General features: G+C 41.5%; 6 protein-coding genes across 7 annotated transcripts; 3 read left to right on the top strand and 3 right to left on the bottom strand.

Annotated features, from left to right (window-relative positions):
* The first annotated feature begins 48,849 nt into the window (after window positions 1-48,849).
* Window positions 48,850-72,845, top strand: LOC120025577 (calcium-binding protein 7-like). The gene is made up of 5 exons (XM_038970133.1): window positions 48,850-48,964; window positions 68,519-68,662; window positions 68,798-68,910; window positions 69,623-69,770; window positions 72,721-72,845. Exons 1-5 carry the CDS (start codon window positions 48,850-48,852, stop codon window positions 72,843-72,845), a joined length of 645 nt encoding a protein of 214 aa, XP_038826061.1.
* Window positions 72,846-83,695: 10,850 nt separating this feature from the next.
* zmat5 (zinc finger, matrin-type 5) lies at window positions 83,696-88,080 on the bottom strand. 2 transcript variants are annotated; one of them, XM_038970450.1, is made up of 6 exons: window positions 87,913-88,080; window positions 86,775-86,951; window positions 85,347-85,409; window positions 85,176-85,256; window positions 84,749-84,857; window positions 83,696-84,601 (listed from the first exon to the last, which is right to left on the bottom strand). In XM_038970450.1, exons 2-6 carry the CDS (start codon window positions 86,899-86,901, stop codon window positions 84,451-84,453), a joined length of 531 nt encoding a protein of 176 aa, XP_038826378.1. In that variant the 5' UTR covers window positions 86,902-86,951; window positions 87,913-88,080; the 3' UTR covers window positions 83,696-84,450. The 2 variants fall into 2 exon arrangements, with proteins under 2 accessions (XP_038826378.1, XP_038826379.1); XM_038970451.1 differs by lacking the exon at window positions 87,913-88,080 and adding an exon at window positions 87,506-87,611.
* A 7,446-nt stretch (window positions 88,081-95,526) lies between these two features.
* Window positions 95,527-97,951, top strand: LOC120026306 (cytochrome b-c1 complex subunit 9-like; the record flags this gene model as incomplete). The annotated part of the gene is made up of 2 exons (XM_038971138.1): window positions 95,527-95,676; window positions 96,457-97,951. Coding segments are annotated over 2 exons (192 nt in total), but the record flags the coding sequence as incomplete, so codon positions are not given.
* A 4,741-nt stretch (window positions 97,952-102,692) lies between these two features.
* Window positions 102,693-106,315, bottom strand: LOC120025576 (scavenger receptor class F member 2-like). Its single transcript, XM_038970132.1, has 4 exons — window positions 106,290-106,315; window positions 106,102-106,205; window positions 105,407-105,556; window positions 102,693-104,716 (listed from the first exon to the last, which is right to left on the bottom strand). Exons 1-4 carry the CDS (start codon window positions 106,313-106,315, stop codon window positions 103,620-103,622), a joined length of 1,377 nt encoding a protein of 458 aa, XP_038826060.1. The 3' UTR covers window positions 102,693-103,619.
* A 2-nt stretch (window positions 106,316-106,317) lies between these two features.
* Window positions 106,318-109,839, bottom strand: LOC120025575 (scavenger receptor class F member 2-like). The gene is made up of 8 exons (XM_038970131.1): window positions 109,528-109,839; window positions 109,035-109,093; window positions 108,790-108,891; window positions 107,704-108,223; window positions 107,067-107,285; window positions 106,850-106,978; window positions 106,611-106,714; window positions 106,318-106,421 (listed from the first exon to the last, which is right to left on the bottom strand). Exons 1-8 carry the CDS (start codon window positions 109,629-109,631, stop codon window positions 106,318-106,320), a joined length of 1,341 nt encoding a protein of 446 aa, XP_038826059.1. The 5' UTR covers window positions 109,632-109,839.
* A 4,302-nt stretch (window positions 109,840-114,141) lies between these two features.
* Window positions 114,142-127,087, top strand: LOC120025857 (proline dehydrogenase 1, mitochondrial-like). Its single transcript, XM_038970558.1, has 14 exons — window positions 114,142-114,581; window positions 118,344-118,552; window positions 121,451-121,485; window positions 122,377-122,526; window positions 122,741-122,805; window positions 122,922-123,038; window positions 123,274-123,353; window positions 123,477-123,558; window positions 123,796-123,888; window positions 124,539-124,685; window positions 125,177-125,352; window positions 125,614-125,712; window positions 125,952-126,040; window positions 126,458-127,087. Exons 1-14 carry the CDS (start codon window positions 114,231-114,233, stop codon window positions 126,646-126,648), a joined length of 1,884 nt encoding a protein of 627 aa, XP_038826486.1. The 5' UTR covers window positions 114,142-114,230; the 3' UTR covers window positions 126,649-127,087.
* The last annotated feature ends 17,092 nt before the right edge of the window (window positions 127,088-144,179 follow it).

The following is a 144,179-nucleotide window of genomic DNA, read 5'->3' as shown; positions in this document are numbered from 1 at the left end:
AGTGGCTTAAAAGTAAAAGTTTGAAAAAATCGAAATAGTAAAGTACAGATACCCCCCAAAACTACTTAGGTAAAAATACTTTAAAGTACTACTTAAGTACTTTACACCACTGAGCCCCTGCCTACACGATGTTCACCCTGCTGTATCCCAGCTCCACTCTCCCACCAGGGCAGAGCTGTAAAAAGGTAATCACTTCTCAAATGGGCTCTAAGAGTAAGCCAGCCTGAAGGGCTGCCTCGAGGAAAGAGCAAACCTTCTCACTGCAAAATCAAAGAAAGCTTAAAATAGAATGTCACTTTTGGTATGGCTTTATAGATTGAGTAGGAGGAACGAAGGAAATGTTATGTGGTTCTTCATTAAATATTAGTTCCATTCATAGAAAGACTATATTTATGAGAATACATACTGTAGGTGTTGAGACCAGACCACATTCTAGAGGATTCTCTAGTAGGCTGGTCCTCTGAGACCAGACCACATTACTAACGTTTCAGCATCTGTAGTGGCTTCCTTACCAATTGACCATAGCCACTGCCCAAGCCTGAAGTGGGGTTGTTTCAGATGCATACAGTTCACATTCAAAGTTCCCAAACGGCAAAAACCTTTAATGAGATCCAGGGATATGGTGCAACAAAAAAAGTGTATTCTTCTTATATCTAACAAACATGATTCTCCAATCAACTTAAAGCATTTATTACTTGACATGAAAAATACATACTATGGCCTCTTTGTATGTACAGTACCAGTCAAAGTTTGGACACACCTACTCATTCAAGGGTTTTTCTTTTATTTGTACTATTTTCTACATTGCATAATTGTAACGGCTTTCGTCTGAGGATGTAACGGCTTTCCTCCTCCTCTTCATCCGAAGAGGAGGAGCAAGGATTGAACCAAAATGCAGCTTCTTGAGATGACATGATTTATTAAATTCAAGACGAAAAAACACGAAAACACTTTAACAAACTACAAAACAACAAACGACGTAGACGCACCTGAACATAAGAACTTACATGACACGAAGAACGCATGAAACAGGAACAGACTACATAAACCGAACAAACGAACAAACAAACCGAAAACAGTCCCGTGTGGCGCAACGTACATAGACACAGACACAGGAGACAACCACCCACAAACAAACAGTGTGAAAACACCTACCTTAATATGGCTCTCAATCAGAGGAAATGAAAACCACCTGCCTCTAATTGAGAGCCATATCAGGTCACCCTTAACAAACATAGAAACACACAACATAGACTACCCACCCAAACTCACGCCCTGACCGTCAAACACATACAAAATAACAGAAAACCGGTCAGGAACGTGACATAACCCCCCCCTCAAGGTGCGTACTCCGAACGCACCACCAAAAGTCTAGGGGAGGGTCTGGGTGGGCGTCTGACCACGGTGGTGGCTCAGGCTCAGGGCGAGGTCCCCACCCCACCATAGTCAATCCCAGCTTACGTCTCCCCCTCAGAATGACCACCCTCTTACTCCACCCACCTAATTTAAGGGGCAACACCAAGATAAAGGACAGCTCCGGGACAAGGTAGCTCAGGACAGAGAGGTAGCTCAGGACAGAGGGATAGCTCAGGATAGAGAGGTAGCTCAGGATAGAGAGGTAGCTCAGGATAGAGGGGCAACTCCGGACTGAAGGGCAGCTCCGGACAGAGAGACAGCTCTGGACTGAGGGGCAGTTCTGGATAAATAACAGCTCCGGCCTGAGGAGCTGCTCATGGCTGGCCGACGACTCTGGACGCTCATGGCTGGCTGACGGCTCTGGACGTTCATGGCTGGCTGACGGCTCTGGACGCTCATGGCTGGCTGACGGCTCTGGACGCTCATGGCTGGCTGACGGCTCTGGACGCTCATGGCTGGCTGACGGCTCTGGACGCTCATGGCTGGCTGACGGCTCTGGACGCTCATGGCTCGCTGGCGGCTCTGGCAGATCCTGTCTGGTTGGCGGCTCTGGCAGATCCTGTCTGGTTGGCGGCTCTGGCAGATCCTGTCTGGTTGGCGGCTCTGGCAGATCCTGTCTGGTTGGCTGCTCTGGCAGATCCTGACTGACAAATGGCTCTAGCGGCTCCTGACTGACTAACGGCTCTGACGGCTCGGGACAGACGGGCGGCTCTAATGGCTCGGGACAGACGGATGGCTCAGACGGCACTGGGCAGACGGATGGCTCAGACGGCACTGGGCAGACGGATGGCTCAGATGGCGCTGGGGAGACGGATGGCTCAGATGGCGCTGGGGAGACGGATGGCTCAGATGGCGCTGGGGAGACGGATGGCTCAGATGGCGCTGGGGAGACGGATGGCTCAGATGGCACTGTAGGCCTGGTGCGTGGTGCCGGAACTGGAGGCACCGGACTGGAGACACGCACTTCAAGGCTAGTGCGGGGAGCAGGGACAGGGCACACTGACCTCTCGAAGCGCACTATAGGCCTGGTGCGTGGTACCGGAACTGGAGGCACCGGACTGGAGACACGCACTTCAAGGCTAGTGCGGGGAGAAGGAACAGTGCGTACAGGGCTCTGGAGACGCACAGGTGGCTTAGTGCGTGGTGCCGGAACTGGAGGCACTGGGCTGGAGACACGCACCATAGGGAGAGTGCGTGGAGGAGGAACAGGGCTCTGGAAACGCACTGGAAGCCTGGTGCGTGGTGTAGGCACTGGTGGTACTAGGCTGGGACGGGAAGGTGGCGCCGGAAATACCAGACCGTGCAGGCGTACTGGCTCCCTTGAGCATTGAGCCTGCCCAACCTTACCTGGTTGAATACTCCCCGTCGCCCGACCAGTGCGGGGAGGTGGAATAACCCGCACCGGGCTATGTAGGCGAACCGGGGACACCATGCGTAAGGCTGGTGCCATGTAAGCCGGCCCGAGGAGGCGTACTGGTGGCCAGATATGTAGGGCCGGCTTCATGACATCCGGCTCAACACTCAATCTAGCCCTACCAGTGCGGGGAGGTGGAATAACCCGCACCGGGCTATGCACACGTACAGGAGACACCGTGCGCTCTACTGCGTAACACGGTGTCTGCCCGTACTCCCGCTCTCCACGGTTAGCCTGAGAAGTGGGCGCAGGTCTCCTACCTGCCCTTGGCCCACTACCTCTTAGCCCCCCCCCCAAGAAATTTTTGGGGTTTCTTCTCGGGCTTCCTTGCTAGCCGCGTACCTTCATATCTGCGGTTTTGAGCTTGATTCTCCGGCTTCCAGCCACGTCTCTTTGCTGCCTCCTCATACCACCGCTCCTGGGCTCTCGCTGCTTCCATCTCCTCACGAGCGCGGCGATATTCCCCAATATGAGCCCAGTGTCCTTTTCCCTCCAATATTTCATCCCATGTCCAGGATTCCTGTGTAGCAGGCCACTGCTCGAATTCACGCCGCTTGGTTCTGGTGTGGTGGGTGGTTCTGTAACGGCTTTCCTCCTCCTCTTCATCCGAAGAGGAGGAGCAAGGATTGAACCAAAATGCAGCTTCTTGAGATGACATGATTTATTAAATTCAAGACGAAAAAACACGAAAACACTTTAACAAACTACAAAACAACAAACGACGTAGACGCACCTGAACATAAGAACTTACATGACACGAAGAACGCATGAAACAGGAACAGACTACATAAACCGAACAAACGAACAAACAAACCGAAAACAGTCCCGTGTGGCGCAACGTACATAGACACAGACACAGGAGACAACCACCCACAAACAAACAGTGTGAAAACACCTACCTTAATATGGCTCTCAATCAGAGGAAATGAAAACCACCTGCCTCTAATTGAGAGCCATATCAGGTCACCCTTAACAAACATAGAAACACACAACATAGACTACCCACCCAAACTCACGCCCTGACCGTCAAACACATACAAAATAACAGAAAACCGGTCAGGAACGTGACAGAGGAGGAGAAATTAGAAGGATCGGAGGACCAATGTGCAGCGTGGTAATTGTTCATCTTGTTTAATCAAAGTGAACACTCAAAATACAAAAAACAACAAATGTGAAAAACCGAAACAGTTCTGTCTGGTGCAGACACACGAAGACTGAAGACAACCACCCACAAAACAGGCTACCTAAATATGGTTCCCAATCAGAGACAACACAAAACACCTGCCTCTGATTGAGAACCATATCAGGCCAAACACAGAAATAGGAAAACATAGAAATACAAACATAGACTGCCCACCCCAACTCACGCCCTGACCATACTAAATAAAGACAAAACAAAGGAAATAAAGGTCAGAATGTGATAATAATAATAGTGAAGACATCACAACTATGAAATAACACATATAGAATCATGTAGTAACCAAAAAAGTGCAAAAGAAATCACAAACATTTTTATATTTGAGATTCTTCAAGGAAGCCACCCTTTGCCTTGATGACAGTGTTGCACACGCTTGACATTCTCTCAACCAGCTTCATGATGTAGTCACCTGGAATGCATTTCAATTAACAGCTGTGCCAAGTTAAAAGTTCATTTGTGGAATTTCTTTACTTCTTAATGCGTTTCAGCCAATCAGTTGTGTTGTGACAAGGTAGGGGTGGTATACAGAAGACCTCCCTATTTGGTAAAAGACCAAGTCCATATTATGGCAAGAACAGCTCAAATAAGCAAAGACAAACGACAGTCCATCATTACTTTAAGACATGAAGGTCAGTCAATGCAGAACATTTCAAGAACTTTGAAAGTTTCTTCAAGTGTAGTCGCAAAAACCATCAAGCGCTATGAAGAAACTAGCTCTCATGAGGACCGCCATGGGAATGGAAGACCCAGAGTTACATCTGCTGCAGAGAATAAATTCATTAGAGTTACCAGCCTCAGAAATTGCAGCCCAAATAAATGATTCACAGAGTTCAAGTAACAGACACATCTCAATATCAGCTGTTCAGAGGCGACTGTGTGAATCAGGCCTTCATTGTCGAATTGCTGCAAAGAAACCATTAGTATAGGACACCAATAATAAGAAGAGACTTGCTTGGGCCAAGAAGCAAGAGCAATGGACATTAGACCAGTGGAAATCTGTCCTTTTGTTTGATGAGAAAATTGAAAATAAGGGTCCGATCCTTATGAGATTAACACTTTTTTGGTTACAACATGATTCCATATGTGTTATTTCATAGTTTTGATATGTAGAATACAATGTAGAATATAGTAAAAAATAAAGAAAAACCCTTGAATGAACAGGTGTGTCCAAGCTTTTGACTGGTCTCTATGCATGTATGTATGGTCAAAAGACTATACCGCTCCCGCATCTAGCTAGGACTCCCCTCCCCCGAAGGCCCAACTTCCTGCCTTTATCCTATCACTGAAACACTTACCACAATACAATGAATGGGAAAGAGGGGGAGCCAAAAACTAAAGTACACTAATAACAAAGGAATATATCTGGTAAATATAAATCATAAAGGTACATACCTAATATTTCATCACATACATTCATATTTCATGTATATGCACACACATACATGGAGCTATATTTTCTGTCTTTTATACAAATATGTCTAAATCGGCTCTAACAGCATCACAGCATCTCTCTGCTCCTCTGCTACTTTACTCTCTGTGTTAGGTCTTTAACTCCCCAACATGCAAGTCCCTGACAGGCCACTGTCTGCAAGTGACCAAGTTCCTTGTCTCTCGCTGGCCTTTCTGTGTACTGTAGACCACCTGTGAAATCCAGATGATAGTTTACTGCTCAGGCCATGGTGCAGCAGCACTAGGTGAGAAGGAGTGTGGGAGAAAATCCCAGTGACCATTTCATGGCTCAATAAGTACATTGGTTCAACTTATACTAGTTCCAGTATACTTCTGCTACGGTAGTGGACATTTGGTTAGTAGACAGACAGATGATTTTATGTGATGAGAGTAAAATATCACCAAATGATTACCTTTAGGTAAGAAATAAGACATTGGCTACTACATAAGGTTTTCTCTGACAATTCACGTTGGTTACTCAGGACCCGTGAGTGTTGTAGTCTGATTACATTGAAGGGGATGTTTAGATAGAATTGGATGGAATTCCTCATCAGCCTCTCAGCCACATGCCGGTATATACAATCATCTGCAATTTGATAGAGTACACACATTCTATTCCTGTAGCAAACCTCTGCAGAGTGCAGGCATCCCTGTGCCTGTGCCATCCCATCTCCTTGCCAAGCTGTGCTCCCGTTGTTGTTTCTAATTACACTCTCATCTCGTTCCACTGTCATTGAATCAAATGGCAATTTCAGGTTCAGGACTTGAGCATGTGGTCTTGGTGAGATGTACCTCAAGCACTCCAGACCATGAATAACAATGCTGGAGGCTGGAACCACCATCATGGCTGTCCTATTAGAATACTAGTCTCGCTCTCTCTCTCTTTCTCTTTCTCGATCTGTCTTTCTCTGGACCAGCTTACAAATTCTTCGATGACACTTTATTTGGATAGTCCATCTCTAGATGCTCTACAGACTATCTACCGACTTTCAGAAACATTTCAACTAACAATCTACTAACTAGCTCTAATCCTAACCTTAACCCTTATCCTAACCCTAGCCCTAACCTTAACCTTAACCTCTACACTAACCCTAACCCTTATTCGAAACCTAACCCTTGACCTATCCGTAACCTTAGTAAGCAGTTGCTTATGAACAGATAGTTTGTTGATGCACTACATGACACAAGTATGTGGACACGTGCTTGTTGAACATCTCATTCCAAAATCATAGGCATTAATATGGAGTTTGTCCCCCCTTTGCTGCTATAACAGCGTCCACTCTTCTGGGGAGGCTTTCCACTAAATGTTGGAACATTGCTGCGGGGTCTTGCTTCCATTCAGCCACAAGAGCATTAGTGAAGTCGGGCACTGATTTTTGGTGATTAGGCCTGGCTCGCAGTCGGCATTCTAATTCATCCCAAAGGTGTTTTATGGGATTGAGGTCAGGGCTATGTGCAGGGCAATCAAGTTCTTCCACACCGATCTCGACAAACCATTTCTCTATCTACCTTGCTTTGTGCACAGGGGCATTGTCATAACTAAACAGGAAAGGGCCTTCCCCAAACTGTTGCCACAAAGTTAGAAGAACAGAATTGTCTGGAATTTCATTGTATGCTGTAGCGTTAAGATTTCCCTTCACTGGAACTAAATGGGCCTAGCCCGAACCATGAACAACAGCCCCAAAACATTATTCCTCCTCCACCAAACTTTAAAGTTGGCACTATGTATTCGGGGAGGTAGCGTTCTCCTGGCATCCGCCAAACTCAGATTCGTTCATCGGACTGCCAGATGGTGAAGCGTGATTCATTACTCCAGAGAACGTGTTTCCACTGCTCCAGAGTCCAATGGCGGCGAGCTTTACACCACTCCAGCCCACGCTTGGCATTGCACATGGTGGTCTTAGGCCACCAAGCACATGGTGCTTGGCCATGGAAACCCATTTTATGAAGCTCCCGACGAACAGGTGCTGACGTTGCTTCCAGAGGCAGTTTGGAACTCGGTAGAGAGTGTTGCAACCGAGGACAGATGATTTTTATGTGATTCAGCACCCGGCGGTCCCGTTCTGTGAGTTTGTGTGGCCTACCATTTTACGGCTGAGCCATTGTTGCTCCTAGATGTTTCCACTTCACAATAACATCACTTACAGTTGACCGGGCAGCTCTAGCAAGGCAGAAATTTCACGAACTGACTTGTATCCTACGACAGTGCCACGTTGAAAGCCACTGAGCACTTCAGTAAGGTCACTCTACTGCCAATGTTTATGGAGATTGCATGGCTGTGTGCTCAATTTTATACACATGTCAGAATCAGGTGTGGCGGAAATAGCCACATCCAATAATTTCAAGGCGTGTCCACATACTTTGGTTTATATAGTGTAGTATGACCATCTGTAGCGCATTTAAATCCGGAGTATCCAAATAAATTGGGACCAATAATTGTTCTTCTGCTTTCTGTTTTTCTTTCTTTCTTTGTACCAGATATGCTGCATTTAAGTCACATATATATATTTCTCAGTCATATACTCACAATGCTATTTAGCGCTGTGCAGCAGAGGGATTTTCGGACTTGCAGATGTTTACATTCTCCCCATAATGGCCTTCCAATTAAGATGTGACATTGTTTAAACCAAGGAGGAAGATTTATTACTGGACAGCAGCTGCCTGAATTAGATATATGTGCGCTATTAAAATACTGCTCTGGTCTTTCCTTGGGACTGCCATATTAATCTCCTCTTTGCACATTCATCCCTCTGTGCCTGGCATCGCAAGGCTTGTTTGGCATGCGGAGGCAGATTAGTTTCTTAGAACGCCTCTCTTAAGGTAATCTCTCGTCCTCCGTCTCCCAGAGTGATACTCTGTCTCCCCAGCTGGACCAGTGGTGCGACAGGCGGCAGTTGGGAATTCCCATCCTGCTTTAACCCAGTAATTGAAATTGTTCAGGTCTAAAACAGTAACAGTAACTCAATGCTGGGGGAATTCATTGGTACAGAGGAGAGATTTTACCTGACCTACTTCTGGTATACCTTCCATGGTACAGACTTATTGGAGCGTTCTGGAAGCCATTTGGAAATAAGGGAAGGGCTGATCGATTGGGTACCATGACAGTTAAGTCCCTCAAGAGTCCTCATTCTCCCTCCTTGGATAATGTCCAGACCTAGAGGAGTAATGTCCAGACCTAGAGGAGTAATGTTCAGACCTAGAGTAGTAATGTCCAGACCTAGAGTAGTAATGTTCAGACCTAGAGTAGTAATGTCCAGACCTAGAGTAGTAATGTTCAGACCTAGAGGAGTAATGTTCAGACCTAGAGGAGTAATGTCCAAACCTAGAGTAGTAATGTCCAGACCTAGAGTAGTAATGTCCAGACCTAGAGTAGTAATGTTCAGACCTAGAGGAGTAATGCCCAGACCTAGAGGAGTAATGTCCAGACCTAGAGTAGTAATGTCCAGACCTAGAGTAGTAAAGTCCAGACCTAGAGTAGTAATGTTCAGACCTAGAGGAGTAATGTCCAGACCTAGAGTAGTAATGTTCAGACATAGTGGAGTAATGTCCAGACCTAGAGGAGTAATGTTCAGACATAGAGAAGTAATGTTCAGACCTAGAGGAGTAATGTCCAGACCTAGAGAAGTAATGTTCAGACCTAGAAGAGTAATGTCCAGACCTAGAGGAGTAATGTTCAGACCTAGAGGAGTAATGTTCAGACCTAGAGTAGTAATGTCCAGACCTAGAGTAGTAATGTCCAGACCTAGAGTAGTAATGTCCAGACCTAGAGGAGTAATGTCCAGACCTAGAGGAGTAATGTTCAGACCTAGAGGAGTAATGTCCAGACCTAGAGTAGTAATGTTCAGACCTAGAGGAGTAATGTTCAGACCTAGAAGAGTAATGTCCAGACCTAGAGGAGTAATGTTCAGACCTAGAGGAGTAATGTTCAGACCTAGAGTAGTAATGTCCAGACCTAGAGTAGTAATGTCCAGACTTAGAGTAGTAATGTCCAGACCTAGAGGAGTAATGTTCAGACCTAGAGGAGTAATGTCCAGACCTAGAGTAGTAATGTTCAGACCTAGAGGAGTAATGTCCAGACCTAGAGGAGTAATGTTCAGACCTAGTTGAGTAATGTTCAGACCTAGATGAGTAATGTTTAGACCTAAAGGAGTAATATTCAGACCTAGAGGAGTAATGTTCAGACCTAGAGGAGTAATGTTCAGACCTAGAGGAGTAATGTTCAGACCTAGAGGAGTAATATTCAGACCTAGAGGAGTAATGTTCAGACCTAGAGGAGTAATGTTCAGACCTAGAGGAGTAATGTTCAGACCTAGAGGAGTAATATTCAGACCTAGAGGAGTAATGTTCAGACCTAGAGGAGTAATGTCCAGACCTAGAGGAGTAATATTCAGACCTAGAAGAGTAATGTCCAGACCTAGAGGAGTAATATTCAGACCTAGAGGAGTAATGTTCAGACCTAGAGGAGTAATGTTCAGACCTAGAGGAGTAATGTTCAGACCTAGAGGAGTAATATTCAGACCTAGAGGAGTAATGTTCAGACCTAGAGGAGTAATGTCCAGACCTAGAGTAGTAATGTTCAGACCTAGAGTAGTAATGTTCAGACCTAGAAGAGTAATGTTCAGACCTAGAGGAGTAATGTCCAGACCAGTGGAGGCTGGTGACTTAGTTGAGGAGGATGGGAGACTCACGGTATAGGCGCGGACCGCACGGAGGCGATAATCAAAGACACATTATTTTAACCTAAAGCATTTAATAAAGACATTTATGCTACAATATTATGGAGAATGGGAATGAGAGGTCTACTTACAAAGTGTTCACAAGGGATCACAGTAGTGATTGAATGAGGGTATGAGGCATGCGTTGAGATGTTCAGAGAATTGACTTCAGTGCAGGACAGGCTCATCATGGATGTATGGTGTTGGAGATGAGCTCAACTCTTCCACTGAGGGCAGGACAGGACTTGTCTGGGAAGACAAAAGAGCTAAAAATGAGTTAGTTCAAGCAAGGAGTAAAATCATTGACGTGTAATGTTTGTGTTTGTATAATGTCCAGACCAGACCTACACCTAGGGGAGTAGCTAAACTAAACATTTAATAATAACAGATGAATAATGCATTCGTGGAATCATTGTTTAATGGTGAAAAAAATGGGATTTATTTCAAGAACAGTTCAGAAGTGTTCAATTTGAAAGTCATCTGGCCTAGGTCTTTTAAAAAAAGAAGACAATATTATCATCTAATTAGAGAGGATTTTTATTTTACTATTGAGGCAGGTTAAGTTTTATGAGCATGGTGTAAGATGTTGACAGAGAACAGCCTTTTTAAAAGCGATTCAGTCGTAGTTCACACACACATAGCAACGATCCTCAATTACTCTACTCTGTCAGGAGGTGATACATACATAATGTTGTTTGTTTTTGACTTAAGTAACCACCGGTCTTATGTAACCATACCAAACATAACATATCATAGTAAATTTTGTGTCCCAGATTTACATGTATTATTTTACGTCTCGTCTATGAGACCAGGCTGGAGGGGAGACAGTCTTAAAAGTGAAGTTGCCTTTTCTTCTCTGAACAATGCGCTGTCTAGCTCATTTATGTTTGAAATGCAGAGGAGGCGACTGGCCTTAGTAATTAACTTGCGGTACCTCCCTATGCCTATATTGGCCTACTGATTTCTCCCTCCTAAGGAAAATGAGTGGAAGAACCGTAGTTTGAGCTGGATTTTACTGTTGTGTTGTGCCAATAAGCTCACACGAACACACAGAGACCACGGCCAGGCCATATCTGCTGATAGATGCAGGGAAGCATTGAGTTGTGTAGTTTGGATATCTCTGCGCCTCGGAGCCAACTCTCTCCACTTAGGGAAAGGAAACAGAGTGGCGTGAGTGGAATATCAAGTGTCAAACTGACATACCGCCGGCACTCTCAGTGACTATCGCAACCACTACACTCTGCTAAATTAATCACAGACCATTCATTAGGAAACATCTTAGCAAATCAAACATCTTAACAAGTCACGTAAGATGGAGATTTCATTAACGGGATAAGATTTACTGCTGCATCCTTTCACACTGACAATGTGAGCTGGATTGACATTGACCTTGTGTTTGGCTGTTTGTTTCCAGGTCATGTTTGACTGCAAAGGACAGGTTGGAGGTTTAAGTGTGACTCTGGTGTGGCGGCTAGCTTCAATAACACGCCTCCCAACACTCTGCTCCTGTCTGACATGAGGGACAGGGCAACTTCTCTTGCCCTTTCACCATAGTGTCCAAACATCCCCATGAGACTAACCTGGTCTTGAATGTTAACGAGTTTCTAATATGTGGTATATTGAAAAATGAACATTGATGAGGATGAACTTCATGAAGCGATTATGTTTCATGAATATTAGTGTCACTCCTTATTAAATTCAACATCAAATGTCAGCATCTCATTATCTCTCTCGTCATTGACATGACACAAATAGAATACATGCATGTGTGCATACAAATTAGGAGACACATCAATTTTCAAATGGCATGGCTTTTTGATGCCTGTCACGTAACCTGTTGGGAGCACAACAGGTCTGCAAAACAAAGCTACTCTTTTTATTAACACTGTGTCGGATTAGGTTTACCCCATTGAGTTTGGCTTTCCAGCAGGAGGTTTTGCCCTTTTATAAACTTCTCTACAGCTAATGGAAAAGTTGGGTCAACATTAGTATTCAAAACGGGGAACTTGGTTTGATTTTCTGTTTGGCCATAACTGTCAACTATGCTACCTCCTCCCTAAAAAAATTGTCCTGGAGTTGTAACCCATCGTTAATTAGTGTGGAATCTGCAACTGGTACAGGCATAATGGGTCATGAAAAGCTTATTCCACTCAGTGTCAACAGGGGAGATAGACTTTGATTCAGTCCAAATCTGCATACCCAATTTACATTTCAAAAGGCACCCAGCCCTTTAATTTCCATGAAATTGGGTGTGTATTAGAGAGAGAGTCGGATACATGGAATAAGAAAATAGGTCCAATATGATTTTCACTCGGGGGACATTACACATGGGAAATCATCAGAAAGATTACTGTGGTGGATAACTTCCCTCTTAAGTAATTGTTAGCTTTCAAATCATATCCGTATCAGAATAGCTTACCTGACTCATGTTATTTAAAAACGTCATATTCTAAACCCCTGTATATTTTGGTGACCCATGCATGTGATGTCTGGTGATGAGGATTTTTCAATTCTCCAATACTGTACATCTTTTCAGTGTATGTATGTGCTGGTACATTCCTCTATATTTTGATTTGTTTTAGATAGCAAATCTATTTTCACTGCATGTTTTATGTCCCCGAAAACCCCATACACTGGAATCTTAACAGCTGAACCGAATCCTTTATTGACCGTTTGTAAAGTAGCTGAAATGTTCAGTGTCCCATGACATGGCCTCTCATCTCCATAGCCCTAGGACAGATAATGTCAAGGCCATGTCACTTCCTATTACACTCTGATGGACGTCCAGGTGACATGATGTTGCAGCCTGGTCTCACAGACTAAATGTAACATAGTATATGTAAATCCAGGACACTCAAGTTAATATGATATGTTACATTTGTTATGGTAACATAAGATAGAAGTTTACTTAAGGCAAAAAACGAAAGGAGGGTGGTTGGTCGAGGTGGATGGGTAGGCGTATAACAGGAACGTCTAGCAACCCAAAGGTTGCGTGTTCGAATGTCATCACGGACAACTTTGCAACTACTTACTACTTTTATCTACTTTGCAACTACTTAGCATGTTAGCTAACCCTAACCTTAACCACAACCTTAACCCTTTTAGCTAACCCTTCCCCTAAACATAACCCTAACTTTAACCCTTTCACCTAACTCCTAACCTTAATCGTATTGAACTAAATGGAGTGTCTTGGATTTACGTACAGAACAATACGAAATGCTCTGAGACCAGGTTGGATGTAGACACTAGACACGCTTCCAGAAATAGACAATGACAAGGACCTGACATGACCTAACCAACCAAATTCCCTGACCCTGAGGGAATTCAAACTTTATTCAGGGTTATGTGACTTCATGTTAATTAAATCAGACGAGGGCCGGGTTTCCCAAAAGCCTCTTAAGGCTAAGTTAATCTTAGAACCACAGGATCCTATTGTTCTACCGATAAACGATAAGCCTTAAGATGCTTTTGGGAAACTAAGTTGGTTAACATGTTCAGGGCAAAACAAACAAAAATGATAAGCATACAGTCTTCGAGCAATGAAGTTTGCACTTCGAAACAATATTCAGCAACCACGAGCTACGGAGCAGAACTTCATCGACAGTGGCTTTTAAATCTGCTCTGACATTAGTGTGATCGTCTGGTTAATTTCTGCTCTTGAAATCTTGACTGGCTGAGATTTGCTACAGCGGCTGCCTGGCTGCAAGAAAAAGTTTGCTCTGTGCCCTCACTTGAACTTCCAAGGAGAGTCCATGACTCCCAGCCTGACTCCCAGTCGTCAATTACTGAAATCAATACTTTGGGCTGGCAATGTTGCGTGCCCTTAGCTCTTCCAACTCACTGGTTTTGTCTGATGATTTCATGGCTTTGAGTAAAGCTTTGATCTTTAATTCAAACCTAAAACCATTTCACTGTTAACTTAATTTTCTATCACTAACCTCTAGCTCTAGTACCCAACCCCTAACCCACATCCACTTTTTATGTTGCTCATTCATACAAGCAAAGTAAGTTAATGATAAAATTCATGAAATGCACACCTTATCGAAATATTTACATAGCACTTAGCCAAATACATTTAAACTCAGTTTTTCACAATTCCTGACATTTAATCATAGTAAAAATTCCCTGTCTATGGTCAGTTAGGATCACCACTTTATTTTAAGAATGTGAAATGTCAGAATAATAGTAGAGAGAATGATTTATTTTAGCTTTTATTTCTTTCATCACATTCCCAGTGGGTAAGAAGTTTACATACACCCAATTAGTATTTGTTAGCATTGCCTTTAAACTGTTTAACTTTGGTCAAACGTTTCGGGTAGCCTTCCACAAGCTCCCCACAATAAGTTGGGTGAATTTTGGCCCATTCCTCCTGACAGGGCTGGTGTAACTGAGTCAGGTTTGTAGGCCTCCTTGCTCGCACACGCTTTTTCAATTCTGCTCACACATTTTCTATAGGATTGAGGTCAGGGCTTTGTGATGGCCACTCCAATACCTTGACTTTGTTGTCCTTAAGCCATTTTGCCACAACTTTGGAAGTATGCTTGGGGTCAATGTCCATTTGGAAGACCATTTGCGATCAAGCTTTAACTTCCTGACTGATGTCTTGAGATGTTGCTTCAATATATCCACATCATTTTCCCTCATCATGATGCCATCTATTTTGTGAAGTGCACCAGACCCTCCTGCAGCAAAGCATCCCCACAACATGATGCTGCCGCCCCCGTGCTTCACTGTTGGGATGGTGTTCTTTGGCTTTGCAAGCCTCCCCCTTTTTCCTCCAAACATAACGATGGTCATTATGGCCAAACAGTTCTATTTTTGTTTCATCAGACCAGAGGACATTTCTCCAAAAAGTACAATCTTTGTCCCCATGTGCAGTTGCAAAATGTAGTCTGGATTTTTTATGCCGGTTTTGGAGCAGCGGCTTATTCCTTGGTGAGCGGCCTTTCAGGTTATGTTGATATAGGACTCGTTTTACTGTGGATATAGATACTTTTTATAGCACCTGTTTCCTCCAGCATCTTCACAAGGTCAATTGCTGTTGTTCTGGGATTGATTTGCACTTTTCGCACCAAAGTACGTTCATCTCAAGAAGACAGAATGCGTCTCCTTCCTGAGCGGTATGACAGCTGCGTGGTCCCATGGTGTTAATACTTGTGTACTATTGTTTGTACAGATGAACGTTGTACATTCAGGATTTTAGAAATTTCTCCCAAGGATGAACCAGACTTGTGGAGGCCTACAATTTTTTTTCTGAGGTCTTGGCTGATTTCTTTTGATTTCCCCATGATGTCAAGCAAAGAGGCACTGAGTTTGAAGGTAGGCCTTTCAAATATAATCTACAGGTGCACCTACAATTGACTCAAATTATGTCAATTAGCCTATCATAAGCTTCTAAAGCCATGACATCATTTTCTGGAATTTTCCAAGCTGTTGAAAGGCAGTCAATTTAGTGTATGTAAACTTCTGACCAACTGTAATTGTGATACAGTGAATTATAAGTGAAATAATCTGTCTGTAAACAATTGTTGGAAAAATTACTTGTGTCATGCACACAGTAGATGTCCTAACAGACTTGCCAAAACTATAGTTTGTTAACAAGAAATTTGTGGAGTGGTTGAAAAACGAGTTTTAATGACTCCAACCTAAGTGTATGTAAACTTCCGACTTCAACTGTATCTTAAAGATCAGTGTTGTGTAATATTTTGCCATTAATGCTGGTTCCTCTCTATTGTGGATGTTGAGCCCACATAGAAGTGAACAGCTTCATTACTTGAGAGGCTGACTACCCACAGAACTGTAAAATTGGTCTCAAAGATGGTATTGATCCAGCCTCTCAAAGCAGCACAGTTGTGACCAGACTCTCAAACATCTCTGTGTGATAGTTCCTCTGTGCGGTCCTCCTGCTGCTGTTCTCTGAACCAAGACTCCAGACCCTCACTGCACCATTTTAAGAAAAATAAGTGTTAAGTAAAAATAGAAAAATAAAAAATAAAATAATAAATAACTAATAATTAAAGAGCAGCGGTAAAATAACAGTATCAAGGCTATATATACAGGGGGAACCGGTACAGAGTCAACGTGGAGGGGCACAGGTTTGTCGAGGTAATTGAGGTAATATGTACATGTAGGTAGAGTTAAAGTGACTATGCACAGATAATAAACAGAGAGAAGCAGCAGCGTAAAAGAGGGGGTGGGGGGGCAATGCAAATAGTCTGGGTAGCCATGTGATTAGCTGTTCAGGAGTCTTATGGCAGGCAGTGATGCAACCAGTCAGGATGCTCTCGATGGTGCAGCTGTCGATCATTTTGAGGATCTGAGGACCCATTGCAAATCTTTTCAGTCTCCTTGAAGGGGAATAGGCTTTGTCGTGCCCTCTTCATGACTGTCTTGGTGTGTTTAGACCATGATAGTTTGATGGTGATGTGGACACCAAGGAACTTGAAGCTCTCAACCTGCTCCACTACAACACCGTTGATGAGAATGGGGTCATGCTCAGTCCTCCATTTACTGTAGTCCACAATCATCTCATTTGTCTTGATCACGTTGAGGGAGAGGTTGTTATCCTGGATCCAAACGGCGAGGTCTCTGACCTCCTCCCATAGGCTGTCTCATCGTTGTCCGTGATCAGGCCAACCACTGTTGTGTCATCGGCAAGCTTAATGATGGTGTTGGAGTCGAGCCTGGTCATGCAGTCATGGGTGAACAGGGAGTAGAGGAGGGGACTGAGCATGCAACCCTGAGGGGCCCCGTGTTGAGGATCAGCGTGGCAGATGTGTTGTTACCTACCCTTACTACCTGGGGGCAGCCCGTCAGGAAGTCCAGGATCCAGTTGCAGAGGGAGGTGTTTAGTCCCAGGGTCCTTAGCTTATTGATGAGCTTTGAGGGCACTATGGTGATGAACGCTGAGCTGTCGTCAATGAATAGCATTCTCACGTAAGTGTTCCTTTTGTCCAGGTGGGAAAGGGCAGTGTGGACTACAATAGAGATTGCATTCGATCTTAGTCCTGTATTGATGCTTTGCCTGTTTGATGGTTTGTCAGAGGGCACTGCGGGATGTCTTACAAGCGTCCGGGTTAGAGTCCCACTCCTTGAAGCTCTACCCTTTAACCTTTCTGGACTACCCATCCCGGATCCGGGATCATCCTCATCAAAAAAGCTGACTAGCATAGCCTAGCCTAACGCGACAGGGATATCATATAATATAATTTCATGAAATCACAAGTCCAATACAGCAAATGAAAGATAAACATCTTGTGAATCCAGCCATCATTTCCGATTTTTAAAATGTTTTACAGCGAAAACACAATATATATTTATATTAGCTCACCACAATAGCCAAACACACAACGCCATGTTTTCACCATGTTTTCACCGCCAACATAGCTTTCACAAAACCCACAAATAGAGATAAAATTAATCACTAACCTTTGAACAACTTCATCAGATGACAGTCTTATAACATCATGTTATACAATACATTTATGTTTTGTTCGAAAATGTGCATATTTAGAGGTATAAATCGTAGTTTTACATTGCAGCCACAGTCACAAATAGCACCAAAACAGCCAGAATAATTACAGAGAGCAACGTGAAATACATAAATACTCATCATAAAACATTTATGAAAAATACATGTTTTACAGCAAATGAAAGATAAACATCTTGTGAATCCAGCCAATATTTCCGATTTTTTAAGTGTTTTACAGCGAAAACACAATATATATTTATATTAGCTCACCACAATAGCCAAACACACAACGCCATTTATTCACCGCCAACATAGCTTTCACAAAACCCACAAATAGAGATAAAATTCATCACTAACCTTTGAACAACTTCATCAGATGACAGTCTTATAACATCATGTTATACAATACATTTATGTTTTGTTCGAAAATGTGCATATTTAGAGGTACAAATCTTGGTTTTACATTGTGAATACGTAGCCATAATGCACCAAATTGTCCGGAGAAATTTTGGACAGTCACGTAATCTAACCAAAAAACTCATCATAAACTTTACTAAAAAATATATGTTGTACAGCAAATGAAAGATACACTGGTTCTTAATGCAACCGCTGTGTTAGATTTAAAAAAAATAACTTTAGTACAACGTACAGCATGCAATATTGTGAGACAGCGCCCAACAATTCTCCGCCTTGTTGGAGCCAACATAAACCACAAAAATACGAAATAACATCATAAATATTCTCTTACTTTTGATGATCTTCCATCAGAATGTAGTGCAAGGAGTCCTAGTTCCAGAATAAATCGTTGTTTTGTTTTAGAATGTCCATATCTTCTGTCGAATTAGCGACTTTGGCTAGCCATGTGGAGCGCACATGTCCAAGAACTCTTAGCGCATGGAACGAAAAATTCCAAAAGTCCCAATAAACGTTGAATAAACTGGTCAAAGTCGGTTGAAAATCCAACTTTATGATGTTTTTCTCATATGTATCCAATAAAATCCGAGCCGGAGCATTTCGTCGTGTATACCTAACGCATTTCAGAAGACAATGTGAGGTTCCCTGGTGCGCAGTTGAATACTGCCAATAGAGCGGACCTGTCACTCCAAAAGCTCTCATTCGGTCTCACATCAAGCTAGACACCCCATTCAACATTCTACTGCCTGTTGACATCTAGTGGAAGGCGTATGAAGTGCAAACAGATCCATAAATATAAGCCAGTTGAATAGGCAGGCCCTGACACAGAGCCCCATTTTCAGAATTTTCACTTCCTGTTTGGAAGTTTGCTGCCAAATGAGTTCTGTTTTACTCACAGATATAATTCAAACAGTTTTAGAAACTTCCGAGTGTTTTCTATCCAATAGTAATAATAATATGCATATTGTATGATCTAGAACAGAGTACGAGGCCGTTTAATTTGGGCACAATTTTTTCCCAAAGTGAAAATAGCGCCCCCTATTAAGAATTAACTCAGTGCGGATGTTGCCTGTAATCCATGGCTTCTGGTTGGGGTATGTACGTACAGTCAATGTGGGGACGACATCATCAATGCACTTATTGATGAAGCCAGTGACTGATGTGGTGTACTCCTCAATGCCATCATAAGAATCTCGGAACATATTCCAGTCTGTGCTAGCTAAACAGTCCTGTAGCTTAGCATCTGTGTCATCTGACCAATTCTTTATTGACCAAGTCACTGGTGCTTCCTGCTTTAGTTTTGTGAGTAAGCGGGAATCAGGAGGATAGAATTGTGGTCAGATTTGCCAAATGGAGGCGAGGGAGAGCTTTGTACGCGTCTCTGTGTGTGGAGTAAAGGTGGTCTAGAGTTTTTTCCCTCTGGTTGCACATTTAACATGCTGGTAGAAATTAAAGTAAAATGGATTTAAGTTTCCTAGCATGAAAGTCCCCAGCCTCCAAGAGCGCCACCTCTGGATAAGCATTTTCCTGTTTGCTTATGGCCTTATACAGCTCATTGAGTATGGTCTTAGTGCCAGCATCGGTTTGTGGTGGTAAATAGACAGCTACGAAAAATATAGATGAAAACTATTTTGGTAAATAGTGTAGTCTACAGCTTATCATGAGATACTCTACCTCAGGAGAGCAAAACCTTGAGACTTGCTTTATATTAGATTTCTTGCACCAGCTGTTGTTTACAAATATACACAGACCGCCACCCCTTGTCTTACTGGAGGCAGCTGTTCTATCTTGCCAATGCAGCGTAAACCCCGACTCGGTGAAACATAAGATATTACAGATTTTAATGTTCCGTTGGTAGGGTATTTGTGATCATAGCTTGTCTATTTTGTTATCCAATGATTGTACGTTGGCTAATAGGACTGATGGTAGAGGTAGATTACCCACAAGCCGTCGGATCCTTACAAGGCACCCCGACCTACGTCCCCGATATCTCTGTCTCTTTCTCCAGCGAATGACAGGGATGAGGGCCTTGTCGGGTGTCTGAACTAAATCCTTTGCGTCCGACTTGTTAAAGAAAAAAATCATCGTTCAGTACGCGGTGAGTAATCGCTGTTCTGATATCCAGAAGCTCTTTTCAGTCATAAGAGATGTGATAGAAAACGAAATGTATAAAATAAGTTACAAATAATGCAAGAAAATACACACAATAGCACAATTGGTTAGGAGCCCGTAAAACGGCAGCCATCTTCTCCGGCGCCATTATTAGAATATCTGTCTGCGTTCATCTAGGATTGATCTCACATAGCCCAACTGTCCCGTACAAAACAATTTGAAATATTTTGCACTGTTGGAATCTTTTCCTTTGAATGGTATTGTGCAAGTCCTCTCAGTCATGAGCAATGGATGAACATTGAAATTCAAATATCGGAAGCAGAATGTCGTGTCTGCTATCGTGATGGTGTTGGAGCAGCAGACATGGCATGATTTAATATTCTTCCATTGAAACAAACTGATATTCTTTAGGAAGAACATAACAACTGTAATGCTAATTTTAGTGGACATGAGATTACACGAGATGGACACATGCAGACAATTATACCCCTGTAAAGGTATGCTGGTTTCAGGAAATCCCACATGAGTGCTTGGACTCAGCTTCCATCAATAATATTGAGTTGTGTAATCGTAAATAAACACGGGACTGTCTTGTCGCCTTGGATACGTCTCTCCACAGGGTCACCTTGGAGGAAGCGGAGAAGCGGGGATGGTCCCTACGCATATCCCCACCTAGGCTGGGATGTAATGGGATGGTAGATGTGTGGAATGAGGCCGACAGTGCAACCGGTTCTTGCGGACAATGACTGATTGCCTGGGGAATGCAACCATACATGTTGCATTACTGCTACATAATTGACTTTAGTGGCAGAGAAGATCCCCAAGGGCTAACGGTTTATCCACAATATCACTTTTTTTTGCGCAGGAAGCAACATTCTTATGAGGATGTTCATGTCAAGACGTCCCAATATGCAGATCAAAAGGTAAAAAAGGTAAAGCCATTATACATGACCTTGTGTAGAGTAGCATCTGTCAGAGGCCAACACTCTCACTAACCCAGGGCCCTCTTCAATTAAAAACTGTAACCTGTAACGTTATAAGTCAATGACTGTTCTCCCTGTGTTACGAGAATTCAAGTTTATATTGACTTGCTGTTCATGCTTTATTTGTTTCACCTTGTAGACATGGTTTTGGTGAGTACATTCATCGAAATGTGCAACAAGCATTAAATGATTTATACGGGACATAGCCTACTACAGGATTAATTGAATTTGGCCCACAGTTCTGTATGTTCTCTTAAACTTCAAAGCTAACACTTATGAAGGTCGACTGACCATAATATTGTTTTGAAGTGATGCCAGCCAGTGTGCAGGAGTTTATGTTTTAAATTATTCAGTGTGCTTCGCCAAACACCTCAAGGTGTGAAAACTTTTCCTTCTCTAACTCATTAAAACACTTGAAAATGTGAAGAGTTGTGATAAACAACATAACACACAGGGAATATAACACACTGGAGGCAATTTAGTTAGTAGCTAACACTCCAGGCATATACAGTGAGTATACCAAACACTAGGAACACACCCCCCTCTTCTGCCTTCAGAACAGTCTCAATTCGTCAGAGCATGGATCAACAGGGATGTTGGCCCATGTTGACTCCAATGCTTCGCACGGTTGTGTGAAGTTGGCTGGATGTCCTTTGGGTGGTGGACCATTCTTGAATCACTGTTGGAAACTGTTGAGTGTGAAAAACCCAGCATCGTTGCAGTTCTTGGCGCCTGGCATCTACTACCATACCCCGTTCAAAGGCACTGAAATCTTTTGTCTTGCCCATTCACCCTCGGAATGGCACACATACACAATCCATGTCTCAAATGTCTCAAAGCTTAAAAATCCTTCTTCTAACCTGTCTCCTCCCCTTCACCTACACTAATTGAAGTGGGTTTAACAAGTGACATAAATAAGGGATCATAGCTTTCACCTGAACTCACCTGGTCAGTCTATGTCATGGAACAAGCAGGTGTTCTTAATGTTTTGTACACTCAGTGTATTCCTCCAGTCCATCAGAAAACAAAGAGGTGTATAGCAGGAACCAAGGAGTTGTGAACTTGGCTCTGACTCTTTGGGGAGGCTGGTTAATTGAGCTTGACTCTCTTTCCTGGCTCAATGACAGCGTATTTAGTGTCAGCACCCATCAAGCATCTGTCGGTCTGCTGTGTCTCTTACCATGACTGATTGTCACACACAGGCGTTCAGTGGCTCGACAGAGACAGCCTACCACTGTGTCACTCTCAGTGGTTAACGGCCCCCTCAAGGAATGTGACAGGAATACTAGTTGAATGTCCAGCCTGACCCGTGGCCGCATATGAGCATCCCCACGGAAACACTAACACAAACACTGTCATAAAATGATCAGAGTACTAGAGAAATCCTTTAAATCCTTGTGGCAGTTTTGTTGTCTCTAATATCTGTGTCAAATGGGTAAATTATGTCCCCCATATCGTGCATTCATGACTTAAATGTTTCTATTTTTTTCCCTGTGTGACAAGGGGCGATGGTTCATCCATGGAGACACAGGGTCAAACACTTCTGTATAATGTGTAGTGTATTCCAGTCCTATAACCTGAAGTACCCTGTGATTCCACGGTGCCACACGACCCAGCAGTAGACATAAGGATTTATTGAACAGTTTTCGTTCTGAAAAAGCCTTGGTGCTTTCTGAGCATCCTGAGACCTAACGATGAGTGTGTCGTCTGCAACTTAATGCTGCCGCTTTGCGACACACACTGGTCGAGGTCACTGACTGTTGATGTTTCGTTGCCTCAGCTATTGACACAATCACTTCCGGGAATGCACTGGAGACTTTATATTGCTGAACGTGTCAATAACTCATAGTATAGACACTGTCTGTGTTGCATCAATATGCCTCTATTCATCGAATGTGCTGGGTTAGTTTCATAAAGCACCTGGAGTCTCCTACACACTCATTAGCCACGATCCATAAGAGGAGGAGAGGCATTGAGAGACTTCACAAGGCCCTGTCCAGCATGCTGCCATGCAAACCTGATGAGACTGAGTGTGAGCTGTGTGACATTGTAGTGATGAGAGGCGAGGCTGTGGAGATCACCTGCAGGGGTCACAGAAATCTGTCAGGGCATTTGTTAGAGCCTGCCCTGTTCCGTAATCCCCTCTGGTTGAGACCCCTATCTCTCTCTTCTCTCCCTCCAGGGATTCACCACCGAGAGATGCCCCCCTCCCTCCCATGGATTTCACATAGATTCACAGAGAAGGTCACAAGAGGAATTTCAGTGGAAAGTATATGGCAGGTGGGGATTTTCCATTACACCTCCATTACGACTGACATAACCTGAGAGAACGGCTGGGATGGAAGAGCTGCACCGTCGCAGGAAAAGAGGGGAAAACAGCTGCTTATATGCTACAGCTAGATAGAGACGACAGAAACACACACACACACACACACACACACACACACACACACACACACACACACACACACACACACACACACACACACACACACACACACACACACACACACACACACACACACACACACACACTTAATGTAGGGTTCATACACCAACCAACAAAGTGAGATTAACAAGCTACATCATAGCTGTTGGCCTCTGAACAATATGTCTTTAGCTCAGAGAAACAAACCAAACTGAGCTAGAGAAAAAAACACTCATCGCCCTTGTCAAATGAAAACTAACAATTTAACTTTGAGGTGTCTATACCTTGAGGCAGGTTACCAAAATGTTCCCTCAACGAACCTACTCAATTTTGACTGATCCTTTTTTTGAGATCACTATTTACTTGTTGTTCAATTACACAGCGAAATGGTAATGACATAAATCTTACCTACAGTAATAATGTCACTTTTGTTTTAAAACAAGCAACATTACATTCAATTCCCTACCAAGTAGTTACTATCATAGATATCCTATTCAATTATTCGAATTCCTAATTCTATGGTTTCCAATGTATTGTATATTTTTAAGGCAAAGTAACCATGGTTGCCAAGTAATTTATGTGAAATATCATGTAAATACCATGTGAAACAGGACTGTGTTACCTTGAGGGTAATCTGGCAGCACCAGACGAGTGTGTCTCTGAATGTGGAATGTATTCCATAAAGCCTGTCAGGCTTGAGGGTGAAATGCTCAGAGAGATTGAGGGAGATAGAGAGAGAGGGAGAGAGAATGGTAGAGATGCAGGAACATGTTTCTCATTCCAGGCAGACTCTCCAAGTCTACAAGACTAGTCTTCCATGAGGGGCTGGCCATTGAACATGAAGGGTCCCCTTAGAGGTCTTTTCCACCTGTCAGGAAGTTTTCATGTCCAGGCTGCCTGTACCAGGCATGCATTCTTGATGGAGAGACAAAGCAGAGGGATAGCATGTGCACTTTCATGACCAGCGTGGCACTCGCCGGGGGCTCCGTGAAACTGCGGTACGCAACTGCTGCGTGGGCCTTGCAGACAACATGATGACGGAGATCCCACTCTTATCCAGAGCAACTTACAGTTAGTTAAGATAGCTAGGTTAGACAACCACATATCTCAGGGATAGTAAGTACATTTTCCCTCAATAAAGTAACTATCAGAAAAGTCAGTGCCAGTAAGGGGGAAAAAAGACAAATGAGAGTGTTAGTTCACAAAAGGCTTTTACTTTTCAGGTGGGATGGGGGAGGGGTGAAGAGGGTATGCGAGGGGGGGGGGGTGCTGTGGGATTATTTAAGATACTCTATAAAGGGTTTCAGATGTTTTCGGGAAGATGGGCAGGGACTCTGCTATTTTAGCTTCAGGAGGAAACTGGTTCCACCATTGGGGTGCCAGAATAGAGAAAAGCTAAGTCTGGGCTGAGCGGGAGCTGCCCTCCCGTAGGGGTGGGAGGGCCAAGAGACTAGAGGTCTAGGGTTTGAACATAGCCTGAAGGTAGGGATGGGCAGTTCCTCTTGCTGCTCCATAGACAAGAACCATGGTATTGTAGTGGATGCGAGCTTCGACTGGAAGCCAGTGGAATGTGAGCAGGAGCGGCGTGACATTGAAGAACTTGGGAAGGTTCAACACCAGGCGTGAAGCAGAGTTATAGATAAGTTGCAGGGGTTTGATGGCACAAGCCAACAACAAGTTGTAATAGTCCAGACAGGAGATGACAAGTGCCTGGATTAGAACCTGTGCCACTTCCTGTGTGAGGTAGGGTTGTACTCTACGGATGTTGTAGAGCATGAACCTGCAGGAGCCAGTCACTGCTTTGATGTTTATAGAGAACGACAGGGTGTTGTCCAGGGTCACGCCAAGGTTCTTTGCACTCTGGGAGGGGGACACTGTGGAGTTGTCAACCATGATGGAGAGCTCTTGGATCGGGCAGGCCTTCCCTGGTAGTAAGAGCAGCTCTGTCTTGTCTAGGTTGAGCTTGAGGTGGTGGGCTGACATCCAAGCTGAGATATGCATGTCGCCACCTGGGTGTCAGAAGGAGGGAAGGAGAAGAGTAGTTGAGTGTCATCCACATAGCCATGTCTTGACATATCATCATGCAGTATGTGTGTGAAACCATCTTGTCAACCATATTAGAGAAACCAGAACCATATATTTATTCTCATTTCCTGTTTCAAAAACCTCACTTTACAGAAGAGATGGTAAGACAATTTCATGAAAAGAAAGAAGATAATGTCCAGATTGAGGTAAATACAGATGTGCCTGTGTTTTACTTTAAAGCGTTCAAAAATATTTGAATACATACAACACTTTAACACTGGAAGCTCTATCTGTAATTTGCCTAACTGAAAGGAGGTCCATGCTACTTTTTAGATTTAAAGACAATGAGAGAGCAGTCAGTGTGGCTGATGATGGGAATGCAGATAGCTTCCCATCAGTCCCATGTGTACACAAGGAGGCTATTGTGGCACCATTAGACAGTTTTTACTGACCTCTGAATAATGCATGCTGAGGAGATATAGGAGAGAACTCAATGAATAGTAAATGAATAAGACCTAATTGCAATTGGGAGTGTGAAGTGAGGAGCGTGACATAATTCAAATGCCATCACAAATGTTCTTGGAGTTTCCTTTATGGCCTCTCCTATGGCTACTGACCCTCCCATCCCTTATCCAGGTTGCTCTCAAACTATGTAAGCTAAGGGGCCTATTAGTATTCTTTTAGTATTCCCAGCTGAAGCCACCAACTCTTCAACCTTTATGAAGTTCCCGTGTGCCCGTTCAAAAGAGATTATTCATGAATGTGAGTGTGTGTGTGCTCGTATGCATTTGTACTGTATGTGTGCCTCTATGTGTGTATTGCCAATGTATCTTTGTGCCAATGTATCTTTGTTGTGTATAATTTGTGCTGCAGAGTGCAGGCAGTGACTGGGCTGTTTGCCCTCACGCTCAAGGCGAAGTGCAGTCTGGGTCTCCAGTAATTCTGTTACTCTGCCTGAGCCTGGTCCTCCTATGGTAAAGGAACAGGGACAATCCTATGGTAAGAGGGGCTAGAAGGAAGGGTGCCTCTTCACCGTCAGCAAATGAATGTGAATGGTGATTCTCACATGGTGACATGAAGGACATGCAAGAGGCTGACACTATTACTTGACCACTGGCTGATGGATAGGACGGATTGTATTTTTACGCACCTTGAGCAAACAACAAAGTTGACTAGTTGTGAGCTCAATGACAACGGGACCTGACGACAGACTGTTTTGTCTGTGATAATAACTTATTTTTTTCCAAGAGATTACAGTCAAACATTACTATCATTCTTTTGTCAGGATAGAATTAATAAAATCACTCATGTGGTTTAAATAGGGCTTAACACATTTTATAGGAACAGGGACAATCCTTCAGTGCATGACAGGAACCCAGGCTAATGATGTAATGGTTGATGAGTTGGTCAGTGTGTAAACCAGAGTTGGTCAATACCTGTAAACCAGCTCTCGAGGTTGAAAGGACTGCAAGAGTTCCTTAGAAGTGAATAACAATATCATAACAAAAAACAAATCTACCACCCACTGAAAACACAACTCTAAGCTGATAAACAGACCAATGAAGATAACAGCTTGTAATGTAGGATGAAACAGAATGAAAAAGCAATTGTCAAAAAAATGAGCTTGTAAAAAGAGATAAAATAGGAATGTTTTCCAAGTATTGTACTGGCATGAGGATAACATATTCATGGGTTGATGAAGTGTATGTAAGTAAGGTTGAAATAAAATACGGCAGATGTGATATATAGTGGCTTGCGAAAGTATTCACCTCCCTTGGCATTTTTCCTATTTTGTTGCCTTACAACCTGGAATTAAAATAGTTTTTTTGGTGTGTTTGTATCATTTGATTTAGACAACATGCCTACCACTTTGAAGATGCAAAATATTTTTTTATTGTGAAACACACAAGAAATAAGACAAAAAAAACGGAATACTTGACCGTGCATAACTATTCACCCCCCCAAAGTCAATATATTGCACAGGCACCTTTTGCAGCAATTACAGCCGCAAGTCTCTTTGGGTATGTCTCTATAAGCTTGGCACATCTAGCCACTGGGATTTTTGCCCATTCTTCAAGGCAAAACTGCTCCAGCTCCTTCAAGATGGATAGGTTCCGCTGATGTACAGCAATCTTTGTCATACCACAGATTCTCAATTGGATTGAGGTCTGGGCTTTGACTAGGCCATTCCAAGACATTTAAATGTTTCCCCTTAAACCACTTGAGTGTTGCTTTAGCAGTATGCTTAGGGTCATTGTCCTGCTGGAAGGTGAACCTCCGTCCCAGTCTCAAATCTCTTGAAGACTGAAACAGGTTTCCCTCAAGAATTTCCCTGTATTTAGCGCCATCCATCATTCCTTCAATTCTGACCAGTTTCCCAGTCCCTGCCGATGAAAAACACCCCCACAGCATGATGCTGCCACCACCATGCTTCACTGTGGTGATGGTGTTCTCGGGGTGATGACAGGTGTTGGGTTTGTTCCAGACATAGCGTTTTCCTTGATGGCTAAAAAGCTCAATTTTAGTCTCATCTGACCAGAGTACCTTCTTCCATATGTTTGGGGAGTCTCCCACATGCCTTTTGGCGAACACCAAACGTGTTCACTTATTTTTTCTTTAAGCAATGGCTTTTTTTCTGGCCACTCTTCCTCAAAGCCGAGCTCTGTGGAGTGTACGGCTTAAAGTGGTCCTATGGACAGATACTCCAATCTCAGCTGTGGAGCTTTACAGCTCCTTCAGTGTTATCTTTGGTCTCTTTGTTGCCTCTCTGATTAATGCCCTCCTTGCCTGGTCTGTGAGTTTTGGTGGGCGGCCCTCTCTTGGCAGGTTTGTTGTGGTGCCATATTATTATTTTTTTTAATAATGGTGCTCAAAGTTTCAAAGTTTCTGATGTTTTTTTATAACCCAACCCTGATCTGTACTTCTCCACAACTTTGTCCCTGACCTGTTTGGAGAGCTCCTTAGTCTTCATGGTGCCCCTTGCTTAGTGGTGTTGCAGACTCTGGGGCCTTTCAGAACAGGTGTATATATACTGAGATCATGTGACAGATCATGTGACACTTAGATTGTACACAGGTGGACTTTATTTAACTAATTATGTGACTTCTGAAGGTAATTGGTTGCACCAGATCATATTAAGGGGCTTCATAGCAAAGGGGGTGAATATATACGCACTCACCACTTTTCCTTTTTGATTTACATTTTTTTTATTTTTTGAAACACGTAATTTTTTTCATTTCACTTCACCAATTTGGACTATTTTGTGTATGTCCATTGCATGAAATCCAAATAAAAATCCATTTAAATTACAGGTTGTAATGCAACAAAATAGGAAAAACACCAAGGGGAGTGAATACTTTTGCAAGGCACTGTAGCCAGCTATCCTGGGATTATGCTCTACCCTAGGATAATGCTCAGTGACAGATTATGCATCTCAAACTAATGTAAAACCAGGCGTATCATCTCTTTCTTCACACAGAGGGTCTGCAGAATGAAAATCAATACTTATGTTGAAACATAAGCTGGTGCAAAAGCCTGTTTATCATGCAAATTCCATTTGATAGACAATGGATTTCAGGATGAGTCAAACCAGATAAGGTGGCCATTTTAAGTTGGAACTCAAACACTCATACCACGCACATTCAGCTCTGCATCAGTCATCTTTGCTGATGGTGAAAAATAGTCATGTCAGAACACAATAGAGTGGAAGAGTGGAGTGTCCTCTTTCTTCTCCCAGTGAATGAATAATAGTAGAAACAGCTGGAGACACACTGTACTGAATAACTACATTTATAATATAACTATAACACTGACCTGACTGAGAGCCTTTACCTGGAATTACTACTAAAGTCACCATAGAATCTTCCAAGTATGAGTCACTGCATGAGACTGCAGAGAAGGGACTAACGTTTGAAAACCAATTGTGTGGAAATATAATTGTTTGGATGAGATTTGTTGACAGTAACAGCACTTTCACAAAGAAACCCACAAGGATGCCCTTGAGGTGTCATTTTCCCTTATGTCGGTCAGACTGGAAGGAAGTGACATATCTCCATCTGTCCTGTTTTCATTCGTTCATTCTTCCCTTCCTGTCTTTTTGCTTCTCTCCAAAATAATTTTTCCTCTTTGTCACAAATGCCAACGCTTGTCATTCTATGGCCCCATTGGCATGTCAAAGAGGAGACTGCCCTATTAGCAGTCACAGTAATAGAGATGCCTCTCGGTGTGGCAGCTCCCGTCACCTCAGGAAATAATGGAACACTTTTTGATTGCCTTTAAAAAAAAACATGAATATTCTAACACCTGCTATAAGCCTACATTGAACAATTTCAGTTCACGATGGCTTGTTCACCAGAGGCACTCCACTGTCTTTCTGAATAATTTGGAATTAATCAAGTTTTGCCCTTTGGTTTATTACTCATGGTAATTTTTACATTCTAATCAGATTTCAATCAGATTGTCAGGCTTTGCTAAAGGTATTATCAAGGGCCATTGTCACAAGATTTAACCATCAAAAAGTAAAACAACTGAATGGGTAATTACTATATTGTTCACAGACTCATAATGACTACTGTCACGACTTCAACCGAGGCAGGCTCTCCTTCCCGTTCGGGGGGCGCTCGGCGGTCGTCGTCACCGGCCTACTAGCTGCCACTGACTCTTTTTCCTCCCCCTCCTTATGTGTTTATTTGTATCACCTGTGTTTAGGTAATTGGCAATTAGTGTGGCTTTATTAGTCAGCCAGCCCGTACGCTTCTTTGTGCGGGATTGTTCATTTGTACTTTTGGATTCGGGAGTGGATGTATGTAGTGTGGACTGGGTTTTGTCTTCCGTGTTTGGACGTTTGTTTATTGACACCCAGTAAGTCCGTATTGGACATTGGTATGCCGGTTGTGCATTAAAAGGAAAGCACCGTATTGAAGCTCTGTTGTTCCTGCGTCTGACTTCACACCCCCCGACACCCAGAGCGTTACAACTACGCATGATAAGTGTGAAATGTATTTGAATTATAATGCTGATAGGTCCAAACATACATGCAATAATGACATTTTTGAGCATATGTAACTTTTTAACCATTTCTAGGTCATCTCGAACTGACAATTTCCTTCCTTAATTTCCAAATGAGAGTGTGGTGAAAATAATAACTCGTGCTTGCTTATCCTCAGTTATCATTTCTCCTCATAGGATAATGACCGGTCTTCATCAGGAATCTCAATTGAAAGTCTTCTGTTTGTCTTCAAAGATTTACAAACCTGCTCATTAACATGGAGCATTCTACACCACCTCATTGATGATACATTTTCGTTAATTATCTAAGTTGCATTGAGGGTAAAGACACTATCTTGTGTCTAAGATCTGTGACAAAATACTTAGATAATTGAAACAGCACAAACAAGACATGCTTGTCTTCTGGCTGCACCAGTCAATGGATTTTACCCTGAGTTTCACCCACTGATACTAGACTTTAATAATCATTTGAATTCATCCCAGACTAGTCTGTGAAAGTTATTATGCCAAAATCGAAAACAGTAGTGATAATATTGCTTAAAATGTAGTCCACTATACTCATGTTGGTCCATCCTGCAAATAAACGGCGTGAATTATTAGCTGACATTCAAGTGTATTAGTGTTTTGAATCTAGAAGGTCATTGTTTTGAATAGACTGAACACTCCATTGCACTGTTGAAGACATTTCTGATGGCTGTGCATTGCTGGCAAGTGCCAGGAGCGCTTCACAAAAGGACTGTGTAATTTATGTATCTATGCTGTTTTGACTTTCCCAGTGAGCGTACTGGAAAGCTCCAGAAGGTAACCTAATTGGATACAGAGTGTCTGTGTGCCCTTCACAAACAGAAAAACAGGCTACACTGCTAGATGTTCTACTCTGTAGAACACAGATAGAGAAGGCATGTTTGGAGTTTTTTAAGCAACATATAAAACCACACAGGCACAGGCACACAAATCAGATTTTGTCGCGTTTTGCACTAATAAAAGAGAAGGGTTACGGCAGGGATCATCAACTAGATTGAGCCACGGGCCATTTTTTTCTTGAGTGGATGGTCGGGGGGCTGGAACATACTTACAAATAATTTGTCGACTGCAAATTGACCGATGGTGCCCAAACAGATACAATGTTTGACTAAAACATAATTAATTCAAACCTTGCTTACGTTTGTATACGATCAAATGTCTCTCTATTATGCGCTGGAGCTGATTTCCTGTGTTTTAACAGTCTTTTATGTCCAACAATAAAAATAAAAAAAATATTCTGTTTTTGCTCAGAAAACTTGGGAGGGCAAATAAAACCACCTGTGAGCCAAATACAGCCCCCAATCTGCCAGTTGGGGAACCCTGGGTTAGGTTGCAGTGTTTATACCTGTCTGCCACAGACAGTGTGACAAATATCTTCTGCCAAATTCAAGGTAACGATCTGTTTGACATTGGATGCACACAACTCATGCTATACTTCCCTTCATCACCTAGTTGATTAAATATTAATGTAATTCCAGTCTCATTATGTGTGCTAACATTCGGAATATAACACATCAACTTCCTGTAGCTATTCATTTAAATAATACAATACTAATATTGCAATACAGCCAGGTACTGTCCCGTATATATATATGTACAGTACCAGTCAAAAGTTCAAACACATACACTACCGTTCAAAAGTTTGGGGTCACTTAGAAATGTCCTTGTTTTTGAAAGAAAAGCAACATTTTTGTCTATTAAAATAACATCAAATTGATCAGAAATACAGTGTAGACATTGTTAATATTGTAAATGACTATTGTAGCTGGAAACGGCTAGTTTTTAATGGAATATCTACATAGACGTACAGAGGCCATTTATCAGCAACCATCACTCCTGTGTTCCAATGGCACGTTGTGTTAGCTAATCCAAGATCATCATTTTAAAATGCTAATTGATCATTAGAAAACCCTTTTGCAATTATGTTAGCTTCATTAAAGAGTACCCGCAAAACACCAGTCTCAACGTCAACAGTGAAGAGGAGAATCTGGGAAGCTTGCCTTCTAGGCAGAGTTGCAAAGAAAAGCCATATCTCAGACTGGCCAATAAAAAGAAAAGAGTAAGATGGGCAAAAGAACTCAGACACTGGACAGAGGAACTCTGCCTAGAAGGCCAGCATCCCAGAGTATTTGCGGGTACAATTTAATGAAGCTGCCAGTTGAGGACTTGTGAGGAGTCTGTTTCTCAAACTAGACACTCCTCCTGCTCAGTTGTGCACTGGGGCCTCCCACTCATTTTTCTATTCTGATTAGAGCCAGTTTGCACTGTTCTGTGAAGGGAGTAGGACACAGCGTTGTACAAGAGCTTCAGTTTCTTGGCAATTTCTCGCATAGAATAGCCTTCATTTCTCCGAACAAAAATAGACTGGCGAGTTTCAGAAGAAAGTTATTTGTTTCTGGCCATTTTGAGCCTGAAATCAAACACACAAATGCTGATGCTCCGGACACTCAATTAGTCTAAAGAAGGTCAGATTTATTGATTCTTTAATCAGAACAACAGTTTTGAGCTGTGCTAACATAATTGCAAAAAGGTTTCAATCAATTAGCCTTTTAAAATGCTAACAATAGTCATTTACAACATTTGCAATGTCTACACTGTATTTCTGATCAATTTGATACTTTTTTAATGGACAAAAAAATTGCTTTTCTTTCAAAAACAAACACATTTTGAAGTGACCCCAAATTTTGGAATGGTAGTGTATATTGTAGTGAAGACATCAAAACTATGAGATAACACATATGGAATCATGTAGTAACCAAAAAAGTGTTAAACAAATCAAAATATATTTTATAATTTAGATTCTTCCAAGTACCCACCCACATATGCTCCCACATATGCTGAGCACTTGTTGGCTGCTTTTCCTTCACTCTGCGGTCCAATTCATCCCAAACCATCTTAATTTGGTTGAGGTCGGGTGATTGTGGAGGCCAGGTCATCTGATGCAACACTCCATCACTCTCCTTCTTGGTAAAATAGCCCGTACACAGCCTGGAGGTGTGTTGGGCCATTGTCCTGTTAAAAAACAAATGATAGTCCTACTAAGCGCAAACCAGATGGGATGGTGTATCGCTGACAAATGCTGTGGTAGCCATGCTGGTTAAGTGTGCCTTGAATTTTAAATAAATCACAGCCAGTGTCACCAGCAAAGCATCCCCACACCATCACACCTCCTCCATGCTTCACAGTAGGAACCACAGATCGGAGATCATCCGTTCACCTACTCTGCGTCTCACAAAGACACAGTTGGAACCAAAAATCTCAAATTTGGACTCATCAGACCAAAGGACAGATTTCCACCGGTCTAATGTCCATTGCTTGTATTTCTTTGCCCAAGAAAGTCTCTTCTTATTATTGGTGTCCTTTAGTAGTGGTTTCTTTGCAGCAATTCAACCATGAAGGACTGATTCACACAGTCTCCTCTGAACAGTTGATGTTGAGATGTGAAGCATTTGTATAGGCTGCAATTTCTGAGGCTGTGTCACGGCTGTTGAAAGGAGAGGACCAAGGTACAGCGTGGTGAGCGTACCTTTTCTCTTTATTTGGGAAAAAGACGCCGAACAAAACAACAAACACTACAAAAAACAAACTGTGAAGCCAAAGGCTATGTTCCCTAAACAAAAGTCAACTTCCCACAAAGACAGGTGGAAAAAAGGGCTACCTAAGTATGGTTCTCAATCAGAGACAACAATAGACAGCTGTCCCTGATTGAGAACCCTACCCGGCCAAAACATAGAAATACAAATCATACAACATAGAATACCCACCCCAACTCACGCCCTGACCAAACCAAAATAGAGACATAAAAAGGATCTCTAAGGTCAGGGAGTGACAGTACCCCCCCCAAAGGTGCGGACTCCGGCCGCAAAACCTAAACCTATAGGGGAGGGTCTGTGTGGGCATCTATCCGCGGTGGTGGCTCAGGTGCGGGACGCAGACCCCGCTCCACCACTGGCTCACCCCACTTTGGTGGCACCTCTGGTGCGGGGACCCTCGTCGCCGACCCTGGACTGGGGACCCTCGTTGCGGGCCCCGGACTGAGCACCCTCGTTGCGGGCCCCGGACTGAGCACCCTCGCTGCTGGCCCGGGACTGGGCACCCTCGTTGCGGGCCCCGGACTGGGAACCCTCGTTGCGGGCCCCGGACTGGGCACCGTCGCTGGGAGCTCCGGACTGGAGAACGTCGCTGGGGGCTCCGGACTGGAGAACGTCGCTGGAGGCTCCGGGCTGGAGAACGTCGCTGGAGGCTCCGGACTGGAGAACGTCGCTGGAGGATCCAGACTGGAGAACGTCGCTGGAGGCTCCGGACTGTAGAACGTCGCTGGAGGCTCCGGACTGGAGGCCTTCGTTGGAGGCTTCGTGCCATGACTCCTCACTGGAGGCTTCGTGCCATGGATCATCACTGGAGGCCTCTTGCCATGGATCATCACTGGAGGCTTCGTGCCATGGATCATCACTGGAGGCTTCTTGCCATGGATCATCACTGGAGGCTTCGTGCCATGGATCATCACTGAAGGCTTCTTGCCATGTATCATCACTGGAGGCTTCGTGCCATGGATCATCACTGTAGGCTTCGTGTCATGGATCATCACTGTAGTGGAGAGACACACAGGAGGCCTGGCTTTGGGAGAAGGCACAGGACTCACCAGGCTGGGGAGACATGCAGGAGGGTTAGGGCTTAGCACAGGCACAGGACTCACCAGGCTGGGGAGACATGCAGGAGGCCTCTTCCTTGGCCGAGGCACCGGATACACTGGGCCGTGGAGGCGCACTGGAGGTCTCGAGCTAAGAGACTGCACAACCTGTCCTGGCTGGATGGTGACTTTGGCCCGGCACGTACGGGGCGCAGGCACAGGACGCACTGGGCTGTGCAGACACACTGGAGACACAGTGCGCAGAGCCGGCTCAGGATATCCTGGGCCGTAGAGACGTCCTGGAGGTCTGGAGAGCAGGGCTGGCACACTCCGTCCTGGCTCGATGCCTACTCTAGCCCGGCCTATGCGAGGAGCTGGGATATAGTGCACCGGGCTAAGAACACCCTCCCCTATAGGTTTAGGTTTTGCGGCCGGAGTCCGCACCTTTAGTGGGGGGGGTACTGTCACGCCCTGACCTTAGAGATCCTTTTTATGTCTCTATTTTGGTTGGTCAGGGCGTGAGTTGGGGTGGGCATTCTATGTTTTTGTTCTATGTTGTCTATTTCTATGTATTTGGCCGGGTGTGGTTCTCAATCAGAGGCAGCTGTCTATCGTTGTCTCTGATTGAGAACCATACTTAGGTAGCCTTTTCCCACCTGTGTTTTGTGGGTAGTTGTTTTCTGTTTTGTGTCTGCACCAGACAGGACTGTTTCGTTTGTTCCGTTTTGTTATTTTTTGTTCTAGTGTTCAGTGTTATTGAAAGTCATGAACACGTATCACGCTGCACCTTGGTCCTCTCCTTCTTCCTCAGACGAACGTCGTTACAGTACCTCTCTCTCACTCTCCATATCTCCTTTAACAAGCATCAATGCTGTTGTCATTCCGCTAGGGACCTGTTTTTAGTGTATTACAGTCAATAACCGGTGCAGAGTGTGTATGTTTATCTTGTGTTCCCATTTAATTATCTAGTAAATAAATAATTAAACAAATTTGTGTAGTACTGAATCATAAGTAAGGCTCTGTTTTTTCAGATGCAAGGAGGTTACGACTGTACAGAATGGTGATATGATTAATTTTTTGATAAGTTGACTGTTTATAGATGTGATGTGGTAACTCTTTAAGGAACCACTCTCGTGGTGCCCCAGATCCTTATGAGTTAATTGTTACATTATTAATTTAATCGCGTAACAATTAAACATAGTTAGTTAATTGGATAAATAACAGTCTTCAGATTGATGTTAAAGTCAAGTCACGGCAGCATTGACTGACCTTCATGTCTTAAAGTAATGATGGACTGTCATTTCTCTTTACTTATTTGAGCTGTTCTTGCAATAATCTAGTGCTATCTTCTGTATAGAACTCCTACCTTGTCACAACACAACTGATTGGCGCAAACGCATTAAGAAGGAAAGCAATTCCACAAATGAACTTTTAACAAGGCACACCTGTTAATTGAAATACATTCCAGGTGACTACCTCATGAAGCTGGTTGAGAGAATGCCAAGAGTGTGCAAAGCTGTCATCAAGGCAAAGGGTGGCTACTTTCTACAATGTAGAAAATAGTAAAAAATTAAGAAAACTCCTGAAATGAGTAGGTGTGTCCGTACGTTTGACTGGTACTGTATATAGTATAGTATAGTAATAGTATTACATTATTATATAGTAATATATACTACCTGGTATTGTACAAGTCCAGTAAGCAGTGTGTGTGTGTGTGATAGAGAGCACTATTTCCCCATATTAAAGCAATACTAATTTCCCTCATCCAGCAATCAAGCAGCCAAATAGAGCTATAAGTTATAGCTGCCAAGTGAAAATTCTTTACTGTTATTTAAGGCTGCAATATGTAACTCTTTGGGCAACCCGACCAAATTCACATAGAAATGTATGTTATAGATCTGTCATTCTCATTGAAAGCAAGTCTAAGATCTGTTCTATGTGCACTATTTTTATGCTTCCCGTTCTTAAGTTTCGTTTTTGCGTCTTTTGATTTTGTGCACCAGCTTCAAAAAGCTGAATATATAATATTTTTGCTTATGGAAAATATATTTCACAGTAGTTTAGATGGTACAATGATTCTTTACACTTGCTCATTTTATCACATAAACTGAAATAGGCGACCTATTCGAATTTTTGCAACCAAGAAATGGCGGCGCAAGTTTTGCATAGTGCATCTTTAATGTAAGTCTGTCTCTGGAGGCTGATGTAATGTCTCAATCTGAATGACCTTGGCTCTTCTGCACTACAGTGGTGTTCTCTCCCTTACTCTCTCTCTCCCTCTCTCCACATTTCCCTCTCTACCTGAGTTTATGCATAGCAGGAAAAGATTAAGCTCTGTGATCAGACATAGTGACACAGTCCAGAAAGTGTATTGTCAAGGCACAGTTTATACTTTAAACAGAATAAAAACACATGCAGTATTTTTAGGTAATCTCACTGTTGTACTGTAATTGAATGAACACCTATCCAATGCTATGTTGATCTACAGAAATGTAAGCCAATATTGAGAGATTAAACATGTAATGTGAGGTCCGTCTCATTTGTTATGAGAACAGAAAAGCAATATTTGGTTTTTAATACCTCCTACACTGATGGATTTAGGGAGTAATTTCTATCAACATCTTGTAATTGAACAACAGTTGGCTGTGAGAGCAGACTTAAGGTTGAGACACGAATGTAATTTGGCCACTTTTTAGTTGTCCAACTCAATCTTGCAAATCACCTAGATAAAACGGCAACAGCAGTAAGCCTCTCTCTCTTTAAGAAAATAAAATATCATCCATCAACAAACTAATTATTCCAACAATCCAGTATCCAGTTGATCACACTTGACGCAGCATATGGCTGAATAGTGTAAATAATAATAACATTCTGGGTTAACTACTCAATGAGTATTTGTTTGTTTTCCTTCACACTAATTACATTTACATCTCAGCATGGTTGTGGTGCTGAAAACCACATGTAAATGAGAGGAAATGAAAATGAAGACTATTCCCTGCAGTGAGAGCCGCCTCAACAGATGTGTTAATGTCATAGGCAATCTTTACTAAAGGGGTAGAAAAGGTTTATGTATTCCAGGCAAACATTGGGCCCGAGCTCTGATTGAGTTACAGTCACAGTTAATGCAGGGTAATCAGATCAGAGAGAAAGTTGTCCTGGCTGGAGTCCCGTATGGCCCTGGCAATAGCTGTGGAAGAAAATAAGGTCAGTCTCACACCTTCAGTAATATACAGTGCCCACTCACTCACTTGGTGACTCTTGAGAATGCCTCAGTTAGACCCTCATAACTTGTAATGTCCATGTACATCCTTTAACAACAGATAGCAAGCATAACTCAGATCTCCCACAGAGACTCAAGTAACAGGGTTTGGAAAAGAACACTTTGACTGTTTATTTTCATCCTTTCTTGATATGATTCCCTGCGAACAATATTTGTTATTCAGTGGTATATGTGATCTGGAGTGCCTCTCTAAAGTGAAGGGAACAGCTGCAGAGGATGGATCAACATATTGGCTGCTCTCCACCTTTACCCACCGACAAACTCTCCTCTGAATAAACTGGTTTTAATTGGGCCTTCAAGTGCATAATCTGAAGTCAACATGTACATGAATTCGTTTGATCCATCATTTTCATTTGATTGGAACCGTCCATCAATATGCCCACTGTACCTCATGCTGTCAAAGGGAGAGCATGGAAGTTGACATACAGTGGGTAGTATAGTTTGGAGTTTATAGGCCTATAATGCTGTTACCACATCTGGAGTGCCTCTCTAAAGTGAAGGGAACAGCTGTAGAGGATGGATCAACATATTGGCTGCTCTCCACCTTTACCCACCGACAAACTCTCCTCTGAGTAGAGGAGGTCTGAATTCGTTTGAGGTCTGAATTTGTTTGATCCATCATTTTCATTTGATTGGAACCGTCCATCAATATGCCCACTGTACCTCATGCTGTCAAAGGGAGAGCATGGAAGTTGACGTACAGTGGGTAGTATAGTTTGGAGTTTATAGGCCTATAATGCTGTCAATATTCCACCATAGTCAAGCTAACAATGACAGGCTCATCTGGGGGCTGATTCACAAGGCTTTGCTGCTGCATCATTCATCACCACAAACTGTGCCACTGCTCTGTCATTATTGCTTGTGACACCCATTACGTAGTGCTTAGGGCTGCAGTTGTGCTGAAGTTGTGTTCAAGAAGAGCATCGTTTGATGAAAGATGAACTGTCTTATATTCAAGCTGAGGGTCTGTTTGAGTGTTTTAATTATGTTTTTTCTACCAAGAGAAACTTCTTTGAGAAGTGGAAGATTGTCAAGAAAGGGAGTTGGTGTTAAAACGTCTGTCTCTAATATTGATTCAGCTCCTACAAATCAGCTCTATAACTTGGAGCCTGATGAGGCGTGTCACATCTGCGCTGGGAAAGAAGCAGTGTGCTAAACCACCGCAGGCTCATCCTTGTACCACTCTCCTGCTTGGATGTCGAATACTTTGCAGAAAAAGGGAATAGGAAAATAACTTTGGAAAGGAAGTATTTTTATTCAGAGGAGCTTCTCTCAAGTGGGAAGCAATCTAAAAGAACTACAGAAAAACCTCAAGGCCCTTTCTTACATAATCTGTTTTTTTAACTCGTGTCATGTAGCCCATTTTTCTCCTGACTGGCTGACTGGTGCAGAACTCCACATGAAAAACTTCTCCAAAGAAGATAAGGAACTTATGTTACTTTCACTTCATGAACATGTTAGCTTATTCTGAGTAATCTTGGTGTCAAAGCAGGGGAACTTTTGTGCAGTTGACTGATGGTCTCTGTGAGATGTACAGCTAATGCTTATGCAAAATATTTCTGAAGATTCTCTATACTCATGGCTCAACATGAGAATTGATACAGTGGTTTAAACTGACTGCCTATGTGATTTAATGACAGTTTAACAGTAATGACATAAACAACAACAACAACAACAATGAAAAACGTTTCCTTGGTCACGAAAAGCAGAAAGTTGTCCCTATCTCAAAAGTTTTCCCGAAGCTGACAGCACCCTCAAGATGTGTTATTTATGAGCACTGTGACAACCTACGCAGCGACAACTAGTCCCTCTCTCCATACTCTCCCATACTAAAACATAAACTGAATGTGCAAGAAAAATACATAAAATCCCCTTGCTGTTGATTCTTTGGTTTTGAGAATTGAGCTGAAAGCTCTGGATTTCATTTTCAGTGCATATCTGAGTTGTCAAAGAGGCTCGTTGATATGCTGTGTAAACATCATTAGTTATTTTTTAGAAAGAAAGGTTTGGTAATAGTATACTTGGAGGTTGGACAAAATACAATGATTTCAAAGTATAAATAAAAAAAATCCAAAATATATATAATTAAATGCGAAGAATCATTGTGCCTCATTACTCTCAAGCACTCTAGGCAAGTCAAGAGCATACAGAGAATATTAAGTAAGATGACTGTTTTGCAGATGTCAGCTTGATACAAACACAGAGTTAGTGAAGTCAACAGAATGTTGTCCCCAAACTACATTAAGCAGTATTGAGAGGTCTATGTTCATGGCAAAAAGTCTTTGTACTTAAAACAAACAACTTGACAATAACTGCCGGTGAAACACCTTGTCACCCCAAAATGTTATTGTTTGGTGACGTTAGGCAGATATAATGCAGTGTGCCATGACAGAAGTAACACAACACCCCTGGCATTCTTCCCTGGCAGTGTTAGAGCAAGACATCCTGTGGGTTAACTGTTTAAAGTGGTGATTAAACTGGTGATGATCACAACATTCACACAGGCAACAACAGTGAGTTAGAATTCCCTGTCTAAGCGGGACAATAGTAATGGAAATCATAGCTTTTCATTTACAGAATGTTAATTCTGCTGCTTAATGCTATCATCAATCTAAGGAGAATGTGTTCAAATCATCATCAGGAGGAAATCCATTAGTGTCAACCCCACCGCAATATTACGATTATTGCCCCATAGATATGCGAAAGTGCATTACGATTACATTTTACGACCAGGAATTCATATTGGAGGCATCCATTCAGATGATCTGCTCTCAGGTTTCTAATAGTTTATTCCAGACTGAGGGATAAATAAAAACCAAAGCAAATAAAATAACAAAACACCAAAGTCTCTTAATGGGGCAATCAGCAGTTACTACATCGATTTTGGTATGTACCCATTGATCTTTGAAGAACATAACTTATAAATGCCTCATGAGCTTAATTTAAAACCAGTTAAATGTAACTAAATGCAATCGAAAATGTAATCTACAGTACCAGTCAAAAGTTTGCACACATCTACTCATTCAGGGTTTTTCTTTATTTTTACTATTTTCTACATTGTAGAATAATGGTGAAGACATCAAAACTATGAAATAACACATATGGAATCATGTAGTAACCAAAACAGTGTTAAACAAAACAAAATATACTTTATATTTGAGATTATTCAAAGTAGCCACCCTTTGCCTTGATGGTATGCCGTCACTGTAAATAAGAATTTGACTTGCCTAGTTAAATAAAGGTAAAACAACAACAAAAAATGACAGCTTTGCACACTTTTGGCATTCTCTGAACCAGCTTCATGAGGTAGTAATCCGGAAAACATTCTAATTAACAGGTGTGCCTTGTTACAAGTTAATGCGTTTAAGCCAGTTGCGTTGTGACAAGGTAGGGGGGGTATACAGAGATAGCCCTATTTAGTAAAATACCAAGTCCATATTATGGCAAGAACAGCTCATATGAGCAAAGAGAAATGACAGTCCATCATTACTTTAAGACATAAAGGTCAGTCAATCTGGAAAATTTCAACTTTGAAAGTTTCTTCAAGTGCAGTCACAAAAACCATCAAGCGCTATGATGAAACTGGCTCTCATGAGGACCGCCACAGGAAATGAAGACCCAGAGTTACCTCTGCTGCAGAGGATAAGTTCATTAGAGTTACCAGCCTCAGAAATTATAGCCCAAATAAATGCTTCACAAAGTTCAAGTAACAGACACATCTCAACATCAACTGTTCAGAGTAGACTGCATGAATCAGGCCTTCGTGATCGAATTGCTGCAAAGAAACCACTACTAAAGGACACCAATAAGAAAAAGAGACTTGATTGGGCCAAGAAACACGCGCAATGGACATTAGACCGGTGGAAATCTGTCCTTTGGTCTGATGAGTCCAAATTTGAGATTTTTGGTTCCAACCACCGTGTCTTTATGAGACGCAGAGTAGGTGAACGGATGATCTCTGCATGTGTGGTTCCCACCGTGAAGCATGGAGGAGGAGGTGTGATGGTGTGGGGGTGCTTTGTTGGTGGCACTGTCTGTGATTTATTTAAAATTCAAGGCACACTTAACCAGCATGGCTACCACAGCATTCTGCAGCGATACACCATCCCATCTGGTTTGCACTTAGTAGGACTATCATTTGTTTTTCAACAGGACAGTGACCCAACACACCTCCCGGCTGTGTAAGGGCTAATTTACCAAGAAGGAGAGTGATGGAGTGCTGCATCAGATGACCTGGCCTTCACAATCACCCAACCTTAACCCAATTGAGATGGTTTGGGTTGAGTTAGACCGCCGAGTGAAGTAAAAGCAGCCAACAAGTGCTCAGCATATGTGGGAACTCCTTCAAGACTGTTGAAAAAGCATTCCAGGTGAAGCTGGATGAGAGCATGCCAAGAGTGTACAAAGCTGTAATCAAGGCAAAGGGTGGCTACTTTGAAGAATCTAAAATATAAATACATTTTGATTTGTTTAACACTTTTTTGGTTACTGCATGATCCCATATCTGTTATTTCATAGTTTTGATGTCTTCACTATCATTCTACAATCTAGAAAATTGTAAAAATAAAGAAAAACCCTTGATTGAGTAGGTGTGTCCAAACTGTTGACTGGTACTGTATGTAATTATTTATCATGAGAGGGACATAAAAATAGATATTCTGAGGACACAAGCTCAAGGACACAAATACGATAAAAATATGAAATATGTTATATGATGTATTTCCTATTCAATGTATGAATAAGGCTTGAAATGACTTATATGCTTTCTAAATATAATATAATCAAATTATAAAATTACTAAGTATAAGATTTCACCTTCCTTATAACTGGAAAATACTGCACATATTTGTATATTTAGTGTTAGAGAAAATGCGCATATTTTTTAATGGTCTCTCTTGATCAAACGTCTTCCCCCATCGCTGTTAACGTCTCACAGAGCTCTAGCTTGGCTTCTTGAACTCGTTAGGAACTCGCCTTTAATCTCATTTTAATCAGTACGTGTTTTGTGTTTAGAATCTATGAATTATTTTAGATGAATGGCTAGAAATCGATCTCTGAATGTGCTACAGTGATGAAACCACTCTCTCCTGCTGCGCTACGATGTAAGGATTGCAGGCATGTGCTTTGTCAATGGCTATGACATAGGATTCAGCCAGGAGTTGATCGACAGTCTGAATTTCGAATGAAATGGTAGGAGTGACCTCCCAGCTTCAAGTGATTTCAGATTTCACATCCTACGTCACACAGGCTCAGACAATATACTATTGTATCTGTGGGAACCAGGGCCATCGCTTAATGCAAGCCATTTCGATCTACTGTGTCCACAGATTGATTTATAAGTGCAAATGTTGGTCGGAAACGGTACCAGAAACACGCAATTCCTCAAAACAGGGGACTTTACATCTAAGAGTTTTAACTGTTGTATCCCATCAGAACTCCAAAATGTACACTTGTTTTACTCCAATGTTTCTAAACAATGTAAATGTGAACAAACACTGTATAGCCTCAATAACACTTTGTTATTGTTTCAACTGCTGATTGGCCCATTAAATCTTCTCAATTAAAACCACTTGGAGATTAGGATTATGTTACAACATAAATGGGTAGTTTTGCCAGTCAACAAATTACATCGAACACAGCTGTATTTGGTCATTTATGTTACTTCTATGACAGTATTGTAAGAGTACTGTGGTCATTAGTGTTACTTCTATGACAGTGTTGTAAGAGTACTGGCAGACCAACTCAAGTACTGCCATAGATAAGCCTTGGAAGTTGAGAGTGTGTTACTTGGATAATGGGCAACGTTTCATTCTGATCACATGCATGCTGTCAGAGAAGTGTATACTCTGGAATTGAGGGTCCTCCAGTCAATTACAGAAGCAATCAAAATTGCCAACAGAATCGGCCATGGTAAGCTGTAGCAATGCAGGTCCCATTGATGAGATTTTGGGGGTCTTCTTTCTGCTCTGTTAGTTTTACAGATTGTATTTTTCATGGAGGGAAAATCTGTTCTAGTTTGTTTATTTTACAGATTATAATTGTTTTATTTTCTGTTTTCAACAACATCTCATCAAAAAAGTATTTTAGAGGAATTTCTTCAACCTCCACCGATGGGCTATTTACCAGAACAACAGAGGCTGATTTACACATTTATTTATTTCTCAAATAGATGTAGACCATTGTTATTCACACCAGAGCATTTGTTGGTAACAACTGACATAAATCTTGTCATCGACAATGTGTCACGATCGTCGTAACGTGGAAGAGAGGAGGACCAAGGCACAGCGTGAAATGAATACATATTTAATTAACGAAGACGAAGAACACTTTACAAACTAAACAAAACAACAAACCGACGAACGTGAAGCTATATAAACAATAAGTGCAGACACAGGCAACTTAGACATAGACAATCACCCACGACATACCCAATGAATATGGCTGCCTAAATATGGTTCCCAATCAGAGACAACGATAGACAGCTGTCTCTAATTGAGAACCAATCCAGGCAACCATAGACCTACATAAACACCTAGACTGAACACTGCCCCATAAACATACAAAAAACCCTAGACAATACAAAACACATACATCCCCTATGTCACACCCTGACCTAACTAAAAATAATAAAGAAAACAAAGATAACTAAGGCCAGGGCGTGACACAATGTGTGTGTGCTGAACAGTAAAATAACACACTTACAACCAATACATTCTACCTAAGAATTCTTATAATTGTTATGTCCGTTGTCGGAATGAGACCAAAGCGCAGCGTGGAAAGTGTACATCTTAATTTATTTTAGAATGAACACCAAAAAACAACAAAAGATCAACGAATGTAAAGTTCTGCAGGGCTATACAGCTACTGTGCAAAAACAACATCCCACAAACTAGGGTGGAAAAACAGGCTGCCTAAGTATGATTCCCAATCAGAGATAACGATAGACAGCTGCCTCTGATTGGGAACCCTACCCGGCCAACAAAGAAATAGAAAACTAGAATGCCCACCCAAATCACACCCTGACCTAACCAAATAGAGAAATAAAAAGGCTCTCTAAGGTCAGGGCGTGACAATAATTTTATTGTGTGCTGTTATGATCTTATGTAATAAATGAGACATCTTAACGCATGTTCCAACTCTTTTAGTCGAGAACGAGGAATCTTTTTCCCTGTGTTATCTAGCATTTCCAGGAGGAGCTACAGTGCATCTGTAACACTGAGTGCAGACATTTGAGAGGTTGATAGCTTTAGGCAAAAGACAAACTACATTTCAAGCCATCAAATCCGATGCCTCGTCTAGTGGATCGACTAAGAACATTTCTACTTATTTTGCCCTGCCGAGGCATAAAGTCTGAAATCCCTTAATGTAGGTTTTCCCCCAGTGGAGAATGATTTATATAACATATGTTCTCTCTGAAACAGCCATAAAACAAACAAGTAGCAATAGAGGTTTGTTTTAATGGGATTTTGTCTGTCTTTTTAACGTGACTACAACATTTCACTGTGACCTCCATCACACTATTGAAGAAGTTATGAGACTAATGAAATTGATACTGACAAGTTAGGGGATCTTACTTCATTGGTTTACTGTTACAAAGAGGGACAAATCGTTATTTTTCACCTGTGCAGTACAAGCAAAGAAACAAAGGGAAGAAACGTGTTAATATCGACAGACCCTGTCACCCCTGGGTCTATAAAAATGGTCTGAGACCATTAAATATTTGACAAGAACAAAAGAGGAACCCATGCTGGCTGTTGGCTGAAAGCAGTTTGGACGTCAAACGCTGTATAGATAGATGTCTGACCTTCTAATACCGCCTGTGGACAAAGAATGTGTACACTGTTGAGGAGCACCTTTTGCCCTAAACCTGCTCTCTCACACGTGCACATTTACACGCACAGAGACAAAGACACAAACAAACTCATGCAGTGCAGTGCCCACACAGTGAAGAAACAACAGGTTATTTTATATGTTATACTAGCAGGGCTAGTAGGACATTGAAAATCAATACATATTTAAAGGTGACGTACTCATTCACCATATATGCAAGGATGCCTTTGAAAACAAGACACGTACTGTGCAGTGTGGGGGAAAACAGAGTCTCACTAACTGTGGAATGGTGATCTCAGCAAAGAAATGCTAGCTACCTGTTGTTCAGTTTATGAACTGCACACATGTTGATGTTAAGGTCAACAGGTGGGTTCCTATAGACATTTCTAGTAGCCTACTGTTTTGTTCTTCTTCTAAAAAGCTGTGCCTGTCTTTCTTGGTTTGAGAGGATGACTCAGGGTCTGAGCCATCATATATCCATTGTACTGTGGAGGGGTTTGGAATGAGAGGGGCCTGTTATTCAGCTTTCATAAAGCCTGCTGCTGTCAGAGCCCATGCAGTGCCCAGACAGAGGCTCCGGGAGGGGCGCAGGTGCAGCAGAGAGAGACAATCCCCCAGCATCCAGAAGGGAATAGACCTGTCAGCCAAACCAGCACGAAAACAGCCAAAGAAACCATAGAGAGCCCTCACCACAGGATTCTCATTCAACTATGTAAAGAATCCTGACACATAGCCAACAAACAAGCAGCGCATAAATATATATACACTCAGGCGCACACACACACACACACACATATGCACACACGCTGCTGAATAATTTCTACACAGTTCAGAAATTGTGATTCTAGTTTGCTTCATCCACAGACTTGAGTGATGGATGCTTTATTAAATGATGCTTCATTGAAAACATATTGAAGAACTTCAAAAGGAAATGGTAGGGGCATTTGGTTTCTGCGATTTCAGACTGACATGCAGCAGAGGCAGTGCGGTAAGTGTATGAACGTTAGAATGCGCTATCCTTGGTGCTGAAATTGAATTACGGTGCGCGGCTTTGACCTTCCTACCACAGCAGGTGTCCTCCAATAAAAACCAAACTGAAGTTCACCTCTTGCTACTCGGGATCAGCCCTTGCACATTTGTATTATCAAATACAAATCTCTAGAAATAAAACTATATTCTTATATAAAACGACATCATGTCTCTATCTCCATGGGTAGGCGATTACACTGTCCATCTATTCATTCAACATTACGTGCCGTAATACAAGATACAATGACCATCATGTTCAAGCATCACTAGTAAAACGAGTCAGTCATCAATGTCAACCTTGAGAGACACTTTTGTGTTCAATTAGATAATTTAGTCTACTTAGAAAGGGGAGGTGGAGGAGGTGTCATCACTGGAGGGAGAGAAAAGCTTGGGGAGCTTGGACTGAGAAAAACAAAATGAGACGGCAGTGTGCAGAGCAGACGGCTCGAGGAGGATCAACCTCAAGGATCCATCTGAAGACGCAGTGGGTCGCCCAGGAAATCCCTTGACAGTTGAATACTTTGACAACTCTAGTTCTTAGTTTGATGTTATTTCGTTTTTTTTCTGGTTTTATTTTCAATGAGAACGTTACAGACGAAAATATCTTCAATAGGCTACCGGTAGAAGCTTTTGGGGGCTATTAGCTAGGCTACTTACAGTTTTATCGACTGGTCTCCAGAAGTGAAGATAAAGGAAACGGAAAAGGAAAGTGTGGGGAGACGGAAGGCAATACATACCTTGTACAAAACAACGACCTGTAGGACTTTAAAAAAAAATCTGTTCATGTTAATCCTATCAAACAGAAAATAGAAGTCTTCAGTCTAACAAATATGAAATGACATGCATTTCAAAGCCAGCGCAGACATAAACTGCTCTCGAATTGCTTTTGTAGTTGACACGTTTTTTTAATATATATAGTTGTAGTTTCTATTTTTGTATCATTATTTTATTCCCATATACGCGGAATAAAATATCTTGCAATGTGCCGATTAAAATAGTTGGTTTTGATGTAACAAAGATATTTGCTATGTTTATTTGAGACAATAAAATAGATAGAATTACGACCAAAAATAAAGTTTCAGCAATATATCTAGTAGGCCTACTTATATCCTTCGGTAATTGTAATGCAAAGTTGATGTGACATATAGGCTACACAAGCACTCTTGATGTATAGGCATTACATGCATTGAAGACAAAGCAGAGACACCTGCCACTTTGTCCGGGACTTCGCGAGCTTCGATTCCGCCACTGTTTTCTCAACAGGCTACACCAAAAAACAATAACGGTCAAGTGACAGAACCTGAACAGAGATCTTTTTTTCCGGTTGCAAAATGTTGTTCTCCAAAGTGGACTATAGCAAAGTTTCGGTCAGCAAACTACAGTGAGCTATATGAAGATCGCGACACAGATTTTCCCTCGCAGAAATGCCCGTGCGAATGCCAGTGCGAACCACAAGGTTCATGTACAAGGGGAATTGCACTATTCCAGATATCCTATCATACCGGACCCCCATTAACCTGCCCGAGGATGAGGTGGAAGGTGAGTCATGATTATTATATCTATTGGTTCATGTCTTGACTAAATCCATTCTGCATGTGGAGGATCGATACAGCCAGGTCAAGAAAATGACCCTTGCCTTGACGGTGCAATGAGTCACTCGATCTCACCCGTTCAGCACCCTGGAGAGCGCGCCACAGCTACGGGGCTAAATGTTAGCACATCACAATGGTCTCACACAAGAGCAGCAATTACAACTTCAAATGCACGCAGATTGCCCTAGTATGTTCTATCATACTTGTCTTGACTCATTCACTTGTTCAGAAGACAACGTACATGTTCCCAGCTGTTAAAATTGCGGCATAAACATATGCCATTTACCAGACGTTTTTATCCAAAGCGATTTACAGTCATGCGTGAATACATTTTACTTATGGTTGGGAGACATCAGTTAGCACAACGTTTTTGTAATTGTTGTTCATAATCTGTTTTGATGGTAGTTCTACCATCTGCAAAGTCATTAAAACCAAGGAGAATGTATGCACAGCGGTCTAAGGCACTGCATCTCAGTGCTAGAGGCGTCACTGCAAACCCTGGTTCGTTTCCAGGCTTTATCACAATTGGCCTTGATTGTGAGTCCTATAGGGCGGAGCACAGTTGGCCCAGCGTCGTCCGGGTTAGGGTTTGGCCGTGGTAGTCAGTCATTGTAAATAAGAATTTGTTCTTAACTGGCTTGCCTAGTTAAATAAAGGTTAAATAAAAACTATAAAACAATTTCTAAAACAAAAGGTTCTACCTAGAACCTAAAAAGATTCTTTGGCTGTCCCCATAGGTCGGAGAAACCGTTTGAAAAACCCTTTTAGGTTCCAGGTAGAACCATTTTGGAGATCCCTACATGGAACTCAAAAGAGTTCTACCTGGAAGAAAAAAGGGTTCTCCAATGGGGGCAGCCGAAGAATCCTTAAGAATACCCCTTTCTAACAATTTTTTCCTGTAGGCATGCCAATCTGAATTAGTGCTATGAGGAACTATTATTCATTCCAAGGCTTACAGGCTTGTAAAAGTATGCCTTGAATATTGCTAGACAATATTTGTTTGAATGTTGCTTGAATGGTCCTTGAATATCTTTGTAATTAGTGAATTTTAAGGCGTTAACACCAATGACATACAACTTTTAATTAGCCTTCTTTGTTTTTATTGATCTATACAATATATTACATACTTTTGTTTACTTTATAGCATTCAAAATAATAGATATCTCTAAACCCCCAAAACATGTCACAACTGGAAGAAGCCAATTAGCTTAGCCTAAGTACCTTAAACAATGCATAAACATAATGTTTTGCAATATAAAGAACTTATGTTATGTTTTATCATTGACAAACCGTTCAATACAAAAAAAAGAATGTATGATGTGTAGGGTTGCACATTTTGGGGAATATTCAGAGGTGGAAACTTTCCGTGGGAATTAACGGGAATATATGGGAATTAACGGAAATATATGCACATTCATATTAATACCATTTAAATGTAGATGTTTTTTGCATTGGATATATTTACCATATCATACGGAGACAGAAACATAAACCTTTTACCTTATCATAAGTAGACATAATTGCAAATGATTATATCCCTCCGATAGAAATGTAAAAAATCCCAAAGTCCTTGCTTGGAAGTATACTTCACCAGACTGCCAACAACCTTGCCCTCATCCAGGCCAAGGTGGCAAGAAACGGTAGTGATGGCACCGTAGGCCTTGTTGATCTCTGCACCAGACAGGATGCTCTTGCCAGCATACTTGGTCCAACATGTCTGCTGTGGCGTGTATGGGCTCCAGGCAGAAGTCGTCACGCTTTTTGATGTATTTCAGAACTGCAGTTTCCTCTGCTTGGAGCAAAATTGAAGTGGGCAGGACAGTAGGGATTTATTCTCTTACATCTGCAAGGAGAGTCTGAACATCAGACAGGATGGCATTGTCTCCCTAAAACAGTGCAATGGCTACTGCTATAAGTTTCAGGAGTTTCAGGCTGCTTACCACTCTCTCCCAAAATACATCATCCAGGAGGATCCTCTTGATGGGGCTGTCCATATCGGCAGACTGTGATATGGCCATTTCTTGGAGAGACTCCTTCCCCTCCAGGAGACTGTCAAACATGATGACAACACCACCCCAACGGGTGTTGCTGGGCAGCTTCAATGTGGTGCTCTTATTCTTCTCACTTTGCTTGGTGAGGTAGATTGCTGCTATAACTTGACGACCCTTCACATACCTAACCATTTCATTGGCTCTCTTGTATAGTGTATCCATTGTTTTCAGTGCCATGATGTTCTTGAGGAGCATATTCAATGCATGATCAGCACAGCCAATGGGTGTGATGTGAGGGTAGGACCCCTCCACTTTAGACCAAGCAGCCTTCATGTTTGCAGCATTGTCTGTCACCAGCGCAAATACCTTCTGTGGTCCAAGGTCATTGATGACTGCCTTCAGCTCATCTGCAATGTAGAGACCGGTGTGTCTGTTGTCCCTTGTGTCTGTGCTCTTGTAGAATACTAGTTGAGGGGTGGAGATGATGTAGTTAATTATTCCTTGCCCACGAACATTCGACCATCCATCAGAGATGACTGCAATACTGTCTGCTTTCTCTTTGATTTGCTTGACCTTCACTTGAACTCTGTTGAACTCTGCATCCAGCAAATTAGTAGATAAAGCATGTCTGGTTGGAGAGGTGTATGCTGGGCGAAGAACATTCAGAAATCTCTTCCAATACACATTGCCTGTGAGCATCAGCGGTGAACCAGTTGCATACACAGTTCGAGCAAGACATTCATCAGCATTTCTCTGACTACGTTACTCCATTGAGTCAAAAAAACTTCTGATTCCAGGAGGACCATGAGCTGTTGCTATCGATAAGGTGTCTGATTCATAATTTTCACCTCGAATAGAAGTAGAGGGACTTTGTCAGAGGTTGCTTGTTGTGAGCGCTGAGGGAACTTTATGCAGTTGGCCAGATGATTCTGCATCTTTGTTGCATTCTTCACATACGATTTGGCACAATATTTGCAAATGTACACAGGTTTTCCTTCTACATTAGCTGCAGTGAAATGTCCACTGTAGTGAAATGTCCACTGCAGTGAAATGTCTCTCACGTACAGCTGAGAATCAGCTGTACATGTGATGGAAGAATGCACTGTACATGTGATGGAAGAGTGCACTGTACATGTGATGGAAGAATGCACTGTACATGTGATGGAAGAATGCACTGTACATGTGATGGAAGAGTGCACTGTACATGTGATGGAAGAATGCACTGTACATGTGATGGAATAATGCACTGTGCATGTAGAGAGTTGCAATTCCATTGAATTAGGGATAGTTTAACCAAAATATGTCACAAGACCTAGAATTGCCTTATGTGTATCCCACAAAAAAGGTTCACTGTTATAAGCTAACTTTTTTGATGAATTTAAGCAAAATTACCAAAATTACCGGGCTTAACTTCCCATGGAAAAATTCCGGAAAAATTCCAGAAATTTACCGGAAAGTACCCAACCCTTTGCAACCCTAATTGATGTGTAACTATTTGTCATTTTAAAGTGTTCTTCATGGTTGCAAAGGTAAAGGACCCAAATGCCACCGCAATTCAAGAACACCCACATAATGATACTTATAGTGACTCCATACACTCCTGTTTCACAGAAAACTTGCTGGACCTACATCTTCCAAATCTTTGTTATGCCTAGCAGTAAATGGAATAGCTCTCCCTCAATATAGATGATTTATCAATCGTCTGTATCTTGCAAAACAATGTTGATTCAGACTGCCTGTGAGTAAGCATGTGTCTGTTACAGATATTATATATTTCAACAGCAATCACTCAATTAACTCCATTAATCAGATAAATACATTATTTATTGAAGCCCCTGTCTATTTCCCACTCCAAGTTACAGTATTTCCTTTGGAAGCCACCCAGCATCCACAGAGTGTATCTATCTGCCTACTCTAATAACCTTTCTGATGTGATTCAATTAAAGCTATGACTTATAAGTAATGCATTGGTGCTGCAGGGAAGGGACATATAGAGTAAAAATCAGGAGACAGATGATATCACCAAGTGTAACTGTGTAGCAGGATAAAAAAAACAAATAATTCAGCCGGCATTTCCTGAGAGAACATAAAGTAGCAAAGACGAGCCGACACTCCAGAATATAACCTGGGTACGTCTGTCTTTTCCAGATCTGAATCATAGAGAACAAATTACTTACAATTCAAATGGAAGAAAAAAAACATTTGGCAATTATTAACTTTTTCACACTTTAAGAAAAGAACAGTCATTAGAGTACAATCCAGCGTGACATGACCCTGAAGTAGAGGATATTGTGCCTTTCAGTCCATATGTGTTGCCTGGTATGGCATTGGAACTCACAATCTGTGATGACTGCTGATGACGAGTGTGACTCACAGCAGCCAATAAGAAGTGAATATATTCATGACATTGGCTGCTTTTCTGAAGGTCATTGATGATTGACAGCAGAATATGACATGGGGCAGGGAGGTGTGAATGCTACCTGGAAGCACCAGATGATAATGAAAAAAGCCACTTTATTCTGAAATAAAGTGGTTCATGGTGGAGATTTGTGAACTACAGTAAATACATAGATATTAAAACAATCAACAGTATAATACAAATCTTTAGTTAGGGATTGATTGACATTGATGCATCATTGTTCTAGTTGACGTTAGTTTGTCGATGGAGGTTGCAAACCATAGAGAACCTATGGGTTTGGGTAATAGGGAACCTAGTCTTCCACAGTAGATTTGGTCCTGGGTTACAAGATTAACCAAATATCACAACTCGAGACTATTATTCATTTACTACTCCAGGAAGAATGGGCTGTGTAGTTCAATTCATAGGGGATGTCTTCATTTAAAAAAGCCTGATTCTAAAGTTCACATCGTAACAAAATCTCCCTGGCTTTTGGTGTCCAGCTGCATCTCAGCAGAGGGATCATTAAAGAGATCCTCTGTCTGGCATTGGGTAAAAACCAAAACCCTGCCTGAATATAGTAGCATTCTTCCTGTCTGAAAGGGCAGTTTGGTGGTTCCAGCAATGATGAGATACACATACAACACAACACAACTACATTAATCCCCAAGGGGCAATTCCTTCCAGGCTGACAGGGTGCTTCAGACAGGACAAACACACACTGACAGTGTAAAAAATAAATAGAAACACTTATTAAGGCATCAGTTCAGGGTGCATAGTGCAATTTAAGAAACTTAAAGTTAATGGTATTCACAGTTCTTAATTAATTGTAGGGGTAAACTATCTCTAGAATAGTCCATCAGACTTCCTTAATGTTCCTATTAACCAGGCGGATGGCCTTGGGCACAAACAAGGCCCTGCATGAAATAGAATGTGTTTTCATACATTTCGTGAAAGTTGAGAGTGGAGATTTTGTTGTTGTAACACCCTAATCAAAATCTGTTTAAAGGCTAGTGTTTTTGGAGCAAAGTCAACAAGAAGAAAAATAGAGATGACAGTCAGATCAGATATGGCTGTGTCTTTCACACGGATAATGACATTTCTATTTCTGCTGTTAGTTGGTCGCCCTGGCCCCAGATCTGGCCAAGCTGTCTCGCCCTAAAATTCCATCATTGCTTTGAGCAACTTATTTGGCATGGAGAAAAAAACTAGCTGTTGGGGAACTGAGACTCTAATCAAAAGACCAGCCATGACGGGGCCCAACTCATAGAATTAGATCAAAACAAAAATGCCCAAGATGCCATATGTTGCAGGTGGAGTGCCAGCCAAAGGACAGTGCAGCAGGCAGAGCTCTGCAGCAAATCATTGACTTATTGAGGAAGCCATTTGACTGCTGTTTACTCATTGAGGATCATCCAATGTAACAGGCACAGTGAGCTGTCCAAATTCAGACAGGGGGGTGGAAAAAGGACAGGTTGATTATGAGGGGAAAGGCTTGATAAAATTTGCACAGGTGCCAATTGTCTATTTTTCCTGAAATAATTGGCTTGTGTTTTTGGCTGGGTGGCTGGCTGGCTGCTGTGACTGATTACACTATAATACTGCACTGTCCAAGTTCAAATATGAAAACCTGTGTGCTCCTTGAAGATAACACTGCAATGTGTTAATATGATAATTGTGACATTTACATTTTCTCATCAAAATTACAATTATTATAGTTGTTAAGTGACAAAAATCATGCATTTAAAAATTATATTCAAAATATGTTTTTAAATATGTAGTGGGGAGGTGATACTATATTCATCATCAGTGAAAACAAACGGGAATAGGGATTTAAGAGAATGGCACTTTTTATCATTCTTCCCAATCCCTAGTTCCTACAAACAAGAGTCAACTCCTCAAAATAATCAGACTGCACAGTTAATTCAAGTGTACCTCGACAACTATTGCATAGTCAGGAAAGTGTTTTTAACTGCCAGTTGTGGCACTTGAATATGTCTGCCGAGCTAGATAAGACTGGTGGTTCGCCCACACAGCACTGACTTCCTTAGAGTGAGGTCCCAGATCTCGGTCTCTCCCCACCCCTCTTCCTGTTTGTCAACGCACAACTGACGGAGCCTGCAAACCTTATTTATAGATCACAGCATGTCAAAGGATCCCCCAGACACCAGGCATTGGAGTAGGGCTCAGATCACTTTCCACTTTGTATGCAAAAGCTATCTTCATGCATGGTTACAAATGGGAAGAGGTTGCAGTAAGCACCTCATATAAAGGAGAGGGAGGCTTCTGTCTCTACTATCTGTAAATCTGCAAATCAATTAATCTACTATTATATTTGATACAATGTTAACATTTGACAGAGACCCACAAACCTCTAGTCCCCCATCAGCTGATTCCCACATAGTACCAAACACACAGTTGAAACACACTGGACTCTAATCGGGATATAATAGAGTGCATACATACAGGTGTAGGATCTTAATTTGACCAGTATTGTCACAGCAAAAGAATCCTGCAGCAACAGGATTTGAACGTTTAGTCCATAATGTTGCTTGATCGGTGGTTAAACTATTGGCTGGTCAAAATGAGGCTACATGAAAAGTGGAAAACTGTTAATATAACCATGTGTTAGTGAATTTATGTAAATACCGAAGCTCATCTGCAGGAAAACTCTCAGCAACAAAAGAGTGATCAAATTAAGATCTTCCATCTGTAATAGAAAGAATCATCAGCATTATATTTTATTGAGCAAGATTTACAAGGTTTTCTAAGTGCTATAGAACAAAATGGCATGGCATTGTTTGAACAAACTATAACACTAGTATATAGTGCTGTTCTCATCAAACACTGTTACCCTGATCACTTACTGTATGTAGCTGGGTAAATTCCCAGAATGGGGAATCCTATGCCAAATGTTGACATATGGTAAGCAGTGGTGTCCCAATGGACTCACCAGCAGTTTAAATTAGTACCAGTGAGGCTTTTCCTCTCATTTGCAGGGTCCCAGAATACTGTGAACTATGAGGTGGTTTCCTCACCTTACCTCACCACCACTGTGAAGAGCTCAGCTCTGCTATATCTAAGCAGACAGCTTGTACTGCAATTCCCATGGCACATCAGAAGAAGCTTAGTCTCTTGTATTATCTGTAAACCTGAAGAGATAACCCGGGATTAGTCATAACAAAGATGGAATGGAGATTGTGATAATTTGTTGGCGCGCTCTAGGCTTACAGTAAGCTATTTGAAGAGGAGGGCTCTTCTCTCTCTCTCTCTCTCTCTCTCTCTCTCTCTCTCTATCTCTCTCTCTCTTAGATGCAGCCTCAATGAATGCAGAACCAATGTCACAGTGCGAGTTCAGCTGTATTATCATAAGAAGAAAAGCCTGTTGAAAGATAGAGAAATCTCATGAAATGGATGAGCAGCCCACTGGGCACACCACGCCATTTCAACATTGATAATTGGGTAATATTTGGTTGAGACGTTATTCAATGAGATTACAACCTATATTCACCCACTCAAAATCACAGCCAAAAGTTAATTGAATTGCCAATGTGTTGTCACTATGTTTTCAACCATCTAAAAGCACAACCAACTTCCAATGAAAAAACAATTGATTTCTGATTTTTAGGTTAGTTGTATCCCAAATGTCAATCACTGCACTTTCAACAAATTAAAAGCACAGTAAAGTTCAAATGGGAAAACAATGTCAGCTATTTTGTTTAATTATACAACAGATTCTGTTATCACTGTTCTTAATCTAATATCAGAACCAAATGACCTGGATTGCAGTTGAGATTACGTTAAAAGTTTACATGGTCCAGGTGATCAATGGCGTTCGAGATTCTACACAGATTATTACAGCAATTGTGAAAATCTCCACAGAGCTGTGATGACCAATGCATGCTATCTTAAACATGCACACAGCTGTATTAAGCCCCTTACTCACACACTTTATACGTTTACATAAGACATTTTAAATTACAGTAACCTCAAAATGTGGCCATGGATGTGTTACTCATTTTAAGGTTGAATGTTAAATTAGTTTGCAAGATAGCCTTAACTTTAGGCTATTTACTGTATTACAAAAGTAGGATTGAATTGTGTTTGGTTGACAACTCAACCAAATATCAACATTTAAAGGAGATGTATCTACTGCTTGGATAGTTCCATCTGAGTCACTGGCTTAATCCCGTTCTTTAACTTTTATTTTAATCTGAAATAAATCAGAGCTTGAAACCCTAGGCCTATTGTATTACCTATTTTTGTGAATTCTGGGTTGAATTTAGCTGTATAGCTGTGGATGACTGCAATTGCTATATAGGCCTAAACAGCATCATTGATGATATACTGTATGAGTGAGAAAGTATGGTCGGTCACATTTCATTTATTATGTTAAACTTACCCTTTGGAATGACTTTGATAGGAACAGGGAATCTATTTAGTTGGAGTGGAGATCTCTCAACAATCGTTCTCACAATAGCACATTAGTAATAGACAGTGACAAATAAGATAGGCTGTTCTTGGATAAAACCCTGGATGGGAGACTAAATGGTAGCTGTAGATACAGTGACTTGCGAAAGTATTCACCCCCTTGGAATTTTTCCGATTTTGTTGCCTTACAACCTGGAATTAAAATAGATTTTTTTGGAGGGTTTGTATCATTTGATTTACACAACATGCCTACCACTTTGAAGAAGCCATTTTTTTAAATTGTGAAACAAACATGAAATAAGACAAAAAAACATCAAACTTGAGTGTGCATAACTATTCAGCCCCCAAAGTCAAAACTTTTTTAGAGCCACCCTTTGCAGCAATTACAGCTGCAAGTCCCTTGGGGTGTGTCCCTATAAGCTTGGCACATCTAGCCACTGGGATTTTTTCCCATTCTGCAAGGCAAAACTGCTCCAGCCCCTTCAAGTTGGATGGGTTCCGCTGATGTACAGCAATCTTTAAGTCACACCACATATTCTCAATTGGATTGAAGTCTGTGTAACGGTAGTCTTCGTTCTCCTCGTCTGAGGAGTAAGAATGGTCGGACCAAGGTGCAGTGTGGTAAGTGTTCATGATATTTAATAATAATCAAAACTGAACACTAAATAACAAAACAACAAAGAAACAACCGAAACAGTTCTATCTGGTGCAGACACACAAAGACTGAAAATAACCACCCACAAAACACAATAGAAAACAGGATACCTAAATATGGTTCCCAACCAGAGACAACGACTAACGCCTGCCTCTGATTGAGAACCATATCAGCCCAAACACAGAAACAGAAAAACTAGACATACAACATAGAATGCCCACTCAGATCACACCCTGACCAAACAAAACATAAAACATACAAAGCAAACTATGGTCAGGGCGTGACAGTCTGGGCTTTGACTAGGTCATTCCAAGACATTTAAATGTTTCCCCTTAAACCACTCGAGTGTTGCTTTAGCAGTATGCTTAGGGTCATTGTCCTGCTGGAAGGTGAACCTCTGTCCCAGTCTCAAATCTCTTGAAGACTGAAACAGGTTTCCCTCAAGAATTTCCCTGTATTTAGTGCCATCCATCATTCCTTCAATTCTGACCAGTTTCCCAGTCCCTGCCGATGAAAAACACCCCCACAGCATGATGCTGCCACCACCATGCTTCACCTTGGGGATGGTGTTCTCGGGGTGATGAGAGGTGTTGGGTTTGTGCTAGACATAGCGTTTTCCTTGATGGCCAAAAAGCTCAATTTTAGTCTCATCTAACCAGAGTACCTTCTTCCATATGTTTGGGGAGACTCCCACATGCTGTTTGGTGAACACCAAACGTGTTTGCTTATTTTTTTCTTTAAGCAATGGATTTTTCTGGCCACTCTTCCGTAAAGCCCAGCTCTGTGGAGTGTACGGCTTAAAGTGGTCCTATGGACAGATACTCCAATCTCAGCTGTGGAGCTTTGCAGCTCCTTCAGTGTTATCTTTGGTCTCTTTGTTGTCTCTCTGACTAATGCCCTCCTTGCCTGGTCCGTGAGTTCTGGTGGGCGGCCTTCTCTTGGCAGGTTTGTTGTGGTGCCATATTTTTGAAATTTTTTAATAATGGTGCTCCGGTGGATGTTCAAAGTTCCTGATATTTTTTTATAACCCAACCCTGATCTGTACTTCTCCACAACTTTGTCCATGGCCTGTTTGGAGAGCTCCTTGGTCTTCATGGTGCTGCTTGCTTGGTGGTGCCCCTTGCTTAGTGATGTTGTAGACTCTGGGGCCTTTCAGAACAGGTGTATATATACTGAGATCATGTGACAGATCATGTCTATATTTAACTAATTCTATGACTTTTGAAGGTAGTTGGTTGCACCAGATCTTATTTAGGGGCTTCAGAGCAAATTGGGTGAATACATATGCACACACCACTTTTCAATTATTATTATTATTTTTTAAACAAGTTCTTTTTTTCATGTCACTTCACCAATTTGGACTATTTTGTGTATGTCCATTACATGAAATCCAAATAAAACTACACCCAGCCTATTTTCAAAAATATTTTTTTTATAGTGGATTTAAAGTTGAAGATCTGATGTTATTTTAAAGGTACAAATAATTCAACATTATCACGTTTCAGGTAAGCCCCAAATGCAGACTGTGTTGAAGTAACAATGTTTATTACAGCAACAGGGGCAGGCAAACGACAGGTCAAGGCAGGCAAGGGTCGGTAATCCAGAGTAGTGGGGCAAAGGTACAGGACGTCAGGCAGGCTCAGGGTCAGGGCGGGCAGAAAAGGTCAAAACCGGGAAAACCAGGAACAATCCATAGTTAGGAACAGAGGTAAAAAGCCTGGTAGTCTTGACGAAACAAAACAAACTGGCAACAGACAAACAGAGAACACAGGTATAAGTACCGTGTGGCTCAGTTGGTAGAGCATGGCGCTTGCAACGCCAGGGTTGTGGGTTCAATTCCCACGGGGGGACCAGGGTTCAATTCCCACGGGGGGACCAGGATGAATATGTATGAACTTTCCAATTTGTAAGTCGCTCTGGATAAGAGCGTCTGCTAAATGACTTAAATGTACCCAGGGGAAAATGGGTGACACCTGAGGGGGTGGAGACAAGCACAAGGACAAGTGAAACAAATCAGGGTGTGACAAACATATTCTATATAAAGTATGTCTGTGTTGAAATGTGGTTGCAATGATGAAATTTCACCCTCAAAAACAACAATTGATTACTTTTTACAAATCCTATGTATTTTTCACGTAGATTACACGTCACAATACTTGACAAATGATGTTGAAAAATGTTGATTAAACCAGCTTATGCACAGTGGGAGGTCTCTAAAAAAAGATATCTGACACCAGCTTCAGCAAATACAGTGAGATGGCTGTGAATAAAGTAATTTAATCTTTGATAGATGTATGCACAACCAAAGAGGCTTTTAAATATTTGACGACCATATAAACCCCATTATCAGTCAGTTGGCTCCGCACAGTCTAGCAATTTTTTTTTCATTTTGGTTTCATTGTCGTTAGTCATCGGTTGGGAAAGCATTAGGGACAGTGCAGAATACAGCTATATCGCCCATACAAGAGCTACAAGCCGAGTGAGACAGACGAGCAGAAAAAAACTGTCCTCCTCAGAGAGAGAACCAATGGTCCTGAGGAACTGGGGAAGAGTAGAGCTCAGGCTCAGAGGTTACCTTTTTTTTTCAAGGGGAACGGCGCAGACAGACCCCTGTCGAGATCCCCTTTCTGGGCTTGCTACACCAGAAATTGTTTATTTCTGCTCTATTCAATAAAGAGCAGATTGATCGAGGAGATTTTAATACACATCTAGATTGGAATCTTTTTTTAAGTGACTTCCAGGTGGAAATGGAGGAATTGACTTAAATGAATGTAAATGAATTCTACAATAATGGAATGTGGTTTGGTGCGTATTCATAGTGCTTTCACTGCTCAGGAATGTCAGCAATTCCAAAGATCAGACTTGTACTGTGAGCATTAATAATGATAGTCGACATGAGACTTCAACTCCAGTCAATGATCTGCAGCTGTGCAATGACTTTGAAGAAAATTGACAGGCACAGGCAGCAAGCTAGACTTTGTCGTTTTACATTCTTGAAGCAACAGACCATGACTTTAACTCAATACCTCTACAGCTTAAGCTAACTTTGGAAAACATTACGTTTTGACCAACTTTCAAAGTTCAGAGAAAAAAAAATGAAATCAGGATATGCCATGGAACCTAAAAGGCGTTCAAGTGTAACTCTTCTTGGAACAGGACCAATGCGGTGGCCATACCCTTGACATTTAATGAAGAACTAAGACAAATCAAAATTACAAACTCATTTTCCAAGAAGGTGGTCCTAGTCAAGAATCTATGACCCTCAACCTCTCTCACTCATTAAAAACTCATTCATAATCATATGTGACAAAGAGCCAAGGTCACTGGCTAGCAAAATCATACCTTTATATTCAGTATTTGTCAATGAACATATCAAGATATGTGTATATCAGTGGAGCAGTGCTGAAATAGTAAAGAAGTACAAACAAAAATAAGTGATTTATTGCTGCCCACATAACAGTCTGGTGACTGGTGACTGTCTCTACAGCCACAACACTCCAAGGGGTGTTGCATTTGTCATTCTGATGGCATCATATCTCAACAGTAAAAGACAACAAGAGTTGGCACTATATGAGCTATGAGACAATTGTTCAATCACACCCATTGGTCAGGTGGAAGTAGGACATTGGTTGCTATTATTGTTGTGAGGCATTGAGCAGGGCTGAATGATGTCTGATGGCCAGGGCGATGTGACCCCATCTCTCTGTTAGAGCTCATGGGATGTCAGTCTGACTGATGCAAAGACTTGAAATCACAAATAGGGTTATGCGAGACTTGTGAGGGAGGAGGAGGAGGAGGATCTCTCTTTCAGTGAGATGATGAAGGAAAGACAAAGGTGATAACCTGACAGCAGATCAAACAGAGCCAACAAACAGAGCCATGCAGGAGGGAGATGAAAAATAAACAAACATCAGCCTAGCTGTCTGCTTCCAAGAGAACACACTAAACAATGATTTTATTGACAAAGGACTGTCAACGCAAGCTATTGAGCCACTCCTTTTATTGTTTTAACCGCCTATCTCTATCATTATATGTGGTATCATTATTATCATAAACTGTTTATTACAATGAGGCCCTGGTATTTGTATCAACCTTCCTTATACAGCCAAGAGTAGAGAAATCCATAAAACGACTTGGTACACTTGGCTGTCCCCATAGAATAACCCTTTTTGGTTCCAGGTAGAACCCTTTTTGGTTCTAGGTGGAACTGTTTTTGGTTCCAGGTAGAACTCTTTTGGGTTTCATGTAGAATTATCTGTGGAAAGGGTTTTACATGGAACCCAAAGGAGTTCTACCTGGAACCAAAAAGGGTTCAGGCTCAGGTTTAACTATTTTTGGTTCCAGGTAGAACCCTTTTTGGTTCCAGGTAGAACTCTTTTGTGTTTCATGAAGAATTCTCTGTGGAAAGGGTTTTACATGGAATCCAAAATAGTTCTACCTGGAACCAAAAACAGTTTCACCTGAGCCTGAATCCTTTTTGGTTCCAGGTAGAACTCTTTTTGGTTTTATGAAGAAGTTTCTGGGAAAGGGTTTTACATGGAACCCAAAAGACTTCTACCCAGACCCAAAAGGGCTCTACCTGTGTAACAGTTTGCTTCCATCCCTCTCCTCACCACTACCTGGGCTCGAACCAGCAATCCTCTGCATACATCGACAACTGACACCATCAAAGCATTGTTACCTATCACTCCACAAAATCCACGGCCCTTGGAGAGCAAGGGAAACAACTACTTAAGGCCTCAGAGCGAGTGACGTCACCAATTGAAACACTATTAGCGCGCACCCCACTAACTAGCCAGCCATTTCACACAGGTTACACCTAGAACCAAAAAGGGTTCTTCAAAGGGTTCTCCTATGGAGACAGTCAAAGAACCGTTTTAGGTTGTAGATAGTACCTTTCTTTCTAAGAGTGTACGAAAAAAGATAACCTTGGCAATGGCGTATTAATCTCCATCGTACATAGGATGTGAAGACTGAACAATAGCTATCAAAACAACTTACTTATTGATTTGACTGTTATAGAATTCATGAATCATAGTTTTCCTTTGATGTGCTTTCTGGGAAGCATAACAGTTTGCTATAAAAGCACTCACTGTAATTGTAACGTGTGATTTGTCTTGATCCTGCTGTTGTGTCCCAGAGCAGTAAGGTCAGTCTGACCCTGGCCGCAGAATAGTTGACGCTCTGCCTATAGTTAGGGACACTCAGACACATTTATTTTCAGTCCTAAGTACACAAAAGAGGTTCCGATATGCCTTTGATCAATTGCAAACATTTAACAGAAGGTTAACACATGAATGCAAGTGCTCAAAGTATTCATCACAACTAAAGTAAGGGGAGTCTCGACTAATTCGTTTGCATTCTATGACTATGACTATTACCATTCTCCTGTCAAATGGAACTGAGTTGTGGTGTCTAATTACTTCACTATATTGTAATTCAGACCCCATGCATGTTTTATAGTGGATGCTGTGGAGGTATTTGATGCTCGATCCCACAAGCCAAAACCTTCGGACTTTGTCTCAGCTCACTAAATATAAATGGCCTATGGCCACTCAGTTGCTCATTGTTTCACAGTAAACATACAATTGTGTTACTGTCTAAGTAACCTGGATTATGCATTCAACAGGGGAATATAGCAACCAGTTCCTCGAAACACATGCTCCACTTTGCAGTTAGTCGTTATCAAACCCGTTGAGTCTTGTTAAAATTAAGTAACTGCAATATTTAAAACCTATTTTGCACTAGAAGGCTTATTTGCCAACAAATGTGGATTTAAATTGGCACAAGTTGAGGGAAAACAACCTATGCACATTTGCATGGATTGTGTACAGGTTTAGTATAGCGTTTTGATTTAATTTGTATACCTCATTTGAGCACAGTATTGTTGAAGTTTGGTGTGCTGAAATCTGATATGAAGGTATGCTTCTACACCTTCTACACCGTACTTCTACACCTGCATTGCTTGCTGTTTGGGGTTTTAGGCTGGGTTTCTGTACAGCACTTTGAGATATCAGCTGATGTAAGAAGGACTTTATAAATACATTTGATTTGATTTGATGTATGCATAATTGCCTCGCCTGGTTCACCAACTACTTCTCAGATAGAGTTCAGTGTGTCAAATCAGAGGGCATGTTGTCCGGACCTCTGGCAGTCTCTATGGGGGTGCCACAGGGTTAAATTCTCAGGACGACTCTTTTCTCTGTGTATATCAATGATGTCGCTCTTGCTGCTGGAGATTCTCTGATCCACCTCTACGCAGACGACACCATTCTGTATACATCTGGCCCTTCATTGGACACTGTGCTAACAAACCTCCAAACGAGCTTCAACGCCATACAACACTCCTTCCGTGGCCTCCAACTGCTTTGAAATGCTAGTAAAACTAAGTGCATGCTCTTCAACCGAATGCTGCCCGCACCCTCTGCCCGACTAGCATCACTTCTCTGGACGGTTCTGACCTAGAATATGTGGACAACTACAAATACCTAGGTGTCTGGTCAGACTGTAAACCTTTCTTCCAGAGTCACATCAAGCATCTCCAATCCAAAATTAAATCTAGAATCGGCTTCCTATTTCACAACAAAGCCTCCTTCACTCATGCTGCCAAACATACCCTCGTAAAACTGACTATCCTACCCGTCCTTGACTTCGGCGATGTCATTTACAAAATAACCTCCAACACTCCACTCAGCAAACTGGACGTACAGTCATGGCCAAAAGTTTTGAGAATGGCACAAATATAAATTTTCACAAAGTCTGCTGCCTCAGTTTGTATGATGGCAATTTGCATATACTCCAGAATGTTATGAAGAGTGCTCAGATGAATTGCAATTAATTGCAAAGTCCCTCTTTGCCATGCAAATGAACTGAATACCAAAAAACATTTCCACTGCATTTCAGCCCTGCCACAAAAGGACCAGTTGATATCATGTCAGTGATTCTCTTATTAACACAGGTGTGAGTGTTGACGAGGACAAGGCTGGAGATCACTCTGTCATGCTGATTGAGTTCGAATAACAGACTGGAAGCTTCAAAAGGAGGGTGGTGCTTGGAATCATTGTTCTTCCTCTGTCAACCATGGTTACCTGCAAGGAAACACGTGCCGTCATCATTGCATTGCACAAAAAGGGCTTCACAGGCAAGGATATTGCTGCCAGTAAGATTGCACCTAAATCAACCATTTATTGGACCATCAAGAACTTCAAGGAGAGTGGTTCAATTGTTGTGAAGAAGGCTTCAGGGCGTCCAAGAAAGTCCAGCAAGCGTCAGGACTGTCTCCTAAAGTTTATTCAGCTGCGGGATCGGGGCACCACCAGTACGGAGCTTGCTCAGGAATGGCAGCAGGCAGGTGTGAGTGCATCTGCACGCACAGTGAGGCGAAGACTTTTGGAGGATGGCCTGGTGTCAAGAAGGGCAGCAAAGAAGCCACTGATATTCTGCAAAAGGTACAGGGATTGGACTGCTGAGGACTGGGGTAAAGTCATTTTCTCTGATGAATCCCCTTTCCGATTGTTTGGGGCATCCGGAAAAAAGCTTGTCCGGAGAAAACAAGGTGAGCGCTACCATCAGTCCTGTGTCATGCCAACAGTAAAGCATCCTGAGACCATTCACGTGTGGGGTTGCTTCTCGGCCTAGGGAATGGGGCTCACTCACAATTTTGCCTAAGAACACAGCCATGAATAAAGAATGGTACCAACACATCCTCCGAGAGCAACTTTTCCCCACCATCCAGGAACAGTTCGGTGACGAACAATACCTTTTCCAGCATGATGGAGAACCTTGCCATAAGGCAAAAGTGATAACTAAGTGGCTCAGGGAACAAAACATCGACATTTTGGGTCCATGGCCAGGAAACTCCCCAGACCTTAATCCCATTGAGAACTTGTGGTCAATCCTCAAGAGGCGGGTGGACAAACAAAAACCCACAAATTCTGACAAACTCCAAGTATTGATTATGCAAGAATGGGCTGCCATCAGTCAGGATGTGGCCCAGAAGTTAATTGACAGCATGCCAGGGCGGATTGCAGAGGTCTTGAAAAAGAAGGGTCAACACTGCAAATATTGACTCTTTGCATCAACTTTATGTAATATTCAATAAAAGCCTTTGACACTTATGAAATGCTTGTAATTATACTTCAGTATTCCATAGTAACATCTGACAAAAATATCTAAAGACACTGAAGCAGCAGACTTTGTGAAAATTAATATTTGTGTCATTCTCAAAACTTTTGTCCATGACTGTAGTCTATCACAGTGCCATCCGTTTTGTCACCAAAGCCCCATATACTACCCACCACTGCGACCTGTATGCTCTCGTTGGCTGGCCCTCACTACATATACGTCGCCACACCCACTGGCTCCAGGTCATCTATAAGTCTTTGCTAGGTAAAGCTCCGCCTTATCTCAGCTCACTGGTCACCATAGCAACACCCATCCATAGCACGCGTTCCAGCAGGTATATTGCACTGGTCATCCCCAAAGCCAACACTTCCTTTGGCCGCCTTTCCTTCCAGTTCTCTGCTGCCAATGACTGGAACGAATTTCAAAAATCACTGAAGCTGGAGTCTTATATCTCCCTCTCTAACTTTAAGCATCAGCTGTCAGAGCAGCTTAGCGATCACTGTACCTGTACACAGCCAATCTGTAAATAGCACACCCAACTACCTCATCCACATATTATTACTTACCCTATTGCTCTTTTGCACCCCAGTATCTCTACTTGCACATCATCATCTGCACATCTATCACTCCAGTGTTAATGCTAATGTCACAACTTCTGCTGAAGTTGGTTCCTCTCCTTGTTCGGGCGGTGTTCGGCGGTCGACGTCACCGGTCTTCTAGCCATCACCGATCCATTTTTCATTTTCCATTTGTTTTGTCTTGTTTTCCCACACACCTGGTTTTCATTCCCTCATTACGTGTTGTGTATTTAACCCTCTTTTCCCCCCATGTCTTCGTGTGGTATTGTTTGTTGTAAGTGCTTGTGCACATGTTGACTGGTGCGCGTCGGGTTTTGTACCCATGTTGTTATTTTCTTGATGCCGTTGGTTTTGCTATTAAACTGCTCCGGCTATTACCTAGTTCTGCTCTCCTGCGTCTGACTTCCCTGCCACCAGTTACGCACCCCTTACAGCTAAATTGTAATTATTTTGCTTCTATGGTCTATTTATTGCCTACCTCCCTACTCTTATACATTTGCACACACTGTACATAGATTTTTCTATTTTGTTATTGACCGTACGTTTGTTTATGTGTAACTCTGTGTTGTTGTTTTTGTCGTACTGCTTTGCTTTATCTTGGCCAGGTTGCAGTTGTAAATGAGAACTTGTTCTCAACTGGCCTACCTGGTTAAATAAAGGTGAAATAAAGTAAAAATAAAAATTATTTGCTCACTTTGTACTAGCTGATTCTGGAAGGCCCTCACCTTATTATCTGTTGTGTTTCCCTGTCCTGCCCAGGCTCAGCCTTTATTTGTGGATCTTCTTATGCACACATTTCTCAGTAATGATGTACTGTATCTAGGTAAACTCCAGGTCAAGGATATTTCACACCTGATCTAAACAAACTTATCAAGCCCTTTACCATTTTGTTGAGGATTTTGTTTATTCCCTCCAAGATCTGGTATGGAAACTATTCCAAACCCCCTAGCTACTGCTAATAGGCTTGTAGCCTCTCATCATGTGCTAAAGTATTCTGTTTGAAGTGAAAAAGGTACAGTTGGCATCAAATATGCAAAACTTCACTCTCTCTGCTGTTTGATGCAAATACACACTCAGAGATTTAAAGCTCTCCAAATTCAGCTGAGCAATAAAAATATCAGCTAACTAGCTGCAATAAGATATGAACTTAAAGCCACCTAACTCTAAGTCTGAGCATTATTAACAGTTATCTGTGGGTAGTTTGAAAGGTCAGGACAACTATGTTGTGTGGTGGGGAAATCTGAACTTCCCATTATCAGTGCATTAGTACATCAGACTAGTCTCAATCCTCCTATCTGAGTTTTGTTCCTTCATTTCTCCACAGAGATCCGTGAGGCCTTCAAGGTGTTTGACCGAGATGGAAACGGATACATCTCAAAGCAGGAGTTGGGGGTGGCTATGCGGTCGCTGGGATACATGCCCAATGAGGTGGAGCTGGAGATTATTATCCAAAGGCTGGACATGGATGGTGAATCACAAACACACACAATTTCAAATGCTGTTCACTGAGATCATTCAAGATAAGGCCTTTGCTCCATTACATGTGTAAAACTGTCTGGCTGACCGACATATTGACTAAATATCCACACTCCTATCCCTGCAGGTGATGGCCAGGTTGACTTCGAGGAATTTGTTGCACTGCTTGGACCTAAACTTATTGCTGCTGGGATGCCTGATAAGTTCCATGGGGCGGACTTTGACTCTGTATTTTGGAAGGTAAGGCATCTGCTATCAGCCCACTCATCTATCTCTTTCTCCTCTTCCTTTATCAGAGCTAATTATGGCTTAATATTTCCTCATTGGAGTGAGATGATTTTCCTGAGGGCTTTCAAAGCTTTTGTGATTATAAACCACAGTCAGTCTAATTAAAATTACCATAAAAACATGATAGGAGCTAAATAATCATTAAAGAGAGGGCAATGCCACTGTGGTTATGACATCACGTATTATATTCCTAATTGCCGTTGCAAGCGTTCCCCAGAGATTCAAATTTCTATTCAATTTATTCATGAGAGAGAGTCTATTCCAGAGCCATGTTCAGACAATTAAAACAAACAGTTTATAAGTTGCTTTATCATTTAAATTCTTCATCACTGTGATGAATGGTTCATTACATTGGATGTCGTAATAGTCAGGAGGCTGTTCATGATTTTAAACGTTATAGCAGTACAAAGAATTCACATCTAAAACAGCTCCAGGCTAATCAAAATTGATGTTTTTCTAAATCAAATATGTGAAATTTGATATAACATAATCTATTATTTGAAATGTATTCACCACAACTGTGTCGGTGATGGGATGGGATAGAAATCTTTGCACCACCTCTAATTGTCTTACATAGAAATGCTCCTCTGTGTAACCTTGCTCAAACATTGATATGCAGACAGAGACCTGTGCTCAAGCGTTTGTGTCTGGTACTGTCCCCCAGTGTGACATGTCGAAGCTGACAGTGGATGAGCTGAAGAGGCTACTGTATGACACCTTCTGTGACCACCTCACCATGAAAGACATTGAGAACATCATCATGACCGAAGAGAGCCACCTGGACAGTCAAGAGTGCCAAGTGGACATTGACAGTAAGAGTTTTCAACCACTATCAATAAGTGTGACCGGTGTAGGTTGTCCCGTCGTTGTGTTTTGATCGGCTTACAGTTGACCAAATGATCAGGGTTAGTGTTGATCTTTTAGTCTCTGATAATGACAGGACAAACTTCCATAAACAAATGCTGTGCTGCTCTTACATTTGAAGTCAGAAGTTTACATACACCTTAGCCAAATACATTTAAACTCAGTTTTTCACAATTCCTGACATTTAAATTCCCTGTCTATGGTCAGTTAGGATCACCACTTTATTTTAAGAATGTGATATGTCAGAATAATAGCAGAGAGAATGATTTATTTCAGCTTTTATTTCTTTCATCACATTCCCAGTGGGTCAGAAGTTTACATACACTCAATTAGTATTTGGTAGCATTGCCTTTACATTGTTTAACTTGGGTCAAACATTTCAGGTAGCCTTCCACACCTTCCCACAATAAGTTGGGTGAATTTTGGCCCATTCCTCCTGACAGAGCTGGTGTAACTGAGTCAGGTTTGTAGGCCTCCTTGCTCGCACATGCTTTTTCAGTTCTGCCCACACATTTTCTATAGGATTGAGGTCAGGGCTTTGTGATGGCCACTCCAATACCTTGACTTTGTTGTCCTTAAGCCATTTTGCCACAACTTTGGAAGTATGCTTGGGGTCATTGTCCATTTGGAAGATCCATTTGCGACCAAGCTGTAACTTCCTGTCACGTTCCTGACCTTATTTCCTTTGTTTAGTCTTTGTTTAGTTGGTCAGGACGTGAGCTGGGTGGGCATTCTATGTTTTGTGTTTCTATGTTGGGTTTGTTGTTTGGCCTAATATGGTTCTCAATCAGAGGCAGGTGTTTGTCATTGTCTCTGATTGGGAACCATATTAAGGTAGCCTGTTTTCACTGTTTGTTTGTGGGTGATTGTTCCTGTTCGTGTGTTCATGTATTTTGTGTTCCCATGTTCAGGACTGTAGCTTCGTCGGTTTTCGTCTGTTTATTGTTTTTGTTCGTGTTGAAAAAGTGTTCCAATAAATATGGAAACGTACCACGCTGCGCTTTGGTCCTCCTCTCTTTCCACCGACGAGAGTCGTTACACTTCCTGACTGATGTCTTGAGATGTTGCTTCAATATATCCACATAATTTTCCCTCCTCATGATGCCATCTGTTTTGTGAAGTGCACCAGACCCTCCTGCAGCAAAGCACCCCCACAACATGATGCTGCCACGCCCGTGCTTCACGGTTGAGATGGTGTTCTTTGGCTTGCAAGCCTCCCCCGATTTCCTCCAAAAATAACGATGGTCATTATGGCCAAACAGTTCTATTTTTGTTTCATCAGACCAGAGGACATTTCTCCAAAAAGTACAATCTTTGTCCCCATGTGCAGTTGAAAACCGTAGTCTGGCTCTTTTATGGCGGTTTTGGAGAAGTGGCTTCTTCAATATAGGACTCGTTTTACTGTGGATATAGATACCTTTGTACCTGTTTCCTCCGGCATCTTCATAAGGTCCTTAGCTTTTGTTCTGGGATTGATTTGCACTTTTCACACCAAAGTACGTTAATCTCGAGGAGACAGAATGCGTCTCCTTCCTGAGCAGTATGACGGCTGTGTGGTCCCATGGTGTTTATACATGCGTACTATTGTTTGTACAGATGAAAGTGGTACCTTCAGGCGTTTGGAAATTGCTCCCAAGGATGAACCAGAGTTGTGGAGGTCTACAATTGTTTTTCTGAGGTCTTGGCTGATTTCTTTTGATTTTCCCATAATGTCAAGCAAAGAGGCACTGAGTTTGAAGGTAGGCCTTGAAATAAATTCACAGTTACAATTCCAATTGGCTCAAATGATGTTAATTAGCCCATCAGAAGCTTCTAAAGCCATGACATCATTTTCTGGAATTTTCCAAGCTGTTTAAAGGCACAGTCAACTTAGTGCATGTAAACTTCTGACCCACTAGAATTGTGATACAGTGAATTATAAGTGAAATAATCTGTCTTTAAACAATTGTTGGAAAAATTACTTGTGTCATGCACAAAGTAGATGTCCTAACTGACTTGCCAAAACTATAGTTTGTTAACAAGTTTGTTATAGTTTGTTAACAAGAAATTTGTGGAGTGGTTGAAAAAGGAGTTTTAATGACTCAAACCTAAGTGTATGTAAACTTCTGACTTCAACTGTATATATATATACAGTGGGGAGAACAAGTATTTGATACACTGCTGATTTTGCAGGTTTTCCTACTTACAAAGCATGTAGAGGTCTGTAATGTTTTTAATCATAGGTACACTTCAACTGTGAGAGACGGAATCTAAAACAAAAATCCAGAAATCACATTGTATGATTTTTAAGTAATTAATTTGCATTTTATTATATGACATCAGTCAGGAAGTTAAAGCTTGGTCGCAAATGGGTCTTCCAAATGGACAATGACCCCAAGCATACTTCCAAAGTTGTGACATAATGGCTTAAGGACAACAAAGTCAAGGTATTGGAGTGGCCATCACAAAGCTCTGACCTCAATCCTATATAAAATGTGTCGGCAGAACTGAAAAAGCGTGTGCGAGAAAGGAGGCCTACAAACCTGGCTCAGTTACACCAGCTCTGTCAGGAGGAATGGGCTAAAATTCACCCAACTTATTGTGGGAAGCTTGTAAAAGGCTACCTGAATCATTTGACCCAAGTTAAACAATGTAAAGGCAATGCTACCAAATACTAATTGAGTGTATGTAAACTTCTGACCCACTGAGAATGTGATGAAAGAAATAAAAGCTGAAATGACTCATTCTCTCTACTATTATTCTGAGATTTCACATTCTTTAAATGTATTTGGCTAAGGTGTATGTAAACTTCTGACTTCAACTGTACATATCTGTCTCTGTCGTTTTCTTGCTGTGACGTTCTCTCTATCTATATATACAGGTTATTAACTCTCTCTGACTTTCTCTCTATCTTCACAGCCAGCCCAACACAACAGAAGCACACATGTGTGCGGAAGAGCCTAATTTGTGCCTTCGCCTTTGCATTTATCATCAGCGTAATGCTTATTGCAGCTAACCAGATGCTTCGTAGAGGTATGAAGTAGAAAGCCCTGTCCTCCACTACCAGAAGGGTTGTTTCCTTTGTTATCCTTTCACACTCAACCCAGTGACTAAGCATAGACAAATTGAACTGATAGAAAGGAACCAAAATAACATGATTTTTTTTTCAGAGACATATATTTAATGACCATTCTGTCCTGAGATCCATTTAGAGCCAAAACACAGACTGATACCAAAACTGTCAACTGGACAAATGGATATAGGCCAGGAACCTGAGGAAGAAAATGTCTTGTTTACCCTTCACCATTAGTTTCAGATGTTCTGAAGGTTACCACCAAACACACTGTATCACACAGACAAAGAAAGAACAAATACTAAGCAATTATACAATCTCTTTGATTCAACTCACCATAATGTTGCCCTATACCATTCACAAGGTCATTTATTAGCCTTTTATTTCCTATGAGATAAATGAGTAAAGCTGTAGTGTCTGTGCTCTATTGGTAACCATGTTGTCTGAAACATATCGACATTACTAGTGTATAACATGTGGCACTACAGCCTGCCCTTGCAAAGCACGTAGCCAACGGCATTTATTCTACATATATTTTTATTCAACAGCGCATAAAGAACATGCACAGTACATACACAACATAACTCTACAGTACCAACGGCAGTTTCTAAAGAAATTACCCTACCTATTGTAGAGAATGAATTTAGAGATGTGGAGATATCATTTGGGGAATTTCGTAGACACCGATAATAATAGTTGTCATCAGCAAACCTGAGATGCATCTGCCAATCTCTATCTCTAGAGTCACTGTTCCGATTGCTGGCTCACCCCAATTCTACTTCTAAACACACAGCACATGTACATGTAAATAATACCAAGTAATATGATTTGTGTACTTCCTCTGTGGTGTTTACCTTCAAAGTCAGATGTATTTATTAAAATGATTATGCAAATGATAGTTATTATTGCAAAAAAGTACATCGTACATGAACGTTTTCTGTAAATATTTATATTCTGTGAATGTGGAGACAGTTTGAAAGGACATTTAAATGTATGTTTTGTTTGGCATGGTCCACCAAAACAACATTAAGCTATTATTTAGATTTTTACATGGTTCTATTTTCTTAATGTAAGAAGAGATACTTTTTATCAAAGATCAAGATATCAAGAATGCAAACATATACTCTTTTTTTTAAATCAGGGTTCCAATGTATGATTCCCAGGTTTACAGAAACTGGAATATCATTCTAACACAATTAGTAATCTGTTAATGGCCATGTACTTACATTTTTTGGCCATGTACTTGACATTTTGCTCTTTTGTCATATTGCTTTTTTAGAAATCTATGTATTCTCTTTATCATATATTTAACTATCATTTTAATGAAATGCTATATATATTCTCTTGCTCTTTTTATCACAAGCTGAATCAAGTCTGTATCATACCAGAAAATAGTATATCAAATAGTGAAAAAGAACAGGGCTTGCAATAGTCTACCTTGATGAGGGTGACTAAATGTTGCTCGGTTATCTGTTCATATATGAGAAATAACTGTTTGACATTATATGCATTTGCGCAAATGTGAAATAGCCAGTGTAATAGACAATACATACAAAAATAGTAAAGCAATGATATTGTATATGACCAATGTTACATTGCATTAATGAGGAGAATATGTTAATGTACAGTTTGTTGAGAGTGATCTGATGTTTTTTCATATCCGTCAATGTGTTGTCATATGAAGCAGTTTTGTTCTTTACATGTGACTGTGATTTTCATCAAGTCAAACATAGTGCAGCTCTGATACTTTGTGCCAAACGCGGGGGGAAATGCACATATCAATAATTTCAGAATAACATGTTTTAGGGATTAAATATTCTTGATTGAAACATAACTTGCAAACAAATGTATTTCTTATCAGAAATAAATGTCTTACAAATAAAAACTAACGCAATATACTGTATACTGTATGGACATGGTGTATAGAAATGACCTCTCATGTGAACCTTCAAGTGTCCTCGCACTGTCTGTTGTTGCCTTTGGTTGAACATTCTATGGCATTCTTTCAGCATCAGTAATCTCATCCTATGCACTGTAATTGCACATATGTACCCGTCACCATATCAAATATACATTTATTAACATGATGTCTGGATGCATGTTGTCCAATAAACAAACACAAACGTAATAGCCTTGTCAAATGTTGTTTTTATACCTATCGTACGGATACAGTAACTTTTAAGGGAACAGACATGAGTATTGTAATGTTTTAAGCTCTAGTGTGTACAAGTCTCCCTCGCCGCGCAAGCGTTCACACGCCACATCTATTTCTATGGGCACAAGCACTGTTTATGACACAAACTGTTCACACCCCTCTTGTTGGTGGAGAGAATTTTGCAGGTTCAAAGCTTATTTCCTGGATTTCTACACATTTTGTCATGGGGTGCAAAGAAAACTTTGCCGTTTTAAAGCAGATTTGCTTGCAATTCTATACATTTTGCCATGTCTAATATGTTTTCATGTGTTATTTGAGTGACAAAAAAATTACAACAATATGTATGGGCTAAAAAACAAAATAAAAAAACGTTAGCTGACATGGGCTAGTTGATCTGGACATTTCTGACAAGTTATAAATAGCTCTCTAAGGTATGCAATGACTAACATGACAAGAGGAACTGATGATGCACTACCCAATTTTGAAATTGCACCTTAGGCATTCTACTATTACAACTTTCAAGAGTACGTTTAAAGCCGGACTGAGTTCCTGAACAAAATATATATATATATATATTATTGTAATTTTGTGGGTGGGGGGGACCCCGCGCCACCCCTGCCGACCCCTTGCGCCACCCCTAGCGGGCGCGCCCCACAGTTTGGGTACCATGTGTTATGTTGTGAGCCAATAGGTGATATACACATTCATATAAGATGGTCTCAAAATCTACTCAGGGAAGTTACTAGAATGTGACAGAAATTAGGAAATTATACAGAATTGTGTAGCTGCTTTCTAATGAGGTTTGAATATGAATCTTCCAGCTGCTTTCTGTGACAACACCATTAGTGTTGTGGCTGTATCTATACGGTTTAATCCCAACAGGGCAGATGGTGGCCCTCCCTTCAGACAGACGTAAGGAGCTCTGGGTCCCTGGGACTCACATCCCAGCATGTGTAGACAGGACAACTTCTTATACGTCTGGCAGACATCATTAAGAGATAGCCCTGGGTGATATGGACAAAATCCATATCGCAATAAATTGCCTGAATTGATGCAATAACGATAAATAGTACGATACGTTTATAACAATGTGCACCACCGTTTAAAAAAAAGATCCTTTAAACTATTACTACTAGTTTGATGGTTGTATGGGTCCCATTAACAATCACCCATAGTAGCAAACTTATTTAATTTCAAACTTCACATTTCTCTAGTATAGGCTACTTGTTGTAATAAACTACATCAGCAAAATGCCTGCGATAAGTGATCGGTATGGTCGGTGTCGATAGTTTTCAGTTTATCACCCCACTTCTGTTACGAAACATCCCAATGTTCAGTAAACCATACAGTGATGGAAAAGGAGACAGACTTGGTAGGAGACAGACTGGGTAGGAGACAGACTGGGTAGGAGACAGACTGGAAATTGGAATGTCAACGTTCTTGGTCCATTTCACTTTCTTTTCAGCCTACTATATTAAATCCCATGGGAAGTCATACCAGAGAGGAGAGTGAATTGAAAGTTCTGTTTTAGGTGACTATAATTATGAATCAATTATTCATATGGCAAAGTTCCAGGAAACCTGTATGAAATTCCCACCCACAGCCTCTAGGGTCTGAACTACAGAATGGAACTTCTTTCTGCCCTGTTTCCTAACATGATGCAAATGATAAAGACAGTGAATACTCAAGTGTGATTGATAAAGTGACATTATCTGAAGCTAAATCAGCAGTAAAACATATGGCTATGCAGTTGTATGAAAATATATTTTCAAGGGATGGATGGGTGGTATATTAACCTGACAGCCAACCTAGCATTAGTATTATATCACCATGAATGTAAAATCAATATTAATAGTGTCAAATCAATACACCACAGTAAAGGCAAGGTTCTTTTGGAAACAGATGAAACATAGTTGACAATAATAAGTTACTGTCCCATTGCAAATGAAATCTGTCATTTGATCACGCGGCTTAATTTTCTATGAAACCAAGCAACTAAGCTAAACATATTCAAATTCCTACACAGTATTCTTCACAGATACTTTGTTTATTCTTATTTCACCAGTTACTGCCCAAAGGGTTCCTAAATCTCTGGTTGTTTACGTGTCAGAATCCTACTTGATGATATTGTGTCTTGACCAGCTGATGACCCGAGAGGTTCTAACATGGAGGCTCTCACTGAATTCTGAGTTTAGTTCCAAACAAGGCATGCCTTCTCTTTACCCCTCTGACAGTGACAGGGCTATGACTCACACACAGGGAAAGCACTCCCTTTCTCCCTCGAGGTCCTCCATCTCACAACACGAGTCTGGCAGACTGTCTATAACATTCCCCTAAGGGGACTTTGGCAGACACTAGTTGCTGGCTTTAGCTGGCCAAAGATCTCTCAAAGGACTCTAATGGCGCTAAGGGAGAGCTCCAGAAGTGATGAGACAGAAGGGGATGGATGTGACTGGCAGTACAATTCAGACTTTTAGACAGACTTTGGATCATATTGATGACTGTATATTTGGTCCCCTGGGAGAAGAACAGAAATTAATTGTTTACTTGATCATAAGAACTTATTTTTTTAAATGCTGGTAAATAGCCAAAGAATACAATAAACTGAAATGATGATGTAATGGATCTAAAAGAGGAAATGGTGCCCATACACCACAGTGCTGTTTATAACGGCTTTCTTTCAGCAGTGCAGATATGCAGAAACTAATTAAAATTGAATGATGGTAATCTATGCCTTTATTCCTTTTCCATCTTTTTTCTTTTGCATATCCGGTTTCCTAACTCCTTATCGCCCTTCATAGACTGTAACACATACCATCTTAGCAAAGAGAAGAGTCAAAATAAATTATATTCTAGGGGACTACAAAATCGAATAATATCGACATCCCTTTGAAAACATCTAGACAACTTTCCAGACAATGAAAAAAAGAAATCCCTGAGACACATTTTAAGTTTAGCATATTTTTGTGGATAGAGTAAGACTCAACACTTCTGTTTTAAAGATTCATAGAACATGTTATTCTCCTGAGATTTGCCAAGCCGTTTAAAGTATTTATATTTGTTCGAAGAGAAACAGAGGTCGGTGCCGTTTAAGATGAGGGAGGATGATTTGTTTTTTTATGAGCACGGGCTTATTTCTATTACAGCATATTGGATGACTGCCATTCATATTCCATTCACCCAGCTCAATGTAACATCAATAGGTGTAGGCTACTATAAAATACTCAAAAATGTCCTGTACCCATCATGAGTTTGCTACAACCTAGCCTATTATTTAAAGTTTACAATGTAGGTGCACAGGTAAAGAGAATGTTGAGTAATCACGGTGACAGTGACACATTCAATACTGCCATGCACACTCTTGCCTGCATCTATCTGATCTAGGGTGTAATCATTAGTCCAACAGTTGCAAATTTGAGTTTATATTGGACAAGTATGTTTATCTCCGTTTCATTCCGTTTGCTTCCATTTAAGAAAGGTTTTCAACAGAATCGACGGAATGAATACACCCCTGATCACACACAAACAGCTCACTTTCATAGCTGCCACATAAAAACAGCATGATCACTTTGCTCATTGTATATATAATTCCTTCTTGCAACTATATATGTGCTTTCCTCCTCTCTCCTTTTTCCTTCGCTTGTGGACTTCAGTGCACAACGCGTCAGCTGTCTGTGACCAGGCGGAAAAACCTTTCCAGGCCAAACCTTCATATTATGACCGCTAACCGCTACACACAGCCTACATCATTGTCACTTCATAGTCAACTAGAACTATTAGAACTTAGTAAACCCGCTACAATCATGCAGTACAGTGTAGTCAGAAAACAGTTAAGCAGTTACACCAATATATTAATAAAACCAAAAGCTTACCTTGACTTGGAAGAGTTCCAGTGTTGGATAGCTATAGCTAGCTAGCTAACATAGCATGCCTCTCTGTTTGAGCCGGGTGTTTGAGTAGGCTAAACTAGCTAGCTGCATAAGCAGTTTAGCCGTTACACCGGTGGGCCCCGGTGGGCCCCGGTGGCAATAAATTAATAAAACCAAAAGCTTGCCTTGACTTGGAAGTTCCAGTATTGAATAGCCATAGCCAGCTAGCTAACAAATCATCCCTTTCTGTTTGAGGTGGGTGTTTGAGTAGGCTAAACTATTTAGCTGTATTTGCTAGCTAAGTAAATGTGAAAGTAAAAAAACACAACCAAATCTCTCTCTCTCTCTGTGTTGCGTTTCCTTAATTTAGGAAGAAATGAATGTTCAAAACTGTTCAACTATTGTCTTTCTCTCTCTTTGAGTCAACTACTCACCACATGTTATGCACTGCAGTGCTAGCTAGCTGTAGCTTATGTTTTCAGTACTAGATTAATTATCTAATCCTTTGATTGGGTGGAGAACATGTCAGTTCATGCTGCAAGAGCTCTGATAGGTTAGAGGACATACTCAGGAAGTTGTCATAACTACTGTGTAAGTCTATGGGGGGTGAGAACTATGAGCCTCCTAGGTTTTGTATTGAAGTCAATGTACCCAGAGGAGGACAGAAGCTTGCTGTCCTCCGGCTAAACATGGTGCTACCCTACAGAGTGCTGCTGAGGCTACTGTAGTCCTTCATTGCAAAACATTGTGTTTTAATCAATTATTTGGTTAAGTGAATCTGTATTTAGTATAGTTTTATCTAAAAAGGATATATTTTTTTCTGTTTCACTATTTCGATTTTTATGAAATTCATTGAGGAGGATGGTCCTCCCATTCCTCCTCTGAGGAGCATCCACTGAAGAGAAAGATGAAATGGTTGGACGGTTTTTAAACAGGATCTACGTTTGGAATAGTGCCTGCAGGTACTGAATTACTGAGAGGCAAGAGAGCAACTGGGGGTAAGCCTGGGACTCGTTCCCCGAAAGGCGATGCAGAAGGTTGCTCGTCTCTTAATTAAACGTTTAGACTTTTGGTGCTTGTCTCGGGAAGGGGAGAATGTGCCCAGCCTCAATAATGATTAATTCATGCATCTCGGACTGCCTACCAATGATGGGTCCAATCAAGCAGCCGCCTACACTATGAATATATGATAAATTATCCCACTTCGTCTTTACCAACTATTATTGCGGCATAATACATTAATCAACCTTTATTTTCCATTAATTTTCAATCAACCTTTGGATTCCAAACAAAGCAGTGAAATGTTTATTAGATACTTATCAGCCAAATATTAATTTTCAATCGTTTTATGTTGTTTGTTTTCTAGAACTGCATAATGATCTACATTCTTACCATGATAATTCCATGTGTTGACCCTAATTCCAAGCTATCTACTAGGGTGATATAAAAGATAAAAAGATTACATTAATGATTAATGACCAATCTGTGAAATGAGGTTTGACCTGGCTGGCATGTGCTGCTCCTCAAACAACTGAGTCAACATCAACATCTGTTCCTGGTGCATATCCTTTCAGCAGACAGGCTGAAGACTTGCTGCTAGGGAGCCATTTCTCTTACAACTGTGTGTTACAAATCAAAAGTAAAACATGGTAGTGTTGATTTGGTGTTACTCTGCATTTAACCGTAAGCCCATAAAATTCAGATTCCATGCTTGAATGACTGGATTGTGAAAAACAAACCGACTCACAGTCACAGCGAATGGACCTCTGCTACTGCCTGGTGCCTAGAGCACAAGTCAATAACGGAACATCTGTAGGGACTTCTGAAGATTAACAAAACAACACAAGCCGCTTTTAGTAACACCTATGTCAAACGCAATCACTCTCGCAAGAACGTTCAACATCAACCTGTTATAAAATAGCCTACTGCGATATTTCCAAGACACAGGCAACTTGTTTAATCATGGATTCAAGGAAGACAGCCTCTATGTACAACAGAGCTCCATTGGGACTCGGCTTGTAAGTCTCTCTTGCTGAGTTGAGAGAGAGCTTGTTGATGTGTCACATTTCAGCAGGGAATTGACTCATTATTCAGTACTGTAACTTCTCATTTGTGGAGGTTAATGTCTTAAAGAGCAGTTATGATGGTAAAGGAGAGCAGTGCAGCTAAAGGGCACAGAGTGTACAGACAATTAAGCAATCAATGCAAGCTGCATATTAATGACATTGAAGTTACTAGTGATAGCTAAAAACTTGTACTTGGAATTGTGTTTGGGTACAATGACTGTACATGTTGGTGAATAGTTTGAGTACATGCAAAACTACAAGTGTGGATGCAAGTCATCCACAGTAAAATGTAATAACTTTTTGGTAATTACCAACTTAATTATGTTAAGTTATTGTATGCCTGGGAATCTCAGGGCCAGTGAAACATATCAAAGCTCTCGGTGGCAGTTACGCAGACACTAAGGCTTTGAGACAAGTCTTTAACTGTAGTCCTGTTCCAATATTGGCCTTGAAAGTTTTTATCACAGAGCCCAGAGATGCGAGACAGCCAGCACGGTCATAATATTCATCAGAATATTATTCACACTGCCGGCCAACCAACCAGGGCAGGATCCAACTGTCCTGTCATCTCCCTCAGGGAGCCTATCTGAAACAAATTGAAAATGTTCTTTTAGGGTGTAGCGGTTTCGGTTTCAATCTGTGTCACTGTCACAGGAAAGGCAGATGCTGCCAGCAAAGGGTCCCTGTCACAGGGTGATGGGACATCCTACCAAGATCTGGTCTGGACTGCAGCTGTGTGGCACATACGGACAGGCCTCCATTAACACACTGAAGTAATGTCCTGAATACCACTTGTCTAGTTGTTCTTGCAAGTGAAACAGGGGAAATAACAATACGTCCAGTTAAAACACTATTTCATTACCAGAAGATAGGAAATTTAAAACCATTTTGTTACACAAGTGGCCAGCCATCCTTGGTACGTGGACAACATCATTGGCGAGGTAATCACTCGTGGACAGACTACGTAAACATAAATGGTATTGTAGATCTGTCATGATACGAAAAGGTTTGATAACGAGCATTAGTTCCGATGCTTTGGACAAATCACGATTTTCTCTTCTTTCGAAAAACATAAGGGGATGGGACATTTGGCCAATAGACTTGCCTGTAACTCAGAGAGAGGGTGGAGCTCTTTGTTCCGGTTCCGATCCTCGTTCTCTTAATACGGACCCAGAACTTAATTGGAGGTAAAACAGTATGCCATCCATTATAAATAAATCATCCCAACATGGACAAACCACTTTCCCATCACATAGAATATGTGGAGGGAAGCAAATCACAAAATACAAAATACATTTTTTAAATAAACTCAGCAAAAAAAGAAACGTCCCTTCTTCAGAACCCTGTCTTTTAAAGACAATTTGTAAAAATCCAAATGACTTCACAGATCTTCATTGTAAAGGGTTTAAACACTGTTACCCATGCTTGTTCAATGAACCATAAACAATTAATGAACATGCACTGGTGGAACGGTCTTTAAGACACAGTTATGAAAACTTAGGACACTAAAGAGGCCTTTCTACTGACTCTGAAAAACACCAAAAGAAAGATGCCCAGGGTCTCTGCTCATCTGTGTGAACGTGCCTTAGGCATGCTGCGAGGCATAAGGACTGCAGATGTGGCCAGGGCAATAAATTGCAATGTCCGTACTGTGAGACACCTAAGACAGAGCTACAGGGAGACAGGACAGACAGCTGATCGTCCTCGCAGTGGCAGACCACGTGTAAAAACACCTGCACAGGATCGGTACATCCGAACATCACACCTGCGGGACAGGTACAGGATTGCAACAACTGCCCGAGTTACAACAGGAACGTACAATCCCTCCATCAGTGCGCAGACTGTCCGCAATAGGCTGAGAAAGGCTGGACTGAGGGCTTGTAGGCCTGTTGTAAGGCAGGTCCTCACCAGACATCACCGGTAACAACGTCGCCTATGGGCACAAACCCACCGTCGCTGGACCAGACAGGACTGGCAAAAAGTGCTCTTCACTGACGAGTCGCGGTTTTGTCTCACCAGGGATGATGGTCGGATTCGCGTTTATCGTCAAAGGAATGAGCGTTACACCGAGGCCTGTACACTGGAGCGGGATCGATTTGGAGGTGGAGGGTCCGTCATGGTCTGGGGCGGTGTGTCACAGCATCATCGGACTGAGCTTGTTGTCATTGCAGGCAATCTCAACGCTGTGCGTTACAGGGAAGACATCCCCCTCCCTCATGTGCTACCCTTCATGCAGGCTCATTCTGACATGACCCTCCAGCATGACAATGCCACCAGCCATATTGCTCGTTCTGTGTGTGATTTCCTGCAAGACAGGAATGTCAGTGTTCTGCCATGGCCAGCAAAGAGCCCAGATCTCAATCCCATTGCTCATGTCTGGGACCTGCTGGATCGGAGGGTGAGGGCTAGGGCCATTCCCCTCAGAAATGTCCGGGAACTTGCAGGTGCCTTGCTGGAAGAGTGGGGTAACATCTCACGACAAGAACTGGCAAATCTGGTGCAGTCAATGAGGAGATGCACTGCAGTACTTAATGCAGCTGGTGGCCACACCAGATACTTACTGTTACTTTTGATTTTGATCCCCCCTTTGTTCAGGGACACAATATTCCATTTCTGTTAGTCACATGTCTGTGGAACTTGTTCTGTTTATGTCTCAGTTGTTGAATCTTGTTATGTTCATACAAATATTTACACGTTAAGTTTGCTGAAAATAAACGCAGTTGACAGTGAGGACGTTTCTTTTTTTTTTTACTGAGTTTATATCACGGTAGCCACTCCACTTCTGCTGCTTTCCTGAGGCAATCATTTAAAAAGCATTAGAACCTCACATTCTGTACATTTCCAACTCAGAATACATTTTCTTGAATACAAGGACCAACTCAACAAAATCTCTGCATGCACGCAACTCAATTTGAATGTAGTCTGATGGAAAAAAAATCAATTAAAATGTGAAGATTACAAATTCACTCACTTCTATCAAGTAAAAGTTTGAGCCCTAATAGCAATTAATGATCCGTTCTTGCATCACCACATCAAACTTTGAGCAAGAAATGATGAACCAGCTTTAAAGCTCCCATGCAGTATTAATAATTTTTTTATTCACTGTATGTCTAATAAATCACTGTGTGTTTATTTCATGAAAATATTTATTTCCCTGAGGCTCCTTTTGCCATTGAAATGCTCAGTCTGATCGTGTGGGCGTGTTGATACAAATTTAAATATATTAACATACACAACCCTGATTGGTGGATAGGATCGTCTAGACTCTGAGCCTACCCTGCTTACCCCTTCAAAGCAGGATACATATACAAATAAAAGATGACTGGTCATTGGTCAGAATAATCAAATCAGTTACCAAAAAAATCCACCCCACCTGAAAAGGTTGAAAATCCAGTTCTTTTTTTTCAAACAGCTCTTACACAAAAAGGGCATTATCATAATTTTAACAAATTTCAGTGTGAAACTGCCATTAACTGCACTGCCCCTTCAACCCCATTCAGTTCTGACTTTGACTTTCCATCCTCCAGGGGGAGGGGGCCGAAGGGAGGGAGGAAGGTCAGGAATGGTGAGGAAATGTTGCGGTATGTCATTCTCTGGTTGATTATCTTCATCCTCCTCATCTTCCTCTTTCAGAACACTGTAGAGAGTAAAATACTTTAAGAAAGTATATTTTCACACTAACTGTATCAAATCTGACTCCATGTAAGCGTAAATACCATATTTTAGCACTAACATGCACTGTATGTAAGTACTGACAGCCTTTGACCATTGATTCATACTGTACCTTCCACTGCTGAGGGCGGCTCTCTTCTTCTCTCTCCTGGTGAGCCACTCCTCTATGCTCCGCTCAGGGGACGCTCTGTGCTCCGGGTCCTCTCTGCTCCGTCTTTCATCTAGACATTAGACTACACCTCTTAATATGGATTTCATTAACACAATCACCATGGGAACTTTGAATTCTGAGTGAAATTAGAGAAGATGATTACTATTATAGATTTCATTGAACCACCTAAATTAACAGAGTGGCATTGTGTGTTCATAATTGAAATACCAGAGTAACTTGCCACCATAATGACGAAAAATTGTACCTCTTAAAAATGTTAGCATCATGCAAGGTTGCGACAACAAAGACAGCATTGCTCATAAATTACCACTCTCAATATGAGGACCATGTCCATGGCAGACAGTGCCATCTTGTGGAAACAACTCACCTTCAATCTGCATTCTTAAGTTCTCCATGTCCCTCTCTGACATGTGAGAGAACCTACAGTTGTTGCCAAACACACACTGGCCTGATGCAAAGGACAAAAAAAGAAGCATTACACACCGATTGTTGTAAGGGTCTTTCATTAAAAAGTTCATTATATCTTTGTTGTCTTTACCTGTCTGAAGAAATTTCCTGCAGGGTTTCTTAGTTTGTTCATCATACAGGACGGCTGCTGCATCTGTGATGAGAGAAGAGGTGTCATACTGTCTACAGCCTGTTACGACAAGTATCTGTCAGATGTTGCCAGAAGATACCAACCCTAACGGTAAACATACAGTAGCCACAACAGCCACTTTGGAATGGCAGTGTCAGCCAATTATCTCCTTTGTTGTTCAACGTGATGTGCCATTCAGTAATGGCTGCTGTGGCTACTGCTAGCTAGCATGAAGACGATAAGGGCAGTTTTCCAGGAAAACTGGCTGTAAGTATTTCAATCTTCTCGATGGAACAGTGTGGATAAAGGTAAACATTTGGAGTACAGTGGCATATCCCCAACCCTGCATTGAGGTATGTTTTCTGACCACAGTGCAGCTCAGTGTAAACAAGCGTAAGGGTAGGATTGGTATCTTCTGGCAACGGTCATAACAACAATGGACTACAATTTCATTCAGAAAAGGACTCGAACTGAAATGTATTTGATCACATCATTCTGAATTGAATCACAACCATCTCTTTATGCTGTTATTTTGTTTAATTACGTTCCATGTCTTCTAATTGGTTACTGTGTCAAACTTTTAAGCCCTGATCTGATGATCTGAAGTCAAAACATGTCAGCCCTGCTATTTTTAAATATGTCTACTGAAATGCCAAGTAAATAAAGCCTTTTTAAATCAAGAAGTGCCTGCATTCGTTCTTTAAGAGTGCAAGATAATTATTTTTTCTACATTTAACGTTTACGAAGTGGTGGCCACCATCCTCTTTCTTTTTTTCTGCCAGTCTATACCAAGACTCCGTTATTATCATTTTTTAAAGGTCAATCAGCAGTTGCTAAATCCATTTTTAGAGTTACAAATTAATGATATGTACCCACTGATTCTTAAAAAATATAACTTATAAATGCCTCATGAGCTTAGTTTAACTGTCATCAGAATGCAAAATATATGCTAGTTTTACTCCAAAGTCTGTAAACAAAGTAAATGTAAACAAACACTGTATAGCCTAAAAAACATGGTTAAAACAATAATTCTGATATTATCGATGGTCAGTCCCTGTCCTTGCATCCAAAGCTCTGTCTAGGAATTTGGGAGTGATTACATTTCTCCAGCCCCATCCCTCAGCTTTCTACCGAAACAGTGGCTTTGTTATTGTTTTAACTACTGATTGGCCCTTTAAGAGCACCATGCAGTTTTTTTCTGACCCCAAACCATGTTGGACAAATGGTGCATTCAAGACAACTGGGAACTCCCACCCCCAGAAAAATCTGACTGGGAAAACAATTTTTTTTCCAACTGTAAGTCAGAAACTCAAGCATCAAAAAATATATAATAATAAGAATATTTAACCAGGTAGGCAGTTGAAACTCTTGGGAAATGAAATGACTTACCCCTGAAATTGTCAAACCAGGCCTTTTTAGATCTGTGGTGTTGAACACCATACAGGTGTTTTTTCCTGTTGTGCATGTTGTCCTGAAAGGACCGGTCACAGTAGTCACAGTAATACCGCTTCCCCATGGTTGAGATGCTGGTCTTCACTTCAGTCAGCTGTAGGTACCTTCACATCTCTGAAACAAAACACACAATGATTTGCAACAATGACCACCACAATATAGGCCCAATCAAAGTGCTAAGACCTGAGGTGCTTACCATAAATTCCACTTCAACTTACTGAGCCGGTGGGTAGGACAGTTGGTTCTTTAAACAGAGGGAATGAGTCAAAATATCTAAAGCTACTTATTATTAAACAACTTTCCAAACGTGGGTCTGTTGTAGACCCAAGTCCTCTGCTTACCTCATGTCAAAATACAAGTCCCCCACAAGTTATTCCTTTTTTGTCAACATATGGCGCACCTGCAGGACTTTTATTTTGACATGAGGTAAGTGGAGAAGAAATGGGTCTACAACAGAACCACGTTTGGAAACTCTTTAATAAATGTTATTTCTTCAGATATTTTGACTCAAATTCCCCCGTGTTAATGACCAACCGTCATGACCACCAGCACAGTACGTTTGTGTAAGTAACGCTATATTTAACTTCTGAGGCGCCTTCATTACGCCGAACCTGTTGCAAAACGTTTCTTAAACGGAAGCAAACGGAACGAAACGGGGAGGGACATACCTTACTTTTTTCAATACAAACTCTCGTGTTGCTCTGTTTGCTTCCGTTTGGTTCTTAAACAATAAACGGCTTCCGAAATGAACACGTCCCAGGCTTCCTACGCTACGGACTGTTTTTGTGCAACTCAATGCCAATACAAAAGGGACCAACGCTGTAGTGTAAACACACCAGCGTTGCTAATAGCAGCTACTACTGGGTATGCAGGCTTTTGCTCCAACCTTACTCTACACACCTGATTATATAGGCTACTAATCCCGCAACCCCCTGCTCATCAGGGATTTGATTAGTTGAAGCAGGGCTGGAGAGAGCCGACTGCAGACCCTCTCACTCCAGCCAGGAGGGGAGGGGAAAGAACAGAAGCTAACGCAACCTTTGTCTTTTAGTGTAAAGAAATAAGCAATACGAACCCTTTTATGTGAGAATTTAAAGACAATCCAAGGGACACTCAGTAAAAGTTTTCAGCCAACGTTACATTTTAGGAAATTGTTTAGCTCTAAACTGTTAAATTGTTATGATTTCGACAAAAGATTATTCGGAGCGAATTAATTTGTCAGCATCTTATCAGCAACACTAAAAATAAGTACATCCGGGTCACGGAATGGCGGACTATTTCAAAATAAAAGTCCCCCGCGTAATAGTAGAAAAGTGTCATTAACCTGTAGTTATTCATGATGTATGTTTAAACATCAATAAGGATTCATATTTGTTCATATTTAAGTGACATTTGCATTGCATTTGTGTTTTAGAACATGCTCCAAGGTCAAATAAATGCCCCCAATGCAAATGCATGACATATTCGTTTATAGAGAAAAAAATATGATTTGTGCTGACATAAAAGTGAGGTGGGAGTACTCAGTAGGCAGGGTCTACAGAATCTAGATATGGTGTCATTTCATGGGGCTCTGAATAATATGGAGAGTTGCTGGACTTTTACTGTGGTCAAACAGCTGAAAATGTGTTGACTGGACACTATATGGTACAAATACAACACTGTACAGGAAAAATTATTATTTGTGCTGATATAAAAGTGGGGTGGGGAGTACTCAGTAGTGTCTGTAGAATATTTATAGGGTGTCATTTCATGGGGCTTTGAATAATATGGAGTGTTCCTGGCAGTGGCGTAGCCAGAAATCTGTTGATTGCAGTACCAACAAAAATGTAGGTGGGCCAAAATTTGGAAACTCAAATCATCATTAAATCATCATAAAAGCATAGCCTACCATATAGCCAACTGTAATCGATTGCACACAACAAACCATCTAACATGTGATTTTGCATTACAGACCAAATAGTCTTGTAGGCCTATGGAAATCCCTGACTCTTGCATTTAACATGTGACTGACATAGACCTACACATAATAAACCATAAGCCTATAATTAATAGACTATGAGACTAGAACATAATGCCTTGGTATAACAATAATAATCCTAATGTAACAGAGTTCACCAACTGTCCGAATTCAGCCCAGCGGGTGATTTTATTTGGCCTCCCAAGTTTTGTTGTTGTACATAAAATACTGTAAAAACATCAGCAAATCAGCTCCAAGTAATTTACATTTTGGAAATCTGTTCCAAAGTATTCCCACCCATAATAGATAGATACAGTATATGTGATCGTTTACAAATGTAAGCAAGGTTTGAAATTATTATGTTTTAGTAAAATATTATATCTGTTTGGGCTTCTTGCGGTCAATTTGCAGTCTACAAATGATTTGTAATTATGTTCCAGCCCCCTGACCATCCGCTCGGCTGAATGTAGTTGATGATCCCTGCTATATAGACTAGAACAGTGGTCACAAACCTCTTTTTAGTCGAGATCCCATCATGAGTCAAAATGCAAGCCGAGTGCATTTCCTAAAAATGATAGGCTATTAACATTGATGGGAAATAAATTTGTTAAATTCATTTGCCTATTTTCATATATAGTAAGAAAGGTCTGATTTTCTCCATGTCGGCCTTTCCCTTATTATAAATAACGTAGTGTCCCTTATATTTCAAAAGTTAAGTCTTAAGCTAGGCTATATGATAACACTGGTCAGAGGTCAGTTGTTGTAGCCTATTACTTACGAGGCACAAATTGAAATAACAGTTGTTGTTTTTTTCACTGGACTGATGGTCATGTCTCCGCGGTGGAAGAGAGAATGTGCAAGTCGCAAGTGGATAAGTCTTTCATGCTTTTTAAAAGTGCTGAATAAAAACAGCACTGTAGGTCTGGTCATTGTCTCTGAATGTACTGAAACTGTCTTTAAGGACCAGGATTAAATCATTGCAATCAGTGATTGGTATAGAAGGAGACTGGAGGCCCTTCGTGGCAAAATCACTGATGTCAAATTACTTGGCAAATTCTACAGACACGGTCTCTTGAAAAAATAGAACATTGAGCTTTGTTTGGCCATTTTACTTGTTTTTGCTAAACAAGTTGGCTAGTGAGTCTTAGCTAGCTAGCTAATGTGAGTAGCCTACACATTGTAGCCTAGCTATTGTTTAATGCACATGGATTCAGTGCAAAGTGGCAAGTGCAAGATCCCGCACATTATTTTATTATATAATATGTCCTTGAGTGTCCTGAAAGGCATCTGCCAAATAAAATGTATTATTATTGCCAATATACACTGAGTTTACAAAACATAAAGGACATCTGCTCTTTCCAAGACATCGACTGACCAGGTGAATCCAGGTGAAAACTATGATCCCTTATTGATGTCTCTTCTTAAATCCACTTCAATCAGTGTAGATGAAGGGGAGGAGACCAGTTAAAGAAGGATTTTTAAGCTTTGAGACAATTGAGACAATTGCCTATGCCCCTGGTTCCTGACCTTTTACTGTGGCGAAACAGCTTAAAATGGGGTCCCTGACACTATTTGGTACAAATATAGCACTGTATAGGAAAAACTAGTACTCAGTAGGGTCTGTAGAATCCATATACAGTGCATTCGGAAAGTACTTGACTTTTTTCACATTTTGTTACATTACAGCCTTATTCTAAAATTGATGAAATTGCTTTTCCCCCCTTATCAATCTACACACAATACCTCATAATGACAAAGCAAAAACAGGTTCTTAGAAATGTTTGCAAATGTATAAAAAATACAAAACTGAAATAAAACATTTACATAACTATTCAGCGATTACAGCCTAGTGTCTTCTTGGGTATGACGCTACAAGCTTGCCACACCTGTATTTGGGGAATTTCTCCCATTATTCTCTGCAGATCCTCTCGAGCTCTGTCAGGTTGGATGGGGAGCATTGCTGCACAGCTATTTTCAGGTCTCTCCAGAGATGTTCGATCGGGTTCAAGTCGGGCTCTGGCTGGGCCACTCAAGGACATTCAGAGACTTGTCCCGAAGCCACTCCTGCATTGTCTTGGCTGTGTGCTTAGGTTTGTTGTCGTGTTGGAAGGTGAACCTTCGCCCCAGTCTGAGGTCCTGAGCGCTCTGGAGCAGGTTTTCATCAAGGATCTTTTTTCGCTTTGTCATTGCGGGGTATTGTGTGTAGATTGATGAGTTTTAACTTTTTTTTAAATGCATTATAGAATAAGACTGTAACGTAATAAAATGTGGAAAAGGGAAGGGATCTGAATACATTCTGAATACACTGTATGAAATAGGTGTTGATGAGCCTTTACACATTCATTAAATCAGCCCATGGCCGGCCACATGCTAACAAATGCATCAGGTCAATCACTTGGCCTGACAAATAAAATATTTTTTAGGCAGTATAATAAAATCATGTTTCTATGGGTTTATATCACCCCAATTATACATAGCCTTATAACGTTTTTCTTAAACCGTCCTTGGTTGTCTACACAATAGCAATCAATCAAAATGTTTGCTTCTTTGACTTGGGTTTTGGACTGAAAGTCAGAGGAACCTGTGTTCTGGTTTTGGCAATTGTGTGAACATTTTATTTGCCTCATAAAATATGTGCTCACTAGGAAATGTCTTAATCCATGGATCATATCGCCTATATCGCTCTATTGACATTTGTGAGAAAAAAACAAGATTATACCTTGTTTCATTCAGCTTCAAATTATGGGTGGGAGCTGCTTTGACAAGGTACAGTAAATGACCTAATGTCTTATTAGAAGGCTCTTTTAAAGTTCTGAACAAGCACAAAATGAGGATGAAATACAGTTTTCACAAGTTTTATACTGTACTAGGGGATTGATTGGAAAATAATGGTTGTTTTTAACTTGTGCTCCTCCTGTAGCACAACCATCAGCCTCCCTTCCAATGCTGGGTAGCATTTCCTGCAGAAACCTCATCCCCTAAACCAGAGAAACGGGACAATGGATATTTACACACACCTTGGTTGGACTTACCTTGGTTGATTCAGTTTGGGGAATCAACTGTCTTCAACTTGATCTCTTCAGCGACCATTGGACAGAGGCCTCGTATACAGTGATTTTGTTGTTTATTGGTCAATTTTGTTGTTACTATTACTGTTTGTGTGTGTATACGTATGTGTTGTTAATTGAATAGAACTACATGAGTTCGGTAGGGTCAATTCGAATTGAAGACAGTTAATTCAACGAGTGATTTGATTTACAAAATGGAGAGAAAATCATTGACATATAGCTTTTCCTTATCAGCTTATTTAGAAGTAAATGAAAATACAGTTGAAGTCAGAAGTTTACATACACATAGGTTGGAGTCATTAAAACTCATTTTCAACCACTCCATAAATTTCTTGTTAACAAACTATAGTTTTGGCAAGTCGGTTAGGACATCTACTTTGTGCCTGACACAAGTCATTTTCCCAACAATTGTTTACAGACAGATTATTTCACTTATAATTCACTGTATCACAATTCCAGTGGGTCAGAAGTTTACATGCACTAAGTTGACTGTGCCTTTAAACAGCTTGGAAAATTCCAGAAAATGATGTCATGGCTCAAGAAGCTTCTGATAGGCTAATTGACATCATTTGAGTCAATTGGAGGTGTACCTGTGGATGTATTTCAAGGCCTATCTTCAAACTCAGTGCTTTTTTGCTTGACATGATGGGAAAATCAAAAGAAATCAGCCAAGACCTCAGAAAAACAATTGTAGACCTCCACAAGTCTGGATCATCCTTGGGAGCAATTTCCAAACGCCTGAAGGTATCACGTTCATCTGTGCAAACAATAGTACGCAAGTATAAACACCATGGGACCACGCAGCCATCATACCGCTCAGGAAGGAGACGCATTCTGTCTCTTAGAGATGAAGGTACTTTGGTGCGAAAAGTGCAACTCAATCCCAGAACAACAGCAAAGGACCTTATGAAGATGCTGGAGGAAACAGGTACAAAAGTATCTATATCCATAGTAAAACGGGTCCTATATCGACATAACCTGAAAGGCCGCTCAGCAAGGAAGAAGCCACTGCTCCAAAACCGCCATAAAAATCCAGACTACGGTTTGCAGCTGCACATGGGGACAAAGATCATACTTTTTGGAGAAATGTCCTCTGGTTTGATGAAACAAAAATAGAACTGTTTGGCCATAATGACCATTGTTATGTTTGGAGGAAAAAAAGGGAGGCTTGCAAGCCGAAGAACAGCACCCCAACCGTGAAGCACGGGGGTGGCAATATCATGTTGTGGGGGTGCTTTGCTGCAGGAGGAACTGGTACACTTCACAAAATAGATGGCATCATGAGGGGAAATTATGTGGATATATTGAAGCAACATCTCAAGACATCAGTCAGGACGTTAAAGCTTGGTTGCAAATGGTCTTCCAAATGGACAATGACCCCAAGCATACTTCCAAAAAGGTGGAAATTCAGGAGGGGGGGACTGTCTTCTGTTTGCCTACTAACGAATTGACAAACTCCTCGACCACTTATTAATTTCCGGGTCACTTTCCGGGTCCACTATATGGCCTTTTCCCAAACAGGAAAACCTACCTATAGAGAATGATGGAGGCCTCCATCATTCTCTAAAGGCAATATTAGCATAGGCAGCGCCATTGAGGGCTTCCACCATGCTTCTGCCATTTTAAAATAGTGGGTATTCCTTATGGGTTGTAGCCTCAATGGCGCTGCCCATGCTGTCACAGGCGCTATAGAGTACCACAGCATGAGTCTTAATGGCCATAAAACCTAGCAGTCAAACAGGGAAATGGTTCCAATCATTTTTCAACCATTCATTTTATAATGGATTTTAGAGAAACTTAAAATAAGGGCTGTGTTTTGTGTAGGCTTACCCTGGTGTGACATTTTGATAACTGTGTGAAACTCTCGACGGTTACTTGTATCAATATATTCACCTGTATTTACCCTCAAAAAATGAAATGCTAATGTGGCTATCATAAAGAACTACAAATACATGGTGATCTGGACAGACTGCCGAATCGAGTCAAAGGTAAGAATCTCTGAATTAACTCATGTTAGCAACTAATAAATTGGCAACAATTCTTGAAATGTACAATTCTGTGAACTTTCTTGTGCAAGTTTTAAATTGACACAATACCTGTTAGCAAAGGTGTCTGCTAGAGAGATTTTCATGGTTATCAAAACGTCACGCCAGGCAGTTGTGGGAAAAGTACCCAAATCACTCAAGTAAAAGTCACCCAGTAAAATATTATTTGAGTAAAAGTATTTGGTTTTAGATATACTTAAGTATCAAAAGTAAATGTAATTGTTAAAATATACTTGAGTATCAAAAGTAAAAGTATACATCATTTCACATTCCTTATATTAAGCAAACCAGACGGCACAATTTTCTTTCTTTTTTGGTCTAGAATTCCCTATGGGGGAAAAATGAATGGTGGAAAAACGTTTGGAACTATTTCCCTGTTTGACCGCTAGGTTTTATGGGTATCGTGGCACCTCCACCGTGGGGCTCTATAAAGGCACAGATATAAAGATTAGTCCTCTTTCTTTCTCTCTTGACCTAGACTAGATGCAGAGATGCCCAACTCAGTGGAAAATTTGCTTCCCTCCAGCAGGCAGAGTTTTTTTCGCCCACCAAGCAAGTTTTTGTATGGAGGTCAATGAGTGTCGAATTAGGCCAACAACAAATGCATCACTTATTTGCTGCATGAGGTTTATTTGATGTAATAGAAGTTCAGTAATGCTTAAGTTGTTATGAGTGTACTGGTATAAGTAGCACACGTAACATCCTGGCAACTTGAGAAAAAACACTTCATATCGGAGATGACTCTGCATATTCATAGTATGAGGCTAGGAGCATAGCATCTCTCTCGATTGACGTCACCCTCATTGAATATTTAAAAATAGATTACAATAATGAGATGTATCCACCAATCCAAAGAAATGATAAGCAACCCGCCGTGCTGCTATGTGGACAACGACTCCCATTGTTAGGCCGGAGATATCTTGTATCTTGTCACTATATCCATAATCTTTGCTACAGGTTGGAGTCCTCTCTGTAGCATGTTTATCTTTCCATCTTGAGGTACACCGCAGTTTGTTGTACTTATATTTGTTAGACAAGTATGTTTTTTAAAGACCATGTATTATATCGTCAGTATTTTGTTTTAGAATTTCCTTTGGTGCACAAGAATATGACCTACATGTTTACAACCTCATTTCCCATCATACACTTCGGTTTCCGTTATTCTGACGTAATTTCCTCTTTCTAATCACCGTCAGCCAACATGTCGCTAGCATTTAACATTTACATTTAAGTCATTTAGCAGACGCTCTTATCCAGAGCGACTTACAAATTGGTGCATTCACCTTATGATATCCAGTGGAACAGCCACTTTACAATAGTGCATCTAAATCTTTTAAGGGGGGGGGTTAGAAGGATTACTTTATCCTATCCTAAGTATTCCTTAAAGAGGTGGGGTTTCAGGTATCTCCGGAAGGTGGTGATTGACTCCGCTGACCTGGCGTCGTGAGGGAGTTTGTTCCACCATTGGGGTGTCAGAGCAGCGAACAGTTTTGACTGGGCTGAGCGGGAACTGTACTTCCTCAGAGGTAGGGAGGCGAGCAGGCCAGAGGTGGATGAACGCAGTGCCCTTGTTTGGGTGTAGGGCCTGATCAGAGCCTGAAGGTACGGAGGTGCCGTGAAAGGAGCTAGCGCCGCTAGCGAAAGGAGTCTACAATTTGCTCTTCAGGAGAACATCTACTTTTGCCATTACCATCATGTTCAGAGCAGTGTTTTTTGAACGAATATTTGACCAAGGAGGAGATGCCATATTCGAGCAATTGAATCGGGGGGTAAGTATTGACAGATTCTCGTAACTTCATTTAGCCCGACCTTGCTTAGGACAACTGCCAGTGGTTAGCGTAAAGCCCAACTCAAACGAAAAGTGTGTTACGCGCTGGAATGATGCCGCGTTCAAAACAACTGGGAACACAGAACTCGAAATACACCGAATTTAGTGCTTTAAAATAAACAACTGGGAACTCAAACTGTTTGAATGGTCATCCAAGTCGGAGTTTTATAAAGCTGCCCGAGTTCCCGAGCTGGAATTCCAGTCAGAGCTCCCTTTTGTTCGAGTACCCAGTTGTTTTGGACTCACAGAAGTCGGAGCTTTCCGAGTTTCCAGTTCCCAGTAGTTTTGAACTGGCACTCGAACGCACTTGTAGTGAAAGAGCGCAGACGGGCCGGGGCGTCAAATTCGAAAGTACGTTTCTCGTGTGTGAACAGATACATTGGGCGAAAATACGTTTTGTACATAGTTCTGGAATTGTGACATGTATATTTAGTGTTGATAATACTGCCAGTGCCAATATTATTATAGATTCTCATGACTAAAGTTGGCATATGCGAAGCATGTATGTGAATTGAAGCACTCTAGTATCGTGCGCAAATTGACGTCGTTGACGGCATCTCGGAGTGATTTCGGCTTTAGCTGGCTTGGCAGTAGTTACTGCTTAGCTAGCTATGCTTATGTCCTTTAACTTGTTTGTTCAGCAAAATTCTCTCCTTAGTTAGGATACAGCACGAGTCGTCATACGTGTGATCCAACTTTCAATGTTGTGTTTGGTTTGTAGAAACTCTGGAAACACATTAAATACCAAAACGAGGAGGAATAGAGAAGTTGCGGCAGAAAGGAAGCAAACGCCACACTTCAATTTCCATCCCTGAGTCGGTCTACGTGAACCATCACCTGCATTGACCTGTCACTGCGAGGCTGATTGCTCGCTATCAGAAACTCCATTTAGTTTAAAAAAGACTGGTCAAAACATGGAAGTGTTTCAACCTGACCTTGCATACTGTGATCTCTTCTCCCTCACCATTTGTAAATGTACTGATACTTTAAAACTGTTAATAAATTCAACGTAAACATGTTTTGATTTGTAGAATCAGATAAGTAGCTAGCTAGCCATCGACTGTACCTGACATTTGTCTCTTGTTAGATATTGAACACTGTTACCCCACCACATCTACAATTGTAATATTAGCATTACATTGTAGAAGATAACAAGATGTCTAGTTAATAACCACTTTAGTACAGTGCTGTAGAGTTCTGTCGTGGAGATTGTTTTGCATTTCACATCAACTTGGGACTGGGGCAGTAATATTTGGGCCATTTTTATTTATTAGGATCCCATAACTGGTAATGAGACCTGATTGTGTTGCCATTAGGTATGTGTATGACTATGGACTTATTGGATAGTGTTATTTATGGATGCTGTGAGAAGCATGCAAACTTTATAAACAGCATCTATCCACAAGTCAAAGAAAGCTCAAGTCCAATACAGGTCAAAGGTCAACAGCACTGGGTTTATCCTTCAGTTAGTCATAGAAGAAACACAGGCCTATTCTTAATTAGATTTGCTCAACTCCTGTGTCCTCTCTAGCCTCCTTTTGAACAGGTCAAAGGTAGTCAAGGCGAGGCCGTGAGAAGAAAGTGGACACATCCGCTTGTATGAAATGACTCCAATTGCGCGTCATCAGGAAAATGACTGTTACAGGGTGGAATCCCAAAATAAATGTATGAAGTGATCAAAACTAATGTATCTAGTTGTGCAATACATTGAATAACGGGTTAAGTAGCATATTTTTATTAAATGTTTGCATGCTTGTTAATGGGATTTATCTGTTAATTGAATGATTAGAATATTCCACCCTGAAACATATAATTGTATGGAATTGATTAGACTGTATAAAATCATAATAAATGTGTAGTCCTAGTCAGAATTAGGGTAAAACAATATAGCTAATGTTTATGTCTTTATGGTATTTTAATCACAGACTGTCTGAGCAAAATTCGGCGCCGACCTGACTAGAGATTTGGGAGAGAACGGGGAGTACGTCTCAAGGTCTCCCTAATCTCTGTCGGCTGGGTAGTGAGACAGTATGTGCGTAGGATATCTTCTGTTTGTGTGAATGTGTGCGTAGCAGGACATTGTGTGCGAATGTTAGTGTGAATGTGTGTGCGTATGGTTGTGTGGATGTGTGTGCATGAGAAGCCAGTATAAAATTAATTGTTTTGTATTCTTGACTTTAGAATGTTCCTGTGAATAAACCTTATTGACTATTTTAGCTGGGCCTCTGTCTGCTTCATTTCAATCAGTATCTTACAAATCCTGATCTAGCAGACTGAGTAGTTTGATTGAATTGGTTTATGAACATTGAGAACATAATTCTCTTATCAATGCTCTTCTCCTTCAGGAAAATAATAGTTGATTCAAAGGGGGTAGGATACACTTGTGTATTCAGGTAGAATATACCTGTGCTTCCTTGACAGGAGGCTATTGATTAAGGGAGGACCATGGGAGATTCTCGTATGGGGAAAAAGACCATCCTCTTGCCTCAGTCCTCTCCTCTGTGACCCGGAAATCGATAAGTGGTCGAGGAATGTGTCAATTCGTTAGTAGGCAATCGAAGAGTGTCCTAACTTTTTTTTTATTTGTTTGGATCACTTTACACATTTTATTTGGGATTCACACCTGTAAACATAATTTGCCTTATGTGGAGGTTCTCCTGTAAATGTAATTTGCCTGATCTCCTCTCATCACCATTTGTAAATGTACTGATACTTTAAAACTGTTAATAAGTTCAACATAAACATGTTTTGATTTGTAGAATCAGATAAGTAGCTAGATAATCATCAACTGTACTTGACAGTCTCATTTGGAGCCATTTCATACAAGCGGATGTGTCCACTTTCCGTCTTCTCGCCGTCTTGCCTTGATTACCTGTGACCTGTTCAAACGGAGGCTAGAGAGGACACAGGAGTTGAGCAAATCTGTGGAGAAGGACAGTCTCATTTCAAGCAAGTGCATTTCCATCCTCTATCACTCTCCTCGATTTAACTTTGACCTTTTCAAAAGGAGTTGAGAGAGGAGGCAGGAGGTGAGCTAATTTAATAAAATGCCCATCTTCTGAATTGAAATATTCAGCCACTTCCTGGTGAGAGAGGACCCCAAAGGTTATTTACCAGAATATCAGAAGATGTGAGCGAATGGTTACCGACAACCAAGGCACTGCTGTCCTTGGTTTCCCTCACTGGGAGAATTGATCTATGGTCACAGGTGTGACAACCAGGTCCTGCTCTGTTGGTTAACACACAGCCTCAGTCCCCAAAAACCGGATGTTTAGTTTTTCAGGGGAAATGGAAAGAGCCTGTGAAGCAACTTTTTGGATGTTAACAAGGTGACACTCAATCTTCTCCACATTTATGGGATTGGTTGAACAGTGCAGAAGAGATCCCCAAACAGTTTTATTTTCTTCTCGTCAAGACCAGTATGTAATGGGATCTATACTGAAAAAAATACAAACTAAACAGTTTCAATGATTTTAATAAGTTACAGTTCATATAAGGAAATCAGTCAATGTAAATAAATTAATTTGGGCCTAATCTATGGATTTCACATGATTGGACAGGGGTGCAGCCATGAAAAAGCCTGGGAGGGCATAGGCCCACCCACTTGGGAGCCAGGCCCAGCCAATCAGAATGAGTTTTCCCCCACAAAATGGCTTTATTATAGACAGAAATACTCCTCAGTTTCAGCAGCTGTCCGTGTGGCTGGTCTCAGACGATTCCGCAGGTGAAGAAGCCGGATGTGGAGGTCCTTGGCTGTCGTGGTTACACATGGTCTGCGGTTGTGAGGCCGGTTGGACGTACTGCCAAATTCTCTAAAATGACGGAGACGGCTTATGATAGAGAAATGAACATTCAATTCTCTGGCAACAGCACTGGTGAACATTCCTGCCGTCAGCATGCAAATTGCAGCTCCCACAAAACGTGGCACATCTGTGGCATTGTGTTGTATGACACAACTGCGTATTTTAGTGACCTTTTATAGTCCCCAGCACAAGGTGCACCTGTTTAATGATCATGCTGTTTAATCAGCTTCTTGATATGTCACACCTGTCATGTGGATGGATTATCGGGGCTATTAGGTAGCCTAGTGGTTAGAGCGTTGGGCCTGTAACCGAAGGTTTGCTGGATCGAATCCCTGAGCTGACATGGCACAATTCTGTCGTTCTGCCCCCGAACAAGGATGTTACCCCACTGTTCCCCAGTAAGCTGTCATTGTAAATAAGAATTTGTTCTTAACTGACTTGCCTAGTTAAATTGAAAAATCCAAAAATCTTTGCAATGGATGTAAATATATTTGTGCTCAAAATTTGAGAAGCCTTTGGTGTGTATGCAAGTTTTTTGTTATATTTTATTTCAGCTCATGAAACATGGGACCAACATTTTACATGTTGCGTTTTATATTTTTGTTCAGTATAGTTTCAGGCATTTCTTTTACCCAGATATAGTAGGTAACTCAAGGAAAACAGTGTCCAGCAGATGGAGCAATTCTCTCTTTTTGTAGAGTCCGTTCAGCATCCATCTATTTTATCCATGTGCTGTTTATGTAATGCTTTATATCCCACATCTAAGGACGGTACAACCCAATGATTTATATATGCAATAGTGCCTCCATCTTGGCACTCCCCCTCCATTGTAAAAAATATTTTGGAAGCTATAGAAATGCATTTATTAATTTCTACATTTCATTTTTTTTTTTAATGATTTAACCAGGCAAGTCAGTTAAGAACAAATTCTTATTTTACAATGACGGCTAGGAACAGTGGGTTAACTGCCTCGTTCAGGGGCAGAACGACAGATTTTTACCTTGTCAGCTCGGGGATTTGATCCAGCAACCTTTTGGTTACTGGATGTGATAACCACTTGGCTACCTGCCGCCCCAGTTACAGACACCTTAATGCATACTTTTAAATTATATTTAGTCAGCTAAACATAAAAATGAAAGTATTATTTATTTTGAGATTACTCATGTTGATGTCCCCACTACAATAAAGAAATACTTGTACATGTCATTTTGTCCTTGAAACATTGCATTGAAATACTGTAGAATTCCATTCATTCCTATGGAGGACTGCTTCTACTGGGGAGTGCCAATATGGCCGACCGGTGACTTCAAAGCCTCTCAATGGCCAATGCATAGCATCAGCAATCCATGGTTTATATAAATCATTGGTACAGCCCAGATGTTTTGACACATTTTTCTATAGTATGAACATGTAGTCAGAGCACCTGCATGGACACTAAAATGAATGCTATACAGCCAGATTGCAGATTCTGGTCAAGAAGACTAGAATGTGGTCCTGACAGACAATGAACTTGAATGTTAGCAGAACAAGTATGTTAGCATGGAAAGATGGAGCCAGTTTTGGTATTGCTTGCAGAGATGAGATAGCGTGTGCTTTGGCCTACTTGTTGACGATGATAGCAGCTTTTTCCAGTTTATTGTGGCACACATTGATTGACAGCCTTATTTGAGTAGCTCCAATATGACCATGTGACTGATAAAAAGTTCTTACACAACATACAAAGGAAATTCCCTCTTTAATGAGTCACATAACACTGGTCCTGGCTATGATCCTGTCTGTTCATTCTGGGTCGCTTGTGCTGGTTTCCAATTATGATATTTCATGATGTCTGTACTTTCCATTCCTGTTTCGGAGAACAGAGAAAATGAAAAGATCATGGTGTAGCGTTGCCTACACAGAAGGTTCCCACCATCCCGTTCATACCACAGTGACTAAGACACTCGCAATCATGTAGTCATTCCCATAGAAAAGTCCTGCCATTTGCTTGTGGTGTTATATACAGTACTTTTGGAGCCATGTATTTGACTTGAGCCGGTTTTTAGTTGCATAATGAGTCCGTTAGTAATTGCATAATCTGCTTATTAGTAGTAATAATTTGTTGTTGGTTAGGATGTTGGAGCCGGAGAGTGTTATTGCTGGGACAAAGGGAAGTACAGAAAGTGTCTATGTCCACATATGTTATTGTTGTATATTCGTATTTCTAAGAAAGTAGGTAAAGAGCCACAGCTGACTCTCAGTTCCGGGTAAGGTCAGGTGAGATTCTGTGGAACTAAAGCAGTGAGAGACGTGGAGTTTAACATTGAGGTGAGGAGAAAGTTGAAGAGAGAAGAAACCTCTGGGGGGGGGCTAGAGGGGCCCATCCCAACAATACTCCAACTGTAGTCTTATCACACACACACATACACATCCCTGCCCATGAAGGTTCTGGAACACCAATAGCAGGAACATACTTAGTTATTGCCCAGCAACACTGATTGTTTATCCTCGACAGACAAGGAGGTGACTCCTAATCGGAAGGCATAAATATATGCTTGTGTAAATTGTGTGCTATGCAGCTGCAGCATTCAGTTTGGATGGAATAAATCTAGCTTCCTTTGGTGTCCGACTGGATTTGTACCAGAACTTAGAATCTAACATATGTATGGCCTATATCCAAAGTAATTTTTTTATACAAAATTTCAGAAAATACAATTCTCAATGAATGATCCTGTACCATCTTGGCATAACAAAAATATATTGACAACAAATTCAGACCATATTTAGGTAACAACTTGTGTTTTTCTGAGACCAACGTTTCCAATTAGGTCATACTGATGTTTAGGTGTTATCACTCTAGGTTTTCTGCTTTGCTTAGCGCAAAATATTCGCTTTTTTTCCTCAAGTCATAAATGTTTTTCCATCGATGTAATGGCTACAAGATGTTAATGCTTTCATAGGGTGTCTCTATGCTAACCACTGTCTCCCAAGAGGATTCTGGGACAGGATTTACTTGGCAGTTGCTTCTCAAGGCCTGGCATTCAGTTACAGACGAAGCTCCAGGGAGATGTTTAAACAGGCAGTCAAAACGTAATTCTAGTCCCCTTCCCACCACTAGTCCCGATCCCTTTTCCACAGTAAAACTTCTAGAATTAAATAATGATGTATAGACGCCTATGCATGCAGCAATGCACACAGTCATGCCTTGAAAGCATGTTTCTTCACTAAACCATTGGAGCCTCTATAAATGCGTTCATTATGATCTAACGTTCACAACAAGGCAGCTGGTCTGTGAGGACATGTTCCTGTATTATTTCAAGTGATCTGCCAATCATACTATGTTACTTACTTACAATGTTACTTATTTACGTTTAATAACTTATTTTCAGGACCTTGCTGCTCCTAAATGTGTCTTTGCTTTGTCTGTGCCTCCTGATAGCAAAGGGAGAGATGTTCCTGTCTAAGCAGGTCACATCATGGATTCAGGACGACCGGTGCCAACAGTCTGGATTCAATTAAACACCATATGATCTTCTGTAGTCTTTACAGCTGCCTCAAAGTCTATCATTCCCCCCCAACAAACTGCACACACACAACTGTAGCACATGTGTCAGACAGCCACAGGGCCCTCTACACAGACCCCAGACTGTTCCACCATCAATACACCACACCTCTTGTTTGTCTGAGGTCCTGTCGTGGCTCCAAAGTTCTGGGCAGTGGGATCGACTTTCCAACTTAAAACATTGATTAGATATGGGAGATGCAAAATCCAGATTTTGGGGTGTTTGGTCTATTCGATATGAACAAATTAGAAAATGAATAAAATAACAAAGGTAAATAATTATTCTGATGTCTTAGCACTTTTACTAATATATTGATTTTACAATAACTAAAGTGAAGGAATATAAAAAGTTAACATATAAAGAATACTGCATTGTATCATAACATTTCTCAAGATCAAAAACATCCACCCAAGGGAAAAGATTCCATCGTTATTCGATTTGGTGCTAAAAACAATGAAACATGTGTCCAATAAATTCTTTCAAGCATCACAACATGTGCGTCATTGTTTTTCCAGGATTGAGAAACATCCAGACTGGCTGTGCTAATTTGCAGCCTTTGGTGGCATCACTGCAACCTTTGGAGCAGTAGTCTGTATTTTTGAGTCTACATTACCTTCCTTGCTCTTTTTCCGAGGAGGCTTTTTCATTGGGGTCTTATTTTTGGTCTCTCCCTTATCTGAGCTGCTTTCAGAGTTGTTAGAGTCTTGTTTCTCTTGGTATTTGGCTTCTTTAGATGGAGTATCTGGCAGAGGCTTCTGTGAGCTGTCGGATATGGGAAGCAAATCCTTTCCAGCTCCAGGCTGGGTGCCCGAGGTCTTTTGGGGCGGGGTTGGCTTCTTTCTCTGGGCCTGGAGGTGAGACAGGCTCTCCTCACAGCTGCCGGCCTCGCTCCTGTTCAGGCTCTTAGTCTTCTCCTTCAGCTGAGCAGTTAAGAGGGAGGCTACCTCAGGGTGTATGTTCGGTTGGTTAACCTCCCTGTTTAGGGATAAGCTGGGCCTCTTCTCTGGGGACTCTTTGGGGATTGCAGCTTTCCGGTCAACACGGAAATTGCCCATTTTCCTCAGGACACTCTGCACTGCCCCATTGATGTGCTCTATCTGCAACAGACCTGGTCTGCTTTTATTAGGCTTCTTCTCACCTAGGGAGCTGGCCCCATCTGTACCTGCAGACTCTGGGGCGTTGGGAGCTCGCTGCTTGCTGGCTTTCTTTCTGGAACAAATGTTATCCTCAGCCACAGTCTCTTCCTGACTTATCTGATTCTGATTTGGCCCAGGAGATGCATGGATCCAGGAGAGCTTGGGCTTGGTGGAGGGGTCTGGTGGCTGTGGTTTAATCCTCTCAGCAGCTATAGGCTTTCCATTATATTTGACATTGTTTGACTTGCCATTGTTCTCTGGCTCCTTGCTGGACTGCTGTGGTGGCTGAGGGAAAGAGGCCCTGAGGCAGAGGGTGCTGGTGGCTGACTCTGTGCCACTGCAGGAGCCCTCACTCTCTGACTTCTGGAGTGGCAGGTCACTGGTGTTAACTGAAGCCTGCTCAGTCATATACCTGTCCTCCGGCAATGTGTCTACCTCAGAGACATCATCAGCTAGTACTGTAGTCTCCGTTGTGTTGATTCTGTCCCCTTTCTTTTTGTTCTCTTCTCAGAGGGTGAGAGAAAGGGCGAGAGAGAGGGCAAGAGAGGTTCAAACGTCAATTTTTATAAAATAAAATAAAAGATCATTAGAATCCGACTCCCCTTCAGCTCTAAAGATGTTAAGGAAATAAATACAAATGCTTTGGGAATGTTTTAAGTACTGGATTACCTACTAGTAACATTTTCCTGTTCATCTTTACTTTAGAAGCAAGGGCTTTAATTAGATGATATGGCCGCAGATTAGGCAGTGTATTTAGGGCAGATGAGTAAAATGAGGATCTATCAAGAACTGTAGTTTACACATCACCCTCTGGATCTTACACCGGATATGACTATGCAGCAGTTGTTTTGACAAAAATCTAGTCATTGCAGAAAATCAGTGAATCATACGAAAACAAAACGTTGTGTGCAGCCAAGGACTCAACATCACCTCATAATGTTCTGTCATTCCAAAATGATCTCTTGTTTTTGGAATGACATTCCCATCATTATCGGAGCTCAATGTGAAAAATGTAACCTTCCTTCACATATTTTGTACAATAATTTGCCTTAACAAATTCCCATCACCTGCAGAAATGAAGGTTCTAGGATAGACAGGTGTGACTGTCACAGACAGAACAGACAGAGGGGTTTTTAATGCAGCATTCACTATCATGCAGGAGTGACAGGGAAGACTTAGTCTGGGACACTCACCGTCAGGCACAGCATAGACATGTCCATCCTCTGTGGTCTCTACGGAAGAGAAGGACGCTCTGGATGACCCGGAGGCGGTGGGTTGCTCCACTGCAGAGGGGGGCTCAATGAAACTACAGTTGAAAGTATTCTCAGGATCATGGTGGGACACTGTGGAGAACAGAAACAGAGCAAAAACTTAGCCTCTTAACCGTTAGAACCTACATTCACTAAAGCTTTGAACTTATTTGTTAACAACAATAATCCTTCACTACATTTTGTCCCTTCAAAGAAATTGTGTTACACATGGGACCTTATATTTCCCCCTGACTTCCTGTGTCATACATCAGTCCACCCAGCCCAAAAGTTCCCCCTTCTAGCCCTGCTGCCCCTGTTCCAGTAGAGAGAAATTGCAGGTTAGGATAATTTTTGCCACTTCCTGTTGGTGGTCCAGAGGGGCCCTCGATGGAATGTAGAGAAATGGGGAGGGTGAAGAGGGGGGAAGCAGGACGCTGTTTAAGTATGGTTTTAAATAGACGCTGAGTTCACTGTCACAGCCATTCAGAGAGCAGGCAATGCAAAAAACCAAGGAGAAGGGATGCTACTTTGATTTTGGAGAGAACTATCTTTGGGTATTGGACAGGTTTATCATCAATCATGAGAACCCAGTGAAAACATACATTAACATTCATAGAGCTTGTGCAGGTAGGACCTACCAACAACTTTGGGTAGCTTCTGCCGTCTTAGTGGGATACGAGGAAGTTTAGAGCTGATTCGTGTCAACCCTCCACATAGTCTTCTTTTGGACCTTTTCTCAGGACTAAATGCAATCCACAGAGAAACCAAAGAAGATGTGAAGTATAAGTTTAACTCCAGCTAATGTGACCATATATTTATGATGTACTGTGCCTCAATACAAACAACAATCATTCTTACTCGTTCTGTCTGCAGACAGAGCAGCAACACAGCAAGGAGAGGAGCAGGAGACAGGTGACCAGCACCCCTGCTGCCATCACACCCATCCTTTGGTTAGGCTCTGTTCAAAGAGCAGAGGTCATACATCTGTCCCACTTGCCACAGAATAGACTCATTTTAAAAATAAATATCTGCCATGTGTGTTTTTATGGTGGATACATATGTTACCAATAAGCTCTCTGGAAAAATAATACATTACACTTTTTTCCCTCATCACATTAGATAAGTCTGTTTTAGGAAAGGTTCTCACGTAGGTTGCATGCTCCAGTCACTATGTTGCAGTTGTTGTCATGGCAGGAACAGGTCTGGGTACAGTTAAGCCCATACTGACCCGCTGAACAGCTCACATTACAGCTGCATAGGAAAGAGTGTGAAATTTCATTGATGAAATTTTCAAAATTGGTCTTGACACCATCCATATTACTTTCTCTATTTGTTACATTCAATTAGCTTTTTTCAATATTTGCATGTAAAATGCTTTGCACTCACTAGGCACCAGAGAAGCCAGGATCGCAGAGACAATTTCCTGTGGCGAAGTGACACATCCCATTGAAGCAGCTGTTGCAGTCATTGACACAGTTCTCTCCATAGGTTCCATTTCGGCACTTGACCTCACATCTGTGAAGACAAATGGTTGAAGGTCACGCACAAACTCAGAGGTGATGTAATTCCCTTTCTTATCTACATTTGATTAGAGTATTCCTACCGATCACCCATCCATCCAGGGTTGCAGTGGGGGCATTTGCCATCGATGCGGTTGCAGAAGTGTCCGTCTTTACAGGATGAGCAAACGTCCTTGCAGTTTTCACCAAAGAACCCAGGAGTACACATCTGGTCACACCTGGTGCCATTCCAACCGCTTTCACATGCGATGCAATGTCCCTCTGCCACCATGCAGGGCTGCTGGCCTTTGCAGTGACCACACCTGGAAGAGCAGTAAGACCAAGTCCTGAGTAATATTGTAACAAAACATGAATAGCATGGACTAACTAAATTCTTTACAGTAATATTCATGCTGGAATAGTGTTTCCAAATGGTTGGTTCCCTCTTCCAGAGCCTTTCAGCCGAGGCTGGTTCCCTTGTGGTTAGAAACTGGCTTGTGACTAGAGGTCTTATTGCCAACAGCTTCAGGTGGCCAAACTCTTTAGGTGTTTCACAGCTCAAAACAGTTTGTAAACCACATTAGATTTGCCAGCTTCACCACATGGTTACCACAATGGCCACCGTACAGCAGACTGAAAGAGCAAAGAGCAAAGACATGCATGTCTTATCCAATTAAATAACCTCTGGCTACCAGAGTGGTTCCAAGTAAGTCAGCTTTGTCAAACACAGCTGTCACACACCTGTTTCTGCAATTTTGTCCGTAGAATCCAGCTGGACACGTCTCCCTGCAGAACTTCCCTCTGAATCCTGGCTTGCAGGTGCACGATCCATCCGCCGGGTTACAGCGTCCATAGAGACACTGGCACTTGTGCTCGCAGTGAGTACCCCACAGACGCTCTCGACACTTGCAGCGGCCGGTGAGCTGGTCACACGGAGAGGTGTTGCAGGCACACTTGGCACCGCAGTTCCTCCCATACCAGCCAGGATTGCAGTGGCACTGGCCAGTTCCCACATCACACATAGAGTTTACTCTGCAGTAACAATTGTTAGAGCACTGAGGGCCCCAATAGCCTGTGTAGCACGTACAAGCGCCTGTCTCCTGGATGCATTGGCCCTTCTGGCAGCCGCAGGCTCGCTCACAGTTTGGCCCCCAGCGATTAGGGTTACAGGTGCAGGCCCCAGTGACATCATCGCACCTCCCGTTGGGATGGCAATCACACTTACCCTTGCAGTCAGGCCCCCAGAACTTGAACGGACATTCTACAGAGAGGATGTAAGGCAAATATGTATAGACAAAGAGATCATTTGTACACTAAGTTCTCTGGATGTAGGCTACTTAGTTCTGAGAAGTAGGCTACCTGGACTGGCTGTATGTGAAAATGACTGCAGTGTTAACAGACTTACACTACCTTTCAAAGGAATTTATGCTTGAAATAAATAGCAAAATTACAATCTGCAATTGCTACTTCCATTTTTCCTTATGTATAAATTAATTATATGTAGCCATTGATTCTTGAAGAATATAACTTACTAATGCCTCAAGAGCTTAGTTTATTAACTGTCGTACCCCATCAGAACCCCAAATATACGCTTGTTTTACTCCAATGTTTGTAAACAAAGTAAATGTTAACAAACATTTTATAGCCTCAAAACATGGTTAAAACTATACTTTTGATATCATGGATGGTCAGTACTTGCATCCATAGCTATGTCTATACATTTGAGCTTTTATTGAAACAGAGACAGGGAGAACACTTTGTTATTGTTTCAACTGCTGATTGCTGCTTTAAGGATTGCTGTGAGGACGGAACAGGGAACTAACTTACTCATATCACAAGTGGCTCCAAAATAACCATGACGACAGCGGCATTCGTGGGGTCGCACACAAACTTCATTCTCTTGGCAGGTGAAGTTACCCTCACAAATTGCTGAAGAAAAACCATTGGGCAAATTAGTTCACAATAAATAATTATGCTTTTAGCAATGAAGAGGAAAAATGGTTGGGGAGTCTACTCCCAATGATCTGGTTCAGGTTTGTTGAATGGGATAATACAGGCTTTCGAGTACTCACGTATTAAGCACTCATCTCCTTGCTGTGCCCAGCCACTACAGCATTGGAGCCTGTCAGATCTGGGAGGGAGAAAAATAACATTAGTTAATCTGGAAATCATCTGTATTTGATTTATAGAAACTAACGTAATTGAACTCCTTCCATCCAAACTAATGTTATGATCACATTTCAGTCATGACAAATAGACTAAGACATTTAAATACTGAACATTATCCTGATCACGTTCAGATGCAAATCTGTCACAGCATTCATAATGCAGGGAATTACTGGCACAACGACACAATGTAGCAGTAGACTAAATGAGCAGAGATCTGAGGAAGATTATCTGTGTATAGAAGGGCTTGGGTATTCAGAAAATCCCAAACTTCAACATATCTAAAACAATTGAATGCATGTTTATCTACCTTCACTGACATGAATCAGGCTACTGTAATAGTTTTGTCCATCAATTTCAAGCATAAAACTTATTTAAAACAGGTACACAATGACTTACCCAGTTTTGCATACATTTCTGCCGCTGGGATTTAGTTCTTGGCTGTAAGTCCAACAACAGAAGATACTTAGAAGCACAATGACTAAGACATATCTTGTTTCCATGTTGTTATGAACAGCATCCCTCCAAAGGCTTTCCCGTGGAAATATGTCTGACTTTTTTCCAAAAAGGAAATCAACTCTTTTCTTGCATTGTCCAAAAAGTTACCCATCCAGAGGGTGGCGGTATACAGTAGTAAATGATGTAGCCTACCGGTAGGCTGTTACCCTAAAGTCGGTACTTGAATGACAATTTGCAAATTCGGTATGAAGAGGTAATGGCAACAAGTTGTAATTCTCCCTGGGACCTCCCCACAGAACCAACGTCACCACAGACTTCATAAAACCTCCCCACCCCCAGTAAAAACAGACTACCCTAAGAAAACATTAGCAGTTACAGAGCAGACTTAGCACTTAGCCAATGGCTCCCTCTGTTGTTGACAATAGGAAGCTGCACATCCTCACAGTACATACACACACTCTCTCTCTCTACAGATGGACTATCCAAATCAAGGGTTACCGAACAATTTGAGGACATGATTCTGTTCTGTTGCATATGCTTTATGTATTTTCTGTGTCTAGCAGCGTCCTCAGAGCATGCGCAGACCAGCTGGCTGGTGTGTTTACGGATATATTCAATCAATCCCTATCCCAGTCTGCTGTTCCCACATGCTTCAAGAGGGCCACCATTGTCCCTGTTCCCAAGAAAGCTAAGGTAACTGAGCTAAATGACTATTGCCCCGTAGCACTCACTTCCGTCATCATGAAGTGCTTTGAGAGACTAGTCAATAGGTCCACAGACGACACAATCGCAACCACACTGCACACTGCCCTAACCCATCTGGACAAGAGGAATACCTATGTAAGAATGCTGTTCATCGACTACAGCTCAGCATTTAAGACCATAGTGCCCTCCAAACTCATCATTAAGCTCGAGACCCTGGGTCTCGACCCCGCCCTGTGCAACTGGGTCCTGGACGTTCTGACGGGCCGCTCCCAGGTGGTGAGTGTAGGAAACAACATCTCCACCCCGCTGATCCTCAACACTGGGGCCCCACAAGGGTGCGTTCTCAGCCCTCTCCTGTACTCCCTGTTCACCCATGACTGCGTGGCCACGCACGCCTCCAACTCAATCATCAAGTTTGCAGACGACACTATAGTGGTAGGCTTGATTACCAACAATGACGAGACGGCCTACAGGGAGGAGGTGAGGGCCCTCGGAGTGTGGTGTCAGGAAAACAACCTCACACTCAATGTCAACAAAACAAAGGAGATGATCGTGGACTTCAGGAAACAGCAGAGGGAGCACCCCCCTATCCATATCGACGGGACAGTAGTGGAGAAGGTGGAAAGTTTTAACTTCCTCGGCGTACACGTCACGGACAAACTGAAATGGTCCACCCACACAGACAGCGTGGGGAAGAAGGCGCAACAGCACCTTTTCAACCTCAGGAGGCTGGAGAAATTTGGCTTGTCACCAAAAACACTCTCAAACTTTTACAGATGCACAATCGAGAGCATCCTGTCGGGCTGTATCACCGCCTGGTACGGCAACTGCTCCTCCCACAACCGCAAGGCTGTAGGGAGGAGAGGGTAGTGAGAGGGTAGTGAGGGTAGTGGGTAGTGAGGTCTGCACAATGCATCACCGGGGGAAAACTACCTGCCCTCCAAGACACCTACACCACCCGATGTCACAGGAAGGCCAAAAATATCATCAAGGACAACAACCACCCGAGCCACTGTCTGTTCACCCCGCTATCATCCAGAAGGCGAGGTCAGTACAGGTGCATCAAAGCTGGGACCGAGAGACTGAAAAACAGCTTCTATCTCAAGGCTATCAGACTGTTAAACAGCCATCACTAACATTGAGTGGCTGCTGCCAACATACTGACTCAAATCTCTAGCCACTTTAATAATAAAAAATTGGATGTAATAAATGTATCACTTGTCACTTTAAACAATACCACTTTATATAATGTTTACATACCCTACATTACTCATCTCATATGTATATACTGTACTCTATATGTATATACTGTACTCTATACCATCTACTGCATCCTGCCTATGCCGTTCGGCCATCGCTCATCCATATATTTATATGTACATATTCTTATTCATTCCTTTACCCTTTTGTGTGTATAAGGTAGTTGTTGTGAAATTGTTTGATTACTTGTTAGATATTACTGCATGGTCGGAACTAGAAGCACAAGCATTTCGCTACACTCGCATTAACGTCTGCTAACCATGTGTATGTAACCAATAACATTTTATTTGATTTGACGTATGACAACTGGTTCGACATTTATTCAGGCCATGTATGCATATGTATTGACTTGGGTGAAGTGTTATCTTCTCAAACAGAAGCTGAACATAAAACCTTTATGACTGCATGGTTGTAAAATTCTGGTTCCCAGACAGTAGTAAGGTGTAGGATAAGCTCATCGATTGCTGTATTTTCAGACAGAAGATGCCGTCAGGCAAACACGCTAGCACACCTTACCAATAGGCTTAAATTTTCCGCATTGACTGACCTCCATGTCTTAAAGTAATGATGGACTGTCGTTTCACTTTGCTTATTTGTGCTGTTCTTGCCATAATATGGACTTGGTCTTTCACCAAATAGGGCTATCTTCTGTAAACCAACCCTACCTTGTCACAATACAACTGACTGGTTCAAATGCATTAAGAAGGAAAGCAATTCCACAAATTCACTTTTAACAGGCAAACCTGTTAATTTAAATGCATTCCAGGTGACTACCTCATGAAGCTGGCTGAGAGAATTTTTGAATTTCACCTTTATTTAACCAGGTAGGCAAGTTGAGAGCAGTGGAAGAATGTGCAAGGTAGAAATAGAAATAATGGGGTGCAAAGGAGCAAAATAAATAAAAACAGTAGGGGAAGAGGTAGTTGTTTGGGCTAAATTATAGATGGGCTATGTACAGGTGCAGTAATATGTGAGCTGCTCTGACAGCTGGTGCTTAAAGCTATTGAGGGAGATAAGTGTTTCCAGTTTCAGAGATTTTTGTAGTTCGTTCCAGTCATTGGCAGCAGAGAACTGGAAGGAGAGGCGGCCAAAGGAGGAATTGGCTTTGGGGGTGACCAGAGAGATATACCTGCTGGAGCGCGTGCTACAGGTGGGTGCTGCTATGGTGATCAGCAAGCTGAGATAAGGGGGGATTTTACCTAGCAGGGTCTTGTAGATGACCTGGAGCCAGTGGGCTTGGCGATGAGTATGAAGAATGCCAAGAGTGTGCAAAGCTGTCATCAAGGCAAAGGGTGGCTACTTTGAAGAATCTCAAATATAAAACATATTTTAATATATTTAACACTTTTTTGGTTACTACATGATTCCATATGTGTTATTTCATAGTTTTGATGTCTTCAATATTATTCTACAATGTAGAAAATAGTCTAAATAAAGAAAAAACATTGAATGAGTAGGTGTGTCCAAACTTTTGACTGGTAGTATATATATCCAGACTGGCATATACTATCGCCTCAGTGGCTTAAAACTTCTTCAGGATCAATGGGTCCCCCATGGGATACAGTCTTGATACATTTTGAACAGAAATGTAATGGTTCATTGGATCAGTCTAAAACTTTGCACATACACTGCTGCCATCTAGTGGCAAAAATCTAAATTGCGCCTGGGATGGAATAATACATTATGGCCTTTCTCTTGCATTTCAAAGTTGATGGTACACATTTTTTTTAAACGGTTGTTTTTTTTCTTTGTATTTTCTTTCACCAGATCTAATGTGTTATATTATCCTACATTAATTTCACATTTCCACAAACTTCAAAGTGCTTCTTTTCAAATGGTATCAAGAATATGCATATCCTTGCTTCACTGCCTGAGCTACAGGCAGTTAGATTTGGGTATGTCATTGTAGGCAAAACATTTTTTTAAAGGGTCCGATCCTTAAGAGGATTTTATTAAAGAACGTTTCTTCAAGTGCAGTCACAAAAACCATAAAGCGCTATGATGCAACTGGCTCTCATGAGGACCCCCACAGAAAAGGAAACCCAGAGTTACCTTTGCTGCAGAGGATAAATTCAATAGAGTTAACTGCACGTCAGATTGCAGCCCAAATAAGAACAGACTTGCTTTGGCCAAGAAACACGAGCAATGGAGATTAGACCGGTGGAAATCTGTCCTCTGGTCTGAAGAGTCCAAATTTGAGATTTTTGGTTCCATCCGCCGTGTCTTTGTGACGCAGAGTAGGTGAATGGAAGATCTCTGCATGTGTGGTTCCCACCGCGAAGCATGGAGGAGGAGGTGGGATGGTGTGGGGGTGCTTTGCTGGTGACACTGTGATTTATTTAGAATTCAAGGCACACTTAACCAACATGGCTACCACAGCATTCTGCAGCTATACGCCATCTCAAGATTTATAATTCAACAACCCAAATATCACCTTTGATTTTATTGTATTTCTTATGAAGGACATGCTGTCGCCTTATTATTTGCAGAACAGTGGGAAGGGGGAGTTCCTTATAACACCGAGTTCATGCTAAACGCGTCAGAGTAGGCAGTCCTTGGCTTATAAACAATGCGCATGCGCGCCAACTGTCAGTCGAACCACGAACTAGAACTGCTATAACCACGCGCCCTCTAACGCAAGATTTTAATTTTTTTACGACTTTAAATACAGCTAACTAATGTCGTACACTAAAGTAATACCAGGTCTAGTCAGGGCAAATTCTGACAACATCAAGAGAATATGCTTGTCTCAGGGGAGATTTCTGTCCACGATCGCATCCAAGCAACGTAAGGAGGTTGAAGGAGGGAAAGAAGAGCAGCAACTTGTTGAGTGCACCGTGGTGAAAGCTGTTCAAGCAGACCTCATCAGCCAAACAAAAAATAACACCGATGCTCAAACACGGAAGATCGCAATCGACTTTGATAATACACATGAAGCGTATAAAAGTAAAGATAACATTGAGCTGCTTAGAAGTCTGTTGGTCTTCAAGCTTTGCACATTCGACTTCCTCGTTGACAAGAACAAGGAGGTAGGGACATTCTTTTGATGAGATTGTTTTTGCTACATTGTGGTTAGTAGTAATTGGTGTGTTTAGTAGAACTATGATACAAGTGATAACATTTCTGACTGTCAAATAGCCATTATTCATAAACACGAAACGGCATGTTAACAAGGGTCCAGGGATTCTCACAGTAAAAAAGCTCAAATTCACTACTTTTATTCACTTGCTTGCGCTGACCTCATATTTTAGCCTGCCTTACGCGCGACCCACGTGACTACATAGCGAGCAATACAATGATGTAGAGAGGCCAAGTACACCTGACTGCAGTGTGCAGTTCTGCGTGGGGCTCAATGTGGGCGGAGGCCCACGTTTGACCCCACCCACCGGTGTTTTTTTCCCCCCATTTGAGGTTTGACAGACACTGAATACAAACACACATGTTTGTGCAAGGCATCGTAAGAAATATTATATAAAGTGGTACCAGCACATGTTGTAACACATTTTGGTTCATGCTATATTTGAGACAAGCTACTGATATTGTTGCAGTGAACAACAGACTTGTTATGTATGTCATGTACTGGTAAAATTGTGTTGCTAAATGCTAACTTTGTAATTATATTATTTCATTGAGCATATATATACAGTTACTACCTATCCTGATTTATAGTGCTATTTACTTTCCTCATGAGAATGGAGACCATATAGACATAGTGACAAGCTGAATGTGCTTTGTACATTAAGTTATACCAGCTCCAGTAAAGAGATCAGAGACTCGGGTGACTTCTATGTCATCTTTACTAAACCACATAGCACAGTCCCCCTGTTTAAGGGCCTCTGGGTGCTGATGGTATGTCAGGTGCTTCAGAAACGGTGCTCTGTTGATTATTGTTGCCGTGCAATAGCAACAATGAAAGTGTGTCGTATTTCTACAACTGAAGCCACACTTTATGATTGTGAACTCTGAAAGAGAGGAATAACAGTAAAGTAACAAGTTATACTATTAAATTAAATACACTGATGTAACTGAAAAAATAGGGCAAATCAAAAAACGTGAACGTCAAATATATTCAATAAAGAAAGAAATAGTACCTCTGTGCCTCACTGAAGCAGGACCTTTGATGTGGTTGTTGACCTTATATTGTTCAGCCGTATATGTGCAGAAGGGGCAGTGATGAAGTTGACTGCTGCTGCATTTTTTTGTTTTGGGACTCTGGCCCTCCAATAACACACTAATGTGCCTCTATACATCAAAGAAAATAAGCATAGACATAAAAGGAATGATAATTAGAAAGGCATAAAATAAGCAATAGGCATTTCTTTACAGTATTGTATATACTATGTGTAGGCTGTGTAGACTCGCTATGTGTAACTTAGGGAATGGCCGTCGGCAACAAACACAACAAGGCATACATTGAAGAAACACAGAAGATCAAATTCGATTACATAACTGTACATGTAAACCTAGGCTTACTGCTCAAGTAGGCAAATTTGTCCAAATAAGATTCCCTCGTAAACAATTAGCTAGGTCATGTGCCAAAGGGTGCTATTGCTAATTAGATAGCTCATGTGCAAATGGATACTAATTAATGCTATGCTAACATCGGTGCGGTAGTTGGTTATATAAGAATATACCACTGCACTGGTATAACATGAATATTACAAAGTGCATTATGCATAATGACAGTCTCACATACTTCCATGGTTTATATTTTTATCCATGTAGGTTAGGTTCGATTTAAGATTCGCTTTCGTTGACGTTGATACCTCTGACATGAACCTCAACTTGGGTGACCTTGAAGGAGACTGGAAGGGTTCGGGTTAAACGTGTTTGAATCTGCCCACATTGAGCCCGGACCTGAATTTCACACTGCAGTCAGGGGCTTCTCAGAGAGGCTGGTGTTAGCAAGACTCAGGGGCGCAACTTTGGTTTTAGAAGTGGGGAGGACACTTTTTTAAAATATATATTTTTAAAGACCCCAAACAGCCTACCCGACCACTCTGAGGCGTCAGAATGGTCCTAAAGCACACTGACGCCTCGTTTTGTATCACATTCCAATGATAAAACTGGGGGGACTAAAATTATATTTCAGAATAGGGGGGGGACGTCCCCAGTTAAAGTTGCGGCCCTGGAGACTACTCATATTTAGCCTCACACTGAAGTGTTTTACCATTTTCTTTAAAGGACAACCAGGGCTACAAGTAGAACACAAAACAATTTGACATAAACATTCACGAGTTGACAAATGTCAATATCTAAATAAGGTCCACCAATCAAAAACCTGATTTAAAAAAAAAATAACATGAATAAGAATGCTGTAAGTACAGAAATGGTTTGGTCAGTGGAAAATGAAGATCCAACTAGTCAGTGACAACTGTGTGGAGTTTGACAGCAACTATGTGAGCTTATTATAGACACTATGTCCTGGGATTTCCTATGGTCTTCTATGTAGAAGAACCCCTTGTCTTATAACAATTATTGTGATGTCATAATAGTTTTCAGCTCAAACCGTTTGGTTTGTTTTGTGAGGAGAACCGTCTTCAGGATTCGCCATTGTCTCAAACACCACTCTAGCTCAGCCCCCAAGTCTGTAGCTCAAGAGGCACAATGTTCAAAAGGGGTTAAAAGCACTAAATGACGCTGGCGTGTTTCTGGGACCAAGCATTTCCAGGTGTACAAGTAGCCTAGGCTTATTATCATACCATTTGCATTGAATCTTATATTTTTTATTTTACCTTTATTTAACTAGGCAAGTCAGTTAAGAACAAATTCTTATTTACAATGACACCCTAGGAACAGTGGGTTAACTGCCTTGTTCAGGGGCAGAATGACAGATTCTTACCTTGTCAGCTCAGGGATTCGATCTAGCAATCTTTCGGTTACTGGCCCAACGCTCTAACCACTAGGCTACCTGCCGCCCTAAGTGAAAGTTAAATGTGCATTGCACATGAACCTAAGTGCTTTTCTCAGATCAGGTCCTGGGTGGATAAAATTAATAGGCCGGGACGATACCAGTATCGTGATACTTGTAAGTATCGTGGCAAGGAAACAAATCACGAAGCAGATTTAACTTCTGGGAAACAGCCCTAATGTTGGAAACAAACAATTACAGTTGAAGTCGGAAGTTTACATACACATAGGTTGGAGTCATTAAAACTTGTTTTTCAACCACTCCACAATTTTTTTGTTAACAAACTATAGTTTTGGCAAGTCGGTTAGGACATCTACTTTGTGCATGACACAAGTAATTTTTCCAACAATTGTTTACAGACAGATTATTTCACTTATAATTCACTGTATCACAATTCCAGTGGGTCGGAAGTTTACATACACTAAGTTGACTGCGCCTTTAAACGGCTTGGAAAATTCCAGAAAATTATGTCATGGCTTTAGAAGCTTCTGATAGTCTAATTGACATGTGACGAAAGAAAAAATGCTGAAATAAATCATTCTCTCTATTATTATTATTCTGACATTTCACATTGTTAAAATAAAGTGGTGATCCTAACTGACCGAAGACAGGGTATTTTTACTAGGATTAAATGTTAGTAATTGTGAAAAACTTGTCATCCAGAGTTACATTTATGTATTTTCCAAGCTCTAGCTCACAATATTTTAACATACAGCAGGTTTTTAAAGGACCAAAGACTTTGATCTGCTTTGTGTTTTAATTTTCTACATGGAAAAAATATTGCGATACTGGTATCGTCACAGCCCTACAATTTTTAAGGAACACTACTCGAGCTGGGGAGTTGTGGGTCTAACTCAGTTGATTGTTTCCTCTGTCTCAGTTGATGGACCTCACCAAGAAGGTGTTTGGCAAGCGGCTGTTTGAGAGGCTGATGAAGATGACGTTCTACGGGCAGTTTGTGGCTGGGGAGGACCACAACTCCATCAAGCCTCTGATCCATAAGAACCAGGCCTTTGGCGTGGGGTCAGTCCTAGATTACAGTGTGGAGGAGGACCTGACGCAAGAGGAGGCAGAGAAGAAGGAGATGGAGTAAGTAGTCTCTGTCATCCCTAGTCTGTATCTCACAAACCCGGCCTCTATAACTCTAATAAAGGATATAGGGCTCCACACTTCAAACACAAGCGTCAACATTTTCTAGTTTCATAAGTTATTGATTAGGAATCATTGATTTATTTATAGCTATGTGCTATGGAGTGAGATGCCTATATTGCTACCTCAGTGGCAACTATGTAAACATGTTATGCAATTGACCGACGGCAAAATGCCACTGTCAAAATCACCCTGTCTGATCCTATACTATTTGGCAAGGTTACGGCATGTAGTTCCATATGTTGTACTTTTCTCTGATTTTACTGTAGGTTCTCCCTGCTATGTCTGTCTTTCTCCCTTTCAAACCCACAGCCCTACTCATGTTTCATATTCATTAAAACCGGTGTTTACAACTTCCCACCATAAAACATTTTTCTTGCGTCACTTTCAGTATCTGACGTTGCCCAGCAATACTCAGACACTATTGGTCAGTTCAGACATACCCCTCTCGCCAGATTTGTTGAGTTGAAGGAGCACATTTATTCCAGTCCCTTTGAGAATGCTGTCACATGAGGTGGATTGAGACAAGCCAGCCGTGTTGGGTAACTTGACGCAGCCTTTCAAAGGAAGCCCAGGGAGTGTTATGTAATGTGTTTTGGAAAGCAGCCCTCTCATGTTTGGTCAGGGATTTTCTTACAGACGGGCTATGAACACATTCAAGCTGAACTAACAATCGGAATACTGAAGCGGGCCCACTGAATGGTTCCAATTAAAGTGTACATTTGAGGAAGGGGCTTGAGTCCAACAGAAATACGTAAAATGTTAACAAATGGTATATTTTGTGTTACAGTGATACCGTTTATGCATACACAGCGTGCATTTCGTTATTAAAAACATGTTGCAGTAAACATGTGAATAAAATCCTGCTGTCTCCATCAACTCAACCATAAGGAAATGTCCATATATGACAGTATTGGGGTCTACAAATCATTGGAAGTTATGGAACAGCCTAGAGAAGGCTGTGTACTAGGTGGCTCAGTATTTTGGGTTACCCATCAGCCAGCTGCCTCCCTCTCCATTTCCCCTGGGTTGTTCTGATGTAAAATAATGATTAGGGAAGGAGTTGCTGCATAGCACCTTTAGAGCCAAACTACACGGATGGAATGACGCGAAACATCCTCTCCTCTCGTGTTAATAATTGGATGTACCAGGGTGAAGGATGACTCATATTCACTGGAATTGTTCAGACAAGTAAGGCTTTAACACCCCCTTAACGTGATGATGGTCCGTCCGTACAGGATCAACCTTTTGTGAATTAATCATTGTGGGAGTGCACCAGAGTTCCGGTCAACCTTTTTTTTTGTTTAATTAACGTTGGCAAAGGGCATGCTTTGAGTTTCAGAAGTCTATGGCTTCCAAACCTCCAGACTCAACTAAAGGATGTTCAAATTTCCATTGAGATTGTAGAGTTCAGCCTGTGCAATTATTTATCCCTAGATAACATTTAGTGATGGTGCAAAAAAATAGATAGCTACATATCGCAATATTTTTGGGGGACAATATTATTTACACTGAGTATACAAAACATTTTTCCATGATATAGACTAACCAGGTGAATCCAGGTGAAAGCTATGATCCTTTATTGATGTCACTTGTTAAATCCACTTCAATCAGTGTAGATGAAGGGGAGGAGACAAGTTAAAGAAGGATTTTTAAGCCTTGAGACAATTGAGACATGGATTGTGTATATGTGCCTTTCAGAGGGTGAATGGGCAAGACAAAATATTTAAGTGCCTTTGAACAGGGTTTGGTGGTAGGTGCCCTGACAAATTGAGGCTGTTCTGGGATCAAAGGGGGTGTAACTCAATATTAGGAAGGTGTTCCTAATGTTTGGTATACTCAGTGTAGATATTTGACTCCAAGTATCGATTGTGGAAAAATAAATAATACAAATAACATGTTACTGTAGGTAGAGCTTGTCGGATCTACTTGCGCCAAAACTCCGATATTTTTTTATCCTATAGCTTGTTCTCCCTCTTCTTTTTAAATAGTGAGCCAACATATTTTTTCAGCACTTTTATTTCCCTGACTGATCAAAACCTGTTTTCTCATGCTCTCTCTTGTTCCTCTGCAGCAGACATATAGTGAGCAATATGCTTGGGACAGCAAATCACAGTATCGAATGGCAATACATATAGAATCGCAATACATATTGTATCGGCACCTAAATATCGTATCGTGAGGTCCCTGGCAATTCTCAGCCCAAATAACATTGAGCGATGTAGCCACTGAGACAACAAATAGCTCAAAGAGATCAATTCAGTAATGTGCTAATGAGAGATCAATATCCTTCATTTTATTCAAGCTTGGGTTTTAGAGTGGTGGATCTAGACTGGATTAATTTAGGCCATGTGTGATGCACTGAGGTTTTGAAACAGCCCCCCTTGTGACTCACAGTCAGCACTCTGTTATCAGAAGTCCACAACAGCACGAGATCAAATAGCAGGACATTTGTACTTCTACCTAACGTTAGGCCCCCTGTGCTGCCATGCGTACCGTTTATAGCACAGTCAACATATTGGCACACACACTGGATAGGTTGTAAAACGCTGTGCTCAAACTGATATTAACAGCTCCTGCATGGGGAGCCTGTCACAAGACGTGATAATCTTTAGCGCATGACCTTGAGTTATGAAATTCTAACTCCTAATGCATTTGAAGACCTCATCTTACACCCTATCTACGTACTTCAACATGATGTCCAACATCTTATATGGTACTAAACACCTGAACACTTTTACAATTATTATTTGCTGTTATAGTAGCGGTGGCAGACCGGCATTGATATTAGACGTAATAGTGTTATTTCATGTTAATTTGATGTTTCATCTGTTTCAGCTCCTGTGTGTCTGAAGCTGAGAAAGAAAGTCCAGGTGTGTATTTGCTGGTGGAATGTCAAAAGTTTTCATTTACAGTACTTTATGATTGACTTGTTTTTAATGTGTACTTAATTTGTTGCAGTGCCAGCTGGAGAACACTTTGTAATGCAGGAACATGACTATAGTAAATGTTACTACTTGACAGAATTTTATTTATTTCTGGTGCATCAAGCAATCTGGTTGGTGGATGTGGGGGGTGTGAAAGCAGCGGGGGTCATATTGCCAAATGTCTGTTACTTCAGCCGTGTGTTCTGAATGCTAGCCTCCTGGGTCTATGCCAGCGGTCATTTATGGGTTGATATAGGACTCTTATAGCAGGTGACATGAGAGTTTGCATGGTTGAGGCAAGTGGTTTCATCTGGATTTACTCTGGAGGCTAGGAGAGGGGTTAAAGAGGGCAGATATGCATGTTAAGTTAGAGAGAAGCTGAAACCCTGGTTCATGTCATGTGTTGCATGTTTTGGGGCCCTGAACTTAAATGTATGTAACTCTCCCCCCATGTATTTTTTTCTGAGTGGCACTAGATATCTAAACATCTATTTTCTTTGACTTCTTTTGACGAATTGTCCACATTTCCAAAAATGGGTTGGTATGCATATGAGTCAGTGTTTATATTAAAGAAGCACAGTCCTGCTCATGCATGTGTTTATGCTGATATATGCTAAGACTGATGTCACTGTTGCCACACGTTCTAAAGAAAAAGATGTTCAGGTATCTGTGCCAAATTAGAGCTGCGGTAGATGATTTAGACGAGGGTGGTGAGGGTCATTCCTATTGACACTAGGCTACTCCTGTCCTTTCCTCCCAGTGGTTGGTGTGGCTACTCTAGTCTAGAGGAAAGTCTGGTCGCCTAGATAGACGTCTCATGTTGTCTTCTGACTGTAGGCGTTGACCACCGTGAGAAGAAGTACAAGGCCCACCGTCAGTTTGGGGACCGTCGTGGGGGCGTGGTCAGTGCCAGGACCTACTTCTATGCTGACGAGGCCAAGTGTGACGCCCAGATGGAGACCTTCCTGAACTGCATCAAAGCGTCAGGCGAGCACACAATAAAAATGCAGTGAATGCATCAATTCATGCCATTTTTCTAAACGTCTTTGAAAGGTCAAACTAACAATCTTTGAAAGGTCAAACTCATTGCAGACTCTTTGCAGATGTTCTTCTATCATGTGTAATATGATTCTTATGATCTGTTATCAATGATGTTGTTGCTGCACTAAATATTATGTTTTATCTTCATTATTCCTCTCAGGGGGGGCATCTGTAGATGGATTTTCTGCCGTTAAGATGACTGCCTTGGGCCGCCCACAGTTTCTGGTGTGTAAGACACTGCCTGTTAGACACCCCTTTTTAGCCCTTGATTTAACATTGGCAGTGATCGTGACAGAGTCCAGATTTATTTGTAAAAAATTATGACCTTTCTGCTTCTCCAGCTCCAGTTCTCAGAGGTGCTGGTGAAATGGAGGAGGTTCTTCAACCTCCTAGCAGCACAGCAGGGGAAGTCTGGCATGGATGCACTGGAGCAGAAACTGGAACTGGAACAGCTGAAGGTGCGTATCGCCTGGAGCAACACTCAAAGTGGAGATGTGACTGAGTTCAAGCAGTTTCCCAGCTACTGAAAAGACTCCCTAGCGCTAACAGACTTGATTTCTGTGACAGCCCGTATGGTTTCTTTGAGACAAAAACACCCGTGGGGGAAAAAATGCTAGTGATTCCTTCTATCCTTAATGTTTCATCAGTAATAGGCTAGTTATTGAAATTATTCAAAAATGTTGTTTCCCGTAGGAGAGTTTGACTAAGCTGGGTGTTGGAAATAAAGACGAGATTGAGAACTGGTTTACTGGAGAGAAACTGGGCTCATCAGGGTAAGAGGTTAAACTCACCTGGAATGCATCATGAGCACAAAGTCTATCTACTATACAATGGAAAGGATGTGTGTACAGGACTGGATTTGACTTTGAATCTGCCATTTTCATCATGTTCCCCAGAACAATAGACCTCCTGGACTGGAATAGCTTGATCAACGACAGAACAAAGATCTCAAACCTGCTCGTCATTCCCAACGTTGAGGTGAGCTAGCCACATATTACACATTTACATACATTTACATACATATCCTTACAATATTTAACATGCGGCCATGCTATCCACCTGAATTTGTTTGTACACAGAGACTCGAAGTACAAGCACAAGTCTATTCATCCATGCAGAGTGTACATACATTATATGCATGCATACATGAATGCATTTTGTAGTTCAAGTCAAAGTTTACTCTTAATGAAATGTGCGTTTCCGCTGGTCTTCTAGAATGGTCAGCTGGAGCCTCTGTTGAGGAAGTTCACTGTTGAAGAGGAGAAACAGATGAAGAGGATGCTGCAGAGAGTGGATGTTCTGGCCAAGGTAAGGCGATTCTAGAGTTCAATATAGGGCACTGTTGCCAAACATGGTTTAACAATTCAACAGTTGGTTAACGACAGTATATTGACCCAGCTGTTCACATATGAATTGGATCATGGGATGCAGTACATCTCACATTTTACGAGAAACCTCAGTGAGCAGGCCGTACGTTAGTTTATTGGAAATAAACCTTTTGGCAATAGTTTTGTTTGTCAGATTTACTAACTTCAAAAAAGAGTAACGCAACTTCAGCAATGTCGTCATTGTTGGGTAAGGTTTCAGCCCACTCTGTTTGAATTATAATTGCCCTCCTCCAATAGGAGCAAGAGTCTACTTCTATGACGTGTTGTATCCAGAGTCTGTTTGCTCTGAAGTGAGTCTCTATAGATAAAAGTAATAGCTTGGTCCCTAGATATTACGTTATCATGGCTGTACTAAAGGCAACAGTAGATTGCAGTGGCCAAGTGCCTCCAAATGCTCAGCAACAGAAAAGAAGGCATAGCATGACCACTGAAATGTTTTAAGTGATCCAGACAAATGACCTCACTTTTGTGTTGAAGTAAAGCACCATTTGTATCCCAGGAGATACCTAGGGTTAAAGCTGACTATCAGCGGAGGTTAACACAAGGCTGCTGTTGCTTCTCATATCCCAGCATGCGGTGGACAACGGGGTGAGGCTGATGGTGGACGCTGAGCAGACATACTTCCAGCCGGCCATCAGCAGACTGACCCTGGAGATGCAGAGGCTCTTCAACAGAGAGAAGCCCATCATCTTCAACACCTACCAGTGCTACCTCAAGGTGAGTCCTCGACACCCCCCCCCCCCCCCCCCCCCATCTCTGGTTGTTGTTCATCTTCATCTTTATGGAAAAATGTTCCTTGCATTTTTGTCAAGCTCGGGACTGTTGGGACTACATGTACAATCTCATAGATTATGTAGCGTAGGGAGGCCATCTGTCTGTGTATGGACTTGTCATGCCCCTAGGAATAGAGGAAAACAGATTTCATAACCCCTTTCATAGTTAACCCATTAAAGCCTTCCGTATTTAACCTATAAAAGACCAACCTACTATATAAACCTGCTATATCCATGTTTATGCTGCATCTTTGTAGTTTTATAAGATGTGTACACATAAACCTGATATGAACATATTAAATGAAAATAACATGACTGTGTTACTCATTTACCCTTTATAAGAGATATAATGGACACTCAGGTGATTTGAATGGCAAGATTTGTGTTGTTAACCACAGCGTTATATAATTGTGTGACCTATTATGACTTATACAGGAAGCGTATGACAATGTGTCTGTGGACGTGGAGCTGTCCCGGCGTGAGGGCTGGTACTTTGGGGCCAAGCTGGTTCGCGGAGCCTACATGTACCAGGAGAGGAGCAGAGCGGAGGAAATCGGTTATGAGGACCCCATCAACCCAGATTACGAGGCCACCAATAGAATGTACCACAAGTAAGGCCCCCTAATGTGCTCCGGTGTGAAGTTGCCCCTAGGTACAGATCTAGGATCAGCTTCCCACCCCCAATCTTAACCATTAGTGTGGAAAATGCTAAACTGACCTAAGATCAACTTCACCCTACTCCCAGTGGCGTTCTGTGTGACTTTAGTAACTTGGTATGTACTTGTTTGAATAGGGATATGCATTATGTGATGAAGTCATATCAGATCACTGGATTAGCTGAAGTTCATTGTCTCTTCCCTGATCCTCTGAAGGTGTTTAGAGTTTGTGTTGGAGGAGATCGACAACAACAGAAAGGCTAATGTCATGGTGGCGTCACACAACGAGGACACTGTCAAATTCACCCTGGGAAAGTAAGGCCAGCCTCTGGGCTTTATTCAATCAAGAGGCAGTTAGACTCGTTTAGGGTAGGACGTGCATCAGCTAGTTAATTCGTACATACATTTTGTTACACAAAACACCAAACCAATAGTGACACAACTTCATAGAAAGCACATGTATTATATAAATGCTTACGTCAGTGAGGTGATGTTTATTATTGAGCAGTGTTATGTTTTTTAATATTTGCAACCCATCTGTGTTGTTTTGGCAGGATGAACGAGATGGGTCTGTCCCCCACTGAGAAAAAGGTCTATTTTGGACAGCTGCTCGGCATGTGTGACCAGATAAGCTTCCCTCTAGGTACAATAATATCAACACGGTACTGTAGATTGTTGCTGCATAGTCAATGGGTTTATTGGAGATGAAGATTTATTGATTGGCATTTTGGTTAGGAATCTTCTGAGAGAAATCGTCAGAGAGCTCTTGAAGGCAAGCCTCCTTTAGGCCTCCATACCACAGACTCAACTATAGATGACTGCGAAACTAACAACAACTTCAGGATCTCACTCAGTCACATGATACCATACCATAGTTCTCCTTACACATTTGGTTGTTATATATATAATATTGCTTTCTATTGTTTTGCAAAATTAGTTTAGAAACTAAAACGTTTAGACAAAAATAACTCGTGTTTTTTGTGCTTGTGTGAAACAGATTGCCTGTTGTTGTAGCTTCTCCAGTCATGTAACATGTTTCACTCTCCGTCTCTGAGAATAGGCCAGGCTGGATTCCCAGTGTACAAGTACGTCCCCTACGGCCCAGTCAACGAGGTCATCCCCTACCTGTCTCGCCGTGCCCTGGAGAACAGGGGCTTCATGAAGGGATCCCAGAGGGAGCGCAGCCTGCTGTGGAAGGAGCTCAAACGCAGGCTGCTCAACGGACAGATCCTCTACAAGCCTGTGTACTGACTGAGCTGACTGACTGAGCTGCCTGACTGTCTGGCACACCAGCACTCTGCCCCTTTAAAACATTCCAGTGTCTTAACTGAACCTGCCCTGGTCACAATGGAGGAACCCTAACTGCCACTTAAATGGAATTTTCACATAGTCATGCACTGATGTCAATGGGAGACTAAAGTGAAAATTTGACTTACAGTAAGTGGAAGTTAGTGTTTACCCCTGTGGCTTTAGAATGTACTGTAGATAGGTGTGTCTAGTACTGAGATATGATCCTAATGCCAAGTGACCCTCTACCTACCTTTTGCTCTATTTATTGCTGTTGAAAGTGTCCTTATTATATACGATGATGCATATCCACTGCTTTTGTCATGGTTCAGTGGCTTGCGAAAGTATTCATCCTATTTTGTTGCCTTATAACCTGGAATTAAAATTGATTTTTTTTTGGGGGGTTGTATCATTTGATTTACACAACATGCCTACCACTTTGAAGATGCAACATTTATTTTCTTGTGAAACAAACAAGAAATAAGACAAAAAAACTACTTGAGTGTGCATAACTATTCACCCCCCCAAAGTCAATACTTTGTAGAGCCACCCTTTGCAGCAATTACAGCTGCACGTCTCATAGGGTATGTCTATAAGCTTGGCACATCTAGCCACTGGGATTTTTGCCCATTTTTCAAGGCAAAACTGCTCCAAATTCTTCAAGTTGAATGGGTTCCACTGGTGTACAGCAATCTTTAAGTTATACCACAGATTCTCAATTGGATTGAGTTCTGGGCTTTGACTAGGTCATTCCAAGACATTTTAATGTTCCCTTTAAACCACTCAAGTGTTGCTTTATCAGTATGCTTAGGGTCATTGTCCTGCTGGAAGGTGAACCTCTGTCCCAGTCTCAAATCTCTTGAAGACTGAAACAGGTTTCCCTCAAGAATTTCTCTGTATTTAGCGCCATCCATCATTCCTTCAATTCTGACCAGTTTCCCAGTCCCTGCCGATGAAAAACACCCCCACAGCATGATGCTGCCACCACCATGCTTCACTGTGAGGATGGTGTTCTCGGGGCAATGAGAGGTGTTGGGTTTGATCCAGACATAGCGTTTTCCTTGATGGCCAAAACGCTCAATTTTAGTCTCATCTAACCAGAGTACCTTCTATTTGTTTGGGGAGTCTCCCACATGCCTTTTGGCAAACACCAAAGGTATTTTTTTATTCAAGCAATTTTTCTGGACACTCTTCCGTAAAGCTCAGCTCTGTGGAGTGTACGGCTTAAAGTGGTCCTATGGACAGATACTCCAATCTCAGATGTGGAGCTTTGTAGCTCCTTCAGTGTTATCTTTGGTCTCTTTGTTGCCTCTCTTATTAATGCCCTCCTTGCCTGGTTTTGGTGGATGGCCCTCTTGGCAGGTTTATAATGGATTTAATGGTGCTCCGTGAGATGTTCAAAGTTTCGGATATCTATTTATAACCCAACCCTGATCTGTACTTCTCCACAACTTTGTCCCTGACCTGTTTGGAGAGCTCCTTGGTGTTCATGGTGCCACTTGCTTGGTGGTGTTGCAGACTCTGGAGCCTTTCAAAACAGGTGTATATATACTGAGATCATGTGACACTTAGATTGCACACAGGTGGACTTTATTTAACTAATGTTACTTCTGAAGGTAATTGGTTGCACCAGATCTTATTTAGGGGCTTTATAGCAAAGGGGGTGAATACATATGCACACACCACTTTTCCGTTGTTTTTTTTTAACAAGTAAAAAAATATATATATTTTGTGAATGTCCATTACATGATATCCAAATAAAAATCAATTTAGAACACAGGTTGTAATGCAACAAAATAGAAAAAATGCCAAGTGGGGTGAATACTTTTGCAAGGCGCTGTATTCGGTGGTATTTTTTTATGTAAATAACTTCTCGAGTGGTCGTATCAGTTTAACTGTAAATTGATTAAACTATTTGACAGATTTTTTCTGGATTTATGGCTCTTTAATGTGTCCATTGTCTTTGTGTGTTTCATTTCATGTTCAGAAACAGTTTGTTTTGTCAAAATGGAGTTGCCTGTTTAGAGATTCTCCGGTACTTACAGTATGTACATGGTCCTATGTGGCTCAGTTGGTAGAGCATGGCGCTTGCATCGCCAGGGTTGTGGGTTTGATTCCCACGGAGGACAAGTATGATAAATGTATCCACTCACAACTGTAAGTTCTGGATAAGAGTGTCTGCAAAATTATGTAAATGTATCATTTTTAGCCAGTAGTTCTGAAAGTAGCGCACACAAGTTAATAGTGGTCCCTGAAAATGGTATACTATGTCAGATGCAGTGCATTCGGAAAGTACTCAGACCCCTTCCCTTTTTCCACATTTTGTTACGTTACAGCCTAATTCTAATTCCAAAAAGTTTTGGGACACTGTGAAGTCCATGGAGAATAAGAGCACCTCCTCCCAGCTGCCCACTGCACTGAGGCTAGGAAACACCACTGATTAAATCCACGATAATCGAGAATTTCAATAAGCATTTCTCTACGGCTGGCCATGCATTCCACCTGGCTACCCCAACCCCAGCCAACAGTTCTGCACCGCCTGCAGCAACTGGCCCAAATCAGCTGGGCTAGACAATCTGGACCCTCTTCCTAAAATTATCCACCACCATTGTTGCAACCCCTATTACTAGTTTGTTCAACCTCTTTCATATTGTCTGAGATTCCTGATGATTGGAAAGCGGCCGCGATCATCCCCCTCTTCAAAGGGGGAGACACTCTAGACCCAAACGTTCACAGAACTATATCAATCCTACCCTACTTCTTAAGTCTTCGAAAGCCAAGTGAACAAACAGATAACCGACAATTTCGAATCCCACCGTACCTTTTCCGCTGTGCGATCCAGTTTCCGAGCTGGTCATGGGTGCACCTCAGCCACGCTCAAGGTCCTAAACGATATCATAACCGCCATCAATAAAAGACAATACTGTGCCCCCGTCTTCATCGACCTGGCAAGGCTTTCGACTCTGTCAATCACCGTATTCTTATCGGCAGACTCAACAGCCTTGGTTTCTCTAATGACTGCCTCGCCTGGTTCACTAACTACTTCTCAGATAGAGTTCAGTGTGTCAAATCGAAGGGCCTATTGTCCGGATCTCTGGCAGTCTCTATGGGGGTGCCACAGGGTTCAATTCTCGGGCTGACTCTTTTCTATGTATATATCAATGATGTCGCTCTTGCTGCGGATGATTCTTTGATCCACCTCTACGCAGACCAACTTTTGTCACCAAAGCCCCATATACTACCCACCACTACGACCTGTATGATCTCGTTGGCTGGTCCTCGCTACATATTCGTCGCCAAACCCACTGACTCCAGGTCATCTATAAGTCTTTGCTAGGTAAAGCTCCGCCTTATCTCAGCTCACTGGTCACCATAGCAACACACACCCGTAGTACACGCTCCAGCAGCTATATTTCACTGGTCATCCCCAAAGCCAACAAATCCTTTGGCCGCCTTTCCTTCCAGTTCTCTGCTGCCAATGACTGGAACAAATTGAAAAAATCACTGAAGTTGGAGACTTATATCTCTCTCTCTAACTTTAAGCATCAGCTGTCAGAGCAGCTTACCGATCGCTGCAGCTGTACACATCCCATCTGTAAATAGCCTATCCAACCAACTACCTACCTCATCCCATTTTTGTTTTTCTGTTATTTTGCACACCAGTATTTCTACTTGCACATCCTCATCTGCACATCTATCACTCCAGTGTTAATTGCTAAATTGTAATTACTTCGCCACTATGGCCTATTTATTGCCTTACCTCCTTACTTCATTTGCACACACTGTATACAGATTTTTCTATTGTGTTATTGACTGTATGATTGTTTATCCCATGTGTAACTCTGTGTCGTTGTTTTTGTTGCACTGCTTTGCTTTATCTTGGCCAGGTCGCAGTAGTAAATGAGAACCTGTTCTCAACTGGCCTACCTGGTTAAATAAAGTTAAACATTTTTTATAATAATTCTAAAACTGATTACATTTTTTACATCAATCTACACATGGTACTCCATAATGGCAAAGCAAAAAACAGTTTTTTAGACATTTTTGCCAATTTATACAAAATACACAAATACCTTATTTACATAACTATTCAGACCCTTTGCTATGAGACTCGAAATTGAGCTCAGGTACATCCTGTTTCCATTGATCATCCTTGAGATGTTTCTACAACTTGATTGGATTCCATGTGTGGTAAATTCAATTGATTGGACATGATTTGGAAAGACACACACCTGTCTATATAAGGTCCCACAGTTGACAGTGCAGACACCAAGCCATGAGGTTGAAGGGATTGTCCATAAAGCTCAGAGACAGGATTGTGTCGAGGCACAGTGGCCTCCATCATAATTAAAGTGAATAGGTTTGGAACCACCAACCACCAGATGGCTGCCCAGCCAAACTGAACAATCGGGGGAGAAGGGCATTGGTCAGGGAGGTGACCAAGAACTCCATGGTCACTCTGACAGAGCTCCAGAGTTGCTCTGTGGAGATGGGAGAACCTTCCAGAAGGACAACCATCTCTGCAGCACTCCACCAATCCCGCTTTTATGGTAGAGTGGCCAGACGGAAGCCACTCCTCAGTAAAAGGCACATGACAGCCCGATTGCACTTTGCCAAAAGGCACCTAAAGGACTTTCAGACCATGAGAAACAAGATTCTCTGGTCATGTGATTTGTTCACATGTGTTCATATATGTCTGAAAACCATGTGGGTTTTTTTCATCCGTTTTTTTTTTTGTAGGGGCATTGAAGATAGTGACAGAGTCTTATTTAGATGTTCTCCAATTTGTTTAAGGAATAAGTAATGCCAATGAGAAAAGTCCTGTGCATGTTATTCTTGAGTTTTGCAATGTTTGTCGCTGATATTAGTTTGAGAGGTCTATCAACATGTTATCTTAATGCAAATAGCCTTTTTAGAAAGGGAAATTGTCACGATCGTCGTATTGTGGAAGAGAGGAGGACCAAGGCGCAGCGTGATAACAATACATCTTCTTTTATTGAAAACGAAACGAAGAACACTTTACAAACTAAACAAAAAACAACAAACCGACGAACGTGAAGCTATATAAACAAATAGTGCTGACACTAAACACTTCACATAGACAATCACCCACGAACTACCTAATGAATATGGCTGCCTAAATATGGTTCCCAATCAGAGACAACGATAGACAGCTGTCTCTAATTGAGAACCAATCTAGGCAACCATAGACATACATACACCTAGACTGAACACTGCCCCATAAACATACAAAACCCCTAGACAATACAAAACACATACATCCCCCATGTCACACCCTGACCTAACTAAAATAATAAAGAAAACAAAGATAACTAAGGCCAGGGTGTGACAGAAATATCTAATCTTTTAGGGTATTGATGAGAAGATGGAGCTCATGTATTGTCAAATGATAAGCAGTGCTTAGTTGAGTTATAAGTTCAGTTGTTGTTGCCTCAACTGTCATATCTGTGAGTATCGGAAATCAGATGTTAATGTAGATTGTTTATCAAATAATATGCCGTTCAGATACTGTATCACCAAACTATTTAATGAAAAGTTGAACAATAAATGAACAATGAACAAATGAAGGTCTGTATGTAGTTGTTTTCACATTGATGTGTAAAGCATGCAATGTTTTTTTTGCAGGATTCATGTTACCTGTCCCGTGAATGAAAAAAACCTTCTGTAATACATTAACATTAATGTAACAGTTTAGCTTCCGTCCCTCGCCTCGAACCAGGGACCCTCTGCACATATCAACAACTGACACCTAGGAAGCATCGTTACCGATCGCGCCACAAAATCCACGGCCCTTGCAGAGCAAGGGGAACAACTACTTCAAGGTCTCAGAGCGAGTGACGTCACCGATTGAAACGCTATTAGCGCACCACCACTAATTAGCTAGCCATTTCACAACGGTTATATTAACAGCACTGAAGCATTACAGAGAGGTGTCCAACCTCAGTGTCCAACTTGAGGTGTCCAACCTGATCATCTGGAGTTGGCATAAGAATGAGTTACACATACACAGATGTTTCTAGTCTTTCCCTCCTGTTGTCTTTTGTTGATACACGTGTGTGCCAGGTGCCTAGCCACTTAATAGAGATTGTTATGTAAGTTTGGAAGTTAAAATAAGCCTGCTTTTGCAACTGGTTAATGGAACCAATTAGTTGGTGAATAGAGTAAATCTCCCATAACACATGATTTTCTGACCCTACATGTTAGCTCATTCCACAAACATGTCCAGTCTGTTAGGAACATCTAACTTTCTTTTGCATGTATTTAGGATGCTCCGGCTAGCCAATAACTATGACAATTAAAAGCAGTCTATAGACTGTGCAAACCATGTGACTGCAAATTATAATTCGCCCAACCATTCATGCAAAAGTGACAATGGTAGGATGCACGTGACGTTGTCATCTGTGGACTTATGATGTCCGCTTGAGGTCAAAATTAACATAGGATGTCTCACACGGAAACTTACATAACCTAAGACATTCATGCAATTTGGAAAGGACATGAAATGATGCCTCCACTTCTAAAAAGGAATATAAGCAGTCGTTGCCAATGTTTTGGGAAGTTGTGTTAAAGGAGAAAAAGATAAAGTTCAGATATTTTCCTATGATTTGAATAGTATCTGATGTTTTATTTTTGTTTGTGTGGCTCTCGAGAGTCTAGAGACCTTGGTATCTCTCCATTCCAGAAGTGATTCTAGCCTTCAGACATTGCTGTGATAACAAACAGGGCAGACACAATCTGTCTCTGGCAAGCAAGCACAGACTGCAGCAGATGGTAGAGACAGTATACAGAGCTATTGTTCCACTGCTGTGCAAGATTACTCAATGTTCCATGGCATTCAAGCATTGTATAATAAACATTATACTCCAACCAGCGCACCACACATGCACCTACAAAGCTTTATTATAATAGCTTCAGTGGGGTGCATGGGGACATAAAAATGTAAATCAGGTTCAGTTCAATATTATCATATATTGAAAAAAAAAATAATAATAATAATAATTTTTCTATACTGAATCTATATTCGGTGAAGATTGGGAGTTGGTGGGTTTCAGGGGATGGACATTAAGACAGAATGAGGATGACACACAGGGCCGACAGAGTGATGTATGAGGGCTGAAATGGGTTTCCCTCCATGATTTGCAGATGTGCTAGTATTTCCTACACAACATTGTAGTGTACAGTGCATCATGTATCACAGCTGTGCCAGCATGGAACATGTTCTATGGTAGATTACAAAGAACAACACAGATGACAGTGAGAAAAAAAGTGTTATACAGATAGCGGAGTGTTGGAACACTTTTATTCTTTATTATACAACGGGTGAATAGTAATACAAAACAAAAATACTGAACGACTGGGTCGCGTCTCCAACAACCCTAGATTTGTGTCGGGACTATATTTTGTGGAAGGATGAAAAAGTATGAATAAATGAATCAAAATAACGTTTTTAATGAAAATATGTCAATATTATTTGAATATGTTGGTAACCTTTTGTATAGAAGTGATAATGCCCTCGAAGCCGGTGTTTGGAAGATATATTGGCACGGTTTGCCGGGCCTCGACGTCGCCTCGGGCCTAACAACACCTGTCCCACTATATCCTCCAAACACTCGCTTCGAGGGCATTATCACTTAATTATACCTGGTAACCTTTCTCTGGCTACAGTAGATTACTGTCAGACAGGAAGGAGGAACTGATGTATTTATCTGACAGTTTATTGAGCAGAATGAAGGTGAAGATGAAGGACTTGCATTCCCTCTGTGTCTCCTACACAATATTCACATGAGCATATTCTTCATTGAGGTCCAACTAGACGTGAATTGTGATGATATAAATCATTATGCCAAGTCGTGACTTTTTGAGAGCAATGCCGCTAGTACGTTAAATAAAGGTAAAAATAATAATAATAATAACATGTGCACCATGCCACCACAGAGTTTATAATCTATGAGGTGGAATATCGGGAGACTTCCGGGAATACTTGCGAAACAGACGAGGCCGGGGTTTGGGGTTTGAGAAGTCAATGAGAGAAGTGACAAAATGTTTTTTTCTAAATCTAAAGGCACAACCTGTTATATATTCAAGTCAATGTCTTAAGTAGTTGAAGATGTTATTACTCCAATCTCGTGAAAGTGACAAATTGACACATTTTCGTAAAGAAAACGTTATATCGGCGCAGACGACTGTTAGACCCGATGACGTGTTTCTACGCAGGAGCTTTGCCAGCCAACATCGCCATGACATTGGGAGAAGCAAACTGTACTATCTTTAATGGTACAGTCGCGGACAGAACAACGAGACAGATATTTCACCGGATGTCAAATGTGAAGCATCCGCTTGGTGTTTCCAATCACTACCAAATATGGTAGTGAGAGGAAGCCCAGTGCCCGGCAGTGGGAGAAGATGGAACGAGATGGATTTTGGCCGACATTCTGCAAATTTTCTAATCCATGAAACACTTGATCTCAATACAGTTTTCTGTTCCCAAAACTATAATCTGTTACGAACAGAGTGGAGTGAAGTTTTTTAGACTTTACCCTTTGCCAAAGTCAAAGGAGCGCAAAGGCTAATTGAGTTATTGCACACGCACACATCACAGAGTAGGCGTTCCCTAACGGAAATATGCAAATATATGCTCGAACGCACAAATAGGATCTCGCTAGCTCGTGCTTGGCTCTGCCCACCTCCTTGCTTGTTCTGCCCACTATGACTCATTTGTTCCCATTTGAAAGGACGGGACAATCTTGGTTTAGATATAAGAACCTGTGGTACAGTGTTATACATTACAACCACACGATGGCAGTCAAGTCAAACCCAGCAGCTACTGGATTCAGTAGTAAACAAAAGTCACAGGATTTACCATGTTGTGTCTTGAAAGCTGAAGGGAGCGAGAGAGCATTGTAATGTGATCCAATCCGATCTCTGATACCTGAGAGGATGTGACTGACAGGATGTGGAAGTGTCCTGAACAGCAACAGTCAATCAGTCAAAACAGGGCATAATAGAGGGATTCCTCTCTACTTCTGCCCTTAGTTACTCAAACCAAGTGACTATGGGTGTGGCTAGCGAGTGACTGGGGCGAAGCCCACAGCCTACACATCTCAAGCAAAGATTATATATTATATTGACAAGATAGAGCAGTCATTGCACTATCAATGGAAATTAATTTCCTTACATATGTAAGGCAGGCAGGAGGAGGCAAGAACAGGTTGGACCAATCTAGCCAATGAGAGGGCAAATATTAAGTAGTTTTTTTCAAAGTTGCCAAAATGCCACATGTTTCCACTTCAGTGCATTCGTAACAGCCTAACCATTAAACAACTATTAGATCTTTACATCAAATAAGCCAAACGTAGCAAATTATCAATGACATTTTTTGTTGACCAAATTCGAAACTCTCCTTGACCTCCATACAAAAATTCCTCATTTGGTGGTCTTATTTTCTTGGACAGATTTTGGGTGGAGTAAATGTAACTGGTGTGAAATGGCTAGCTAGTTAGCGGGGTGCGCACTAATAACGTTTCAATCGGTGACGTCACTCGCTCTTAGACCTTGAAGTAGTTGTTGCAAGGGGTTTTGTGGCGCGATGGGTAACAATGCTTTGAGGGTGGCTGTTGTTGATGTGTGTAGAGGGTTCTTGGTTTGAGCCCAGGTAGGGGCGAGGAGAGGGAACGGAAGCGTAACTGTTACATTGGTGCCGTGACTCGGATCCCTGGTTGCTGTGGAAAAGGAGGAGGTCAAAAGGGGGGTGAGTGTAACCGGTGTGAAATGGTTAGCGGGGTGCATGCTAATAGTGTTTCAATTGGTGATGTCACTCGCTCTGAGACCTTGAAGAAGTTGTTCCCCTTGCAATCTGCATATAAATGGATGAGAGGGATTCCTGCTGCCTGAGCTATGTTGTTGAGAAGAGCGTGGGGCCTAGGATCGAGCCTTGGGGTACTCCCTTAGTGACAGGCAGTGACAGAGACAGCAGATGTTCTGATTTTATACACTGCACTCTTTGAGCGAGTTAGTTAGCAAACCAGGCCAAAGAACCCTCAGACGCACCAATACTCCTTAGCTGGTCCACAAGAATTAAATGGTCTACTGTATCAAAAGCTTTGGCCAAGTCAATAAAAATAGCACCACAAAATTGCTTAGAATCAATGGCAATGATGACATCATTTAGGACCTTTAAGATTGCAGTGACACATCCATAACCTGAGCAGAAACCAGATTGCATACCAGAGAGAATACTATAGACATCAAGAAAGCCAGTCAGATGATTATTGAACATTTTTTCCAAAACTTTTGATAAACAGGGCAAAATAGAAATTGGCCTATAACAGTTAGGATCAGCTTGATCACACCCTTTAAATAAAGGATGCACCGTGGCTGCCTTCCAAGCAATGTGAACCCCACCAGAAAGGAGAGACAGGTTAAAAAGGTCAGAGATAGGCTTGGCGATGATAAGGGCTGCAACCTTAAAGAAGAAAGGGTCTAAACCATCTGACCCAGATGTTTTTTGGGGGTCAAGTTTAAGGAGCTCCTTTAGCACCTCAGACTCAGTGACCGCCTGCAGGGAGAAACTTTATAGCGGGGCAGGGGAAAAAGGAGGGAGTAGAATTGCAGCTAGTCGCATTAGAAGCGGTGGGAGATGAGGAAATGTTGGACGGGCTAGGAGGCATGGCTGAGTCAAAATAGGAATCCTGATTTAATGAAGTGGTGATTAAAGAGCTCAGCCATGTGCTCCTTACCAGAAAACAACCATATCATCAACATTAAGTGACATGTGCAGCTGTGAGGAGGAGGGTTTATTCTCCTGGTCTTTAACCGTTTCCAGAACTTCTTGGGGTTATAACCACATAGAGAGAACTGCTCCTTAAAGTAACTAACTCTGGCCTTCCGGGTAGCCTGAGTGCACTTATTTCTCATTTGCCTGAACGAGAGCCAAATGGAATTTTTGAGGTGGAGTAACTCTGCCAGATAACAGTCGAACCAGGGTCTGAACCTGTTTTTAATTCTAATTCTCTTTATGGGGGCGTTTGTTAAAAATACCACTGAAAATATAAAAAAAGAAGGTCCAAGCGTCTTCGACAGAGGGGATCAAGCTGATTCTATACCAATTTACAGAGACCAGGTCATGAAGGAAGAATTGCTAATTAAAGTTTTTTAGCAAGTGTCTATGACAAGTCAGGACAGGTCGTTTAACTGAGCAGCCATTATGAACACAGGTGGTAAAACAGTGATCACTAAGGTTATTACAGAAAACACTAGACTGATACCCATCAGGATTATTTGTGAGGATAACATCAATGAGAGTAGCCTTTTCTGGATGTTTGGAGTCATACCTTGTGGGATTGGTAATAATCTGAAAAAGATTTAGGGAGTCCCATTGCTTTAGGACTTGGTCAGATGGTTTAAGCATGTCCCAGTTTAGGTCACCTAACAAATTCAGACTTAGTGTAAGTGGCCAGGAGAGAGCAGGTAGGGCAGGTAGGGTACAGGCCTGTGCTGATGTTGAACGATTGCACCCAGCAGCAGTCAACAAAGAGCTATTTGAAAGTTTAATGCTTAAAACCAGCAAATCAAATTGTTTGGGGACAGACTTGGAGACAACCGAGCATTGAAGGTGTTCCTTGGTAAAGATTGCCACTCCACCACCTTCGGAAGATCTGTCTTGCCGAAAAAGGTTATAACCAGAAAGGTTAACATCGGTGTTCAAAACACTTTTTCTTAACCACGTATCAGTAATGACCAACACATCTGGATTAGAGCTGTGAACCCATAGTTGATCAAATTGAGGTAATATGCTTCTAGTGTTAACATGCAGAAAACCCAGGCTTTTATGAGAGCAGAAATTAGTGAAGGCGACATCAGATCACAAGTCAGAATTGGGGCTAGCAACAGTAGATGGGCCAGGGTGTACATGGACATTTCCAGGTTTCATCAGAAGTAATACAATCAGGGCACGGCAGAGGACAGGGAGAGCTCTGCAGTGTTGATTTATGACATTTGAATGTGCATTAGATGGCAAAAATATCATATTGTACAGCAATTTCATCAGGTAACATGAATACAAAGCCGGTGAGAGGTGGTTAGAATAGGATGGGAGGCCAAGAGTCCATGTAACCAATAGAGAGTCAGAGACCCGAGTGTGGGAACGAACATAGTCTGTCCCGCGGTTGGGTAAACAAGCAAGTTTATAATCAACAAAGCACGAAGGAGAGTCATGAGGCAAATAGCATAAAGCACAATAAAAAAATATAACAACTTGGGGCTAGCCATTGTAAGTTTAGAGTCACTCGCCCCAACAGTGTGTGTGTGCTGGAGGCGAGTGAAAGCTCGGGAGAGCAGGGGGAGTGTGGCGGGGGTACCTGTACCAGACAGGGAGCGACTGGCCAGGGCAGACGGTGAACATATCGCCAGTTGGAATCCAAGCAGCAGTGTAGCAGAGCAGCAGGCAACGGGAGCAGGTGTCACACCCACTTAGGAGAAGCTTTTTTCGGGAGGCAGATTTCTTGTAGAAAATCCCAGCTAACTAGCGAACGTAGCTAGAAAGTCTCTGTCCAGCTTTTTTTTCACGTGGAAAAGGAGGTTGTTAGCTTGCAATATCTCTTCAGTTTTGCCGAATGGTCCTTTACGACGTCCAAACAAAGTTGTTCTGTGGCTGTTGTATTTTGGAGATTGTGAGGAGGATATCTTCTGATGTGATCAAAGCAACAATATTGTTTCTTAATGAGGTAATTTACAACTGAAGTGTCCTGGCTGCATATCAGTTCAAAACAGAGATGAAACCAGGCGTTACTGTATTGTAATGACCTCTGCACAGATGGAGGGGGCTTCCATGGCCTCTGCATTTGGGTGGGGGAGGCTGTGAAACTCTCCTGCCATTGTTGGGCTGAAGGGCTTTGACACCTCTCACTTCACACCTCAGTGCTAATTGTTCTGATCTGGAGTTTTGATTTGGAGCGAAGGCTATGTTGTGGAGTGTGGAATCCTGTATATGTCCTTGTGGAAAAATCCAAGTTTATCTAACTTTAAATCTATCTTTTTGTAAAAACATGCTGAAAAATGTGGGAACACCATCTGCTCATGATCTCTCTCTCTCTCTCTCTCTCTCTCTCTCTCTCTCTCTCTCTCTCTCTCTCTGTCTCTCTCTCTCTCTCTCTCTCTCTCTCTCTCTCTCTCTCTCTCTCTCTCTCTCTCTCTCTCTCTGTCTCTCTCTCTCTCTCTCTCTCTCTCTCTCTCTCTCTCTCTCTCTCTCTCTGTCTCAAGGAACAATGAAACTGTGTGGGTTACAGAGGAACCTAGTTTATCTGTACTTTCTGATCTTGTGTTGTTCTCTGGAGACTGCAGAGAGGTAACCTGATAAATTCATGTTCAACAACTGCAGATCTGAGTTGATCTAGATTCGGACATGACAGAGCTCAGAGATAACTTTCAGCTCTCCTGCTAAAAACAAATTAGCCCAGTCTGAGTTAAGACACAGCTACAGAGCCGAGTTCAACAGCACTGCACACACAAATCTGACATGAGACAGACAGGCTAATTAAAGCCTCTGAAGATTAATTGGGGAAGTGATGTGGAATTAAACTCCACTCTTCATCCTGTACAGAATCAGAATCAGCCAGGAGGTGCAAAACAGAACAGGCTTCACAGAGAGAAATGGTGCAGTTAGCTGTGCATCTTGGACTCAGGGGTAGACATAATATAGTAAAGACAATGTAGGACATTCCAATTAGTATGAATGTTACATTTCCTATGGTATGTATTCATTTGTGGATGTTCATCATCCATTTCGTATGATATGTTGCAAATTACAATTCGTATGATATGCTACGAATTACAATTCGTACAATATGTTATGTATTTGCGGAACTTAGCATATGTTACGAATTCCAATTTGTTGAAGCTAACGTTCGCTAGGGGGCTAGGTGGCTAACATTAGCTAGGCTAGGGGTTGGGATTAAGGTTAGGGTTAAGTTTAAAGGGTTGAGGTTAAGGTTAGCTAACATGCTAAGTAGTTGCAAAGTTGTCCATGATGAGATTCAAACACGCAACCTTTGGGTTGCTAGACGCTCACATTATACACTCACCCATCCACTTCAACCAATCACCTTACTTTCGTTCTTGCCTTAAGTAATCTTCTGTCTTATGTAACCATACCAAACGTAACATATCATACTCATTTAAGTGTCCTGGATTTTCATGTAATATGTTACGTCTAGTCTATGAGACCAAGCTGACCTGTGGCCAAACTATCAACAAGCAAAAGGAATGTGTTGGAATAAGTCTTGACTATAAATCAATGACCCACTGGCCAGTGCTGAATATACTTTATTACAAACAAACCAGAAGGCAAACAGTTTAAAAGGATGTTTAAAATGGCTATTAATGCGTTTAAAAATACAAACACCATGGGAGTAAACAAAAACTCCAGATAATTTTGTGTCCTACAAACATTTCTTAATTGTCTTTATGGAAATGGCCCAAACCAGATTAGTAAGAACACCATACATCTGATAAACAATTAAACTAATACTAATGATCACATAAAAGCAATCATGAGGAGATAAATTACTAATTGGTCAGGCAGCTATTACACTGTCAGGACAATCGGCGATGAGAATAAAGATGTTCAATGCATTGGTACAATTTCACATTCTCTTCACGCCTTTCTTTAACTTAATGACTTAAACTGTGTGAATAATTATCACTTGTAAATGATTTTGTTTGGAGCCAAACAAGGCAATACTAAAGCAATTTTCCACTCCATAGCAAATAGGCTGAGCCATAGCAACAAATGGGTCATAAAGTATAGCTGAATAGGAGTAACTTTGTCTCTTTAATGGCCCCCCTGGCTGTTGAAGGTTTGGATATGTAGCTGGGCCCTATCAAAGCCTCGTGGTGCCTAAATAAATAATTGAACAGGTAATTATCTGAGGTGTCAATTTTTCCCCTGCAGACATAGTAAAACTGCATCATCAGACATATTTCAGACACAATGTACTAGGACTGTTACAGGGTAAGGTAACAAAGCCTTCTTTCCCCGTGTTTTAGAGTGTGACTATTCTATGAATCTGGGTTAATTGTACATCATCTCACCCTGCATCCCATGGTAGAGCATTGCAATCAACCCTGGATGAGGCAGAGGCCAATCCAGTAATATTATCCTTAGACAGCTGTTTCCATGAGCTGCTCAGAATCAGAATCCATTTCATACAATTTGGATTAATTAAAGTATCACATTTTTCCACTGTGCACCGGCAAGAGGGAGATGCTGTTCGTCATCATGATGGGACTGAAATGAGACATGCACACCGAAAGCTCTGCTCTGCTCTGCCACACACACACACACATACACACACACACACACACATACACACACACACACACACACACACACACATACACACACACACACACACACACACACACACACACACACACACACACACACACACACACACACACACACACACACACACACACACACACACACACACACACACACACACACACACTCTGTGTCAGAAAACTGTTTGCTGTTTTTAAAACTTATTTTCAAACTTGTGAGTGAGATCTTTCACTGGATTAATTGGATCTTTGATTATTTTAGGATTTTGGGACGGAATTTAATTGAACATTTACTTTCTTTGGAGGACATAGGCTGCATTTACACAGCCTGGCCTATTCATTTTTTTGTGACAAACTTTTTATTTAGTTTTGTAATTTGTTTCAGTGGGGGGGGGGTGGTTACCGGTACAAAAACAATCAAAGAAATGCACACAAAGATAACCCTCCCCAGTCCCAATCTACCCAGCCGCATCCTCTCTCTCCGACCCGGAAACCATGTTTCCCACCCCGCCTTTATAAGGGCACAAGGCGAGAGCCAAATGCAGACACAGGGGGCAGATGGTTGACCTCCGATATTTATTGAAACAAAAGGGGTAGGCAAAAGGCAGGTCGGGTACAGGTGAGAGTTCATTAACCAGATCAGAGTCCAAACGGTACAAGACGATAGGCAGGCTCGGGGTCAGGGGCAGGCAGAGTGGTCAGGCAGGCGTGCTCAGAGTCAGGACGGGCAAGGGTCAAAACCAGGAGGGCGAGAAAAGAGAGACTGGAAAAAGCAGGAGCTAAGACCCAAAAACGCTGGTTGACTTGACAAACAAGACGAACTGGCACAGAGAGATAGGAAACACAGGGATAAATACACCAGGGATAATAAGTGACACCTGGAGGGGGTGGAGACAAGCACAAGGACAGGTGAAACAGATCAGGGCATGACAGCCTTAGTGTTACATACAGTCTGTGAACAAACTTAAAATGTATAAATTGATGGTTCGGATTCTGGGTTGCCAAGGTCATATTCTGTTCCAGTTAAAGGGTTGTTCAGATTCAATTCAATACTTTTTTAATGACTAGCTCAGAATATGAGCATTCCAAAAGTTGTTTGTATAATATAGAGATCAGTCTTTTCAGGAGCCCAGATTATTTATTTATAAATCCCATAATTTGATGGTTCGGTAGTTGGGTTTCCCAAGGGTTTCCCAAGGGCTGCATAGCTGACCTATGCTGTAAATATAGAAAAAAGGAGTCCTCATAATGTGTATTTATCTTCTCAAGCTAATGCTGTCCATTATATTGGTAAGGGTACGGATTCCACAATTTGGACCAATGGGGGATTTAAAAGGCCGCCCTCCAGATTGCTAGACATTATTGTGACATATTGGAGTATGGGCGTGCCATTCTTTTAAATGTTGCGCCAAATATAAATTGTGTGAGCAATAATAGAACCAAAGTGTAGTTTACATTGTTTAAGGGGTATATCAGTGAAGACCACCTCTTCCAGGGAAATAGGACATACCATATTTATTTCTATACTATACCAAATTGGGATGGGGCGAAATGCTAGTACCTAGAAATACAATTTAAAGTTTGGTACGGATAGTCCTCCTATGTCTTTCCCTCTTTGTAAATGTGAACATTTGTCTGGGATACTTTGTCATATATATTTTTTAAACGTCACAATTCATTTTATCCCAATAGCCAGAAAGGGGAGCCATAGGAAGCATTGAACTACAAAAATACAGCTGTTTCTGGCAATGGTTTAATCTAAGGAAGGAAATATATCTATTCCCAAATATTTAAAATGGGAAACGATTGGGATTCCATAAACAGAGATGAAGTCCTCCATCAAGGCTAGATACATTTTATAACTTGAGATTAAGCTGAATTTATCGATGATCTTCAATGCGTTTGGGAGCGATTGAGATAAAGTAAAATATCATCTGCGTATAATGAAAAAAATTATCAGTAGATTTTAGTGAAATTGGTGATATTTCCGATTGGCGAATTGCCTGGGCCAGGGGGTTCCATGGATAATAAGAATAGCAAAGGCGAAAATGGATCACCTTGTCTACTGCTTCTAATCAAATCAAATGTTATTTGTCACATGCGCTGAAAACAACAGGTGTAGACCTTAGCGGGAA

Source organism: Salvelinus namaycush, chromosome 31 (assembly GCF_016432855.1).
Source record: "Salvelinus namaycush isolate Seneca chromosome 31, SaNama_1.0, whole genome shotgun sequence".
NCBI classification, from domain to species: Eukaryota; Metazoa; Chordata; class Actinopteri; order Salmoniformes; family Salmonidae; genus Salvelinus; species Salvelinus namaycush.
Note: the sequence above shows the minus strand (reverse complement) of the source record. Positions and strands in the feature narration are given on the sequence as shown.

What these genes read in the sequence shown, in the direction of transcription:
- LOC120025575 (XM_038970131.1), bottom strand. Translation starts at nt 109,631, where the DNA reads ATGGAAACAAGATATGTCTTAGTCATTGTGCTTCTAAGTATCTTCTGT. An exon ending in AGAAATGTATGCAAAACTGG is followed by an intron (nt 109,094 to 109,527) that starts GTAAGTCATTGT and finishes TCTCCCTCCCAG; the next exon opens with ATCTGACAGGCTCCAATGCT. An exon ending in CCTGGCTTCTCTGGTGCCTA is followed by an intron (nt 106,715 to 106,849) that starts GTGAGTGCAAAG and finishes TTTCCTATGCAG; the next exon opens with CTGTAATGTGAGCTGTTCAG.
- LOC120025576 (XM_038970132.1), bottom strand. Translation starts at nt 106,315, where the DNA reads ATGATTGTTGTTTGTATTGAGGCACA. An exon ending in GAAGCTACCCAAAGTTGTTG is followed by an intron (nt 105,557 to 106,101) that starts GTAGGTCCTACC and finishes TGTTCTCCACAG; the next exon opens with TGTCCCACCATGATCCTGAG. An exon ending in TGTCTATGCTGTGCCTGACG is followed by an intron (nt 104,717 to 105,406) that starts GTGAGTGTCCCA and finishes CCCTCTGAGAAG; the next exon opens with AGAACAAAAAGAAAGGGGAC.
- zmat5 (XM_038970450.1), bottom strand. Translation starts at nt 86,901, where the DNA reads ATGGGGAAGCGGTATTACTGTGACTACTGTGACCGGTCCTTTCAGGAC. An exon ending in CTGGTTTGACAATTTCAGGG is followed by an intron (nt 85,410 to 86,774) that starts GTAAGTCATTTC and finishes CTCTCATCACAG; the next exon opens with ATGCAGCAGCCGTCCTGTAT. An exon ending in CAGGAAATTTCTTCAGACAG is followed by an intron (nt 85,257 to 85,346) that starts GTAAAGACAACA and finishes CCTTTGCATCAG; the next exon opens with GCCAGTGTGTGTTTGGCAAC.
- LOC120025577 (XM_038970133.1), top strand. Translation starts at nt 48,850, where the DNA reads ATGCCCGTGCGAATGCCAGTGCGAACCACAAGGTTCATGTACAAGGGG. An exon ending in GCCCGAGGATGAGGTGGAAG is followed by an intron (nt 48,965 to 68,518) that starts GTGAGTCATGAT and finishes ATTTCTCCACAG; the next exon opens with AGATCCGTGAGGCCTTCAAG. An exon ending in CCAAAGGCTGGACATGGATG is followed by an intron (nt 68,663 to 68,797) that starts GTGAATCACAAA and finishes CTATCCCTGCAG; the next exon opens with GTGATGGCCAGGTTGACTTC.
- LOC120025857 (XM_038970558.1), top strand. Translation starts at nt 114,231, where the DNA reads ATGTCGTACACTAAAGTAATACCAGGTCTAGTCAGGGCAAATTCTGAC. An exon ending in TGGAACTGGAACAGCTGAAG is followed by an intron (nt 123,039 to 123,273) that starts GTGCGTATCGCC and finishes TGTTTCCCGTAG; the next exon opens with GAGAGTTTGACTAAGCTGGG. An exon ending in GAGAAACTGGGCTCATCAGG is followed by an intron (nt 123,354 to 123,476) that starts GTAAGAGGTTAA and finishes CATGTTCCCCAG; the next exon opens with AACAATAGACCTCCTGGACT.